General features: G+C 45.4%; 2 protein-coding genes, 1 long non-coding RNA gene, 1 other non-coding gene and 1 pseudogene across 8 annotated transcripts; 4 read left to right on the top strand and 1 right to left on the bottom strand.

Moving 5' to 3' along the window:
* The first annotated feature begins 25066 nt into the window (after positions 1–25066).
* Positions 25067–77290, top strand: LOC100615666 (CD99 molecule (Xg blood group)). Of its 4 annotated transcripts, none has more exons than XR_010154992.1 (11): positions 25101–25403; positions 49807–49839; positions 52987–53034; positions 55037–55081; positions 55732–55800; positions 57998–58045; positions 58685–58735; positions 62229–62342; positions 69304–69945; positions 74179–74232; positions 76754–77290. XR_010154992.1 is itself a non-coding variant. In XM_521374.9 (10 exons), the coding sequence occupies exons 1-10, from the start codon at positions 25337–25339 to the stop codon at positions 76777–76779; spliced, it is 558 nt and encodes a 185-aa protein (XP_521374.5). In that variant the 5' UTR covers positions 25067–25336; the 3' UTR covers positions 76780–77290. The 4 variants fall into 4 exon arrangements, 2 of the variants coding, with proteins under 2 accessions (XP_521374.5, XP_063661116.1); XR_010154991.1 differs by having other exon boundaries at positions 74176–74232; XM_521374.9 differs by lacking the exon at positions 69304–69945 and having other exon boundaries at positions 25067–25403; positions 74176–74232.
* Positions 77291–81152: 3862 nt separating this feature from the next.
* On the top strand, positions 81153–115159 carry LOC129138908 (uncharacterized). Of its 2 annotated transcripts, XR_010155024.1 has the most exons (4): positions 81153–83754; positions 87204–88220; positions 105988–106029; positions 109491–115159. It is a non-coding gene; the product is annotated as an uncharacterized LOC129138908 (long non-coding RNA). The 2 variants fall into 2 exon arrangements; XR_008542141.2 differs by lacking the exon at positions 81153–83754 and having other exon boundaries at positions 85436–88220.
* Positions 115160–119521: 4362 nt separating this feature from the next.
* LOC112209739 (U6 spliceosomal RNA) lies at positions 119522–119626 on the top strand. The gene has a single exon (XR_002944550.1). It is a non-coding gene; the product is annotated as a U6 spliceosomal RNA (small nuclear RNA).
* Positions 119627–121653: 2027 nt separating this feature from the next.
* SRY (sex determining region Y) lies at positions 121654–122563 on the bottom strand. The gene has a single exon (NM_001008988.1). The coding sequence runs from the start codon at positions 122387–122389 to the stop codon at positions 121775–121777; it is 615 nt and encodes a 204-aa protein (NP_001008988.1). The 5' UTR covers positions 122390–122563; the 3' UTR covers positions 121654–121774.
* A 2063-nt stretch (positions 122564–124626) lies between these two features.
* LOC112209205 (ribonuclease H2 subunit C-like) lies at positions 124627–125199 on the top strand (annotated as a pseudogene).
* The last annotated feature ends 15314 nt before the right edge of the window (positions 125200–140513 follow it).

Raw genomic sequence — 140513 nt, 5'->3', positions numbered from 1 at the left:
GTTGCTTTTGGTCATCACAATAAATAAATAAAATCTGAAATTTCCCCCTGACTTTGCAAATGTTTTCTTCCAAGGAGAGCAACAGACATGTGTCAGCCTTATTGGATTTCTTTGGTTCCCGAACAGCCTGCCATGAGGTATGAAGGACACATGACCTTTTATGTAATTGGTGAGACCCAATGTCTTCCAGATGTTGGGTGTCTCATCCCAGTGTGAGGATTTTTTTTAATTATTTTTTTGAGATGGAGTCTTGCTCTGTTGCCCTGGCTAGAGTGCAATGGTGCAATGTTGGCTCACTGCAACCTCCACCTCTCAGGTTCAAGTGATTTTCCTGTCTCAGCCTCCCGAGTAGCTGGGATTACAGGTGCGTGCCACTACACCCAGCTAATTTTTTGTATTTTAGTAGAGATGGGATTTCACTTTGTTGCCCAGGCTGGTCTTGAACTCCTGAGCTCAGGAAATCCACGCCCCTCGGCCTCCCAAAGTGCTGGGATTACAGGCATGAGCCACCACGACTGGCCGAGGATTAAGTTTTTAAAACTTAATTTCCCTTTAGAAAAGAGAATTTAACCTAGATGTTGGTTCTTAATTTATCTTGAGTAAAAGTTGTCTTTGCTAATATGAATTTTTAAAGTCATCAATTGGTTCAAACAGTTTTGTGTGATTCACCTCCAAATGTTTTCAGCAGAGGGAGTAACAAGAAAGAAAAGGTAATTTTTTTTTTTTTTTTTTTTGAGATGGAGTCTCGCTCTGTCGCCCAGGCTGGAGTGCAGTGGTGCAACCTCGTCTCACTGCAACCTCTGCCTCCCAGGTTCAGGCTATTCCCCTGCCTCAGCCTCTCGAGTAGCTGGGACTATAGGCGCCCGCCACCACACCTGGCTAATTTTTTGTATTGTTAGTATAGATGGGATTTCACCGTGTTAGCCAGGATGGTCTCGATCTCCTGACCTCGTGATTCGCCCACCTTGGCCTCACAAAGTGCTGGGATTACAGGCGTGAGCCACCACGCCTGGCCCAGAAAAGGTAATTTTAAAGGCAAAGAAGCGAGATGACTTGAGTAACGGTGTTCCCCATGCATGGTTATTAACAAATGTTTCCTGACTGCTTACCTGTCAAAAACATTGAACAGGTAGAATGTGTGGTCCCAGGAGGTGAAAAACTTCCTATTTTAAATGAAATACTTAAAAACAGATCAGACGTCCAAGTCAAAGGGGGTGATAAGGAGTTTCATGGGAGTTCAGTGATCTTTTTTTAAAAAAATGATGATTGTAAGCCTATTAGGAATTAGCATATAAAGTTTGCTATGGTCCGAATGTTCATATCTCCCCAAAATTTCTATTTTGATGTCCTCACCTCCAAGCTGATGGTGTTCGGACATGGGGCCTTTGGGAGGTGATGAGGTCGTGAAGGTGGGGCCTCATGGATGGGATGAGTGCCCTTATAAAAGGGGCCCCAGAGAGCTCCCTTGCCCCTTCCAGCATGTGAGGACACAGCCAGAAGGCGCCATCTAGGAACCAGGAAGTGGGTCCCCACCAGACACTGAATCTGCCACATCTTTGCCTTGGACCTCCAGCCTCCAGGACTGTGAGCGATAAATTCTCCAGCGTTGTTAGAGGGCTTGCTCCTTGATCACAATAAACTGCATGCTTGTTTTTCCCCTAAATTTCTGTGCCGCAAAGTGATGGTGCTAGGAGGTGGGGTCTTTAGAAGGTGGTATGATCATGAGGGTGGAACCTCATGAAGGGGATCAGTGCCCTTACAAAAGGGACCCCAGGGGCTGGGCACGGTGGCTCACACCTGTAATCCCCAGCACTTTGGGAGGCCCAGGCCGGTGGTCACCTGAGATCAGGAGTTGGAGACCAGCCTGACCAACATGGCAAAACCCAGTCTCTACTAAAAATAGAAAAATTAGCCAGGCATGGTGGCGGGCACTTGTAATCCCAGCTACTCGGGAGGCTGAAGCAGGAGAATCGCTTGAACCCGGGAGGCAGAGGTTGCAGTGAGCTGAGATCGCACCATTGCACTCCAGCCTGGGCGACAAGAGTGAGACTCCGTCTCAAAAAAAAATAAAAAAGAACATCGACTCAGACTTGCTTTGCTGGAAAGTATATTAGAATGTGTCTCATCCCCCTTGTATCCATTTCCCAGGGCTGCTGTAGCAAGCCGTCACACACCAAGTGGCTTACAACTGGGATTCATTCTGTCGCAGTTTTGGAAGCAGAAGTCTGAAATCAAGGTGTGGGCAGGGTGGGTTCCTTCTGGAGGCTCTAGTGGTGGATCCGTTCCTTACTGCAGCCCCGAGCCTATTCCCATGGCCTCAGGGGCTTCCCATACAGTGCATAGGATGGCCTCACCTCAGAAAGTGATCCAGACCCGAATGTCCACAGTGCTGAGGCTGAGAAACCCTGTCTTAGCTTCAAACGCACACATACACTCTCTCTCTGTTTTGCTCGCTCGCTCTCTTTCTCTCTGTCTCATATATTGATCTAGCTGTCTATCTATTTCTCCGTAGGTATCTACCTATATCCATCTGTCTATCTGTCATCTGCTTCTTTTTCTTTTTCGTTAGAGACAAGGTCTTGCCCTTTCGCCCCAGCCAGACTGCCGTGGCGTGATCATAGCTCACTGCAGCATCAAATTCCTGGGCTCAAGCAATCCTCCTACCTCAGCCTCCCAAGTAGTTGTGACTATAGGGGTGCACCACCATTTCCTGCTAGTTTTAAAATTTTTTGTAGAGATGGGGTCTTGCTATGTTGTCCAGGCTAGTTTCAAATTCCTGGGCTCAAGCAATTCATTCGCCTTGGCCTCCCAATATGCTGGTCTGAGCCATAGCACTTGGCCTCTCATGTATTTGTATCTCTATGTGTCTCTCTCTCTCTTTCTCTCTCTCTGTCTCTGTCTCTCTATTATCTATGTATCCATTCATCCATCTATCCATATCTATCTATATATCTATCCATATCTATCTATATGTCTATCTGCCTATGCATTTATCTATCTATATCTATATATCCATTTATCCATCTATATTATCTATCCATATCTATCATCTATATATCTACCTATTCTATCTATATATCTATCCATTCATCCATTTATCCATATCTATCATCTATATATCTATCCATAACTATGTATCTACGTATCTATCCATTCATCTATCTCTATCCATCTATCTATCTATCTACCTACCTGTCTGCCTATTCATCCATGTATCTACCTCTATCCATCATTTATCCATGAATCTACTTCTTTCTATCAATATATCCATACATGTATCTATATCTATTTAGCAATCATCTGTCCATGTATCTATTTGGATCTCTATCAATCCATGTATTGATATTTACCTATCTATGCATTAATGTATCTATATCCATTTATCCATGTATCTCTATGTATCTCTACATATACATTTGCACTTCTTATATATGCTATGTCTCAAACACGTGCCCACTCACATTTGCATGTGTGTCTGAATGTATACACACATACACACACATTTAGTGAAGGGGCACCCTGACTTGATTTGTACATATCTCAGTGGTGACAGTCATCAGCAAGAAGCAGCCCCAGGACCTGGGCTGATTGCACCCTTCTCAGGCCCCAGCCTGAGTCCCAAGCATCGCTGCGGAGGCTCACAGAAGAGTCCACCCAGCCAAGGCCACCCCTGGGACCTCTCCTCACTGGAGGAGCCTCATGCCTTTGGCTTCCATTTCTCTTCAAACGGCATAATGAACACCCACACTCCTGGTGTGCCCTTGGGATATAAAATTAGAGCCAGATTAAGCATGCTTGCTGGCCCTGTGGTGACCACTACAAATGAGGTGTTTTCCACTTCCCATCATTTCCATGCAGTGGTATTTAAAAAGGAAATGGTTTCCATTGCAAAACATTTTCTGTGACTTTTGGCTGCAATATTTTGCTGCTTATGCTTTTTTTCTCATATTTTCCTTCCCCTGCATATATTTTCTTTACATTAACATTTTTCTTTAAAAATATTCCTTTCTTTCTTTCTTTTTTTTTTTGAGACAGTCTCGCTTTGCCACCCAGGCTGGAATACAGTGGCGCAATCTCAGCTCACTGCAACCTCCGCCTCTGGGTTCAAGTGATTCTTCTGCCTCAGTCTCCTGAGTAGCTGGAATTACAGGCATGCACCACCATGCCCAGATAATTTTTGTATTTTTAGTAGAGACAGGGTTTCATCATGTTGGCCAGGCTGGTCTTGAACTCCTGACCTGAAGTGATCTGCCCGCCTCGGCCTCCCAAATTGCTGGGATGACAGGCGTGAGCCACCGTGCCCGTCCTTGCCGTGGCATCTAAAAAGGAAATGGTTTCCATCGCAAAACATTTTCTGTGACTTTTGGCTGCAATATTTTGCTTCTTATGCTCTTTTTTTTCCTCATACTTTTCCTCCCCTGACTACATTTTCTTTAAATTTTTTCTGTACATTAAAAATATTCTTTATATGTTAAGTATAAAGAATATTTCAACCACTCTTCTGTAAATTAAACAAAAAAGAAGCTGAATTTTCCAACTGTGACATGCAGTACAACAGCATCTCCGCAGACAGACGAGAAAAAAAGTGATCTCTCCCAACAAAAAATGCTGACGGTAAGAAATTAAGCCCCATGTTTTTATGTGAAAACTCCCAGTTCAAAACCGTACAAACATTGAAACCTCATGTGAAGAAAATTGTCCGCCAAATTCATCTCTATATTTTATTTGCTCTTCTTGAGGATAATTTGGAATACCATCAGTCCTCTGCTAGAATAATGTTTATTACTCCATTTATTCCAAAAAGCATGTTAGGAGGCTTTCAGACAAAATGGCTTTAATTTGACTTTTAAAACAGAACGGCAACATTCTAGGAATCAGAGCCAGAAGTCAATGCCTTTTATAGTTATCTATTTTCAAGAGTTGAATTTTCCTGGCACGACAGTACTAGAAGATAGAACCCCAGTTGAATGGGCTTTTCATTCTTAGTCCTATGACTTTCTTTTTTTTTTTTGAGATGGAGTCTTGCTCTGTCACCCAGGCTGGAGTGTAGTGGCATGATCTCGGCTTACTGCAACCTCCACCTCCCAGGTTCAAGCAGTTCTCATGCCTCAGCCTCCTGAGTAGCTGGGATTACAGGCTCATGCCACCATGCCTGGCTAATTTTTGTATTTTTAGTAGAGACAGGGTTTCACCATATTGGCCAGGCTGGTCTCGAACTCCTGACCTTGTGATCCACCCGCCTCGGCCTCCCAAAGTGCTGGGATTACAGGTGTAAGCCACTGCGCCCGGCCCTGTCCTGTGACTTTCAAGGGGGGACAGCCCTTGACATGTAATTTTTGTGCTTAATCTATATCCCTGGACTATAGTCCTCTTTTCACCGTTCTACGTCCACTTTCTGCCCTGGGAGTTGATTTTTAGAGACTGTATCGAAGGACTCAGCCCTGTGAGTTTCTAAATAGTGTTGGCCGATCTAGGGGACTGAAATTTGACAGTAAAACCTGTATTGGGGTGAACAGTGGCCCTTCCAAAGTCCTGTCTCGCAGGGACTTCAGAATGAGACCTTATGTGGAAATAGGGTCTTTGCAGATGCATTTGTTAAGATGAATGAGAGTGAGCCCTAAATCCAATGACAGGCATCCTTCTAAGAGACGGAAGAAGAGACACAGACAGAGACACAGAGGAGAAGGTCACGTGGAGATGCAGGCAGAGACAGATAAGATGGCCACAAGGCCAGGGACTCCTGGAGCCACAAGGGGCTGGGAGAGGCAAAAAGGAGCCTCCGCTAGAGCCTCTGGAAGCAACTGGATAGAACTGTAGTGGACTGTACAGTGGTCCTCCTAAAAGATATGTCCACGTTCTCATCCCCAGAATCTGCGAATGGGAACTTATTTGGAAAAGGGGTCTTTGCAGATGTAATTGAGTTAAGAATCTCAAGATGAAGGCCGGGCCCGGTGGCTCACGCCTGTAATCCCAGCACTTTGGGAGGCTGAGGCGGGCAGAACACCTGAGGTCAGGAGTTCGAGACCAGCCTAGCCAACATGGCGAAACCCTGTCTCTACTAAAAATACAAAAATTAGCTGGGTGTGGTGGCAGGCGCCTCTAGTCCCAGCTGCTTGGGAGGCTGAGGAAGGAGACTCGCTTGAACCCGGGAGACAGAGGTTGCTTTGAGCTGAGATTACCTCGGTGCACTCCAGCCTCGGTGACAGAGCGAGACTACATCTCAATAACAACTGCAGCAACAAATCAAGATGAGATCATCATGGCATAGGGTGGACCCTCCACTCAATGACAGGTATCTTTGTAAGAGACAGAAGAGGAGACACAGATGCAGAGGAGAAGTCCACGTGGAGATGGAGGCAGAGACTGGAGTGATCTGGCCACACGCCCAGGGACGCCTAGAGCCCCCAGGAGCTAGGAGGGGCAGGAGGGATTTTCCTGGAGGGAGCTCATGTCAGTGTCCCAATATCTTCTTCTTATAAGGCCACTAATCATATCAGATTAGGACCCACCGTAATGACCTCATTTTATATTAATCACCTTTTTAAAGACCATATCTCCAAACACAGTGACACCCTGCAGTCCTGGGAGTTAGGACGTCAACTGATAAATTTAGAGGACAGAATTCAGCTCACAACAGTCTTTGCAGTTGAGGTCACTAGGGTGGGCCCTGATTTAGTGACTGCTGTATTTATAACAAGAGGAGATGAAGACAGACACAGAGGAGAAGGCCAGGTGGAGACGGAGGCAGAGACTGGAGTGATGCGGCCACAAGCCCAGGGATGCCTGCAGCCCCCAGGAGCTGGGAGGGGCAGGGGGGATCCTCCCCTGGGGCCTCCAGAGGAAGCACAGCCCTGCCCACCCCTTGATCTCAGACTGCTGCTCTCCAGAACTGGGAGAGAATAAATTCCTGTTGTTGTTTTGTTTTGTGTTTGAGACAGAATCTTGCTCTGTCGTTCAGGCTGCAGTACAGTGATGCTATCTCGGCTCACGGCAACCTCTGCCTCCTGGGTTCAAGTGATTCTCCTGCCTCAGCCTCCCAAGTAGCTGGGATTGCAGGTGCGCACTACCACACCCGGCTAATTTTTGTATTTTTAATAGAGACGGGTTTTGTCGTGTTGGCCAGGCTGCTCTCAAACTCCTGACCTCAGGCGATCCGCCCACCTCGGTCTCCCAAAGGGCTGGGATAACAGGCGTGAGCCACCACGCCCGATCAGTTCCTGTTGTTCTATGCCACTGTTTGTGGTCATTTGTTATGCCACTCCCAGGAATCTCATTCATACCCTCTAGTCTCCTCCGAGTCCCTCAGGCGGCAGCACACCCCTCCCAATGGCTGCACCACCTGATTCTGAGCCCAGGCTCCGCACGTCACCCCAGCTCAGCTCTCTGTGGCCCCAAGGCCCAGCACAGAAGCTCCTGACCATGGCCTCCCCACCCCTGAATGGCCCTTCCCACCATTGCCTGCCTGGACACTGACTGATAGGATCCTGCCCTCCCTGTCATCTCGGTGATCCCTTCTCCTTCCCAGGGCTCTGTTCCTTCCTGCCTTTGCTCACACATCCCCTGTTGTGTGACAGATTTTTTTTTTTTTAATTTCAATTGTTTTGGGGGTAGAAGTGGTTTTTGGTTCCATGGATAAATTCTTTAGTGGTGATTTTTGAGATTTTAGTGCACCTGTCACCTGAACAATGTACACTGTATCCCATATGTAGTTGTTGTTTGTCTGTTTTTGAAATGGAATCTCGCTGTGTCACCCAGGCTGCAGTGCTGTGACGTGATCTCGGCTTACTGCAACCTCCACCTCCCAGGTTCTAGCAATTCTCCTGGTTCAGCCTCCCAAGTAGCTGGGACTATAGGCACATGCCACCACACCCAGCTAATTTTTGTATTTTTAGTAGAGATGAGGTTTCACCATGTTGGCCAGGATGGTCTCAAAAACTCCTGACCTCAGGTGATCTGCCTGTTTCGGCCTCCCAAAGTGCTGGGATTACAGGCATGAGCCACCACGCCCAGCCCGAATATGTAGTCTTTTATCTTCACCCACCTTCCACCCTTACCCCTGAGTCCCCAAGTTCCATAATATTATCGTGCATTTGCATTCTCATAGCTTAGCTCCTACTTACAGATGAGAACATACGATATTTGGTTTTCCATTCCTGAGTTACTTCACTTAGAATAATGGCCTCCAGGGCCAAGTGTGATGGCTCACACCTGTAATCCTTGCACTTTGGGAGGCTGAGGCGGGCGGATCACCTGGGGTCGGGAGTTTGAGACCAGCCTGACCAACATGGAGAAACCCCATCTCTACTAGAAACACAAAAAAATTAGCTGGGCGTCGTGGTGCATGCCTGTAATCCCAGCTACTCGGGAGGCTGAGGCAGGAGAATCGCTTGAGCCTGGGAGGCAGAGGTTGCAGTGAGCCAAGACTGCACCATTGCACTCTAGCCTGGGCAACAAGAGCAAAACTCCATCTCAAAAAAAAAAAAAAAAAAAAAGAAAGGATAATGGCCTGCAGCTTCATCCAAGTTGCTGCAAAAGGCATTATTTCATTCCTTTTTATGTCTGAGTAGTATTCCATGGTGTATATATACCACATTTTGTTTATGCACGCATTGGTTGATGGGCACTTAGATTTGCTTCCCTAGCTTTGCGGTTGTGGATTGTGCTGCTATAAATGTGTGTGCAAGTGCCTTTTTCCTATAATGACTTTTTCCCCCACTGGGTAAATACTCAGCAGTGAGACGGCTTCCCCAAATGGTAGTTCTACTGTTAGTTCTTCAAGGAATCTCCACACTGTTTTTCATAGTGGTTGTGCTAGTTTACATTCCCGCCAGCAGTGGAAAAGTGTTCCGTAGGATGGTTTTGATGGGGCCACTTTACATCTACCCTGGTTTGTTTGGCCCGATAAACAAACCAGAACTAATTCCTGAAAGTAACCCAAGGGAATCTAAATTCTTCTTCCTTCTCATGAATTCCTGGAACTATCACACAGATTTTTTTTTTTTTTTTTTGAGATGGAGTCTTGCACTGTCGCCCAGGCTGGGGTGCAATGGCGCGATCTCGGCTCCCTGCAACCTCCGCCTCCTGGGTTCAAGCGATTCTCCTGCCTCAGCCTCCCAAGTAGGTGGGATTACAGGCACCCACCACCACGTCTGGCAAATTTTTGTATTTTTAGTAGAGATGGGGTTTCACCATGTTGACCAGTCTGGTCTTGAACTCATGACCTCAGGTGATCCACCCACCTTGGCCACCCAAAGTGCTGGGATTACAGGAATGAGCCGCCGTGCCCGGCCCTAGCACAGCTTTTTATTACTGTGTGTGCATGGAGCAACAAGACCCTTCAGCATTGACCTGCAAGCACTCCTTCAGCCCTCAAGTTGGAAGACGTTGCAACATGACCCGATGAAACAATTGCTAGGTATTTCTCCCAGAATCCAGCACAGAGCTGACCATTCCATAAATAGTTCTGGATTGGCTGATAAATATTCCTCTGTAATGCTTTGTGTATATTGGAGTTAATGAAGATGTGTTGACATAAAGCTATTAAACTTGTGGCAACCGATCGATGTCTGTAGTCTTGTTATCAGAAGTGCACCAGTGTTGGTGACCTGGCTGTGATATTGCACCCCAATCCTAATAGAAAATGAAGCTGGGTTAAGGGCAAATGAAACTCTAGGTGGGGTTCTTGTGTACTTGCATCTTCCTTAGACTCTTTAATTATCTCAAAAGGAAATTTAAAGAAAAAATATAAAATTACAATTTATAAACATTATGCGGAAAACTAATTTGGAAAAGCGGTACATTTTACCATGTCTTGTTATATTTCAAAATCTAAATTTGCTTGGGCGTCATGAAATAATCCTGTCTGGAACCAAAAACTTTCCCATCTTTATTTTTTATTTATTTATTTTTGAGATGGAGTCTCTGTCAGCTGGGCTGGAGCGCAGTGGCGCGATCTCGGCTCACTGCAACCTCCGCCTCCCAGGTTCAAGCGATTCTTCTGCCTCAGCTTCCCAAGTAGCTGGGATTACAGGCATCTGCCAGCACGCCCAGCTAATTTTTGTATTTTTAGTAGAGATGGGGTTTCACCATATTGGCCAGGCTGGTCTCGAACTCCTGACCTCAAATGACCCACCTGTCTTGGCTTCCCAAAGTGCTGGGATTATAGGCTTGAGCCACAGCCCCCGGCCCCACGTTTATCTTTGAAGTTGACTTAACATCATTCCCTGTTAAGGAGAGGTAGTTTTATTACATTGAGTAACAAATCTGTCTGCTTCTTTGAAATCAGGGTTAAGCATTAACTAGAACCAATGATGGGGTTAAAGTGATGGATGCCTAAACACACACACATACACAGACATGCATGCACACCTGCACACACATCAATTAAAATTCGGTTCATTGATTTGCCGGTGACGAGAACCTGCAAACAGAATGTGCAGGTGTCCTGATCTGACCCTGGAAGAGAGAGAAAGGTTCAAAGATGAGCTCTTTTGGTTTCAAGATATGAGTCAACTGCCTTGGATTCATTTCCTTGTGTTCTTTTTTTTTTTAATATTAGGGATGTGAATGACTCCTCATAAGATCATGAGGAGAGATAGATGGTATAAAGTGTATTATAAATGTGATGGTTCTTACTGCCTGCTTAAGGTTCTAGTGCAGTAGAATATTAGGGATGTCAGTGATTTCCTCATAAGATGATGCGGAGAGAAAGATGGCATAAAGTGTATTATAAATGGTGGTTCTTACTGCCTGCTTAAGGTTCTAGTGCAATAAAATACGAGAAATACATGGCTTGTAATTCAAGCGGCTATAAATGTGATCCTGTTGGATTTTTGTCTGCCCATATATGGCCAACCAAGACCGAACAAAGGATATTGCTTAAATGTTGGAAGAATCTGCAAACCACAGACTAGCCAGTTTGGTGTTAATCGTGAGAAGATGACTAAGCATGGAAATCAAAGCCAGATAAACAGTTTCTGATCATAAACTGAACATGTGTGTGGACCTCCCCTTTCTCCAGCCCCAAAAAGGATTGCAAAGCCCTTGAGGATGCTTTATCTTGTGTCGCTCACAGTGCCTAGAAGAGCGTTGAAAACTGGCAAATTCTCCATAATGTGTGTGTTGGCATGGGGAAGTGGCGACGGTGGGAAGCTCATTAGGTACACAGCCATTAGCTTTTGCAGCAAAACAAACCACCCCAAAACGTGGTGCTTTAAAACACTACCCATTTAGTTCATTCCCGATTCTGTGGCTCAGCTATTCAGGTTTGGCTCAGTGAGGCAGCTCTGGGGTCAGCTGGATTCACTCATGAGTCAGTGCTCAGCTGCCGGGTGGCCAGGAGCAGGCTGGTTTGGATGACTCAGCTGGGGCAGCTTGGTTTAGCTCCAACTGGTCTCTCAGCCTTCGCTGAGGCAGCTCAGGCTTATGCATATGGCAGCCGGGAAGGTTTCCAAGCCAGGGAGCTAAGGCGTGAACAGCCTCTAAAAGCCCAAGTGCAGAAATTTTTTAAAAATGCTTATTTATTTGTTTTCAGAGACAAGATCTCACTCTGTCACCCGGGCTGGAGTGCAGAGGCACAATCATAGCTCACTGTAACTTTGAACTCCTGGGCTCAAGTGATCATCCCACCTCAGCCTCCCAAGTAGCTGAGACTCTAGGTGTGCACCACTATGTCCTGCTTTTTTTTTTTTTTTTTTTTTTATAGAGATGGGGTGTCATTGTGTTGCCCAGGTTGGTCTCAAACTTCTGGCCACAAGAGATCATCCCCACCTGATCCCAGACTACCTACCCACCCTCACCTCCCAATTCTCTTCCTACTCATTAAGGTCATAATTTTTTCCCTCAGCGTCTGTGTTTTTGCTCATGTGTGTATGCTCTCTGAAATGGAGCATTTTCTATCCGGAAGACTCCTACACGTTCTGCACAACCCAGCTTAAATGCAGTCTCCTTCGTGAAACATTTCTCCACCAGCATGGCCTCCATTTTTCTCCTTTTTCCTCGCACAGCACTCTGCGCAGCACTCTGTGTCCATCATCTGTAGACTATATCACGTTGTGTGAGATACATTGTTATTTTTGGTGGTGGTGATGGTGTGCTGTTTTGTTTTGTTTTCTGCTCTTCCTCAATGGAACAATTGGGCTATTTGATGAAAGAAAAAGGACTTACTCACCTTGGCATGCTTTGCATGTAGGAGACAATCTGTAACACTCTATTTGCTAAGTCAATGTTTATTGGATAAATAAACATAATTTTCATGTTATTACATTACAGTGCTTAAATGTGCTTGCGTCAGCTCTGTAGCTACAATGATGCACATATTGTTGTTGGAAGAGATTATATTTTTCATAAATGGCCACAGCAATATTTCTGTCCCACACTCTCTTCCAGAACCTTGGTGCTTCCCATCAAGAGTGGGAATCTGATTCCCTTTTCCTTGAAATTGGGTGGATATTTGTGGCTGCTTTTGTGCAGAGGGATTGCCACATGACTTCAGAAACCAGGTTGTAAATGTGCTGTGACTGCACATTATTTTTATTTATTTATTTTTTGTGATGGAGTCTCGCTCTGTTGCCCAGGCTGGAGTACAGTGGTGGAATCTCGGCTCACCACATCCTCCGCCTCCCAGGTTCAAGCAATTCTCCTGCCTCAGCCTCCCGAGTAGCTGGGACTACAGTCAACGCACCACCATGTCCGGCTAATTTTTGTATTTTTAGTAGAGATGGGTTTCACTATGTTGGCCAGGCTGGTCTCGAACTCCTGACCTCGTGATCTGCCTGCCTCAGCCTCCCAAAGTGCTGTGATTACAGGCGTGAGCCACTGTGCCCAGCCACAGTGGCTTTTTTAAACCAGTAAATTTTGGGATAGCTACTTATACATAATAACTGAAACAATCAGGCATTTTAGAATTCATATGTAAGCTAACTTTTACCGTGTAGCATTCTCACACATATATAATGTGTGTGTGCATTTATGTGTGTGTGTTTGTGTGTGTGTGCACAGGCAAAAGAGATAGGGAGCTTTATTGCCTAGTGTTTTGTGGTCAGCTCACTTTTGCCTTGCCTGCATTCAGTTGACCAGTTAAGCATCTAAAGTACCCAGTCTGTACATTGGGCTGTCTGCCAGGTACCGTGTTAAAAACAAAGTTGAGCCTGCTCCTAGCTTGTTGGAAAACTCAGATAAACACAAATTAACAGCTCTCCTGTCACATTCTATGTTTTGGAACACCCTAGGATGGCTTTCTCAGATTCAGCACTGTGACCATCATAGTCAGCACTTGTCATGATCAAGACTCAACCTTAGGTCTTGGATACAGTCCTAACGGGCCACTGGTTCTAACCCACAAGGTTGTTTACCTATCTAAGCAGACTTAGGGGTAAACAGGATTCCTGCTTCAAATACAGTATTCTGGGAAGTTGATTCTTTCTTGACTCTGAGCCAAACTAAATGCAAGCATAAGCTTCATCAACAAAGTAGTTGTTCGTATATTATGCAACTTCCCAAATGCCTTTTAATTTCTTCTGAAGACTCAACCAATGCTACAGGTAAGAAAATTAAAAAGACACACAGACATAGGATCACACATCAAGTTTTTGCCAAATTAAATTATTGTTTTAAAAATAATTTGCAGCACTGATGGGCACAAACCATAAAATTTCCAATGTATGAACTCTGGGCTACAAGACACTCTTTATCTTTGACTGCTGTGAACACTCTGAGGAAAATTCCTGTGGTTTTGAGGCAGTCACAAGGCAACGTGCTGCAAATGGCCTGGACTCAGAAGCAAAGGGCTCTTGATTTTAATCCCAGCCCACCACTGACAAGCTCAATGGCCCCAGGATGTTTCCTCATCAGCAGAGGTGGGCTAATGAATCCAGATCCCCTGTTTCACAGTTGTTCCTCAATGAATGAACACCTAGAAAGTTATACAACAATACAAAAATATCAGGTAGAAATTTACTTGTTTGTAAGTCTGTCAATCCATCCATCCACTCACCCTTCCATCTATTCATCCATCTATTTTTCTAGCCACCCATCCATCCATCTATCCATGCACCTATTTATCCATCCATCCAGTTATCCATCCATCTATCCACATATCCATCCACACACCCACCCATCCATCCATTCATGGATACAACCATTCATCTACACATCCACCCACCCACCCATTCACCAAACTATTCATCTATCCATCCATTCATGGATACAACCATTCATCTACACATCCACCCACCCACCCATTCACCAAACCATCTATCCATCCATTCATGGATACAACCATTCATCGACACATCCACCCACACACCCATTCACCAAACTATTCATCTATCCATGCATTCATGGATACAACCGTTCATCTACACATCCACCCACCCACCCATTCACCAAACTATTCATCTATCCATCCATTCATGGATACAACCATTCATCTACACATCCACCCACCCACCCATTCACCAAACCATCTATCCATCCATTCATGGATACAACCATTCATCGACACATCCACCCACCCACCCATTCACCAAACTATTCATCTATCCATCCATTCATGGATACAACCATTCATCTACACATCCACCCACCCACCCATTCACCAAACTATTCATCTATCCATCCATTCATGGATACAACCATTCATCTACACATCCACCCACCCACCCATTCACCAAACTATTCATCTATCCATCCATCCATCCCTGCATACACCCACTCGTCGATCCATCCACTCATCCATTCACCCACCCATCTACCCATCCATCTGTCCATCCATCCATCTACCCACCCACCCATCTACCCATTCATCCATCCATCCATTTATTCATCCATCCATACATTCAGCCACCCATTTACCAAAACCTTATCTATCATCCATCCATCCAGCCAGCCAGCCAGCCATTTATATACCCACCCATTCATGCATCCATTCACCCACCCACCCATGTGTTTATCCATCCATTCATTCATCCACCCACATATCCACCTACCCATTCATCCAACCCTCCATCTATTCACCCATTCATCCATCCACCCACCCATGTGTTTATCCATCCATTCATTCATCCACCCACATATCCACCTACCCATTCATCCAACCCCCCATCTATTCACCCATTCATCCATCCACCCACCCATCCATCCACTCACACGCCCATTTGTCCATGCATTCATTCATCCACCCATTTATTTATTCATCTACCCATTTATCTCTCAATCAATCCATGCATCCAGATGTCTGTCCATTTACCCACACATCCACAACCCCCACCCATCCACCCATGTGTACATCCATCCTCCCAGTGACTCAGGAAACTTCATTTGAGCATCTGTACAGCAGACATTGCGTGTGGCTCAGACACCTCTTAACTGCCTTGGCTGCCAACAGGTACCTCACAGGAGGTCTCTGCTATAAATTGGGCTCAGCCCCTGGCAGTGGAGACCAGAAATAAAAAGTGATTTAAATAACACTGAAACAAACCTGACTTTTTAAATGGTAAGATTAAAAACGTACTCTTCTGTCCGGTAATGAGGTCAGGAGAGTTGGTCTGGGCCTGGCACAGCTGTCTTGCAGTGTCACCAGCCACCCTGGCACCTGTGCTCCATGTATTCTGCCATTCTTGGAATACGACCTCTACCCTCTGGAGGACTTCGTGCTCTAAGCTAGCTGCTGGAACTCCAGACATCATGTCATTATTCCAGGCAGGCCCAGCATGATGCAGAGAAAGCGAAAACTGGGCTTGTTGGCCACCAGTCCCCCTCTTAAGGGACTCCTCAGAAGTTTCACCCAATAACTTTGGTTTACATTGATTTTATGAACCAGAACATAGATTTTTGGTTACACCTAACTGCAAAGAAGAATGAGGATATCGTCTTTCAGCCGTCACGTTGCCAAAATCAGTAAATTCAAGGTCTCTTAATATAAGGGAAGAAAGAAAGGATATAGGATAGGCAACTGTAGTCTCACACGTGCATGAGAAATGGATGGATGGATGGTGGACAGGAGCGCGTATGTAAATACTTTTTAGTCTTCTCAGGCTGCCATAATAAAATAGCATAGACTGGGTACTTAAACAAAATGAATTTATTTTCTCACAGCTCTGGAGACTGGGAAGTCCAAGATCAAGGGGCTGGTTGGTTCAATTCCTGGTGAGGGCTCTCTTCTTGGTTTGCTGTGTTCTCACATGGAGGAGAGACAGAGCAAGCATGCCCTCTGGTATTTCTTCTTACAAAGGCACTAACTTTCCTGCATAGGGTCCTAACTTTACGATTTCATTTAACCTTAATTATTTCCTTGCTGCAAATACACACACATGGGGAACAGAACTTCAACACACGAATTTGGGGAGTAGATACAACTCTGCTCATGGCACATATAAGCATGCATACTAAATGTGTGTGTGCATGTGGGTCAATGGAAAGATTGGAAGTCTCATTAATAGCACATATATGCATGCATACTATGTGTGTGTGCATGTGTGTCTGTATGGAAAGATAGGAAGCCTCATTATCTAAATGCCTAGCCTTTCGGGTGAGCTAATTTTTGTTGTGTATGCATTCAATTGAGTAATTAAGCTTCTCAAAGGCTGCCTCTCTTTGTTGGGCTCTCTGCCTGGTGCTGAGGTACAAACAAAGATGTGACTGCTCCACAGCTTATTGGGAGGCTCAGATAAACACGAATAAATCTAAATAAACACACATAAATTAAGGCCTATTTAAATAAACACTTGCTGCTCTCAGAAGCAGAGCCACGGCTGTTTGATTTTACTGCTGTATCCCACAGAGCAGATACTCAAAAAGCTTTGTTGAGGCTGGGCATGGTGGCTCCTCCCTGTAATCCTAGGACTTGGGGAGGGCTAAGACTGGGGGATCGCTTGAGGCCAGGAGTTTGAGACCAGCCTGGGCAATATAGTGAGATCCTGTCTCTAAAATAAAATAACCTGGGCATGGTGGTGCAGTCCTGTGGTCCCAGCTACTCAAGAGGCTGAGGTCAGAGGATCACTTGAGCCCAGGAGTTTGAGACCAGCCTGGGTAACATAGACCCCATCTCTAAAATTATAAAATTAGCCGGACATGGTGGCACATTCCTGTGGTCCCAGAGGCTCGGGAAGCTGAGATGGTAGGATCTCTTGAGTCCAGGAGTTTGAGACCAGCCTGGGCAACATAGAGAGACCTCATCTCTACAAAAAATAAAAATAAGCGAAAATAAACACAATATTTTTAAAAACATGAAAAAGCTTTGTTGAATAACCGGGCATGTTGAGAAATCACCAAGAAGAGAGCACTGTAGGAACCTGGGGAGAAAAAAGCTGAGTTGTTGATGCAGGAGCCAAGCAGTTGGGGTACATGAAAGAAAATCGCTAGTGGGCTGCACCCTGGCAAATGCAGCTGGACGAAAGATCTGATGCTACTCATTCCCGAAGGTCACATTCTTAAGCTTGAATGGGTGGCAGAGTTGACCTGACTCAGGGTAATGGTACAGGAATATACATGTGCATATATATCATACTGCAAATGTATCCGTTTTGAATCTGACTCTCTAAGAATAATCTACAGGCCAGGTGCGGTGGCTCCCATCTGTAATCCCAGCACTCTGGGAGGCCGAGGAGGGTGGATCACCTGAGGTCGGGGGTTCGAGACCAGCCTGACCAACATGGAGAAACCCTGTCTCTACTAAAAATACACAATTAGCTGGGCATGGTAGTGCCTGCCTATAATCCCAGCTACTCAGGAGGCTGAGGCGGGACAATCACCTGAACCCGGGAGGTGGAGGTTGTGGTGAGCCAAGATCACGCCATTGCACTCCAGCCTGGGCAACAAGAGGAAAACTCTGTCTCAAAAAAAAAAAAAAAAAAAAAAAAAAGCCGGGCACGGTTGCTCACACCTGTAACCCCAGCACTTTGGGAGGCTGAGGCAGGTGGATCAGGACGTCAGGAGATCGAGACCATCTTGGCTAACACACGGTGAAAACCCGTCTCTATTAAAAATACAAAAAAATTAGCCGGGTGTGGTGGCGGGCGCCTGTAGTCCCAGCTACCTGGGAGGCTGAGGTAGGAGAATGGCATAAACCCGGGGGACGGAGGTTGCAGTGAGCTGAGATCGCACCACTGCACTCCAGCCTGGGCGACAGAGTGAGACTCCGTCTCGGAAAAAAAAAAAAGAATAATCTAGACATCAGGAGAGCATCTGCTGGTCACGATTTGGGAGAACAGGGAGATAAGAACATCCAGCAGCCACCCATCTATCTATTCATCCGTCTGTCTATCCATGCACCCACCCACCCATGTATTTATCCATCCATCCATCCATCCATACATACATACATCCACCCACCCATTCATCCAACCCTCCATCTATCCACTCATTCATCCATCCATCCATTCATCCACCCACAATCCACCCCATCCACCCACCCGCCCTCAATTCATCCACCCACACATCTACCCATCCATCCATCTATCCATCCATCCACCTATCCATCCATCCACTCATCCTATCTGAATTGTGTCTGTGAGACTCCTCCATAGTGAAATTATTCTTTTCCTAATTTTTTATGTCATACACTTTGGAAGAAGTGGGGATCTGTGTCCACCTCCTTGATGGTGAGAGCAGCAGTCCCCAACCTTTTTGGCACCAGGGACTGGTTTCATGGAAGACAGTTTTTCCACAGAACCAAGGGTGGGAGGGATGGTTTTAGGATGATTCAAGCACATTACATTGTGCACTTTATTTCCATTATTATTATTATTATTATCATATTGTAATGTATAATGAAATAATTCTACAACTCACCATAATGTAGAATCAATAGGAGCCTGTATTAGCCCATTCTCGCACTGCTATGAAGAACTACCTAATTTATGAAGGAAAGAGGTTTAATTGAGGGGGGTGGTGCAAAACCATTCATGAAGGATCTGACCCCATGATCCAGTCACCTTCCACCAGGCCCCCACCTCCAACACTGGGGATTTCAGTTTGACATGAGATTTGGGCGGGGACACAGAGCCAAACCATATCACCACCAGCACAGCACCAAGCATCTTGCCACTCAGAAAGAATGCCAAAATTTCTCTCTACACATATTTTATTTTTATTTTATTTATTTATTTATCTTTTGAGACAGAGTCTCGCTCTGTCACCCAGGCCAGAGTGAAGACGCACGATCTCGGCTCACTGCAACCTCCGCCTCCCAAGTTCAAGGGATTCTTGTGCCTAGCTGAGATTACAGGCACTTGCCACCACGTCGGGCCAATTTTTTTTGTAATTTTAGTAGAGACCGTGTTTCACCATGTTGGCCAGGCTGGTCTTGAACTTCTGACCTCAGGTGATCCACCCACCTTGGCTTCCCAAAGTGCTGTGATTACAGGTGTGAACCACCGTGCCCAGTCTAGACATACTGACATATTTCCTTTTTCTTTTTCTCTTTTTTTTTTTTTTTTTGAGACAGAGTCTTTTTCTGTCACCCAGGCTGGAATGCAATGGCGTGATCTCGGCTCACTGCAACCTCCGCCTCCTGGGTTCAAGCGACTCTCCTGACTCAACCTCCCAAGTAGCTGAGATTACAGGCGTGCACCACCACACCAGGTTAATTTTTGTATTTTTAATAAAGACGGGGTTTCACCATGTTGGCCAGGCTGGTCTCGAACTTCTGACCTCAGGTGATCTGCCTGCCTCAGCCTCCCAAAGTGCTGGGATTACAGGCGTGAGCCACCATGCCCAGTCTAGATGTATTTTCTTCAAAGATGCACTTATCATTGGAAGTGGTTCTTTCTGACAGCTCCCCTGCCCCGATGCTTTCCTTCCTGTTCCATGGAGTTCCATGTTCTGTGCTGTGTAGTTTGATTTTCAGTCCTCCTTTGAATTCTGCAGCTGTGTATTTAGACCCATTTCCCAGGCCAGTAAACAAAGCCCCGTGGGCAAGAAACCACAGATCCCCCCATAGAAAGTGGGAGAAAATGCCAGTCTGCAATAGTGTGTGCATGTGTGTGTGTGTGTGTGTACGTGCATGTATGTGTGTGTATGCATGTGTGTGTGTGCATGCATGTGTATGTGTGTGCATGCAGATGGAATATAATTATAACCTGCGTGTGTGTGCAGTATAAAATATATAAAACTGGTTTAGAGAGCAGGGTATGAAAAGTCCAAAGTCAGAAGAACTAATCCTTGGCTGTGGGTGGTGGCTCATACCTGTAATACCAGCACTTCGGGAAGCCGAGGCCGGCAGATCAGTTGAGGTCAGGAGTTCGAGACCAGCCTGGCCAACATGGTGAAATTCCATCTCTACTAACAATACAAAAATTAGCCAGGCGTGGTGATGGGTGCCTATAGCCGTAGCTACTCAGGAGACTGAGGCACAAGGATCGCTTGAACCTGGGAGGTGGTGAGCTGAGATCGCGCCACTGCACTCCAGCCTGGACAACAGAGTGACACTCTGTCTCAATAAATAAATAAATAGAAGAAGAACTAATTCTTAAAAATTAAAGACACATGGAAGGTTTCCGCAGGAGGCTGGGAGCTACCAAGGGTTAGGTTGAAATGTGCAACGTGGCCACGTGGGTCCCTCGGAAATGGTCAGAACATGGTTATTTCTTGAGGTTCCACTGGTGAAATAAATGGGAAACTTGGAGGCTGCCCCAGAGGTGAGTTCCCCATCCCTTCTTCAGCCTAGTTTGTGGCCTTCAAAAGATGCTTCCTGTGGCACCTGGATACAATTCAGAAGGCTTTTTCAATTAATTTAATTTTCATTCTGGAGGTTACAGCCTCTTGGTGCCAGTTCCAGAGGGTCTGCAGAATATTATGGAAATTCATATTTGGAGCCAAAGAATGGTAGCGTTAAAAAAAAAATAAAGAAAAAAGGCAAAAGGCATCTAACTAAATGAATTAGAAACAGAAGTCTTCCAAATGCTTACCTGTGAGAACATAAATAAAAAGCCTCAAAGCCTGGCTTTCAGAAGCTGATGTTGCATCTTTATTATGGCTGGCGAGAATGACCTGCACCCTCCCTGAAAGGCAGCCAGAGTCTAGACTCTACTGGAACATAATGGACAGTCAGAGGAGGGAAGCTTCACCTGCAGTGCCGTCCAAATGTCAGAGGCTGGAGATTGTCCAGGGGAGGGCCTTTCTTTTGGAGGTAATGGGGGTGAAGCAGGAAGCTCACAGGGAGAGGGGTCTTTGGAGTCTGAGACAGCAGGAAGACCCTGCTTTCTTTTCATCTCTGCTTCATCCCAAGTCGGACTTGCCTCAGGATGCCAAAATGCCCGGGCAGCTCCAGCACCCTCTTGCTCCTCAAAATGAGCCCCCAGGGTCCTCCTACTTGCCCTGACCTAGGGTCCACACCCTCCCTTGACCCCAGCCCAGGACTGTGGCCGGGGGAAAAAGAAAGTGCTAATTGATAGAGAGTCAATGCCACATGGGGAGGTCGGGGGAGACGTGCAGGAGAAAATACCAGGGAAGGAGCTCTGGTTGGGTAGTTCATCCGGGTTCACTCCAAGAGGTAACACTTTAAAGGTGGTGTTCCCATGAAGAATGATTACATTTTCCTCATACTTCTAAAGTGCAGTTATGTTGCTGGGGTTTTGCTGGCCGAAAAGAAAATGAAAAAGAAAAGAAAAAACCTTCCGGTGTGCAAGCTCACACTGTTACTTTTTAAGATATGCATCACTCACACCACCGAGCTCACATTGCTGAGCAGGTCTCTGGGGCACAGGCCCAGCCCCTCTAGCCTTGCAGGTTTCTGACCTAGGGGTGCAGGTGACATAGGGAGGGGTGGGTATGGCCGCAGGCAGGGAATAGCTCAAGACCATTTGACCCAGCAATCCCATTACTAGGTATATACCCAAACGATTATAAATCATTCTACTATAAAGACACATGCACACGTATGTTTTTGCAGCACTAGTCACAATAGCAAAGACTTGGAACCAACCCAAATGTCCATCAATAATAGACTGGATAAAGAAAATGTGGCACATATACACCATGGAATATACGCAGCCATAAAAAAGGATGAGTTCATGTCCTTTGCAGGGACACGGATGAAGCTGGAAACCATCATTCTCAGCAAACTATCACAGGAACAGAAAACCAAACACCACATGTTCTCACTTATAAGTGGGAGTTGAACAATGAGAACACATGGACACAGGGAGGGGAACATCACACACCAGGGCCTGTTGGGGGGTGGGGGGCAATGGGAGAGAGAGCATTAGGAGAAATACCTAATGTAGATGATGGGTTGATGAGTGCAGCAAACCACCATGGCATGTGTATACCTATGTAACAAAACTGCACGTTCCGCACATGTACCCCAGAACTTTTTTTTTTTTTTTTTTTTGAGACGGAGTCTTGCTCAGTCGCCCAGGCTGGAGTGCAGTGCCACGATCTCGGCTCACTGCAAGCTCTGCCTCCCGGGTTCACGCCATTCTTCTGCCTCAGTCTCCTGAGTAGCTGGGACTACAGGCGCCCGCCACCACACCCGGCTAATTTTTTTTTTGTATTTTTAGTAGAGATGGGGTTTCACCATGTTAGCCAGAATGGTCTCGATCTCCTGACCTCGTGATCCACCTGCCTCGGCCTTCCAAAGTGCTGGGATTACAGGCGTGAGCCACCGCGCCCAGCCTGTACCCCAGAACTTAAAGTATAATAATAACAATAATAAAAAGACAGGTGTTATCTCAGAGCCCCTGACTCAGTCGGCTGGGCAGCAAGTATGCCAGCCCAGGAATGGGCCAATAGATGAGCCAGGGCTTTGTAAACCAAAAATAAAATTCTTTAAAAGGCTGGAGTGGGTGGATCACTTGAGGTCAGGAGTTCCAGACTAGCCTGGCCAACATGGCGAAACCCCATCTCTACTAAAAATATAAAAATTAGCCAGGCGTGGTAGCAGGTGCCTGTAATCCCAGCTACTCAGGAGGCTGAGGCAGGAGAATCGCTTGAACTTGGGAGGTGGAGGTTGCAGTTAGTTGAGATGGTGCCACAGCACTCTAGCCTGGCCGAGAGAGTAAGACTCCGTCTCAAAAACTAAATAAATTAATAAAATAAAATAAAATAAAATTCTAAGCCCCCACCGCCCCCCACCTTCAAAACATCTGAATGGACTTCTTCCTCAGCCAGAGCTCTTTAAAAATTTAACCTGAGAGACTGTTTCAGGCCGTGACGGGAAGCAGGGGTCGAACATGCCTCTCCGGCGTTAACATCCACGCAGCCTTTAAGTTTGAGAAGAAACATTTTACAACCTCTTCTCTCTGACCCTAGCACCGGAAGGGTTCCTGTTCAAATAAGAACTTGAGTCTTCACAATTCTTTATCTTAACCCAGACATTCTTTTCTATTGATCCCAGGACTTTAAAGAAACTCAAGCAACTGCCAATCAGAAAATTCTAAAATCTACCTATAAGCTGGAAGCCTCCTGCTTTGGGTTGTCCCGCCTTTCTGGACAAAACCAATGTGTCTCTTAAATTTCATTGATGCCTCATGCCTCCCTAAAACGTGTAACACCAAGCTGCATGCACCCCGACCACCTTGAGGACACGTTCTCAGGACCTCCTGAGGGCTGTGTCACGGGCCATGGTCACTCATATTTGGCTCGGAATAAATCTCTTCAAATCTTTTACAGTTGGACTCCTTTCTCTTTTTTTCTTTTTTCTTTCTTTCTTTTTTTTTTTTTTTTTTTTTTGAGACAGAGTCTCGCTCTGTCACCCAGGCTGGAGTGCAGTGGCCTGATCTTGGCTCACGGCAACCTCCATCTCCCCGGTTCAAGCGATTCTCTTGCCTCGGCCTCCTGAGTAGCTGGGACTACAGGTGCACACCACCACACGCGTCTAATTTTGTATTTTAGAAGAGACCGGGTTTCACCTTGTTGGTCAGGCTGGTCTCCAATTCCTGACCTCAGGTGATCCACCCGCCTCGGTCTCCCAAAGCGCTGGGATTCCAGGCGTGAGCCACCGCGCCCGGCCTAGTTTGACTCTTTTCGTGGACAGTTTGAAGTGTGGAATGCAAGAATATTCAGGGTTATTTGTCAGGCTGCAAAGTTGTTCCACTACCCTGCAGGAAAATGGATACAATTTGAGGCTTAGGTGTTAACAGATAACATATTGTTAAGTGTGGGAAGGGCGACAACTGCACTGCAGCTGTGGCCAGTGGCGCGGGAGGGTCTCTAAACTCAAAGCCCACTGGAAGGCGAGTCGCCCATGACCAGGACTAGGGCCCAGGCGCCCCAGATAGAAGGGACCTCGTTCCCTATTGCCCCCCACTAACTCCCATGACCAGGAGTCCCCACTCCCAACCTTGTCCTGGGGATTCTGGGGAGAAACTGCCCCAGCGAGAGGCTACTGCAAGGGTTGTCCTTGGTCCGGCGCAAAGGGTTCGTCCACCACCCTCCCGGCGGCGCACCCCCCGCTCGGACGCTCTAGAAAGGACTTGGGACGGGGGTTGCCTGTGGAGCGGGGGCCCACGCTTCCTGAGCAGGGAGAGGATTGCACTTTGCTCCCCTTGGGGAACTCCCTGAGGTGAGCAGCGGGGAGGGGCCCCCATACTTTTCCCAGCAGGGGAGCCGGGAGTTTCCTCTGCTCCCACTGCAGAGCAGGGGAGGGTCCCTGCTAGGGGCGGAGAAGGGCTGCAGGGGCGAGTGGTGAGGGCGGCTACACGTTTCCAAGAAGGGCGGCAGCTTCGTGTCGCTACAGTTACAGGCGTGCATTTAGGAGGCTGTAGACAGGGAGGGACCCGCACTTTCCCGAGCAGGGGAGCTGCTGGGAAAGTTTGTTTTTTTGCTCCCACTGGAGACCAGGGGGTGAGGGGGGTCCTTGTTAAAGGGGCGGAGAAGCGGCTGCAGGGGCGAGTGGGGAGAGGGGGCTCTATGTTTCCAAGAAGGGCGGCAGTTTTGTGCCACTACCGTTAAGGGCCGCCCTGGGGCGTGCATTCAGAGGGCTGTAAACCGGGAGGGACCCGCACTTTCCCGAGAATGTTGTAGTTCACTTTGCTTCGGGTCGGCGCCGCCCTGGCTACGGCCTTGTGGGTGGGTGAGGGGGCGTGGGCAGTTTCCTGAGAAGGGGCGGGGCGTGTACCGTACTCCCCTCGGCGCTGCCTGGGCCACCCCCGCCCGCCTACCCCCTCTGTCCCCTCCCTGGGCCCGGCGTTCCCGCCCCTTCTGTGCGCGCGTGGAGGCCGGGGCGGGGCGGGGCGGGGCGGGCGCAGCCGGCGCTGAGCTTGCAGGGCCGCTCCCCTCACCCGCCCCCTTCGAGTCCTCGGGCTTCGCCCCACCCGGCCCGTGGGGGAGTATCTGTCCTGCCGCCTTCGCCCACGCCCTGCACTCCGGGACCGTCCCTGCGCGCTCTGGGCGCACCATGGCCCGCGGGGCTGCGCTGGCGCTGCTGCTCTTCGGCCTGCTGGGTGCTCTGGGCGCCGCCCCGGGTGAGCGAGCGGAGGGATCCGGGCTGGGGGACGCGCAGGGCGCGGGCCGGGACTGGGGATCCGCTTGAGATGCGGCGTTGGGGGCGCCCCGCGGGGACACCCGGACCCTCCTCCCTGCCCGGCAGGACGCGCTGTGCCCACGGGGGCCCAGGCCCGGAGGAGGCGCCCACTTTCTCCCCAACGCTTTTCCTGGAGCCGTTCCAGAGAGAAAAGTCAGCGTTTGTTGTCGGAGTTGCAAACTCTTAAATCTGGGGCGGCCTTGGGAGAGGTGCGTCCGATTCTTCCCAATCTAGGGGACTTTCTTACAGATCTCTCTCCCTTTGCAGCAGCCCCTCACCCCACCCCGTTATCTACCCCCAGGGTTTGGGGACCTGCGTCTTTAGGCCGCGCGCGGAGGCCGCCCTGGAGTTGCCTGTCACAGCCACGCCCTGCGTCCCGGGCCTAAATTTGGAATCGCTAGGAGCCTGAGACCCGGGTGGTGGGGGGAAGGGAAGGAAAAGTTAGAAAAAAACTTTGAGCCCTGAAAATGTTCAAAAATACTCTGTGGATGCAGGCTCCGGGAATTTCAGCGCGTGCTGTGCGCCAAGCAACACGGGGCGCAGAAAGAAACGTGTGCTTACCAAATTGTCCATCTGCAGCGGTGGAGAATTCGGAAAACAGAAAAAGTGGGCGGGGAAGAAAGAGCCACGGTCACCCTCCCACGCCCTAAACCGGGCCTATTTCTAATTATTACTCTAATCATGTTTTTCTGTTTCCCTCCCTTTGAAACGGAAACGGGGACCCTGCTGGATGTGGTATGTTATAAATTCTTTTTTCCAGTGGCCAGTGCATTTTTTGCTCTTCGTATGGGCAGGCTTTTAAGTAGACCGGCTTGCGGGCAGTGTAGACTTCAGGACGGGCCTTATCAGGGCTGGACATATTTAGGAAGGAGAGGCGGGAACGCCCAGCCCTGGGGAGGACGGAGGAGGCCCGATTTGTGTTGATAGGATCTAGCTCAGCCTAGAGCTGCGGTGACTAGGCCGGGTCTCTATTTTTAGGGAGGAGTTGCTAATGGATTTACACCCTCTTTAAAGGGGTCCCGGGTATCCTAGAAATTGTGCTTTCACTTGGTAGAGATTGGAGATAATGAAGCCTGCTCCGTAGAGGAAAACTTGGAGGACTTTCCAGCCTGCAGGGGAGGTTCCAAGCAGAGCTTCCTGTTTCTCCCTTTTCTTCCTAAATGTCCTTCCTTCTTGCGGGCAAGCTGTCACCACGGACGGGATGGCTCTGTAGGGTTTTATCAGCTGCATTTGTTCCCCAGGCACCTGCAGATGAACGGGTTTTTCACTTGTCTCTCTGCGAATGCATTCCTTCATCCTTCATGCCTTCCTTCTTTCTTTTGCACCTACTGTGGGCTTGGGGTCAGGGAAATATATCCAAGGGAGTGCTGGTGGCCTAAGAATTCAGTTTCCTGGAGAACAGAGGCATCTGAACAGGCAGACGGGAGACAGGGCCACAGGGACCTTTATAGTTCCATCACGAAATAACTCAGGGGTTCCCACTGGTAAATCTTGGTGAGGGGCTTGGCTGGATTTTGAAGTCCTGGGGACAGATTTGCCGGCTGGTCTGGCGTTCCAGGTCATTGGAGCAGAGTGAGTGGAAAGCCTTATATTCTCTGAGCCCCAAACAAGTCGTTGCACAGTTTTTTTGTTTTTGTTGGTGGTGGTGTTTTTTTTTTTTTTTTTTTTGGACGGAGTTTCACTCTGTCACCAGTCTGGAGTGTAGTGGCGCGATGTCGGCTCATTGGCGTTGCACAGTTTTTAAACGCACAGCAGTGTTCATCTGGAACTCCTGATTTTGGAAGCAGACTGGGCTTAGGAACTCCAGCTGCTGATGCTTTGAGTGAAGGGAAGAGTACCTGTCTATGGGGTGGGTGGGTAGGGAAGAGCAGTCGGATAGGGGCGTAACAGGGGCCAACCTATCCTTCCAATTGCAGAGGAGGGCCTGACCATCAGCACTGATGGATCTCCTTGAGGGACGCTTCTCACCCCCTCTTTGCAGTCTGACCCTGCTAGAGATGGAGACAGAAACAGCCTGTCCCAATAATATTAATACACGTTTCATCGGGAAAGTTGACTTTTGAGTTGGTGATGCTCAGAACACACTTTCTTATAGCAACATGCATCAGGCTGCAAAACCCCGTTGAGCCTGAAGTAGGTTCTCAGACGGGTGCTGATAGCTCTGGCCTGATCTCAGAGTGTTGGGGACCCTGCGTTCCTTGGTTCCTTCATAAATTCTCAGGGGTACAGGTGGGATGTGGTGAGGGATGGATGGACAGAGGGAGGTGTATAGAGGAAAAGAGGAGGCTTCAGCTTTGTAGAGAGCAGGATGTCCCCACAGGGCGACGTTGGCCCCGAGGAGACACTTTGTGATGGTTGCAGACATTTTTGGTTGCCACCCTGGGGTGGGACATCCCACCATCCTGCAATGGGTGGGGCAGCTTAGGGAAGCTGCTCAGAATCTTTCAAGGGCCAGGACGGCCTCCAGCACAAAGAATTCATCTGGTCCCAAATGCCAATGGTGTTGAGGGTGGAAAACCCTGAGGAGGGCTTGGGAGTTGCATGTATGCGCTGATTCAGGGCTGCCCCTGCAGTTAGGAGCCTGCCGTCCCGACAGTAGAGTCGCACACATCCGATGCATCCCTGCTCTCTGGCAAAGGCTGATTTGCCCCACCCCCCGGGGCAACGGCACAGCGGCCTGTGCAGTTTGAAAAACTCCAAACATCTACGGAACCGACATCTCTTGAACAATACCAGGCCTCTTCAGGATTCCCTCGCCCCAGTAGAGCAAGTGTGGGCTTCGTTTTTTTTGTTTTTTTTTTTTTAAACTCTCTCCAGAGCTCTTGTCTCCTGCCCCTGTGGGTGTGTGTGGAAGTTATTAGGAGAATGTTTCTGGGCAGAGGAAGTGGGTTTTATCATCCAGCGAGTTTGCCTTGATTTTCCATCAGCGCGTTTGGCTCTGGTAAAAGTTGATTGCTTTGCATTTAACTCCCTACTTTAGGCCGAGCACGGTGACTCAGGCCTGTAAATCCCAGCACTTTGGGAGGCCGAGGCCGGTGGGTCACATGAGGCCAAGAGTTCGAGACCAGCCTGGCCAACATGGCAAAACCCCGACTCTACTAAAAATACAAAAATTAGCCGGGCGTGGTGGTGAGCACCTATAATCCCAGCTACTCAGGAGGCTGAGGCAGGAAAATCACTTCAGCCCGGGAAGCAGAGGTTGCAGTGAGCTGAGATCGTGTCACCGCACTATGGCCTGGGTAACAGAGAGAGACTCAGTCTCAAAGAAAAAAAAAAAACTTCCTGCTTTAGCTCTTTCTCCTTTCTCTGTGTATGAGACAGAGTTTTCATGTAAAGACAAATACATGTCTTTACACTTTGGAGATACTCAAGTAAATGATTGTTTGTCTGGAAATCATTTTTCTTCCTGAAGGTCCTATGGTGGGTACATGCTGTCATTTAGAAAGAAATGCAGCTCATACAGTACTTTTCCCAATTCAGCATTTAGGAATCATGGCGGGATTTCATGGATACTGTCTGGAATGTTTTCAGACTCAGATATCTTCCCCTGGGGAAATAGACTTCTCAGTAGCCACGTGGACCTTGGGCTGGTTTTCAGTCCTGCTGAAAATGTTCTGAGCACTCTTGTTACTTTAGGGGAAAAGAATTACATGTCCTTTGTGATTTATAGACACAGTAAGAAATAAGACCTGTGTGTCTCTCGGGGTGCGAAGGAGGAAAAGTCTTTTTTTTTTGAGATGGAATTTTCCTCTGTTGGCCAGGCTGGAGTGCAGTGGCACGATCTCAGCTCACGGCAATCTCTCCATCTCAGGTTCAAGCAGTTCTCCTGCCTCAGCCTCCCAGTTAGCTGGGACTACAGGCATGCAACGCATATCTGGCTAATTTTTGTATATTTAGTAGAGATGGGGTTTCACTATGTTGACCAGGCTGAAAAATATTTTTTTGAGGTGGGGTCTCGCTCTGTTGCCCAGACTGGAGTGCAGGGGTGCAATCAGGGCTCACTACAGCCTCCACCTCCTGGGCTCAAGCAATCCTCCCACCTCAGCCTCTGCAGTAGCTGGGACTACAGGCACACACCACTGTGCCTGGCCACTTTTAAATTTTTTTGTAGAGACAGGGTCTTGCTATGTTGCCCAGACTGAAAAAAAAAGTCTTTTTTTTTTTTTTTTTTGAGACAGAGTCTCACGGTGTCACCCAAGCTGGAGTGCAATGGCAGGATCTTGGCTCACTGCAACCTGTGTCTCCCGGGCTCAGGCAATTCTCCTGCCTCAGACACCTGAATAGCTGGGAATACAGGCACATGTCACCACACCCGGCTATTTTTTGTATTTTTAGTAGAGACGGTGTTTCACCCTGTTGGACAGGCTGGCCTCAAACTCCTGGCCTCAAGTGATCTGCCCACCTTGGCCTCCCGAAGCGCTGGGATTACAGGTGTGAGCCACCTGAAAAATCATTTTAAAAATCAACTGTCCTACGTTCTTATTTGGAAGCGACTCCTCTAACCAAAGACAGGGAAAAACAAACCAAACTTTATTAACATGCATTTTTCATTGATACATGGGAGATACCTAGAAATGGGTAGTTTTCAAGGAAGTGGCTTGGATTCTAGCTGCTCTAGTACCCTCAACAAAGAACAGTCCATTTTTCGAGAATTGGCAGAGAAAGACAAAGGACTTTGAGTCTTCAGGGGCAGCAACGAAATGGCAGAGAAAGGCTGGTTATTGAAGCTTGTTCGTTCTGAGTCCTGTGGTTCCATGTCCCAGGCTCATGTGGATTTTCTGCTGTCTTCCGTGCTTCACCTCTGTTCTCCCAGTTGGGGAGGTGGGGTTCGGATTGCTTGTGAATGTGGTCTCATCGTTGCTGGTGTAGCTGCAGGCTGTCCAGAGCTTGGGGATTTGCTGATATTCTTTCTTTTCTTTTCTTTTCTTTTTATTTTGAGATGAAGTCTCGCTCTTTTCCCCCAGGCTGGAGTGCGATGGTGCGATCTCGGCTCACTGCAACCTCTGCCTCCCAGGTTCAAGCGATTCTCCTGTCTCAGCCTCCTGAGTAGCTGGGATTACAGGTGCCCGCCACCACGCCTGGCTAATTTTTGTGTTTTTTTGTAGTAGAGATGGAGTTTCACCATCTTGGCCAGGCCGGTTTCGAACTCCTGACCTCAGGTGATCTGCCCGCCTCGGCCTCCTAAAGTGTATTCTTTTTTGATTTACTCCCAGTCTCTTGGCTGAAACATGGTAGCTCACCAGCATTTCTACTCCCATTTGTCCAACTGACGGTATCTTTTCACATCTCTAGAGACCAGAAGGACTTCCTTTTCTTGAATTTCCTGTTCAGTATTCTTTCTTGGCGAGTTTTGAGGAGATGGTGCATGGGTGTGTTTTTCGGCTTTGTTTCAGTATGACTCAGGGTTGCCACCATGCCTTGTACGGTCTCCTAGTCATAGTATTAAAGTTTCCGCTTAGCAGGAAACCAGAAACTTCCTTTCTTGTCCCCGAGAGTCAGATTCAAACCAGTGTTTCTCAAGTGGGCTGTGAAAGTAGCCTGCAGCCACCCACCTGGCAAAGAAGAAAATTCAACAGAGGAGAGGAGAAAATGCCCACAGGGTACATGGAAAGCCTTGCTAAAGAAGCCGCATGGGCAAAGCTTTTGTTCCGCTCCCTCTGTCCCGGTGGGCTGGGCTGAGATATAATATACGTTTGTCATTGTGGACGGCAGCTGGATGAGTCTGAAAGCGGTTGCAAACCCCTTTAATTCACTTTGCTTTCTCAACTTTGAATGGTGTCGTGGGCTGGGGTGGGTCCCCTGTTTTTGAGAATCACCTGAAAGAGTCTGATTTTCTGCATCTTTTCGGGGAGTAAAGCTGTTGCTCCAAAGCGCTGTTTAAAAGCTGATCATAATGTATCTGGTTGAGCTAACAGCCCTTCTTGAGGAGGCAGCAGACTGGCCAGAGGGTTCTGCAGGCATTACTCATCAGCGACACCTGAGCTTGCCCAGGTAGCCTGACTCTTGTTTGTTTCTGCTTTGCCTGACCCTGCAAAATTATTGTCCAAATGCTCCCTGGTGAGCATTGATCCACGAGGGGATGCTGACCAGAAGGAGCTTTCGTTTCTGCACGATGGACTGGAACACGATGGACTGGAATGATGACAAGAATAAACACACTGCATTGTCTTTTAGGGCCAATGGACTTGGAGGCATAGAGATTTTATAACTACTGCCAGAACCCAAATATTGCCAGTCGGCCTCTTCTGCTGCTGTTGCTAGCTGTCTTCTTCTGGGGGAAATGGGTTGGGTTCTAAATATGAATTAACACAGGGCTGTCTTCGATGAATTCAGCACAAAATGTTCTCAGCAATTGAACACTCGGAGAGAAGTGTTAGGCATTTGGTGCAGACTCATAGAATAGCAGGACAGGGAGGGATTTGGATCTGGGCAAGCAGGAGATGGATATGAACACCTGTCTTTTGAGACCGCGCCGAGGTGGCAATGAAGGTAGAGGCCCCCTGTGTCGAGGTCTTTACTCAAGAGGCTGTGGTCCTTTGGGACTAGCATAGCATCCGATAGACAGACAAGATGGACAGCTACAGCCACCTATGGGAAGCGGTTTCTACTCTTAAACCACAAGCCCCTAGACACTCATCATGTCATAAACATATCACCGGGCAGTGGCTTGCAATCTTTTTTTTTCTTTGTTTCTTTTTTTTTTTTTAGACTTGCCCAGGCCGGAGTGCAGTGGCACGATTGTAGCTCACTGCAGTCTTGACCTCCTGGGTGCAGGTGAATCTCTCACCTCAGCCTTCCAAGGAGCTGGGACCACAGGCATGTGCCACCCTCAGCTAATTTTTAAAATCTTTTTGTAGAATCGGAGTCTGACTACATTGCCCAGGCTGGTCTTGAACTCCTTGGCTCAAGCAAACCTCTCGCCTCAGCTTCCCAAAGTGCTGGGGTTACAGGCGTGAGCCACCATGCTCAGCCTGCAATCATTTTTTTTGAGACAGATCTCACTCTGTCGCCCAGGCTGAAGTGCAGTGGTGTGATCTCAGCTCACTGCAGCCTCGAACCCCGAGGCTCAGGTGACCTGCCCACCTTAGCCTTCTGTGTAGTTGGGACTATGGGCACATGCCACCACACTCAATTAATTTTTACCTTTTTTGTAGATACAGAGTTTAGTTCTGTCACCCAGGTTGGTGGACATATTTTAATCCTACAGAGTCCAGGCTAAAAACACACCGGTAACTGTGATGCCCATCCCTCCTGCATTCCTGATTTCTGAGTGATGGTTTCAGACACAAACCTGCCTGACCACCCTGCAGTAGCTCTTGCTGACCTAGATCCGAGGTTCTCAGCTTTGGCCCCGTTGCGGGAAGCTTGGAAACGTCACTCTTGCCCAGGGTTACCTGGGTAGTCTGGTTTATAGACGTGTTAGGTGTTTTAATTTTTTTTTTTTTTTTTTTTGAGACAAGATTTTGCTCTGTCACCCAGGCTGGAGTGCAGTGGTACAATCATAGCTCACTGCAGCCTCGACCCCCTGGGTTCAAGCAGCCCACCCACCTCAGACTCAAAAGAAGCTGGGACCACAGGTGCACCTCACCATACCCAGCTAATCTTTTCTTTTCTTTTCTTTCTTTTTGTTTTTTTCTTTTCTTTCCTCTTCTTTTCTTTTGTTTTCTCTTCTCTTCTCTCTTTTCTTTCTTCTTCTTTTTTTTAGACAGAGTCTTGCTCTGTTGCCCAGGCTGGAGTGCCTTGGTGCAATCTTGGCTCACTGCAACTTCCGCCTCCCTGGTTCAAGCGCCTCTCTTGCCTCAGCCTCCTGAGTAGCTGGAACTACAGGCACGCACCACCACGCCTGGCTAATTTTTGTATTTTTAGTAGAGACGGGGTTTCACTATGTTGGCCAGGATGGTCTCGAACTCCTGACGTCGTGATCTGCCCACCTCGGCTTCCCAAAGTGCTGGGATTACAGGTGTGAGCCACCGCGCCCAGCCTTTTTTTTTTTTTTTTTTAAATTACAGAGTCTCGCTCTGTCACCAGGCTGGAGTGCAGTGATGCAATCTTGGCTCACTGCAACCTCTGCCACCCGGGTTCAAGTGATTCTTCTGCCTCAGCCTCCCTCAGGCGTGAGCTGGCACGCCCAGCCAAATTTTTCATTTTTTGTAGAGACAGGGTCTCCCTCTGTTGCCCAGTTTAGTCCTGAACTCCTGAGTTCAAGCCATCCACCTGCCTTGACCTGGCCAAGTGTTGGGTTTATAGGCGGGAGCCACTGCATCCTGCTATTAGGAATTTTTAAAAAGCCCCTCGGAGGGTCTTCATGTGTGGCTGAGTTGTCAAGAATCATTGTTATTTTACTAGATATTCTGTTTCTTCCCTCCTACATGAGATTTCCCATGACTGCTTCTCGGATGTGAACGTCTATGCCATGGATTACATTTTTCAAAGAGCCTTCAGTTTGTTATTTCATCTTCAGCGAGCCCTTAAGATATTTCTCATGGGCCTTTTGTAGATAAAGACACTGGGGTCAGAGAGTTCAGGAGCTTGCTGGTGATCACATGGTCAGCATGGGGAAAAATGCATGTGGACATGAGTTCTGTTGGTGGTGAGACGTGGGCACAGGGGTTGCTGGGCTTGGGAGTTGGTGGCTGCGTGTGTGGGCTGAACAGAGCTCCCCAGGCACGGCCTTGTGGACCTTGAGGGATGCCTGCCTTCACCACTAGTGTGACTTGAAGGGGAGGAGAATGTCGTGAATCAGTGGTGGGCATTTTGATATGGAAGAGAACTCCCTTGAATCCTGGTGGTGAACTTAGACCAGTCACTGAGGCCTCTCCAGCTCCTCAGGGTCTCCGTGTTCTAGGTATCCATGTGTCCTTCCAGCCATTTATCCATCCATTTGTGCATCCATGCATCCATCCAGCCATGCATCTTCCATTTATTCATCCAGCCATCAACCCATCCTCCCATTCATTTACCCATCCATCCATCCATTCATCCATCCATCCATCCATCCATGCGTGCATCCATCCATCCATTTATCCATCCATCCATCCATCCATCCGTCGTCCCATTCCTTTATCCATCCATTGATGCATCTGTCCATCCATCCATCCATTCTCCATTCATCTTTCCATCCATGCATCATCCATGCATCCATCCTTTTAGTTCATCCAGCCACTCATCAATTGATACATCCATCTGTCCACCATCCACTCATCTATCCATCCATTCACCCATCCTTTCGTCAATTTACCCATCTACCATCCATCCATTTATCTGTTCACCCATTCATCTATCCATCTGTCCATCCATCCACCTATCTGTTCATCCATCCATCCATTCATCTATCCATCCATCCACCTACCTACCCACCCACCCACCCAACCATCCATCCACCCAACCATCCATCCACCTATCCATCCATACCTCCATCCATCTATCCACCCACTCATCCACTTAACTACCCATCCATCCACTTATCCATGCATTCATCCATCCATCCACCCATCCACCTACCTACTCACCCACCTAAACTCATCCATCCACTCAACCATCCATCCACCTATCCACCTGTACCTCCATCCATCCCCTTACTGCCCATCTTTCCACTCATCCCATCCAACTACCCATCCATCCACCCAGCTATCCACCCAACCATCCACCCACTCATTAATTTATCCACTCACCCACGCATGCATGCATGCATCCATCCATCCATCCATCCACCCACCCATTTACCCACCCACCCATCCATCCACTTACCTGCCTGTCCATCCACCCTCCCAGTCCATGGCTCTTTCATGTATTCCTTCAGCCAACATAGGTTGAAGTTAAATGTACTATTGGTGCTATTTGCTGTGGTCCCTGTTTTTTGTTCTCTGCTTTGGAGGTAACAACCAGGGCATCAATTTGGGCATAAAAGCACCATTGTGGATGGAAGGCCTGGATGTCTGGAGGCACAGAGCAGGGACTACACTCGTTCAGGGGGTCAGAGAGAGTTCTCCCAGGAGGGGCCCTCCCTGGACACTGAGCTTCCAAGAATGAGCAGAGGAAACCAGGTGTAAGGAAGAGGAAGGGTGTCTCAGCCTGGCAGACAAGCAGTAAGAGTGATGATGGGGCAGCTGCAGTTCATCTCAGGCTAGAGGAGCTGCAGGGGCCGGATGGTGGGCAGCCTCTGTTGCCACTGCTGAGGAGTGCAGATTTAAGCTCCCCTGAAGGGTTTGACGCAGACAGCTGTGCGGGGACGCTTAACCTGCCTAAGGCCCGTCTTTGGGTAACAGCATGCAAAACAGGTGGGAGGGGCTGGAGCTATTTTTGGCAGAGCGTGGCTAAGTCAGTGGAGATAGAAGAGAAGACACAAGCTATTTTAAGAGATATTGAGGAAGTTAAAATCTGTAACAGGTCCCTGCCTGCAGAGTTGACCACACGTTTGCATCACATGGGTAGGCTTTAAAATATAGATGCCTGCATCTCACCTTGGAAAGTTTCTGATTTAATTAGCCTGGACATCAGGACGTAGGAAAACCCCACAGATGTGTGTAATTTGCTGCTGGAGTTGAGAACTGGGGTCCGGAGCTGTGCTCCTTAAACTGTAATGTGCTTACAGATCGCCTCTGGTAATACTTGTGAGAAAGTGCTTCAGGTGGGCTAGGGAGAGGATCACGGAGGGCTTCCTGGAGAAGGTGACATTCTCCCAGGGCCTTGAGGGGTGAATAGAAATTTTCCAGGTTCAGAAAGAAGGAATGGGCTTTCATGGCCAGGTAGAGGATCCAATGAGGCAGACGAGGGGCCCAAATTCTGTGACCCCCTACCCCTCCCCCAGGATGCCCCTGTATCGGTCCCATGGTGTAACAACCAAATTCACAAGATGCTGCAGAGGGGAAGAGATTTTAAATCTTCTGAGAAAGACAATGATATATTTTGGACACCATGAGAAATACTGTTATTAACTTGTTTTAACCTAGGTACACAGAATCTTCATCATTCAGTGATTCTGTATTTGTGACTTGCCTGCTTACTAAAATGTATTTGTCATCCCCACATCAATATTCCTGGCATTTAATTTTTTTATTTTAAACTTTCATTTTAGGTTCGGGGATACATGTGAAAGTTTGTGACTTAGGTAAACATGTGTCATGAGGTTTTGTTGTACAGATTATTTCATCACTGTGGTATTAAACCCAGGACCCAATAGTTACCCTTTATGTTCTTCTCCTTACCCTCGGCTATTTTGTTCATGCACAGAACAGCAAAAAAATTGAACTTTTTATTTTTTATTTTTTTTGGATGGAGTCTCCCTCTGTCACCAAGGCTGGAGTGCAGTGGCGTGATCTTGGCTCACTGTAACCTCCGCCTCCTGTGTTCAAGTGATTCTCCTGCCTCAGCCTCCCGAGTAGCTGGGATTACAGGCATGGGATTACAGCCACCACGCCTGGCTAATTTTTGTATTTTTAGTAGAGACGGGGTTTCACCGTGTTGGCCAGGCTGCTCTCAAACTCCTGGCCTCAAGTGATTCACCCGCCTCGGCTTCCCAAAATGCTGGGATTACAGGCGTGAGCCACCGCACCTGGCCAGAGTTGAGCTTCTCAATAGCACGTGTTCTCAGCTGAGGTTCAACAAAGCCAGACCCTGCCTTCTCGGGCCAGCGCATACTGTCAACAGGGTTCTTTGCAAGGTCTATTTGGTGTCCTGTGTTTTGTGTTTTCGTGCTTTTTGTCAGTGATTTTGCGCTTTCAAATATCCCCAAGTCGGTGCTGACATGCTACCTAGCGTCCCTAAGTACAGGAAAGCTGGCATGGTCTCACGGGGAAAATACACATTTGATGAGCGTCATTTAGGCACGAGTTATAGTGCTGTTGGCTTTGAGATCAATGTGAGTGACTCCACAATGTCTATTCACTACGGTGTCTTTAAACAGAAACCCACATAAAACGTGCCTAGGTAGTGGTTGGTTCATGACCTCTGGGAACGTAGCCCTGTATTTACGTGGGAGCAATAGTTCACTATTCGCTAATTCAGTGTTCGCTGAGACTTTATAAAACGTAACTACTTTGAATAACAAAGCTGTAATTAACAAACCGAGCTGTTAAGTGTGTGTGTGTGTGTGTGTGTATGTGTGTGTGTTGGCCTCACATCATTTTACAGAGACACACAGGGCTCTGTGAGCTGCTAATAGTTGGGACCGGCAGAGGGGTTATTTCAAGCTAGTCCAAAACTGCAGGGCAGAGACCACTTTGAAAGGAGATCAGCAGTCGGGGAGTGGCTGGGATGAAGTTGGAAAAAGTGCTGAGGCCCCTAAATCAGTTTCCGGTGTTTCCACGTCAGCCTTGGGGGGTGATGACTCAGTTTCCTGTAGGGATGGGATCTGGGCTAGCATCTGCCTGTGGAAGGGGTGACAGGGACGGAGAGCAGGGAACCCCGAGCAGCCCTGCCTTGCTGTTGTCTGAGCCTCAGAACTCCTGAAGGCGGGGTCCTTCAGCATCACCGTGGAGTTTGTTAAAAATGCAGGCTCATGAGCCTCACCCCAGACCACAGAATGAAAATGTCTGGGGGTGAGACCCAGGATTGCACGTCTCCCCAGGTCCCTCGCAGGGCGATTCTGAGAACTGCCGGTGTGAGGCGTGCTCAGCCCAGCCCACACATTCACACCATTCTTTGGCCTCTTGTAAAACTTGGCCTAGCTCAGGGGACATTCCCAGAGTTATGGCACACGAACAAAAGAAAGTTTCCCACTTCTTACCAAACATATTGTAAAATTACAGGAAAGAGCTTGTTCTATCACGTCTATACCCTTGTGCCGTCATCCTAGTTAGGATGAAGCCGAGATGTTACCTTGTACCTTAGGCCACCGCAGACAAGGAAGTATATGCAGTTTAACCACCTGCATATAATTTTTCTCTTTTTTCTTTTCTTTCTTTTTTTTTGAGACAAAGTCTCATTCTATTACCCAGGCTAGTGTGCAGTGGTGCAATCTCGGCTCACTGCAACCTCCATCTGCCAAGTTCAAGAGATTCTTGTGCCTCAGCCTCCCAAGTAGCTGGAACTACAAGTACACGCCACCATGCCCAGCTAATTTAGTAGAGATGGGGTTTTGCCATGTTGGCCGGGCTGGTCTCGAACCCCTGACCTCAGTGATCTGCCTGCCTCAACCTCCCAAAGTGTTGGGATTACAGGAGTGAGCCACCATGCCCTGCCTATTTTTTGGAGGCAGGGTCTGCTCTCTGTTGCCCAGGCTGGAGTGCCGTGGTGCAGTCTCAGCTCCCTGCAATCTCAACCTCCACAAGTGCAGGCCATCCTCCTGCCTCAGCCTCCCAAGTAGCTGGGACCATGGGTGTGCACCACAACACCTGTCTAATTTTTGCATTTTTTGTAGAGACGGGGTTTCATCATGTCACCCAGGCTGCTGTTGAACTCCTGGGCTCAAGCAATCCTCCCACCTTGGCCTCCCAAAGTGTTGGGATTATAGGCGTGAGCCACTGTACCCAGCCACCTATGTATAATTTTCAAGCTAAGAAGACAGAGAGACGAGTTTAACTATTGCTACAGACATGAAGCCCTTTCCTTTCCATAGTTCACCAGCAGAGAATGTTTCCAGGGCCCGGCAGCCACTATCACCCACTGCGTTCATAGCTTTCCATGGGGTGAACGGATTGCGCTGGACTCAGCAGTTAAATCTAAAGTGTAGGATGTTTGGTGAACTCGGAGTTCCTCGCACTTGTCTGTAATGTGGCACATTGTGTTTTCTGTACTCAGATATGCAGTCACTGGCACACATCCTGTTACTGACGGGAAGCTGGACCCAGCACTGGAGTATTTCTGAGGCTATGACACTCTGGTGTATTCCTGAAACTATTTATGACACTATTAAACTCTTTTCTGTAATTTTACAGTATGTTTGGTAAGATCTCAGAGCCAGATTTTTTTTAATGATGTGTTTATTTCTTTTAATTGACAAATACACATTGTATGTGTTTATGCGGTTGCACATGGTGTCTTGATGTATGTATCCATGGTGAAATGGATTTAAATATGCATGACCTCACAGACTTTGCAGCACTTTTTTGTGTGTGGTGAGAACACTTATTCAGAATGGGCTCCTTTAGTCGTTTTCAAATATTCAAGCCATTGTTACTAATTGCAGTCGCCATGGTGTCTCTGAGCTTTCCTGAAGTTATTTCTCCTGTCTCATGGACACTTTGTACCCTGTGACCGATATCTGCCCGGTGTTAAATGACACATCTTGAAAAAGAGGACAATACTTCCAGAGCGATTCGGTTTTTAGCAACAGAAAAATAAGGGTGTTTTGACCATTTGAATAAAATAGTAAAATGAAATGTATCAGCTGCCTCCTGCTATTCCCACACAGGAGGACTTCCGGTGCTTGCTCCAATGTGGAGGCATTTTCTCTTGCACCATTCTGAGCTACAATTACCTCTAGGTTGGGGACCCTTCCCGAGGCCCCCCAAACCTGGAATGAAAGTTTTTAGGGGCAGACCATGTGACTGGTTCCACCCGACCTCCAAAAAATTAAAAAAAAAAAAAAAAAAAAAAGCCGGGCACAATGGCTCTTGCCTGTAATCCCAGCACTTTGGGAGGCTGAGACAGGCAGATCACGAGGTCAGGAGATCGAGACCATCCTGGCTAACACGGTGAAACCCAATCTCTACTAAAAATGCAAAAAAATTAGCCGGGCGTGGTGGTGGGCACCTGTAGTCCCAGCTACTCAGGAGGCTGAGGCAGCAGAATGGTGTGAACCCGGGAGGCGGAGCTTGCAGTGAGCCAAAATCGGGCCACTGCACTCCAGCCTGGGTGACAGAGAGACACTCCGTCTCAAAAAAAGAAAAAACAAAAACAAAAAAAAAAAACGCTTTGCCTTTGCTTGGCATCAAAGGACTCAGCAGCGAGTAAAGAGCACACACGTGCCCTCTGCACCTCCTCCTCCTCCTCGTTTTCTACAATGTCCTGAAAGTTTCGTGTTTAGTGGGCTTTGGAAAAGGGTGTGGAAAACCAGCAGGAGCAGATGAGTACTGGAGTGGCCAGCAGCAGGTGTGAGCAGCCCGGGGTGATGCTGGGGCTGAGTGAATTGGACATTTTTCAGCAGGGACACCCAGGTCAGTGGCGGGTCTTCAGCCTCCCACCCTTAATGGAGATGAACGGCATTATTGAGAAAGCTGCAGGCGCACACAGACCACTGCTTAAATGATGTCCCTGGCTGCTGCTGTTACTATGTAATGATTGTGTTATTCTTATGAAAATCTGAAAGTTATAGGAATCTTGGAACTGCCTAATTTTTTAAATTTAATTAATTTATTTATTTCGAGACAGAGGCTCACTCTGTCGCCCAGGCTGGAGTGCAGTGGTGCGATCTCGGCTCACTGCAACCTCCACCTCCCGGGTTCAAGCGATTCTCCTGCCTCAGCCTCCCAAGTAACTGGGACTATGGGCGTGCACCACCACACCTGGCTAATTTTTAATTTTATGTGAAACACCTGAATGGTGTGATGATGGGGTTTAAGATAACCCAAGTGTTCGGGCGCAGTGGCTCACGTCTGTAATCCCTGCACTTTGGGAGGCCAAGGCGGGCAGATCACTTGATGCCCGGAGTTTGAGACCAGCCTGGCCAACATGGCGAAACCCCATCTCTACTAAAAACACAAGAATTAGCTGGATGTCATGGCACATGCCCATAGTCCCAGCTACTGGGGAAGCTGAGGAAGGAGAATCACTTGAACCCAGGAGGTGGAGGTTGCAGTGAGTTGAGATCGTGCTACTGTACTCTAGCCTGGGCAACAGAGCAAAACTCTGCCTCAAAAGAAAAGAAAAGAAAAGAAAAAGTCAGAAAAAAAAGAACCCAGGTACTGGCTCTCCTCCTGCGTTTGCCACGGTTGAGTGCATTCCTGCATTGTGCAAGCCTTAGTCACGTTGCAGAGGAACTCACACACCCCATATGGCCTCGGGGACTTCACTCTGGGTTCGTCCTGTTTTTTGAGTTGCCTGGCTGATGAGAAAAAGTAAACATGGTTTGAATCAGTAGAAAGTGTCTTGTCAGACTGACTCATGCCATCTGTCGTCCGTTCTGCCTTGCCCTGATGAGCCATTACCCTGTCCCCGAAACATCTGGAGCTTTGAGAGGGCCGGGTGGAAACAGCAGTGGCAGTTGGGGGTTCTGCTGAGGGTCTGGTCTCTTTGCAAATTTGCAGAGAAGCTGAACGCCGTAAACGCGCAACACAGGCACCTGAGTTCTCCACCAGGCTCCTTCTCTGAGGGCATGGTTGCAGCTCTTGCTGGGTGGGTTTTGTTGGTGTTTTCTTCACATTTGTAGCCCCGGAGGTCGTTTTCAGGAGCAAAAAGGCAAGTGGGGGTGTCTGCTGTGAGCCCGCAATTTCCTGCCTACCACCTGAAAGCTCAGGGAATGTGATGAATTGGGAGATGAATCCTAGGCAATAAAGAGAGCAGTGGACTGAGTTAGGAGACGATAGCTTCATTTACAGAGATTCCTTTACTGACTGATGATCATTGATTGGGTTTGCTTCCCCATGAGGCTTCAAGCCAATAGCACGTGCATTTGCATCCATTTATATACACCTGGGGGACTGCCTCCCTCACACACACCTGGGGGACTGCCTCCTTCACACACACCTGGGGAACTGCATCCCTTCACATACATAGGGAACTGTGTCCCTCACACACCTGGAAGATTAGCCTCAGAGGTGTCTGCAGTACCAGATTCCACCAGGGAGTGAACGTCTGATTATGGGTGATTCAGGGTGCCCACGTCTATATGAAATCGAGAGCTGGTCACCTCCCTTTCCTCTCTACTCTCTGTGGGGTGGTGTTTGGGGAGCTGTCTTAAGTGTTAGTCACCCGAGGAGAAAATGGTGAGGGTGGGACTCTGTATCTGGGAGAAAGGAGACCTTGGAGGCAGGGGACAGACTGACAGAGCCTTGAGCGATGGAAGCTGAGGTCGAGGGCCCAAGGTCGATGATAGAATGCTTGGGGTTGTCTCTCCTCTGGTGTCCTTGTCCTTCAGACATCCTGGAGTGACATTGAAATTGTTTTAATTAAAAACTGTAGAAACAGCACAGAGATAAGAATAGAAGACAAGCTCCAAGTGCAGGGCTGAGGCGAGTTCTCCAAGGGCTAGGGCTAGGGGCAGAGGGAGGGAGAAGGGGAGAAGGGCGTGAGGGGCACACTGTGTCCTTTGCCACCCACTCTCAGACTTGTTGTCTTGGACCCCCGTCGGCTGAGCTTGGGGTCCGGGGAGCAGTGGGTTTGGACACTCAGTGGTGACGTCAGCCTTAGTCCTGAAGCAGAGGGGAAGTTGGCAATCCAGGCTTGCCTGGGGGTGACACTGGTGGCGGGAGGGCCTGTGCCCTCCCCTGTTACTGGGTTTGTGTGGGGTCCATGGGGGCATTGGGGTCAGTGGAAGGAACATGAAGTGAGCCAGAGCATTGTCACTGTGGCCTCTGAGGGCAGGTGGAGCAAGAAAAGGAGGAAGCTTCTAAGTGACACCTGGTCCCAGCTCAGTGGCTATGACCAGGGAAGTCATATGGAGGAAAAGCCTGGTGGACTCTGAGGGTGATGGAGGAGGATGGGAGGGGCAAGCTGGGCTGGGGAGGTGACAGGCCATGGACACACACCAGACAGACACACATGTGCATGCACACATACACAGGCACATACATGGATGCACACACATGTCATGCATATATACATGCATGCACACATGTGCACCCACACAGCAAGTCACATGCACACGTGAGCACACATGAAAACACACAAGCACATGCACATACTCCTGCAGTGCACATGCACACACATATATGCATGCACACAGGTGTGTGCTCAGATAGCACCCTCACACATATGCACACAAGCACACACAGACACATGAACAAATGCACATATATATTCATGCAGTGCACTTGTGCACATATACACATGCAAACAGGTGTGCATTCAGCACACTCACAATGCACATGAAAACACGTGCACACATGCAATGCAATACATATATGCATGCACATGTGTGCCCACACCATACACCCACACATATGTACATGAGCACACACGTGCACACACACAAACCACATGAATGCATGAGCATGCGTATATGAAATACACATGCACACATGAGCACATCCACACACGCACATGCATGTACATAGACGTGCACGTGCATGTACATAGACGTGCATGTGCATGTACATAGACGTGCACGTACATAGACGTGCACGTGCATAGACGTGCACGTGCATGTACATAGATGTGCACGTACATAGACGTGCACGTACATAGACGTGCACGTGCACATACATAGACGTGCACGTGCACCTACATAGACGTGTATGTACATAGACGTGCACGTGCATGTACATAGACGTGCACGTGCATGTACATAGACGTGCACGTACATAGACGTGCACGTGCATGTACATAGACGTGCATGTACATAGACGTGCACGTGCAGGTACATAGACGTGCACGTGCACGTACATAGACGTGCATGTACATAGACGTGCACGTGCATAGACGTGCACGTGCATGTACATAGAGGTGCATTACATAGACGTGCACGTGCAGGTACATAGACGTGCACGTGCAGGTACATAGACGTGCAGGTACATAGACGTGCACGTACATAGACGTGCACGTACATAGACGTGCACGTACATAGACGTGCACGTACATAGACGTGCACGTGCACGTACATAGACGTGCATGTAGATAGACGTGCACGTGCAGGTACATAGACGTGCACGTGCAGGTACATAGACGTGCACGTACGTAGACGTGGACGTACATAGACGTGCACGTGCACGAACATAGACGTGCACGTGCATGTACATAGACGTGCATGTACATAGACGTGCACGTGCACGTACATAGACGTGCATGTAGATAGACGTGCACGTGCAGGTACATAGACGTGCACGTACATAGACGTGCACATGCAGGTACATAGACGTGCACGTGCAGGTACATAGACGTGCACGTACATAGACGTGCACGTGCACGTACATAGACGTGCACGTACATAGACGTGCACGTGCACGTACATAGACGTGCACGTACATAGACGTGCACGTACATAGACGTGCACGTGCACGTACATAGACGTGCATGTACATAGACGTGCACGTGCACGTACATAGACGTGCACGTGCAGACGTGCACGTGCATAGACGTGCACGTGCATAGACGTGCACGTGCACGTACATAGACGTGCATGTAGATAGACGTGCACGTGGAGGTACATAGACGTGCACGTGCATGTACATAGACGTGCACGTACGTAGACGTGGACGTACATAGACGTGCGCGTGCACGTGCATAGACGTGCGCGTGCACGTGCATAGACGTGCGCGTGCATAGACGTGCGCGTACATAGACGTGCACGTGCACGTATAGACGTGCGCGTACATAGACGTGCGCGTGCACGTACATAGACGTGCACGTACATAGACGTGCACTGCATAGACGTGCACGTGCATAGACGTGCATGTGCACGTACATAGACGTGCATGTAGATGGACGTGCACGTGTAGGTACATAGACGTGTACGTGCATGTACATAGACGTGCACGTGCATAGACGTGCACGTGCATAGACGTGCACGTGCATAGACGTGCACGTACATAGACGTGCACGTACATAGACATGCACACGTATACCCAGGCCCTGCATTGGAAAAAATCCAAAATGTGGCTTGATTGCAAAGAGCACATGAAGAGCTGTTGAATGTAGAGGTGCCCAGCAAGAAGCATGGACCTAAACCCGAAGGTGGTTGGGGGAAGCCTGGGGACACCTGGGTGGGCAAATAGCCCTCCTGAGGCCCAGGGAGAGATGCAAAAACCGAGCAAGCCAGGAGGGTTTTTGGAAAAAAAAAGTGTACCACATGTGACATTTCCCATGTGAGGGAAGCATTGAGATCATACTGTGTTTTCCCTGTGCCCTGCGATTTTGCAGCTGACATGCCCTTTCCGTGGAAATATATAGCAGTCCTCATGCTAGGATTGCGTGTTCTGTGTCAGGCAGCTGGGCATGGGAGTGCAGGGTGTGGGGTGGAGCCTGGGAGGAGAGTTCCTAGTTTTACCACTGTGTTCCGGCCGTGGGGTGTCCTGGGGAATGGAGGCCACCTCCTGACACTGGAGTTTCCTGGGTTCTGCTGTGAGCGAGGAGTGGGCGAAGACAAGACTCTGGTCTTAGAAACCTTCCGAGTCTCGTACGCCCTTGACTGCCGTTTCTGAGTATTTCCTGAAGCTTGGGAAGGATGAGTCACTTTAAGGGGATTGTCCTATGTTGCTTTGTTTTGTTTCTTTAGTGACGGTGTCTATGATCATCTTCTGTTTATGAGGGTGAAATTACAGAAATAAGAAGGGTTACACTTGAAATAATATCTGTACTTTACTTTCACATGTGTGGGGTTTTTTGTTTTGTCATTGCTGCTGCTTTTTTTTTTTCTTTAACATTCTGACAGTTCTGTCTGCCTATTACTAAGTCCTCCTACCTTTCTAAAGAGAATGTCTTTCTTGCTAAAGAATACATTATGGACTCTTGGAATCTCTTTGTTGGGGTGGAGGGGGTGGGGACTTGCCCTGACTTGCTGGGAATGCCCATAGGGTTTAGAAGTCACGTCTACTGCTGAGGCACTAACAAAGGTAAGCCTTCAAGGAAGCACTGTCATTTCCGGGGAAGAGAGTTTTGAGGAAATTGAAACAGTTACGAATTGATCTAGCAGTCCCTCTACTAATGTATCTACATATAAAGATATGTAGAGATGACTTTTTTTTTTTTTTTTTTTTGAGATGGAGTCTCCCTCTGTCACCCAGGCTGGAGTGCAGTGGCATGATCTCTGCTCACTGCAACCTCTACCTCCCGGATTCAAGCGATTTTCCTGCCTCAGCCTCCTGAGTAGCTGGGATTACACACGTGTGTCACCACGCCTGGCCAATTTTTTTGTATTTATAGTAGAGACGGGGTTTCACCATGTTGGTTGGGCTGGTCTCGAACTCCTGACCTCGTGATCCTCCCGCCTTGGCCTCCCAAAGTGCTGAGATTACAGGTGTGAGCCACCGCACCCGGCCCCAGAGATGACTTCTAAACCTTCAGGGTATTCCCAGCAAGTCAGGGCAAGTCTATATATATATATATATATATATATATATAAAATTTGTATGTTTATATAATTTGTATAAATATATAATTTGTATATATATAGTATGTATATGTATATATAGTATGTGTATATATAGTATGTATATATAGTATATATAGTATGTATGTATATAGTGTGTATATATGTAGTGTGTGTATATAGTATGTATGTATATAGTATGTGTATATATAGTGTGTGTGTATATATAGTATGTGTATGTGTGTGTATATATATGTTTATTTGGGATAAGGAAAGGAAATCAGTATGTCAAAGAGACACTCCCCTCCCATGTTTATTGCAGCACCATTCGGAGTAGCCAAGACATGCAGTCAACGGAAGAGCCCATCAAGGGATGAATGCAGAAAGAAAATGTGCTATATCAACTCTGTACATTCACTAAAAGTCATTCATTTGCACAGTGAGAATAAGTGCCTTTCATGCTATGTAAACTATGCCTCAATAAAGCTGTTAAATGAACAAAGAAAATCGGGTATATTCACAATGGAATGGTATTCAGCTTTAAAAAAGAAGGAGGTTGGCTGGGTGCGGTGGCTCATGCCTGTCATCCTAGCACTTTGGGAGGCTGAGGCAGGCGGATCACCTGAGGTCAGGAGTTCAAGACCAGCCTGGCCAACATGGTGAAACCCCGTCTCTACTAAAAATACAAAAAATTAGCTGGGCATGATGGGCGGGCGCCTATAGTCCCAGCTACTCAGGAGGCTGAGGCAGGAGAATTGCTTGAACCCAGGAGGCGGAGGTTGCAGTGAGCCAAGATCATTGCACTCCAGCTTGGGCAACAGAGTGAGACTCTGTCTCAAAAAGAAAAAAGAAGGAAGTCCTGCCATTTGCAACAACATGGATGGAACTGGAGGACATGATGTTAAGTGCAGTAAGCCGAGCACAGAAAGACAAATACCGTCTGACCCAAACACGCTTACGTGGAATCTAAAACCATTGAACTCACAGAAGCAGAGTGGAATGGCGGTGACCAAGGGGTTGGGAGTGAGGGGTGGGGGAAATGGGGAAATCATGGGTAAAGGGTACAACATTTCCATCAGATAGGAAGGGATAAGTTCAGGGGTCTACCGTACTCAGGGTGACTGTGGTTAGTAAGAATGCGTTGCACACTTGAAAATGCCTAAGACAGTAGCTTTGAACTGTTTGCACCACAAATAAATAGGCGAGGTAAGATGTAAATAAAGAAAAAATAATACTTCAAAAAATACAATTACAGATTTCTGTGGAAACATATGAACATGAATGCATATATATATGCGTGTGTCTGTACCTGCCTTATGGTTTATTCCGGATCAGTAGGATCCTCCCTTGCTACTGTCTAAAGATCTGCCGCGTGCTGCAGAAGGAGCTGTAATTGCATTTATGATGTCTGGCAAGTGTCCTGTTGTGGAAACAGCCATTTCAGGGCTCCGAGGTTATGGAAATGACTCCACTCCGGTTGCCGGCATGGGGCCCACAGAGCTGTTCCGAGGGTTTTGTCTACTTTCTACTTATTGTTGACACACATAGAAACACACACGCAGCCATGAGTACACACACACACAGACATACAAGCAGACGTGGACACACCTACCTGTATGTACATACTCAAAACACACCTTCACACTATACTCACCTACCCATACACACACGTGCACACAACGTGTGCACACAAACACATGCATACATGCACCTATGCATATGCACACATGGAAACACACCTGCACACTACACACACCTACACATACACAAACCCACAAATGCACACACCCACACAGGCACAAACACACAAATGCACACACCCACACATGCACAAACACACCTACACATATAAACACGTTGACACATGCACACATGCAGCTGCACACATGCACATGAAAAACATATACACACTACACCCGCCTACACATACACACACAAACCCACATATACATGCACCTGCACACATGCACACATAACACCTACACACATGCATACAGAACCCACACATACATGCATCCATAGGCACACAGAAACACACCTACACACTGTGCACACCTACATATGCACACACAAACCCACATGAACATGCACTGACACATATGCACACAAAAAACACACTACACACACAGAAACCCACAAAATACACCTCCACACTTACACAAAACACGCCTACACATATGCACATACACAAACCCACACATACATGCACCTGCCTATATGCACCCACAACACATACACATATGCACACACAGAACCCACCTACACACCCCATACATGCACACAAAACCCACAAATACATACGTGTGCACTGCAAATGCCCAAATATACATGCACACGCACACACACATACCCCTGTGACATATGCACGCACACTTCATTTATACCCGCAGGAGCATAGCCTGGTCGTTTGCACCTGTTGTGGAACTGGACACACTTCCGGTGTTCACAGGGCTCCTGCGGGTTGTTTTTGGATCCCCCGCCACCCACCGGCAGGTGCTTCCTGACGGTTGAGAGATGTTGTATGCCTTTGGTGCTGAGGAGTGGGGACGCTGGATGTGGACGATTATCCTGACTCTTCCTCCAGTTGACCAAACAGTCCAAGTCGACTTTTCCAAATTTTCCTGAATCTGGCTTTTCTTCAGTGCGCCAGAGATGGCCGGCCACGTTGAAGTAGCATTGAAATTGTTGTAATTAAAGACTGTAGAAACAGGGTAGCCTATCAATAATTCAGCATGCCAGTTTCCTCATTCCGTGGGATTCCATGAGATTTTTTTTTAAATGCATAATGCATGTGTCTTTCTGGGTTGTCTAGTGTTTCTACTATATTTTGGTTTGTAATTACAGGAAAGTTGCCAATAAAAAAGGGAGAATTTTGTTCCCCATGTTGTTTTCAGTACATATTCAAAATTGTATTCATCTGTTTGAAAGGAACGGCCTGTTAAGAATAATACACAAAATGATCGTGTTTTTCCACTATTTTAATTTCTACTAAGCTTGAAGGTCATCATTTATTTAAAACCTAGGCTAACATATTCTTACTTTTAGGCATGGAAGTGAATATTTAGAATGAGAAGAGAAACCACAGCACCTTGTAAATTTTTTTAAGTTGCTGTTTTAAATATCACAAAAAGTCAGAAAAATCGCATATCTTTTTTATCTCTATAATATTCAAATTTATTTTTATTTTTCTTGTTTCTAAGTTGACTCTTTTTTTCTCTCTTAGATGGTGGTTTCGATTTATCCGATGCCCTTCCTGGTGAGTATCAACATCATTTTTTAAAATCCCGTCAATATTTTATGTTAACATAGTATATACAGGCATATCCCAGCCATTTCCAGCTAGGTTCTAGAGCACCGCAATAACGGGAGTCATAGCAATTTTTGGCTTCCCAGTACATATAAATGTTATGTTTACTCTCAACTGTAGCCTTTTAAGTATGCAATAGCATTACTTCTAAAAGCAGTATACTGTAATTGAAAATACCTTATTGCTAAAAAATGCAGATACAGAGACAGGAAGTGGGGCACGTGCTGTTGGAAAAAACGATGCCGAGAGTCTGGCTTGCCACAGGGTTGCTGCAGACCTTCCGTTTGTAAAACACACAGTATCTGCAAAGCACCTTAAGACAAAGTGCAGTGAAGGGGTCCGCCTGTATGTGTCCACCTGCCTTATTATAAAAACCAGACTCATAGATGACGAGGAAAAGCAAGATGCCCTCGTCAAGATAAATGAACCACCCTGGTGGAATAATTCACAGTCCTGTGATGGTCAGAGGCCGAGCAGAAACTTGCCAGGTCCTTGGGGAGGGGGCTAGAGGAGGTGAGCACATGGAGGTCCCCAGGAGAGAGGGGCATCCAGTGCTGGCATCCTCCCTCTGGAAATCGGCACCCGCTCTCTCCATGGGGCCACTCCTTCCTTTTTCTGCAGCTCTTCCTGTCTCCCGCTCCTCACCCAGAGCCCTCGGTGAAGGGCGTGGGAAAAGGAATTGAAGGAATTCCGTCTTATCACTCTATCAGCTTCTGGGTCTTGTCATCCCTTTGTATTTGTTTTCTGGGGCTGCCATAAAAAGGTGCCACCAACTGGGGGCTTAAACCACGGGGATTTATCATCTTCCAGACCTGGACGACAGAAGTCTGAGATCAAGGTGTAGACAGACCCATGCTCCCTCTAGGGGCTCTAGGGGAGGATCCTTCCTGCCTCTTGCGGCTTCCGGGAGCTCCAGGTGTCCCTGGGCTTCTGGCCTCATCACTCCAGTCTCTGCCTCCTTCTCCGTGGGGCCTCGTCCTCTGTGTCTGTGTCTCCTTTTCTTTGTCTTACAAGGATACTTGTCATTGGGTTTAGGGCCACTCTACTCCAGGATTATCTGATCTCAAGATCCTTCTGTTAAGCACATCTGCAAAGACCCTATTTCCAAATAAAGTCTCATTACCAGGTTTTAGGCTTTACGATGTAGATATATCTTTTGCGGGGACCACTGCTCAATCCACTGCAGTTATATCCAGTTCTTTTTGGTGGCTCTAGGGGAGGATCTTTCCTGCTTCTCCCAGCTTTTGAGGGCTCCAGGCGTCCCTGTGCTTGTGGCCGCATCACTCTAGGCTCTGCCTTTGTGAACGCTGGTCTCTTCCCTGTGTCTCCATATACCCAAATTTCCTTCCTATAAGGGCACCAGTCATTAGGACCTGTCCTAATCTATTATAACCTCATCTTAACTGATTACAACTGCAAAGACCCTGTTTCCAAATAAGATCACCTATTGAGGTTTGGGGTGGGTGTGGATTTCGGAGGAATGCTTTTCAACCCAGGACAGCCCTCTTCATTTTTTTTTTTTTTTTCCGAGATGGAGTCTCTCTCTGTCACCCAGGCTGGAGTGCAGTGGCACAATCTCGGCTCACTGCAACCTCTGCCTCCTGGGTTCAAGTGATTGTCCTGCCTCTGCCTCGCGAGTAACTGGGATTACAGGCATGCACCACCATGCCTAGCTAGTTTTTGTATTTTCAGTACAGACGGGGTTTCATAATGTTGGTCAGGCTGGTTTCGAACTCCTGACCTTGTGATCTGCCCGCCTTGGCCTCCCAAAGTGCTGGGATGACAGGCATGAGCCACTGAGCCCAGCCACCCTCTTCACTTTTTTATGTTTTACTTTTTTTTTATTTTTATTTCTGAGACACTGTCTCGCTGTGTTGCTCAGGTTGGAGTGCAGTGTTGGGATCTTGCCTCACTGCAGCCTTGACCATCTGGGCTCAAGCAGTACTCCCACCTCAGCCTGCTGAGTAGCTGGGACTACAGGCATGTGCCACCTCACCTGGTACAGTGAGCAACACGGGGTCTCACTGTGTTGCTCAGGTTGGAGTGCCACGGTGGGATCTTGTCTCTCACTACAGCCTTGACCATCTGGGTTCGAGCAATCCTCCCACCTCAGCCTCCCAAAGTGCTGAGGCGTGAGAGGATTGCAGACACGAGCCACTGCACCTGGCCAGCTTTTAATTTTATGTCCTGTGGTGCAGTGCAGATGGTTTGAGCGGAAACAGTGCTGATGGGGATCATCTCTTTCCTGACCACCTACCCCTTCTTGGCCCTTGGGAACAACCATTCCCTGCAGTGGGAGGTGCCCTTAGTCTTACAACCTCCACCTGATTTGCCTGATTGGCTTCCATTCTCAGAGGGGGCAGCCTAGGCAGAGGCCTGACGGAGCCAAAAGTGTGTTTCATATGAGAAATGTGAACAGCCTTTCAGCCATCAGTCCGGTGTCTCTCCTTCTCATGCATAGATCTCGGGCTCTGAAAAGGGCAGTTTTTCTCCTAACTTTGCCATTCTCCTGCCTTCCTGGCTTATGTCTCAGTCATAGTCCCATTCAACGTCAAGAAGTGGAGAAGGGCTGGGCACGGTGGCTCACGCCTGTCATCCCAGCACTTTGGGAGGACGAGGTGGGTGGATCACCTGAGGTCAGGAGTTCGAGACCAACCTGGCCAACGTGGTGAAACCCCATCTCTGCTAAAAATACAAAAAATTAGCCGGGAGTGATGGCATGCGCCTGTAAGCCCAGCTACTTGGGAGGCTGAGGCAGGAGAATCGCTTGAACCCAGGAGGCAGAGGTTGTGGTGAACGGAGACCACACCATTGCACTCCAGCCTGGGTAACAGAGCAAGACTTGGTCTCAAAAAAAAAAAAGAAGTGGAGAAGGGGTCTCTGTGGAAACCATGGCCGGTAGCAGCCTCTGTGCCTGTCTTCTGGGCTCAAGAGTCGTCCTATAAACCTCAGCTCGGTGTGGGCAGGTGAGAAAAAACAATGCTAAAAACATTCTCCGACTGTTTCCAAGAAAAGGAAACATCCTTAACCACAAAAGAGTTGACACTTGTTTTCCCAGCTGCAACTTTTACTAACTGAAATATCTTATCTCTTTAGACAATGAAAACAAGAAACCCACTGCAATCCCCAAGAAACCCAGTGCTGGTGAGAAGAGCTTCTTCCTAGTATGCAAAGAAAAAGATCAAATCATTTTCTCAGACAGCAGGACGGGACTTAGGCAACTAGAAAGAAGAGAGAAGTGATTGGAGTGCTCCAGCTGGAGTCTGGTTAATAGTTAATACTGGAATTGTGTTGTGATGTTACATTTCATGTAGTGATTCCAGTAAGAGAATGGTTGCTGATGTGAAATGTTTCGGGGCCATTTGGACAACATCTCTGTGTGCTTTTATTCTAAGGGTCTGACTTACTCTGTCTTTAGATTTTCTTCCCTTTTTTTTTTTTTTTTTTGAGATGGCGTCTCATTCTTGTCTCCCAGGCTGGAGTGCAGTGGTGTGATCTTGGCTCACTGCAACCTCCGCCTCCCGGGTTCGGTGATTCTCCTGCCTCAGATGCCTCAGTAGCTGGGACTGCAGGCACCAGCCACCACACCTGGTTAATTGTTGTATTTTTAGTCGAGACGAGGTTTCACTATGTCGGCCAGGCTGGTCTTGAGCTCCTGACTTCAGGCAATCTGCCTCCCAAAGTGCTGGGATTACAGCCGTGAGCCACCATGCACGGCCTGTGTCTTTAGATTTCAACTTCCTGGGAGAGAGAGCATTTGGTGCTGAGATCTCCCCCATGATGACCAACAAGTGAACTCATCTCTCAACCTGTGGGCACACACCTCATTTGTTCTCAGTGCTGTTCTTTCTTTTTTTTCTTTTTTTTTTTTGGAGATGGAGTCTCGCTCTGTCGCCCAGGCTGGAGTGCAGTGGCGCAATCTCGGCTCACTGCAAGCTCCGCCTCCTGGGTTCACACCATTCTTCTGCCTCAGCCTCCCGAGTAGCTGGGACTGCAGGCACCCGCCACCACGCCCAGCTAATTTTTTTGTATTGTTAGTAGAGACGGGGTTTCACCATGTTAGCCAGGATGGTCTCGATCTCCTGACCTCGTGATCCACCCGCCTTGGCCTCCCAAAGTGCTGGGATTACAGGCATGAGCCACCACACCCGGCCCTCAATGCTGTTCTTTCAAACAAAAGTCAGAAACGAGGTCCACGTGATGGAATTCCCCAAGGGGCAACCCCACTGGCGGATAAACAGAGTAAAAATGATGCCGAAACTTATGGCATCGGTGTCTTACAGCTAAGACACTGTCTTGTCTTAGCACTTCTGAGTTTTCTAATATAAAACATTAATAGCTCCACTTCATTACTGGGCTTCCTGTCTAGAGTGTCAGCTCATGAGCAAAGGGACCCTGTGTCCCCAGATCCTTGAACTAAGCAATCATGCAGATAGCACCAGTGAGTAGGTGTTGAGCGTCTGAATTCATACTGTCATAGTCTCCTTGAGGAAGGGACTGGAAATTCCCATACGTCACTCAGGATGGCTCAGTACATGCTGTTGGGTGGATGCCAGCAACCATTCCTCCATCTTAGTTGGGTTTTCAAAATCATTCTTCATACTAGAAGACAAGATCTGAGGCCATGGTGAACTGTCACATCAGTTGCAGAGCACATATGGGTTGCTAGAGCCACGTTTTAGACACCCTCTAGCCTAAATCTGATCACAGTCATCTGTCCCCTTCTCTTAGGGTCTACCTTTCCAAAGTTGTTAGGGACCTGGGAGGAGAGGACAATGGGATGAGGAGTCAACAGGAGAAAATCATGTGCAGGCAGAATTGGAATTTCAACTTGGTCCAGGCAACACAATTCATTTATAAATTACTTTATTTCTCTCTCTGTCTCCCCACTGCCTCTCCTCTGAGAGCTTCTCTCCTAGCTTTTTCTCTGTCTCTGTCTCTCTGTTTTTTACTCTGTTTATCTGAGAGAATAGTGATGTAAAAATGGTCAGGAATTCACTTTTTCTAATGAGATCCTGGTCAAGCTGATATTCAGAAAAGTATTTAGGAATGTGGGGCCGTGGTGTGTTTTTGATCTGTTCACAAGGTCATTCCTTCCTCGTTTCTCTCTGGAATTTGGTATTAACTGCTCTTTCCCCTCTTTTAGGGGATGACTTTGACTTAGGAGATGCTGTTGTTGATGGAGAAAATGGTGAGTATTATCCTTTAATCTCTTCTGCTGCTGATCTGCTTATTATCACCCAATTATGATCATTTCAGAGAGAATTCTCCCATTTAAATTATAAAGGGAACCAGTTTTCACAGTGGAAACCTAGGGAACAGGTGTGTCGGTTTGTTCTTGCTGTTGTCGTTGGGTTTTTCTTTACAACCACTACGTGTGCTTTTATTTTAAAACTCTTACAGTCTTTGGAAGGACATGAGACAAATGTGCCTACCCTGGCCAGGGCTGGCTTCACCAGCATGTGACGTGTGCGGTGGCACAGGACCCCATGGCATGTTGGTTTTGCATGGGAACCATACTGGTTTACTGCTCTGTTGCCGCCATCTTGGAATACTTAAGAAAATTTGAAAAATGGGTCCCACCTTTTTATTTTGGCCCTAGAAATTCTGTAGCTGGTGTGGACACCCGCTTTAATTTTTATTAAACATAGTTGACATTAAGAACTGTGGCTGAAAGTTGATGGGAGGAAACTGGCAGGAGACTGTGTGTGTACAGGTATCCCCACCAGGACAAAGGCCAAGGTCCAATTTCTGTTCAGGGAACCATCTGTGTGTAAACTGATGTTTCATTTTCTTTACTGCAAGGCACTTAAAATTGCAACTCTCATCTTTCACAAACAGATGACCCACGACCACCGAACCCACCCAAACCGATGCCAAATCCAAACCCCAACCACCCTAGTTCCTCCGGTAAGAGTCTCTGACCCTGTGGGATGTCTTCATGTTGTTCAGAATTCAGCGATATTTATGTCAGCTGAGAGGAGGTGATTTCAGATGAGCGTGTGCTTACTGTTGACTGCCTGTGCAGTGTAATGCCCATGTTCATGTAGTGGAAAATGTACATTTCAAAAATATATATTTAGCTTGGATTTTATTTTTAGTTTGCTTTTTTTTTTTTTTGAGACAGAGTCTTGTTCTGTCACCCAGGCTGGAGTGCAGTGGTGCCATCTTGGCTCACTGCAACCTCCACCTACTGGGTTCAAGTGATTCTCCTGCATCAACCTCCTGAGTAGCTGGAATTACAGGCACACACTGCCATGCCTGGCTAATTTTTGTATTTTTAGTAGAGACAGGGTTTTGCCATGTTGGCCAGGCTGGTCTCGAACTCCTGACCTCAAGTGATCCACCCACCTTGGCCTCCCAAAAGTGCTGGGATGACAGGTGTGAGCCACTGTGCCTGGACTAGTTTGCTACTTTTATTTCCAAGTTCTATCTTATGGAAGTTCTAAAAAATTGCATACAAGAATTTAAACGTAGACTTGATAAAGAGAAAAGTATTGGCATACGCATTCCTTGTGGAGAAGCTAGTGTGTTTTAAATCTTTCTGCCCTTAAATATTTAAGTCAGTTTTTCTGACATATCACAGCATTTTCAGCGTAATTCGAATAGCACCAGTTTTTTTTTTTTTAGCTGAATGGTTGTCGAAAGTTTATATGTTTAGGTTTTTTTGTTTACATATTTAATTTTTAACACAGAAGAATATTAATGATGTCCATATCTTGTTGACATTTTGATGGCTATTTGTGCTAGTATTTTATATATCTTTTTTTTTTTTCTTTTTTGAGACAGGGTCTCACTCTGTTGTCCAGGCTAGAGTACAGTGGTGTGATCATATTAAATATAAGAGCATACCACAGCCTCCAACTCCTGGGCTAGAGAGATCCCCCTGCCTCAGCCTTTCAAGTAGCTGGGGCTACAGGCACACAGTGTCGTGACCAGTTAGTTTTTTCATTTTTTGTAGAGATGGGGTCTCAGTATGTTGCCCAGGCTGGTCTGAAACTCCTGGCCTCAAGCAGTCCTCTTGCCTCAGCATCCCAAATCTCTGAGATGACAGGCACGAGTCACCTCACCCAGCCTATATATTAATCTAAATGAAATAAATTTTAAATAAAGTTCCAAGTCTTTTGTTTGTACTGCATTGTAACATTACTTTTTGCTTACTGATAGTCCATGAATATTTTTTCATGTCGTGTAATCATTTCTATCATATGAGTTTTACTGATAATCATGTACTATTACATACTACATATATAATTATATACTTCCTTTAACTAATCCCTAATTCTGAAAATGTTATGTTTCTTCTGGCATTTTAGAATTATGAATTAACAAAGCAAATCTGAGTCAACTCCATGCACTATTTTTATTCCTTTGAAGACATTTCTAGCATTCAAATAGTTTAGATCAACGTATATGAGTACTTTCATAGCTTTTGACCTGGTTGTTAATTTGCTGCAGAATTTTACCAATTTATTTTGATGCCAGGGGTGTGTGCAAATGTCCCTGTCTTCACACCATCTCCAATATTAGTTATCACCTAGGAAACCTTTGCAAATAGTGTGAAATTTTCTATCAACTTTCTCCTGCTTTCATGACTTTACTTTTAAAATTAAAAAAAAAACAAAAACCTGCATCAATTGGCCGTGGATACTTCTTATTTTGTGTATTGTATGCTTTGCCTTTTATTCTTATATTCTGATATGACATTATTGATTTATAAGCCTCCTTCATTTATTTACAGACATAAATATTGCCAGCATGCAATATTATGCTCACGTTTTTCCACTTTATTTATGGTTTTTTGTTTTGTTGTGTTTTGAGACTGAGTTTAGCTCTTCTTGCCCAGGCTGGAGTGCAGTGGTGCCATCTTGGCTCACTGCAACCTCCACCTCCAGGGTTCAAGTGATTCTCCTGCCTCAGCCTCCCGAGTAGCTGGGATTACATGTGCCTGTCACCACACCCGGCTAATTTTTATATTCTTAGTGGAGATGGGGTTTCACCATGTTGATGAACAGGCCGGTTTTCATGAGTTTTTCCTTTATTCTAAGACATGAAGACCCTTGGAGGAGTTCCAGGTTGACAGGTGATGCTGTATTTTCTTTCCTAGGTAGCTTTTCAGATGCTGACCTTGCGGATGGCATTTCAGGTGGAGAAGGTACAGTTATCTTGTTTTCTGTCTCTTTTCTCTCTCCATCCCATGATGCCCACCTGCTCTGTAGAATCACTACAGGGTCTAAACTGTCAGCTCTCTGTGAACTCACAGTGAAATGTTCAGCCATCTCTGTGGGAACTCTGCCTGTTTGCTGAGGCTTCAAGGATGTGGGAAGTAAAGGCTGCCCCGTAGAGGTTCGGTCCTCGGAGAAGAGTTCAGGGCCCGGGCAGCTGCCCCACTTTTCTGAGGGACAGGGCCTGATGAATGGGCCCTTGTCACCACCTCCTCACCCATCCATTCACCTGTGTGTTCTTGCAAATAACTAGTGTTGTTTCAGCTTCGTTTTATTAGGCTGTTTTCTGTAATTTAAGGAATGTGAATATTAAAGCCCTGAGAATAGTGATAATGCCTGGGAGTATGGGTTCTCAGAGTACCCCTAGAGTGTAACAGGCAGCACCCCAGCTCTGTAGCTGTGTAACATGCACCCTTAGAGTGTAATAGGCAGGACCCCAGCTCTGTAGCTGGGTAACGTGTACCCCCGTAGAGTGTAAGAAGCCGGACCCCAGCCTCTTCACGGTCCTGGCTGTGAATTTTTCCTTGACCCCAAATCTTCCCATTGCAGACGTTGTTTTTGTCTTGCAGGAAAAGGAGGCAGTGATGGTGGAGGCAGCCACAGGAAAGAAGGGGAAGAGGGTAGGTGCACCTGGCTTCTGTCTTCTTGTTTCTCCCCCACGTGGTGTTGAGAAGGGGAAGCAGAATGTCTGAGAGCTGGCGGACTGCACTGGCATTGGCCTCCTAAAGCTACTGGCAGGAGGCACGGGTGTTCTGTGCCAAGTGCTCCCAAGTGATGTAGCTGCAGAGGTGCCCCCAGCAAACCAGCCCTGCTCCAGGTGCCCACGTGACGCGGATTTTATGTTTGGTCACCTGCCCACGATGCCCTGGCTGGCGACCTGACCCCTACATCACGCTTCGCCTTGTCCTTGTGTTTACAAAAGCTCCTACACTCACCCTAACGATCAGAGGCTTGTGACGCAGTATCCTCGGTTGCGCTTGGCCCTGGAGAACGTCAGTAACCAGGTGGGAGGTGGGAATGTGGGTCGCTTCCACCCTGGCTGTAACAGGCATTGTGTTCTCCATGGAAGTGCCGGTGATGTATCTCCTGTCTCCTTTTTCATAACCTTTTCCCTTAGATGGGACAAGAAAATAATGACAGACAGAATTCCTTTTAAAACTGTAAAGAAAACAAAATGAGGTAAGAAAGAGAAAGAAGTAGGGAGGAAGAGAAAAGGGAAGGAGGGAAGGAAAGAAGGAAGGAGGGAGGGAAGAAGGGAAGGAAGGAAGGGAGGGAAGAAGGGAAGGAAGGAAGGGAGGGAAGAAGGGAAGGAAGGAAGGGAAGGAAGGAAGGGAGGGAAGGAGGGAGGGAAGAAAGGAAGAGAGAGGGAGGGAAAAGAGGGAGAGAAGGAAGGAAAAGAAGGAGGGAGGGAGGGAAAAAAGGAAGGGAGGAGGAAGGGAGGAAAGAAGGACAAGAAAGACGGAGGGAGGGAAAAGAAGGAAGGGAGGAGGGAGGAAAGGAAGGGAAGGAAGGAAGGGAGTGAAGGGAAAGAGGGAGGGAGGGAAGGAAGGAAGGCAGAAGGAAGGAAGGAAGGGGAAGGGAGGAAAGGAAGGGGAAGGGAGGGAAGGAAGGAAAGGAGAAAGGGAAACAGAAGAAAAGGAGGAAAGGAAGGAAAGAGGGAAGGAGAGAGGAGAGACAGGAGAGAGGGAGGGGCGAGGACAATAGCTTCGTATTTTAGTGTCTCTCAATTCTCAGGGACTTTGCTTCTAGCAAAATGCCTGGTTTTAAGCAACTTCTTTGGCAGAAGAGATACTAATTTGGCCAAAGATTTTAACACCCGTTTGCCATTTTAATCACTGATAAAATGTGAATTCTTAAAATATGCAACGAATGTTTGTGGAAAAAGAAAAGTGGGTAGTCTACCCTTGTTTTAGGTATTTATTATTTTTATGGGTACAGTTCTTGAATTCTAGGCTTTCTTTGAAGAGGTAGTAATCTGTAGCCCTCACCTAGGACTACAAGGTCATTTTTTAAAAAATAGCTAAGAAAACACATGTCTGGCATGTTTATCTCAGGCCATCGTTCTTGGCCTTCTAGAGAGTTAATGTCTACTATGTCACTTCATCAGGGAGGGGTAGTTAAGCTTGAAAAATCTTTCTATGACATGACTGTGTCCTGCACGTATTAAAAACTGGCCGAGTGAACACACCACCCATAGGCCATGTTTGGAGCCAGCGTTTTTGCTGAAAGTCAGACGATTCTCCTTCCCCGTCGTGGAGGGCGGAGAAGATTCTATCTGGAGAAGGGTCCTCTGAAGCTCACATCTGGCATTTGGAATGAATAATCTCTTCAATGGCCAGGCGCGCTGGCTCATGCCTGTCATCCCAGAACTTTGGGAGGCTGAGGCGGGAGGATTGCTTGAGGCCAAGAGTTCGAAACCACCCTGGCCAACATGGTGAAACCCCTTTTCTACAAAAAACACAAAAATTAGGCCAGGTGTGGTGGCTCACACCTGTAATCCTAGCACTTCGGGAGGCCAAGGTGGGTGGATCACTTGAGGTCAGGAGTTCGAGACCAGCCTGGCCAAGATGGTGAAACCCCATCTCTACAAAAAATACAAAAATTAGCTGGGCATGTGGCATGCCCCTGTAGTCCTAGCTACTCGGGAGGCACAAGAATTGCTTGAACCCGGGAAGCAGAGGCTGCAGTGAGCTGAAATCGTGCCACTGCACTCCAGCCTGGGTGACAAAGTAAGACTGCATTTCAAAAAAAAAAAAAAAAAAAACTAGCCAGGAGTGGTGGCACACACCTGTAATCCCAGCTACTTGGGAGGCTGAGGCAGGAGAATAGCTTGAACCCGGGACGCAGAGGTTGCAGTGAGCTGAGATCGCACCACTGCACTCCAGCCTGGGCAACAGAGCAAGACTCTGTCTCCCCGCCAAAAAAAAAAAGAATTATTGCTGGAATAACATAAAAAAAAAAAAAAAAGGCTGAGTGTGGTGGCTCATGAGTGTAATCCCAGCATTTTGGGAGGCCTAGGCAGCAGGCAGGTTGCTTTAGGCTGGGAGCTTGAGATCAGACTGGGCAACATAGCAAGACCCCAATTCTATAAAACCACAGTAATTAACCAGGCATGGTGGTGCACACCTGTAGTCCCAGCTACTCAGAAGGCTGAAGTGGGAGGATCTCATGAGCCCAGGAATTCGAGATTGCAGTGAGCTGTGATTACATCATTGCACTCCAGCCTGTTTGACAGAGCAAGAACCCATCTCAAAATAATACACAATAATAATAATTAATTAAATAGAGATAGATTTAAAATGTTTGCATTGAAACCCAAAGCTATCTTCAAGGGGTGAAAAAGGAGCATTCTAACGATACAAAACGCATTGGCAAATGCCCCAAGCATTGCAGGTCTTTGCTTCTTTATCTTCTGCCCCTGCCTGGGCTCCTTCCTCCAGGTTTGATGTCCAGCTCTCTCTTTCTTTTTTGTTTTGTTTTGTTTTGAGATGGTGAATTGCTCTGTCGCCCAGGCTGGAATGCAGCGGCACAATCTCGGCTCACTGCAACCTCTGCCTCCCTGGTTCAGGCGATTCTCTGGACTCAGCCTCCTGAGTAGCTGGGATTAAAGGCACCCACCCTTACTCCCGGCTAATTTTTGTATTTTTCGTAGAGACGGGTTTTACCATGTTGACCAGGCTGGTCTCAAACTCCTGACCTCAGGCGATCCACCTGCCTCGGACTCCCAAAGTGCTGGGATTACACGCATGAGCCACCACGCCCAGCCCCAGCTCTCTTTCCATCTGTCTTTGTCTTTTTTTGTCTCTGCCTGGGTTCTGCTGAGCTTCTGCCCGTACCTCGCTGGCCTCTCTTCATGTCTCTTTTCTCCTGCTCCACTCCCTCCATGGTCCGACCAGGTCTGCCCAGCACGTGCGACGGAAGATTGTGCCTTGCTTTGCCTTCGTGTGTATCATTCTCGGCATGCTTCCTTTGCAAATCGGTCGGCTCAGGTGTCTGAGATGTTCTGAGGATCTTGGTGCTCTCAGACTGACTGTCTCTGCCAGCCACTGCCCCCTGGCATCTTCTCTGCACCGTGCGTGTCTCAATCACGATGCTGTGTGCTTCCTCCTGCAGCCGACGCCCCAGGCGTGATCCCCGGGATTGTGGGGGCTGTCGTGGTCGCCGTGGCTGGAGCCATCTCTAGCTTCATTGCTTACCAGAAAAAGAAGCTATGCTTCAAAGAAAATGGTAAGTCTCGCTCCGCCGGCGCCTCTCCTTCATGCCTTGCTGATTGGAAAACTGTGCTTTCTTTAAAAGGCAGAAACCAAACTCGGGCTGGCACGAAACAGGTGCACGATGGCTGATGGTTCGTGAAACTGCTAAAACTCTGGAATCGAACCTTCTGGCTTTGATTTCAGGGCTGTTCTGCCTTGTGTTTTGTTGTGTGAAAGTTTACAAGTTCCCCACTGCTGCAGTGCTTGGGTTGTTTACGTCTACCAAGTGGGAAATGGTTGGTACATATGCCGCGGAATTGTTGCTGGGGTTAGAGACAGTCCTGCAGGAAAGCCGCTACAAGTTACCCTGCAGAGAGCAAAGGTGGAAGACACTTAGCTCTGATCATTCCTGCCCTGTTATTTACAACCGATGTCATCATCAGGAGGAGAGCCGTGACCAGGGGGCCGCCACGGTCCTTTCTCCACCCAGGAGAGTTAAGTTAAAAGCCGGCACAAGGCCGGACATGGTGGCTCACACCTGTCATCCCAGCACTTTGGGAGGCCGAGACGGGCGGATCACAAGGTCAGGAGGAGATCGAGACCATCCTGGGTAACAGGGTGAAACCCCGTCTCTACTAAAAATACAAAAAATTAGCCGGGCGTGGTGGCGGGCGTCTGTAGTCCCAGCTACTCGGAAGGCTGAGGCAGGAGAATGGTGTGAACCTGGGAGGCAGAGCTTGCAGTGAGCTGAGATCATGTGACTGCACTCCAGCCTGGGCGACAGAGTGAGACTCCGTCACAAAAAACAAAACAAAACAAAAACCAGCACAGCGGATTCCCTTTCTGTTAGTACCGAAAACCCACAGGCACCCAGGACCTGGGAAGTTTCTTGCATCGGGACTGAAATGTACAGGGGAATTAGGAGGAGGACGTAGTCACCATTGCAATCCTCCTAGGTCAGCCGGCAGGCTCTTTGGGACCTTGTATTCAAAAGTCCCTAAATCATTTAGGATCCGCCGTGAAGCTGGGAAGTAAGCCCTGCTATTTGGAACACAGCTAACGTGCATGCATCACTGGGCACTTACATTTAGCTCTTGCCTTCCCTCTTGCATGACCAAGCATTGTGGTTTGCAGGAATCCCATGGACCGGGAACAGCTACTCTTATTTTTTATTTCTTGAGACAGAGTTTCGCTCTGTTGCCCAGGCTGGAGTGCAGTGGCGCAATCTCAGCTCACTGCAGTCTCCACCCCACAGGTTCAAGTGATTCTCCTGCCTCAGCCTCCTGAGTAGCTGGGATGATAGGCACCGGCCACCACGCCCGTCTAATTTCTGTATTTTTAGCAGAGATGGGGTCTCACCATGTTGGCCAGGCTGGTCTCCAACTCCTCACCTCAAGTGATCCACCCGCCTCGGCCTCCCAAAGTCTTGGGATTACAGGCGTGAGGCACCACACCCGGCCAACAGCTACTGTTTTATGGAGGAGCCCCTGGGGTCCCTCACGCCTCTGGGTGTCTGAACTTCTCACCCTACTTAGATCTTAAGTCCTTATTCATTCTTGGTCACTGATGTCATTCACCCAAAGCACTGCCTCCTGAAGATTTTAGAGGGATTCCTAGAACATTTGAATAGATGCTGGTGTGGACAAAGTTAGACTGTAGGGGTGGAGTTTCCCCGTAATCTCCCATCATTCCAGCATTTGACATCCACAAACATTATTTAGAGCGTGAAATGGAGAGTCCTAAACAGCTTTCGGATCTCAAGACTTTAAATGAGCTGCTCGTGTTTATTTCCCCGTTCTTGCTGTGGGGTTTTGGGCAGTGCGTGGAAGACAATTGCCTCCTACCTGGTGGGCAGACTAGTGGGAAATGGTGTTTGGTTGTTTCTTTTTTTTTTTTTTTTTGAGATGGAGTCTCACTCTGTCACCGAGGCTGGAATGCAATGGCTCCATCTTGGCTCACTGCAACCTCCACCTCCCAGGTTCTCCTGCCTCAGCCTCCCGAGTAGCTGGGATTACAGATGTGCACCATCACGCACAGCTAATTTTTGTTTTTTTAGTAGAGATGGAGTTTCGTCATGTTGGTCAGGCTGGTCTCGAACTCCTGACCTTGGATGATCCGCCCGCCTTGACCTCCCAAAGTGTTGGGATTGCAGGCGTGAGCCACCGTGCCCAGCTGGTGTTTGGTTGATTGAATGGCAGTTTTGAGCGGGACCCAAATGGACAGATGACCACATTCAAGGAGATGCCTATAAGAGACGTACGATTAGAATCACGTTGGAAAAAAGCAAACAGCAAAACATTCTTCTCCCCTCTTGCTTCTTCTAGAAGTAGCGGAGGGGTTAAAACAGTAGGGACTCAATGGAAGGGAATTTTTGTTTGCTTTTCAATGACATTTCTTTTTCTTTTCTGAAACTGTTCAACTCACAGCATAATATTCAAGTTTGCCAGGACAGGATGCGTAATATTCTAGATGTTGTATTTCAAACTCTCTGGCTTTTTTTTTTTTTTTTTTTTTTTGAGACGGAGTCTCGCTCTATCACCCAGAATGGAGTGCAGTGGTGCAATCTTGGCTCACTGCAACCTCCGCCTTGCGGGTTCAAGCAATTCTCCTGCCTCAGCCTCCGAAGTAACTGGAATTACAGGTGTGCATCACCACACCCGGCTAATTTTTGTATTTTTAGTAGAGATGGGGGTTCACCGTGTTGGACACACTGGTCTCCAACTCGTGACCTCAGGTGGTTCCCCCCCCATCTTGGCCTCCCAAAGTGTTGGGATTATAGGCGTGAGTCAAAGCACCCAGCCTCTTTTTTAGAATCCCAGACAATTGTTGAACACTTTTGCATTAAACTACAAAGTCTCTGATTGATGATTCTCTGAAAATCTTTAGGTCAACCCAAATTGGATTCATGAGTTGCAAAGGATGTTTATTACCTTGTGCGTGCAGACATAGGAACTTTTGGGATCTTGTAAGCCTATTTCATATTCACATCCTGTATTAGTCCGTTTTCACACTGCTATGAAGAACTGCCTAAGACTGGATAATTCATGAAGGAAAGAGGATTAATTGATTCACAGTTCAGCATGGCTGGGGAGGCCTCAGGAAACTTACAATCATGGCAGGAGGGGACGCAAGGCACCATCCCATTATCACGAGAACAGCATGGGGGAACCTTCGCTATGGTTCAGTGACCCCCACCTGGTCTCTCCCTGGACACATGGGGATTATGGGAATTACAATTCAAGATGAGATTTGGGTGGGGACACAGAGGCTCACCATATCACATCTGAAGACACACAAACTTGGGAAAGCACCCAGGAGGCTTAATAGACTTGATTTTGTCAAAAATTTGGAAATAGAATTGGGAAAAGGAAAAACAACTTTTCCTCTACCTTATCCGCCCCGCCACCCCTGGGTCTTGGTCTTGGGTGGAAGCATTGTCTTTTTTATTGCAGGAGGTGGGGCAGGCATGAACAATGAAAGCTCTCACTGGGTAGAAACAATTTTCCTAGATTCTTCAAGAACAAAAGCAAATATGTCCTGGCGAGGTGGCCGACACCTGTAATCCCGGTGCTTTGGGAGTCCAAGGAAAGAGGATTGCTTGAGCCCAGGAGTTCAAGATCAGCCTGGGCAACATAGTGAAACCTCATCTCTACAAAAAATGTAAAAAATTAGCTGGGCGTGCTTGCGCCTGCCTGTGGTCCCAACTACTCTGGAGGCTGAGGTGTGAGGATTGCTTGAGCCCAGGAATTGGAGGCTGCAGTAAGCCATGATTGCACCACTGCACTCCAGCCTGGATGACAGACAGAGACCCTGTCTCTAGATATAAAAATAAAAATACCTTTTTTTTTTTTTTTTGAGACAGAGTCTCACTCTGTCACCCAGGCTGGAGTGCAATGGCGTGATCTCGGCTCACTGCAGCCTCTGCCTCCCGGGTTCAAGCGACTCTCCTGCCTCAGCCTCCCGAGCAGCTGGGACTACAGGCGCGTGCCACCACGTCCAGCTAATTTTTCATATTTTTAGTAGAGACGGAGTTTTGCCGTGTTAGCCAGGATGGTCTTGATCTCCTGACCTCGTGATCCACCTGCCTTGGCCTCCCAAAGTGCTAGAATTACAAGCATGAGCCACCGTGCCCGGCCCCCAAAATAATTTTTTTAAAAAAAGCATCCTTTCTGAAGAATTGGCTCAGGGGAGTCCAAGATTCACTTTATACTAATGAGATGCTAGGCTAATTTTCTTCTAATATTTTCTATAAGTCTCTTATTCTGATGCCAAATTAACAGAAGGTCCAACTTTCAATTCCTGGTTTGCTTTCTAGTTATCCGGGGATTGATTTTCTTGGCCTTTTGTAAATGCACAAAGCAAAGGGCCAAAAAGAAAATAAAGCATAACAAAGAGAAGCAAGAGATGGTGAAACCCCGTCTCTACTAAAAATACAAGAATTAGCTGTGCGTGATGGTGGGCACCTGTAATATCCCAGCTACTTGGGAGGCTGAGGCAGGGAATTGCTTGAACCCGGGAGGCAGAGGTTGCAGTGAGCCAAGATTGTGCCACCGCACTCCAGCCTGGACAACAGAGTGAGACTCTGTCTCAAAAAAAAAAAAAAAAAAGAGAAAGAAAACAAAAACAAGGCACTCTTCTATAAATACCAAGACCCTACCTCAAAAGAGGACCTTTCCAACTGCATCCACTCACAGCTTGGTTTTTATACGTGAATTATAAAATGAGTTTAATATTTATCTCAGTGACATGGTTTTGTTAGTAGACATGGAATTGCGATGTTGGATCAAGTTATCCGGAAGACGAAAGATGTCAGAGCCCTCAGCCTCTGGGGCAGGATTTTGCTTTATGGGTTCGATTTCCGCGATGGTGATTTTGAGATCTGGCAACCCCATAGGTTCATGGGGAGCTTGGAGATTTCATAAGAAGGATGTGAGTATAGCATGCCCTGGTCCTTCAAGAAACCATGGGCCAGGCGCGGTGGCTTACGCCTGTAATCCCAGCACTTTGGGAGGCCAAGGCGGGTGGATCACCTGAGGTCAGGAGTTTGAGACCAGCCTGGCCAACATGGTGAAACCCTGGCTCTACTAAAAATACAAAAATTAGCCAGGCATGGTGGTGCGCACATGTAATTCCAGGTACTCGGGAGGCTGAGGCAGGAGAATCGCTTGAACCCAGGAGGCAGAGTTGCAGTGAGCCGAGATCGAGCCACTGCACTCCAGCCTGGGGACAAGAGCGAGACTTTGTCTCAAAAAAGAAAAGAAAAGAAAAACCATGCCCAGTTTTGGGGATACTGTTATTCTACCAGACAGGCTCATTTTCCGGGACTGTGTCATTGCATTGAAATCTGTGGTGTTTGTTAAATGTATATTAAAATGAGTCCCAGGCGAGTGAGTAGATATAGGTGAGTCTTCGGCATCTTTCCAACAAGGAGATGCCTTTATCAAATCTTGTGACTTGATATGGATTGACTGAGAAGCTTTGCAGTGTTATATTTGGGGGTTCACGGATTAGAAACTCCTTGTGGAATCGGATGGCTCTGTCTGTTATAGGTTGGTGCAAAAGTAACTGCGGTTTATGCCATTAAAAGTAATAGCAACATAGCAAGACCTCGTGTCTACAAAAAACGTAAAAAAAAAAAAAAAAAATTAGCTGAGTGTGGTGGCTCCCAGCTAATTTTTTACCTTTTTTTGTAGAGACAGAGTCTTGCTGTGTTGCCATTACTTTTAATGGCAAAAACCACAATTACTTTTGCACCAGCCTCCCTTCCTCCCTTCCTACAGATTTGAGTTGGTGGTGCTTGGGCTTCTCCTGGTTTTTGTCCATGTGATACGAAGGGGCCTGTTTAAGCCGCTTCTCTCATGCACTCGGGGTCTGTGACTTCGCATCTGGGTGTGTTGGCTTCCCGGAGGACCTGGCTCAGACCACTAACCGCACGGAGCCTGACCGCTTCCCACAGAGCCCAGCTTCCGTGGCTGGCAAGGGGTGTTCAGGATGCTGTCCTTTGGCTGTGCTGGCTGGTCCTACTGCTCTGTTTACCAGGGTCCTGGGCTCACAGTGGGTTTCTTGAGGCTTTGGCAAGATGGGCGATTGGCTCTCCCTGTCTCCTTCTTTCTGTTTCTTCTTCTCTGCCTTTCTTCCTTCCCTCCTCCTTTCTTTCCCCCTCCCTCCTTCTTTTCTCTCTTCCTTCCCTGCTTTTCTCTTTCTTCCTTTGCCCTCAGTTCTCCCTCTCTCTTTTCATTCTTTCTTGAACTCTCCCTCTTTGTTCCTGCCTCCCTCCCTTCTTCTTTTCCTCCTTTTCCTTTTTCTCTCTTGCTTTTCTCTATCTCTTCCTTTCTTCCTTCTCTTTTCTTCTTATGTACCTTTCTTTTTTCTCTCTTCTTTCCTTCCTTCCTTTCTTTCCATCCCTCCCTCCTTCTTTCCTTTTTCCTGCCTCCATCCCTTCCTCCTTTCCTTCCTTCCTTTCTTTTTTTCTCTCTATTCTTCTCTCTTCATCCATCTCTCCTTTTCTTACCTGCCTCTTTTCTTCCTTCCTTGTTTCTTCTCTCCCTCCTTCCCTTCTTTCCTTCCTTCCTTCCCTTCCTCCCTCCCTCCCTCATTTCCTTCCTCCCTGCTTCACTTCTTCCGCCCTCCCTTCCTCCATACCTTCCTGCTTCCTTTTTTCCAACCTCCTTCCCTCCTCGTTCCTTCCCTCTCTTTCTGCCTTCCTTCCTTCCTCCCTCCCTTTCTCCCATCCCTTCTTCCTTCTTCCCTCCTGCTCTCCCTGTTCCCTGCCTCCCTCCCTGCCTTCCTCTGTCTCTCCCTTCCTCCACTCCTTAATTTTGGTTTCCACTTCCCACTCTCACACTTTGAGCCTCTATCCCATTACTTCCTTGCTCAGAGCAGCTCTTTCTAACACCTCCCTGCTTCTGGGAGCCCCAGCGCACAGCAAAAGCAGACCTAGCACCAGTTTACTTTTTTTATTATTATTTTTTATCTTTTTCAACCTTCCATTTCAGATGGCTGAAGACCTGGGGGTGAGCAGAGAACCCAGCGCAGGCCTGCGGAGCGTCCTGACCGTAATCGTTTTATCTGCTAAGACATAGCCTTAAAGCAAACCCTTCCATCTGCCGCTCCCCTCGCCCTGCTGGCAAATTCCCACCACGATGGGATTCTCAATCACATGGCGGATTCTCTGCCTTCAGTTCCATATGCTTTTGCCTTTCTTGATGCACAGAAGCTCATTATAGCAAATCATGTTTCTGCATAACAGCTTCAGAAAATGAAGAGAAATGCAGACATTTTCTTTTAAACATGAATCTAACAGAAACAGGGCAGTGACTTCCATGTTTTCATGAGTTTTGTCCCTAAGTCCATCCCTGCCAAGGGAACAAACTGGGGCCCAGGGTGGCCACCCTCTTCCCTGCAGTGTCCTAGGTTAAGCTCACTCACGTCCTAAGGATTTGACCTTCCAGGTCATGCATGGATTTTTAAATCTTCAACGTTTTCGGCCCTTGACTTGCATTTCTCACTGCACTTCCTATGAAGCGGTTCTTAACTCTTTCTGTGATCAGTGTTCCAAACAGGTGCACACCTTGGTTCCTAGAAAAACAAAATTCATACGTTGAGGAATCACCTAAACATCTCCTGATCTTCACACTGTAAGGCGTGTTGGGAATTGGTGGGTGGTCAGGTCCCTATTCACACATTTGAGCACGGAGCCTCTGCGGCCGTCTTCCTTGGATTCTCTCATATCCCTGAAAAACACAAATTGTACCTGGATTTTCCTTCTGTTTCCAAAGTCCACCAACTTGTTCTTCAATGTAATTGATTTTAACTTGTTTTCTTTCTTTTACTTTTCTTATTTTTTTCTTTCTTTTCATTTTTTTCTTATTTCTTTTCCTTCTATTTATTTTACTTTTCTTATTTGTTATATGTTATTTCTTTTTCTTTTCTTACTTTTCTTCTTTTTTCATTTTTCTTTTTTTTTCTTTTTTGAATTGGAGTCTCACTCTGTTGCCCAGGCTGGAGTGCAGTGGTGCAATCTTGGCTCACTGCAGCCTCCACCTCCTGGGTTCAAGCGATTCTCCTGCCTCAGCCTCCCGAGTAGCTGGGACTACAGGCACACACCACCACACCCAGCTAATTTTTGTATTTTTAGTAGAGACGGGGTTTCTCCATGTTGGCCAGGCTGATCTCGAACTTCTGACCTCAGGTGATCTGCCTGCCTCAACCTTCCAAAGTGCTGGGATTACAGGTGTGAGCCACTGTGCCTGGCCCTTTTTCTTTTTTCTTTTTTTTTTTTTCTCTTATTTCTTTTTTCTTATTTGTTTTCCTTTTGGCTTTTTCTTTTTATCTTATTTCTTTTACTTATTTTTCTTTTTTTACTTTTATTTATTCTCCATTTTTCCTCATTCTTTTCCTCTTATTTCTTTGACTTTTCTGATTTCTTTTTTTTTCTTATTTTCCTTTTTTTTCATATTCCTTTTAATTTTTTCTTACTTCTTTTACTTTTCTTATTTGCCCTCTTGTGGAAATGAGGCACAGCCTCCCTTATGGTTGAGCCGTAGTTCTAGCTGAGCACGGATGGTTTGATCCTCCTGTGTTGGGGCACTGTATGGTGTGAGGGCACAAAACCTTGACCCACATGGGTCTGGTCACCTTCTCACAGAGGTCACCTTTACAGCCCCCCAACTCTTTGAAGGATGTGTCCCAAGGTGTCTCAAGTCTGATGCAATGAAAGCTGCCCCCCATTGACCACAGGACTGAGTCCAGAATGTCCTGCATGTTTCCCAGAGTGTCTGTCCTAACACCGCTTAAAGATTAGCCACTGCTAGACAGTGATCCTCAGGTATAGGGTCTCAGGATTGGCCCCAAGTACATGGTGTGTGTGTGTGTATAAATATATCTTCAGAAAGCATAGGGACCCATTAAAGCCATATTGCTTTGCTGAATGGTTCTAATAGCTACAGATGATTTCTAGCCTGAAAGAAAAGCACCACGAATTGTTTGAAGTTGACTTGTCACATGTGGCATGCTTGGTCTAAGTTTTGACAGGAAGGGTATGTGGGTAGGGGTGTACGGAGCATCTCATGAGACCAGTTCTCCTCCTGAGAGGTCCGTGATGTTGGAACTGTTGCCCCAGATGGACTTTGCCCTTGTGAGACTTTATACTTTTCAGTGGACTTTTTCCCTCTTTAAAACTCGCCAGCTTTTATGTAGTGTTTTATAAAATTACAGGAATAAAAAGAATATCTTTTATGCTTTTTAACCAATGAGGGCAGAGGGAGAAATTATTTGTCCTCTGAAATGAATGCAGGTTTTCAATTTCTAGCCAGGACAGTTTGCTGCAAAATGCACCCGTGTTGACAACTTGTGACTGGCAGAACAAATGACATTTGTGGTGAACATTTTCGGATCATTTCGCATGTTCTTCTCTTCGGGGGGTTTTCCTCTCTTTTTCTTAAATCAAAGAATTTGGCCCTTTATGTGGGAGTCATTTAGTGGTTAGGGAGAACAGTTGAAACTGTGGAGTTCACGTAGCATAAACTGGCGAGGCTGTCTCTGCTGCTGTCATTAAAAGTTACGCTGCTGGCTTGGCACGGTGGTTCACACCTGTAATCCCAGCATTTTGGGAGGCCGAGGTGGGCAGATCACGAAGTCAGGAGATCGAGACCATCCTGGCTAACACGGTGAAACCCCATCTCTACTAAAAATACAAAAAATTAGCTGGGCATGGTGGCGGGCGCCTGTAGTCCCAGCTACTCGGGAGGCTGAGGCAAGAGAATGGCGTGAACCCTGGAGGCGGAGGTTGCAGTGAGCCGAGATCGCGCCACTGCGTTCCAGCCTGGGCGACAGAGCAAGACTCTGTCTCAAAAAAAAAAAAAAAAAAGAAGAAGAAGAAGAAAAGTTATGCTGCTGCACCATACAAACGTGTTCCTTTATGAAGGCATTTGAACCACAGATGGGGCCGTTTTACAAATAGCACGGTCTTTGTGAGGGGGAAACGCATGGCCACAGATTTGATGAGCTTCTGCTGCTTCCCTTTGTGTTGAAAACGTGGGTGTTCCTTCACACCAACACTGGAAATAAATAAATACCTATTGATCTGTGCATCTCTTACGCGTTTCCAATTCTGTTGGCTTATGCTGTGGGTCAGAAAAGAAGCGACACCAACAACATTTGGGGACTTGACCCTGTTTGCATTGCGGCATGTTTGAAACATTTTTTAATGGAAATTTGGGAATAGAGGGCCGGGCGTGGTGGCTCAGGCCTGTAATCCCAGTACTTTGAGAGGCCGAAGTGGGCGGATCACAAGGTCAGGAGATCAAGACCATCCTGGCTAACACGGTGGAACCCCATCTCTACTAAAAATACAAAAAATTAGCCAGGCGTGGTGGTGCATGCCTGAAATCCCAGCTACTCAGGAGGCTGAGGCAGGAGAATGGCTTGAACCCGGGAAGGCGGAGGTTGCAGTGAGCTGAGATCGTGCCACTGCACGCCAGCCTGGGCGACAGAGTGAGACTCTGTCTCAAAGAAATAATAATAATAGTAAATAAATAAATAAATAAATAAATAAATAAATAAATTTGGGAATGGAAACAAGACTGGGAAAAAATGCTGGAGGAGGAAGAAAACCGGGTACACAAGACGCCTTGGCTGTCTTGTCCTTTGATGGCTGGGGAAGCTCTTAGTGCTCGGAGTCCTCACTCACCTCTCTGCATTCTGAGGGAGGTAGAAGAGGGGACAGGAGAGCCAATTCAACCTGAGAAGGATGATCGGTGGAGGTGGGTAAAGGAAGAAAGTCCCCTTTCCCTAGGTACTGAAAAGATGCTAATCTGCTGAGATTCTCTGCATTTATTTTTATTTATTTTAATTTTTATTTTGAGACAGTCTCGCTCTGTCACCCGCGCTGGAGTGCAGTGCCACGATCTCAGCTCACTCAACCTCCACCTCTTGGGTTCAAATGATTCTCCTGCCTCAGCCTCCCAAGTAGCTGGGACTACAGGTGCACGCCACCATGCCCAGCTAATTTTTGTATTTTTAATAGAGACGGGGTTTCACCATGTTGGCCAGGATGGGCTCGATCTCTTGACCTCGTGATCCGCCCGCCTGGGCCTCCCAAAGTGCTGGGATTACAGGTGTGAGCCACCATGCCCAGCCTCTGCATTTATTTTTATTTATTTATTTTTATTTTTATTTTGAGACAGTCTTGCCCTGTCACCCAGGCTGGAGTGCAGTAGTGTGATCTCAGCTCACTGCAACCTCCACCTCCTGGGTTCAAACGATCCTCCTGCCTCAGCCTCCTGAGTAGCTGGGAGTATAGGTGCACGCCACCACGCCCAGCTAAGTTTTGTATTTTTTAGTAGAGACGGGGTTTCACCATGTTGGCCAGGCTGGTCTCGAACTCCTGACCTCAAGTGATCCACCTGCCTCAGCCTCCCAAAGTGCTGGGATTACAGGCGTGAGTCACCACGCCCAGCCGTCTGCATTTGTTTGATGAGTTTGGGGGCAGTTATAAATAAGAATCTTATTTTCATAGATGCACGTACTTTTTTTTTTTTTATAGAAAGAGCTTCCATGTGCGTGTTCCTCAGTGTTTAGGGAGAAGAAAGCAACCCTTAAAATAGAGGAAAATGAAGCTGCTTGGATTACCCTGTTGAAGTTCATCTCTGCCTGTGCCATGCGTGAAAAAATACTGGCAAAGTCTTCTTCACTTACATGAGTGTTAGACTCCATGTTCCCAGTGGGTCTCGGGGTTCAGAACTGAGTGCTCTCATCCAAGCAATAGGAGCGTCGACCTCAGGAAAGCCCAGGTGTTTTGTGTATATTTTGAGGAGTGGGTTATCTGTCGCACTGAGCCTCTCTGTGTGTTTTCTTCTTCTTTTCAGCAGAACAAGGGGAGGTGGACATGGAGAGCCACCGGAATGCCAACGCAGAGCCAGCTGGTAAGAAGGACGGGGAACGGTGGCTTGCACATGTGGCCAGTGTTCCCATTTTATCTTCTCCATCCTCTCCCATCTTGCTGTCCTGCTCACATTCTCAAATTTGGTTGCATGGCTTTGAATGTCTTCCTTTATGTCTTGTTGCTTTGGAGGGATACTTTCAAAAGACAATGGATGTGTAAACTTCCTAGGGCCTGGGCCTTCAGAGAAGACCTATATGTGCCTAAGTCTCTGTTTAACAAAATATTAAGGAAGTTTTCCCAGGAGTTTGAGACCAGCCTGGCCAACATGGTGAAACCCTGTCTCTACTAAAAATACAAAATTAGCTGAGTGTGGTGGTGGGCGCCTGTAATCCCAGCTACCTGGGAAGCTGAGGCAAGAGAACTGCTTGAACCTGGGAGGTAGAGGTTGCAGTGAGCCGAGATCGTGCCATTGCACTCCAGCCTGGGCGACACAGTGAGACATGTTTCAAAAAAAAAAAAAGTTCCAAGTGGCACACGATTGGTGCATAGTTGGGAAGTCCACAGCTGGCTGGTGTGCACTGGGAATTAAAAGTCCATCTCCTGAAATATAACTCGTTAAGTTTTGCTGTCAACTTTTTTTTTGTTGTTACAGATAGGGTCTCACTCTGTCGCCCAGGCTGGAGTGCAGTGGCACGATCATAACTTACTGCAGCCTCGATCTCCTGGGCTCAAGGGATCCTCCCACCTCAGCCTCCTGATTAGCTGGAACCACAGGCGTGCACCACCATGTCCGGCTGATTTGTTTTTTTTTTTTTTTTTTTTTTTTGTAGAGACAAGGTCTCACTAGGTTGCCCAGACAGGGTCTCACTATGTTGCCCATCCTGAGCTCAAGCAACCCTCCGACCTCAGCTTCCCAGAGTGCTGGGGTTCTAGGCGTGAACTACCGCACCCAGCCTGCTATCACCTTCTAAAAATCCTCTCAACCAGGTGGAAAATGTGGTTAAGAAGAGACTTTAATTCGTGAGAAACTTCTCGGGGTAAAAGGCAGGCATTTTGCCATCAGAACCACTTTTGAAAATGGCAAGAAAAAAATGTGTGTGTGTATATGTGCGTGTATTTTTTTCTTTTGTTTGTGCATACATTGGAACCTTCTCATTTGCCTGAGAGAGGCAGTGCTTATTTTTAATAGCAGCTGTCAAATTGAGAGGGATTTTTAATGAAATGATTTAAAGTATTTTAATTTTTTTTCTTTTTGAGATGGAGTGTCTCTCTGTCACCCAGGCTGGAATGCAGTGGTGCAACCTCTGCTCACTGCAACCCCTGCCTCCCAGTGTCAAGTGATTCTCCTTCCTCAGCCTTCTGAGTAGCTGAGACCACAGGCACCCGCCATCATGCCCCACTAATTTTCTTTCTATTTTTACTGGAGACGGGGCTTTCGCCATGTTGGCCAGAGTGGTCTCGAACTCCTGACCTCAAGTGATCTGCCCACCTTGGCCTCCCAAAGTGCTAGGATTACAGGCATGAGCCACCGTGCCTGGCATTCCATTTTAAAGATAGAGACTTCTAGAAAGTTAGTGTCTCGCCAGACGCGGTGGCTAATGCCTGTAGTCCCAGCACTTTGGGAGGCTGAGGTGGGCGGATCACCTGAGGTTGGGAGTTCGAGACCAGCCTGACCAACATGGAGAAACCACGTCTCTACTAAAAATTAAAAAATAAAAAATAAAAAATTAGCCAGGCATCATGGTGCATGCCTGTAATTCCAGCTACTCGGAAGGCTGAGGCAGGAGAATCGCTTGAACCCGGGAGGCGGAGGTTGTGGTGAGCCAAGATCGTGCCATTGCACTCCAGCCTGGGCAACAAGAGCAAAACTCTGTCTCAAAAATAATAATAATAATAAAAGAAAGTTAGTGTCTTGTTGACTGCTCTTTCAAGTCAGGGAAAGATGTTTAGAACAAGCTATATCTTAAAGAGAAAAGGAAGATTCCTTCTGCCCACTGCAATGAAGTTGTCTGGCTTCATTAGCCAGTACATTGGTATATATGTGTGGAGCCCTCGTTACTTGAAGGGCGTGGCATTCCAGTGTTTTCTGCCACCATTGTTCTTAATTCCTTCTTCCAAATCCCAGCTTCTCCCTCCAAAATAGTTTTAAGACTGACATGCAGAATAAAGTTTCCAAAACTTAAATGAATGGACCAGAAAATCTCAGCCCAGCATCATTGCAAATCAATAAAAACTGCACACTCTCATTTAGAAGATTTATTCTTCCATTTGGTAAGTTATAGGCATTTGTTAATGTCTCTGTGACGTCGTTAGTGGAAATTGCCTTCTGCTGTTTTCCTTCTGCTTTTTCTGCAGCATCCATTTTTTTTTAATGAATGGCATCATTCAATGAAATTGATGGAATTGATTGAGATTTAGGGTTTTGCTTTTTCGTGATGAGTTTTGGGCCCATTTTTCTTATGCAGAAATAAAACCACTGGCTCCTGAAAGTTGTAGGAACTGTGTCCACGTGAGTGCTCAGGGAACTGGGAATGACTTTCTTTTGTCTCTGTCTCCCACAGTTCAGCGTACTCTTTTAGAGAAATAGAAGATTGTCGGCAGAAACAGCCCAGGCGTTGGCAGCAGGGTTAGAACAGCTGCCTGAGGCTCCTCCCTGAAGGACACCTGCCTGAGAGCAGAGATGCAGGCCTTCTGTTCACGGCGGATTCTTCGTTTTAATCTTGCGATGTGCTTTGCTTGTTGCTGGGCGGATGATGTTTACTAACGATGAATTTTACATCCAAAGGGGGATAGGCACTTGGACCCCCATTCTCCAAGGCCCGGGGGGGGGGGCGGTTTCCCATGGGATGTGAAAGGCTGGCCATTATTAAGTCCCTGTAACTCAAATGTCAACCCCACCGAGGCACCCCCCCCCGTCCCCCAGAATCTTGGCTGTTTACAAATCACGTGTCCATTGAGCACGTCTGAAACCCCTGGTAGCCCTGACTTTTTTTTAATTAAAATAAGGTAAGCCCTTCAATTTGTTTCTTCAATATTTCTTTCATTTGTAGGGATATTTCTTTTTCATATCAGACTAATAAAAAGAAATTAGAAACCAAGTACTTTTTTTTTTACTTAAATATTTTGCCGTGGGTGGATGTTAAAGAAGGCCGTGGTAATTTACAGGATGCGTTCCAAGTTCTCTTCTTCTGGGGCTTTAAGGCAGATTTCCAGCCTAAATGGTAGCTCTTTATTTCCAAAATGTCCTTGTTGGGCTCTTTTCCTTTCCCGTGTCCTGCCACATCGGGATGGGTACTCTTCTGCACCCAGATACTCCCAGCCAGATACTCTCCTCCATCCAGATACTCTGTTTCCAGATACTCTCCCTGTAGCTAGGTATCCCCTTGAGTCCAGATGCTGCCTGCTTCCAGATACTCCTCTGTATCCAGATACTCCTCTAAATCCAGGTACTCCCTACATCCAGATACTGTACTTCCTAAGATGTACAAGATGTACCGCATTTTCCCAACACTGAAGACTTGACCACAGCTTAAGTGGGTTGGTTAAATACATTATGGCCCAGATTGCAATGGATCTTCTGCCTTGTTAAAAAGAATGAATGAGTCAAGGGTCTTTTTGTTTACTGACACTGCCTAGCATGTATTGAAGCTCAGTAAACACTTGCAGAATAAATCACAGAAAAGCCTCTCTCCTTGAGAAGTTAAGAGATTGGCTCTGATACCAACAACTACCGTACTATTCCAAATACTATTATTTCAAAAATTTATAAAGTATTTTATTCTATGTTCTATTAGCCATTAAGTAACTTTTTTTTTTTTTTTTTTTTTTGAGACAGAGTCTTGCTCTGTCACCCAGGCTGGAGTGCAGTGGGGCGATCTTGGCTCACTGCAACCTCCGCCTCCTGGGTTCAAGTGATTCTCCTGCCTCAGCCTCCCAAGTAGCTGGGACTACAGGCGTGCGCCACCACACCCGGCTAATTTTTCTATTTTTAGTAGAGCCTGGGTTTCACCATGTTGGCCAGGCTGGTCTCAAACTCCTGACCTCAAGTGATCTGCCTGCCAAGGCCTCCAAAAGTGCTGGGATTACAGGTGTGAGCCACTGTGCCTGGCCCAGCCCTTAAGTAACTTTTTAATCATCATTCCCAAAATCATAGGACTTTCTTTACATAGAAGTTCCAAAATAATGAAACAAAAGAGTTGTTTTACCCAGGTATTTAATGATCCAACAAGCCGTATAATTTAAACTCTATTTTTCAAGTAACCCACTTGCAATAAAATCATGTTTATTTTTATGTCCATGAGAAATTAAAATGAGTCATCTACAAAGACGGACATCCACCCTCCACAAAAAAATAAGTCTTGTTGACACATTTCTTGGAAGTATAGATTTATTTATAAATAAGCCCTAATTTGACATATCTAAAAAAATACCCTTTTTTTTTTTTTTTTTACTATTCTTCTTTTTACTCTTCTGCTTCTTGTTTAATGAGCCATTTCTGTGGATAGTATGATTACAATGAGCCATTTGTGTGGATGGTATGATTATAATACTTACAAAAATGTCAGTGTTATTCATAGAATGACAACAGATTTAATGCATTTTTTCTTTTTTTTATTCTAAAGTTAGTCAGTGTGAAGAATCTGACCTCAAAGACAATTCTTGATGATTCATTGGGGAGGACTAGAAACACCACCCTCTAACTTTATAACGTGTCGTTGGTCACTCAGCAAAGCGGCCAGGCATGCTGGTTTATCCAGCTTTCAGCCCTTGAAGATTCACCAGACTAAGGATTAAGTGAAAAAGAATATCTGCCACCTACTTCACTGAGGCGTAAATAGTCCCTAGAGATCAATGAGAAAACCCAACACCCGTATAAAAACAAAGGGCAATTCACATGTTTTCCAGAAATGGAACGCAGATGATTTTATGAAGATAGCCCATTTGATACCGTTTTTCAACTAAGAGATTGGCAGTAATCAGAAAGTTTGTCGGGCTCTTAGGAAACAGATCTGAGACATCATGTAAGTCCTGGGCATTTGCGAAACTTCTATGGGGAATGGACTGACAGTGTCCTTAAACAATTAAACGTGCACATCCGTGGTCGGCCCCCTCAAGGGTGGAGAGGATGAGGCATTTGTGATGTCTCAATACATCCTGGAGAATCTAGAAGGTCACCTCCACACACCTGCACCACAGGTGGCATCCTATAGGTATTTTGCTCAAGGAAGCAATGAAAGGGTAAGATAAATAACCAAGAGGTGCCCGCCACTGTGTTCACCCAATTTTACATACTCCAAGTTATCACTAGTGTCAAAATCAGAAGAAATAACTCCAATGCCAGAAAAAGCCAGCTGGCTGTGCCCTTCAATATCCTGAGAATGACGGGATGTGAAAAGGTGTCGAATCCTCAACGGCAGGGAGACTGCTTGGGTGACTCCCACCCAGAACTGAAATTGAAGGCGGAGTTTCTGAGCTTAGAAAGGGGAAAGACCCAGCATTTATGACTGACTCCTTCATCCAACCTCTTTCCCCACATCAGACGATTTTTGACATGGGTATGGTAACACCATACGTTTGCATAGAGACATTCATGGGAAGCCTAGCTGCTGTGACGTGCAGCAGTCAGTTTTTAACACCATCATCAGTGGCGAAATGAAACATTCCCTTGAAATCGCCTTTCTCTGGATGACTATTTAAACAGCTTCACGTTAGCCTGCCTGTGCGACTGAGGACGTACTGATGATATCCTCATTTTCCGGTGGAGGAAAGTTTATGACGTCAATCCCATTCCGAATATCAGGACTTTAAATCTCTATGATGTTAGCACAAAATGCAAGTGGAGCCCTCTCCAAGCTTTCATAGCGACATGTATTTTGGAAGCCTTAATGGGGAGACAGTTCTCAATGTGGAAAAGTTGTCATGTATTGCAGAGAAGAGAACAGACCACCATGCCCAGCTAATGTTTGTATTTTTAGTAGAGTTTCAACATGTTGGCCAGGATGGTCTCAATCTCTTGACCTCGTGATCTGCTCACCTCGACCTACCAAAATGCTGGGATTTCAGGCGTGAGCCACCGCGCCAGGCCCAATGCATCTCTTTTCTTAGTTGACTTCTTTTGTATCTCTTCATAGCCTTTTCATATTTTTATATTGATTTGTATCTTTCATTTTTTATATATTTAAACTGCCTACTTATGTTAATTCTGTGCCATGGTAACTTCCTTAATTCATGATTCATATGGGCATACATACAGTCATGGATACAACAGGCTTTCGTATATAAAATTATGAAAAAGTTTATTCTTTTAACATTATGTGGGGATACAACAGGTTTTCATATATAAAATTATGAAAAAAAATTCTTCTAACACCTTTGTGGGGATACAAAAGGTTTTCATATATAAAATCATGAAAAAGGCCGAGTGCGGTGGCTCACGCCTGTAATCCCAGCACTTTGGGAGGCCGAGGTGGCTGGATCAAGAGGTCAGGAGATCGAGACCATCCTGGCCAACATGGTGAAACCCTGTCTCTACTAAAAATACAAAAAATTAGCTGGGCATGGTGGCACGCACTTGTAATCCCAGCTACTCGGGAGGCTGAGGCAGGAGAATTGCTTGAACCCGGGAGGTGGAGGTTGCAGTGAGCCAAGATCGCGCCACTGCACTCCAGCCTGGCCACAGAGCAAGAGTCCATCTAAAAAAAAAAAAAAATCGTGAAAAAAAGTATCTATTCTTCTAACACTTTTGTGAGGGTTACACAGGTTTTCATCTATAAAATAATGAAAAAATGTATTCCTTTCTTAAGAACATTTGTCAGGAATGGGTATTCAATCAAGTGTTTTCTTGGGCTGCATCATGCTGAGTATGGTTTTCTACTTTGACCTGTTAATATGGTGAATTAAATATAATGATATATCATATATCATCCTTCAATCCAATCTTATTTGGTGTTCCACTTTAGTTTTGTTATTTTCTTTAGGATTATTGTGTCAATATTCAAAAGTCAAATTCATGTGTGTTATACGTTTGCATGTAATATATTTCAATATTGTGCTTTCTTCATACATACATTTTGGTAGATTTTCTTCTTTCTCGTGGAAAATCTGATGGCTAAAGTTTTCTGGGCATGGGCTGTGTGTGTGTGTGTGTGTGTGTGTGTGTGTTTTAGAGGGGGCAAAGGGTTTTTGTTTCTTTCTGATGGAGAGATATTTATTTATTTAGAGATGGAGTCTCACTCTGTTGCCCAGGCTGGAGTCCAGTGGTGCAATCTTGGCTCACTGCAACCTCCACCTCCCAAGTTCAAGCAATTCTCCTGCCTCAGCCTCCCGAGTAGCTGGGATTACAGGCATATACAAGCACGCCCAGCTAATTTTTGTATTTTTAGTAGAGATGGGGTTTCACCATGTTGGCCAGGCTGGCTCAAACTCCTGACTTCAAGTGATCTGCCTTCCTCGGCCTCCCAAAGTGCTGGGATGACAGGCATGAGTCACTGTACCCGGCTGGGAAATGAATTTTTTTAAAAAAAACTTTCTGTATTTCTACTTCTTCATTGGAAAGTCATTCGTATTTACTTAAGTTTTCAAATATCACAGTGCAGATTAGAACAAAGTAGTTGTTTATAATTCTTCCGCATCCTCCAAGTGTATGGAGAAGCTCGCATTCTTCTTGTTTCGTGCTGTCATTATTTTAGTGTGTTATCTTCGTCTACTTTAGTTTTCTCAGATAATGTTTAAATTACTTGGCAAATCATTTCTCAATTTTCAATGCATTAATTTCCTCCACCTGCTTTTCTGGAGTTTCATGTGATACCCACTCTCCCCACACAGGATGACTTCTTGAGTTGAATGTTCATTCCATTTATTTTCATTCTTTCTTGCTTAATGTTGTAAACAGGCGAGGTTCTAACTTTTCATCTGTGTACTACAAGCTCTCAAGTTCTTTCATGGGGAGTTTGTATCATGGTCATTTTCTAGTATTTAGCATTTTCAGCTTTTGTTTCCTGTCAACTCAACATGAAAAGTTTTTTAAAACGTCCGGGTGATATTGTTGCTTTGTTTGCTTTCCTGGTTTCATTATCCATTTTCAATTTTGCTGCTGTGAATTTGCACCGTCTCCTTGGGGGGTGATTTGGCTGTATATTAGTCAGCGTTCTCTAGAGGGACATAACTAATGGAATATATATATACACACAAAGGGGAGTTTATTAAGTATTAACTCACACGATCACAAGGTCCCCCAATAGGCCATCTGCAGGCTGAGGAGCAAGGAGAGCCAGTCCCAGTCCCAAAACTGAAGAACTTGGAGTCCAATGTTTGAGGGCAGGAAGCATCCAGCCCGGGACAGAGATGTAGGCTGGGAGGCTAGGCCAGGGTCTCTTCTTGCATTTTTTTGCCTGCTTTATATTCTAGCCTTGATGGCAGCTGATTAGATTATGCCCACCCAGATTAAGGGCGGGGGGCCTGCCTTTCCCAGCCCACTGACTCAAATGGTAATCTCCTTTGGCAACACCCTCACAGACACACCCAGGATCAATACTTTGTGTCAATCAATCCAATCAGGTTAACAGTCAGTATGAACCATCACAGGCAGTGTCTACAAGCAGTGAAACGTGCACACACCTTTCTACCTAATTCCTGCCCATTCCTGACCAACGCTCCTAAGAAAGGAATAGATTGATTTTTTTCTTGATTTTATATCTTAAAAACCTGTTGTATCCATGTCTGTATGTGTGCCAGGGTGAATCACAAAGTCAGGAAGTTCGTGTGACACAGAATAAGAATATCTTTATTCTTTTATTTTTTATTACTTTTTATTTTGTTTTTGAGACAGAGTCTTACTCTGTCCCCCAGGCTGGAGTGCAGTGGCCTGATCTATGCTCACTACAACCTCCACCTTTCCGGTTCAAGTGATTCTCCTGCCTCAGCCTCCCAAGTAGCTGGGATTACAGGCACATGCCACCACACCCGGCTAATTTTTGTATTTGTAGTAGAAATGTGGTTTCACCATGTTGGCCAGGCTGGTCTCAAACTCCTGACCTCAGGTGATCCATCCGCCTCGGCCTCCTAAAGTGCTGGGATCGCAGGTGTCAGCCATCATGTGTGGCCTAGAATATTCTTATTTCCAATTTTACAGCAACAGAATGTCTTCTGTCTTGTTTCTACTTTAAAAAAAAAACAGTTTGCTAAAGCTTTCTTTGTAGTGCAATTGTGAATTTTCAGGAGCATCCCATGAACATTGAAAAGGAGATGCATTCACGCTTTTTAAGGTTATCGAGGATGTGAAAATTAAAGTCGGCTTTGTAAATTCTGCTGTGTCTCTGAGCTCCCAGCATTTGATCAGCTGAGGCTTCGAGCGGTGAAGTAGAGTGCTTTTCCCCTAACGTGCTCTGATCTGGAGCCTGCGTGTATTACCGCTGGGCACACGGCCTGCCCTGACCATACTTTAGTGAAGCAGAGGTGATAAAACTGTGTTTCACAGGACTCCTGCAACACACAGCTTTGATGTCGGCTAACTAGAACCCGGGAGCCAAATCTGCCCACAGTGTGTTTTTGTACAGCTTTCGAGGTAAGAATTTTTTTGTACTATTGTCGTTATTGTTGTTTTGAGATGGAGTCTTACTCCGTCACCCAGGCTGGAGTCCAGTGGCATGATCTCGGCTCACTGCAACCTCCGCCCCTGGGTTCAAGCGATTCTCCTGCCTCAGCCACCTGAGCAGCTGGGACTACAGGCATGCACCACTACGCCCGGCTACTTTTTGTATTTTCAGTAGAGACAGGGTTTCACCATGTTGGCCAGGTTGGTCTCGAACTCCTGGCCTCAAGTGATCCACCTGCCTCTGGCTCTCAAACTCCTGGGATTACAGACATGAGCCACGGTGCCCAGCCAAGAATGGTTTTTACATGTCTGAATAATTTTTAAAACTCCAAAGAACAATAATATTTTGTGATGCATGAAAATTATGTGACACTCAAGTTTTTATGTTCATAAAGTCCACTTGGCGCACAGACATTGGTTACATATTGCAGCAGAATCCATATGGTTTGCAAAGATAAATGCCTTTACTATCTGACCTTCTGCAGAAAAGCTTGTCTACTCTTGCCTTAAGAAGCATGTAAAATACTTACAACACTGGCACATGTTAGGCATGGTGGAAATCATAGCAATTATTTTGCACCTTCATTACATCTGAGAGGATTTCCTGAATTTAACCATTTAACCTAATTCCTCACTACCTTTTGGGAAACATTTTTTTTATTAAGGTGAAATTCACAAATCATAGAATTAACCTTTTTTTTTTTTTTTGACGCGGAGTCTCTGTCACCCAGGCTGGCGTGATCTCATCTCACTGCAACCTCTGCTTACCGGGTTCAGGCAATTCTTGTGCCTCAGCCTGCCAAGTAGTTGGGATTACAGGCAGTCACCACCACATCTGGCTAATTTTTGTATTTTTAGTAGAGATGGGTTTCATCATGTTGGCCAGGCTGGTCTTGAACTCCTGACCTTAGGTGATCCACCCGCCTCAGCCTCCCAAAGTGCTGGGATGACAGGAGAATTCACCATTTTAAAGTGAACAATTCAGGTTGCTTGCTGCTTTCACAGTGTTTTGTGGCCACCACTTCTACCTAGTTCCAAGATATTTTCACTGCCCCCAAAAGAAATCCCATTAGCAGCTGTTTTTTATATTGGCTTCCTGGGGCTGTCATAAAAACATGCTTCAAACTAGGGAGGGGGCTTAAAAAACAGACAGTTAAGCTGTCACAGTTCTGGAGCATAGAGGTCTGAAATCAAGGAGCAAACAGGGTGGATTCCTCCCTCCGTCCCTTCTTCCCTCCCTTCCTCCCTCAATCCCTCCTTCCCTCCCTCCCTCCCTCCCTCCCTTCCTGCCTTCCCTCCTTCCTTCCTTTCTCTTTCTTCCTTTCCTTACCTTTCCCCTTTCCCTCCCTCCCTCCCTCCCTTCCTTCCTTTCCTCCTCCTCCTTCTTCTTTGTTTCTCTTTCTTTCTTCCTTTCTTTCTTCTTTCTCTTTCTTCTCTCTCTCTCGCTCTCTCTCTCTTTCTGAGTCTCACTCTGTTTCTGTTGCCCAGTCTGTAGTGCGGTGGCACAATCTTGGCTCACTGCAACCTCTGCCTCCTGGGTTCAAGCAATTCTCCTGCCTCAGCTTCCCAAGTAGCTGGGATTACAGGCGCGCACCACCATGCCTAGTTAATTTTTGTATTTTTAGTAGAAACGGGATTTCACCATGTTGGCCAGGCTGGTCTCGAACTACTAATCTCCAGTGATCCGCTCACCTCAGCCACCCAAAGTGCTGGGATTACAGACGTGAGCCACCGGGCCCAGCCAGCAGGGCTGATTTCTTCTGACGCTGTGAGGTAGAATGGATTCCATGCCCCTCCCATTGCGTCCAGTGGTTTGCTGCCAATATCCCTTGGCTTGTAGGTGCATCACCCCAATCTCCCACTTCATGTTCCCAAGGCCTTCTCCCCGTGTGCATGTCAGTGTCCAGATTTCTCTCTTCTTTTAAAATACCAATCATATTGCAGTATGACCTCATCTTAACTAATGATTAGGTTGGTGCAAAAGTAATTGCAGTTTTCACCTTTAAAAGTAATAGCGAGGGGCTGGGCACGCTACCTCACGCCTGTAATCTCAGCACTTTGAGAGGCCGAGGTGGGCGGATCACAAGGTCAGGAGTTCGAGACCAGCCTGGCCAACATGGTGAAACCCCGTCTCTACTAAAAATGCAAAAATTAACCAGGTGTGGTGGTGCACGCCTGTAATTCTAGCTACTCAGGAGGCTGAGGCAGAAGAATCACTTGAACTCAGGAGGCAGAAGTTGCAGTGAGCTGACATCACGCCACTGCATTCCAGCCTGGGTGACAGAGCAAGCCTGTGTCTCAAAAAAAAAAAAAAAAAAAAAGTAATGGTGAAAATTGCAATTACTTTTGCACCAAAGTAATACATCTGCAAAGATCTTATTTCCAAAGAAAGTCACATTCTGAAGTACTGAAGGGTTGGGCTTCAATATATGAAGTTTGCGGGAGAAAAAATGCAACTCACAATATATCCATTCCCACGTCTTTGCAGCCCCTGGCAACCGGCAATGTGCTTTCTGTCTCTGCAGATTTGCCTGTTCTGGACATTTCAGAGAAATGGAATCCTACACAATGCGTTCTTCTGTGTCTGTTTTCTCTAACTCAGCATCCAGTTTTTGACGTCCATCCGCTTTGTAGCAGATGTCACGGTGTCAGTCCTCTTTAGGGTCAGGGGACTTTGAAGGAAATATCTTTCTAAATGCATCAACTGCTTCCTGGACTCTGCCACTCAGAGCTTAGGACTGCACAAGCTAACTGCCTTAGAGCATTTCCCACATATGCGCACACACACACACACACATGCACACACATGCACACACGCACACACACACAGACACGTGCACACACACACACACACACACACACACATCTGTGTGCACAGGAACTTAATCCATCCAAGTAACTTACCTTTATAAAGATGTTGCAGTCCAGGTGCGATGGCTCACACCTGTAATCCCAGCACTTTGGGAAGCCGAGGCAGGTGGATCACTTGAGGTCAAGAGTTCAAGACCAGCCTGGCCAATGCAGTGAAACCCTGTATCTACTAAAAATACAGAAATTAGCCGGGCGTGGTGTCAGGTGCCTGTAATCCTAGCTACTCGGGTGGCTGAGGCAGGAGAATCGCTTGAACCTGAGAGGCGGAGGTTGTAGTGAGTTGAGATCACACCACTGCACTCCAGCCTGGGCAACAGAGTGAGACTCTGTCTCAAAAAAAAAAAAAAAGGAAGATATTTCATAGAAGACAACTCCCAAACACCAGGTCAACAACATGAACAGACTTAACACTCCAGATGCTCAAATTTGCAGAGAGAAAAGTCCAAGGTTTATTTCTCCTTTGGGGTCTGTTTGCCATGAATCCTGCTTCTCTGGGAATTTAGAAGCTGCCCTCATAACTAAGACTGATTTTCCCCTTTCTCCTGCAGTTAATCTATTTACCAGAGGACTTCAAAGCTGTTTGCCAATGGTAACTTTTTAAGTGCTTGCCTACTGCTTCATGGTAGGTAGAGTGTAAGGGTTAACCCACGAGTTGTATATGGATAAATTAGACACAGTCACAGATCTGCAGGGAAGAATATAATTAAAACCATTGTGAAAGCAGGAGTCATCATCGAACTCAGCTATCCAGTCATGTTTCTTCTCCAAGGAGATTTCAAACAGAAGATGTAAATTTTGGTAGTTACATAAAATGTCTCAGATTTAAATGAAAGACACAAAAAGCCACATGTCATCTCGTTTTCCTGAAGAACCGTCTCTGCTGAAATATTAGTTCTGCCACCTACAGAGACAACTGAAGGCTGAGGATAAAAAATGCCGCTTGGAAGTCACCGAGTTTGTTAGGTATAAAAGCCAAGACTTCAACTGAGGTCTTTGCACTGATGTGTACATTAACCCCACACCGGGTATCACTGTACAATCACGTCCTGCAGGAGGAAGATTACAGGCGGCCAGTGTCTTCTCTGGTTTCTGGGTTGGTGACTTTGAACTTGCTACAGCTCCCACACCCACAGCGAGCAGAGTTGCCAAGCAAGTGTGCCGGCTTCCAGAAGCCTGAGATGCCCATTGGTGCTTGGGAACCACCCCAGTTTCCCCATCCTCTGCGCTGCTGCAGATTGGTTGGGGCAGCCCGGAGAGGCTGGCTCCGACACACGACTGAGTGTGCCTACACTGGTCCCACAGGTTTTCAGCTGTGGAGTTTGGGATCTGAGCTTGGAGCCCATTTGTTTCTGGCAGTTCGGCTCATATTTTCCACTTGAAGACATCGCCTCCCTTCCTTCCAAGCTGGGAGACCAGAAGTCAACAACAGGAGGGTGGAGAGGCCGAGTCTCACAATCCGCTTGGCTGGGGAGTCCACTGAGGTTCTTGCATCCTGAAGCAAACCATGGAGAGCTGGTGGGGACTTCCCTGTCTTGCTTTCCTGTGTTTTCTAATGCACGCCCGAGGTAAGAGTCATTTTGCTTTGAGGGAGATCTGCCTGGGCATGGATTTTTCTATTCTTGCTTTAAGAAACTCTTTCCAAAGGAGTTGCTATGAAGTGAATGGGGATAATTTGCCCAATGGGATTAGAAAGGAGACTAAGAGCAATGGGTGGCTGAGAGGGGAGGGAGAAGATGGGCTGCTCCCATTTGGAATCTGGGAATTAGATCCAGAAGGGCAGGATGTTAGCTGATACCATCTAGATATTCGCCATATTTTCCTGTTTTGATCCATGTGTCCCACGCGTTTAAAAAATGACCTATTTAACTCCGTGATTCAAGCATGACTGGGTGTGTGTGGAATGTCAGTCATTTCTTTCTGATTTTAAAAATTAGTTCTGACCATTTCCATACAGTAAAAGTAGAGTTGAAACTACTTCATCCCGTGGGGCAGATTACCAGAGATTCGTTTGCCGGAAGGGTTGCATTTGTTCAGATTTTTAAACCTTTTCCTAAACACTGTCATTCATTCTTGCAAATTAAAACCACCTGAATTGTTCACATCAAAAACTTCGATATAAACTTGCAGGCTGGCTGTCCCAGACTCCAAGATTAGATTTTTCAGTTCCGTACAAGGACCTCTTTGAGAAACTCCAATGAACTCATAAAATACAGGATTTGAACAACGGTTGAGTAAGTTTCTTTGGTCATTTTAATGTGGCGATTTCAGAGAAGGGAACGCCTGGGCGCATCTTAAGAGAGAGAAGTATTTCTGTTAGGAGTTAAAACACATCATTCAGATGTCCCTGTGGCAGCATTTCCTGTTTATCCTATTTAAAGACATGGACGTCATTAAGATTGGAGTTGGTTGTTTATGGGCGGAGGCGGTGTCGGGATGGATAGATCCTGGTGGACATAGTCTAGGATCTGCAGTGAGAATTTTTTATTATTCTGTGCTGTCTTCAGATCTCACCTAGTAAGTGGACAATGCGGCCATGCATTCATTAGCTTCTGTTTACGGGGAGATGCTCAACAGCAAACCCACCTCCCCAGAAAAGTACTTCCAGGAGTTTGTATCATTCACAGTAAGAGCCAAAGGTTAACCATATCCCCTTGGGCAAATCAACTTCTACAAAGTGCGGATACAGACAGTTCCCAACTTACCATGGTTTGACATGATGCTTCAATTTAAGATTTTTCAACTTTACAACGGTGTAAAATTGGTATGCATTCAGTAGAAACGAAAACTGTACTTTGAGTACCCATACAACTTTTCTTTTTTTTTTTTTTTTTGAGATGTCGTGTCGTTTCATTCTGTTGCCCAGGCTGGAGTGCAGTGGCACAATCTCAGCTCACTGCAACCTCCACCTCCTACTTTCAAGCAATTCTCCTGCCTCAGCATCTCAAGTAGCTGGGATTATAGGCGCCCACCACCACACCCAGCTAATTTTTCTATTTTTAGTACAGACTGGGTTTCACCGTGTTGGCCAGGCTGGTCTTGAATCTTGACCTCTGGTGATCCACCGGCCTCCCAAAGTGCTGGGATTATAAATGTGAGACACCGTGCCCAGCCCCATACAGCCATTCTGTTTTTCATTTTCAGTACAATATTCAATAAATTATGTGACGTATGCAACACCTCATTATAAAGTCGACATTGTGCTAGATGATTTGTCCATCTGTTGGCTGGTGTTCTGAGCACTTTGAAGGCTGGTAAGGCTAAGCTATGGCGTTTGGTAGGGTAGTTGTATTAAATGCACTTGTGACATAAAATGTTTTCTTTTTTTTAATGTGTTTTAATTTTTTTGAGGGAGGGGCCCACTGTGTCACCTAGACTGGAGTGCAGTGGTTCCATCATAGCTCACTGCAGTCTTCACCCCAGGGGTTCGAACAAACCTCCCACCTCAGCCTCCAGAGTAGCTGGGACTACAGGCATTTGCCGCTATGCCTGACTAGTTTTTAAAACTTTTTGTAGAGATGGGATCTCACTATGTTGTCCAGGCTGGACTTGAACATCTCAGCTCAAACGATCCTCCCGCCTTGGCCTCCCCAAATCTTGAGATTACAGGCATCAGCCACCACACCCTGTCCTGCGCTAAATTCTTTGAATGACAGCAGCACTTCCTATGCACTAGGCATGGATTAACTTAGTTGATTGTCCCTCAACCCTATGACGGGAGTGTCGTGCCTGATGTCATTTTACAGATGGTGTATTAGTCAGGGTTCTCTAGAGGGACAGAACTAATGCAATAGAAATATACATAGAGAGAGGAGTTTATTAAGTATTAACTCACATGATCACAAGGTCTCACAACAGGCCGTCTGCAGGCTGAGGAGCAAGGAGAGCCAGTCCAGGTTCCAAAACTGAAGAACTTGGAGTCTGATGTTCCAGCATCCACCTTGGGAGAAAGATGTAGGCCAGAAGACTAGGCCAGTGTCTCTTTTCACATTTTTCTGCCTGCTTATATTCTAGCCACAGCGGCAGCTGATTAGATGGTGCCCATCCAGATTGAGGGTGGGTCCGCCCCTTCCAGTCCACTGACTCAAATGTTAATCTCCTTTGGCAACACCCTCACAGACACACCCAGGATCAATACTTTGTATCCTTCAATCCAATCAAGTTGACATTCAGTATTAACCATCACAGATATGGGTAAACTGAGGCACTGAGGATTTGGACGGGGGCAGCCGGCAGCAGAATCTGAGCTGTCTTGTAGCTCTCTCTCAGAAGACTCCAGTGAGCATCCCGCTCTATCCCAAGCCTTGTCTTCTGAAAATCAGAATCATCCCTCCTCCAAGTGTTACAGGAAAGGGGTCCGGATCCAGACCCCAAGACAGGGTTCTTGGATCTCGCTCGATAAAGAATTCAGGGCTAGTCTATAAACTGAAAACAAGTTTATTAGGAAAGTAAAGGAATAAAAGAATGGCTACTCCGCAGAGCAGCTCTTAGAGCTACTGCTTGCCCATTTGTATAGTTATTTCTTAGTGATATGCTAAGCAAGGCTTGGATTATTCATGCCTCCCCTTTTTAGACCATGCAGAGTTCCTGACATTGCCGTGGCATTTGTAATTGTCATGGTGCTGGTGGGAGTGTAACACCGAGGACAACCAGAGGCCACTCTCATCACCATCTGGGTTTTGGTGGGTTCTGGCCGGCTTCTTTACTACCACCTGTTTTATCAGCTAGGTCTTTATGACCTGTATCTTGTGCAGACCTTCAGTCTCATCCTGTGACTCAGAATGCCTTAATCATCTGGGAATGCAGCCCAGTAGGTTTCAGCCTTCTATTGCCCAGCCCCTATTCAAGATGGAGTCGCTCTTGTTCCAGTGCCTCTGACACAAGTAGCGCCCCTTAGGGAGGTTACAGGAGGGACTGGAAGGAAAGTGAGGTCTGGATCAGGGCCCTTCTGTGTGAATAACATGATGTACATGCAGCAGCTGGGTATGTCCTGGGTAAAAATTAGTTAAATGCACAGGCGACCCTGTTTCATCCCCAGCCATCACCAGCTGGAAATGGAGCACATTCCCAAGATCCCAAAAACATTCTGCAAGGCTGGTGCGATGATTGCTACGAAGTACTTAAGAAAACAGATTATTGTTCAGGATCAATAGCTAATGCATGTGGGGCTTAATGCCTCTGTGACGGGTTGATAGGTGCAGCAAACCACCATGGCACATGTTTACCTATGTTACAAACCTGCACGTCCTGCACACGTATCCTGGAACTTAAAATAAAATAAAGAAGACAGAATATTGTTCACGGTTAATATGCTGTAAATCATTATGATGATTACTAAATTATCAATACAAAACAAGATAATAGCAAGACGGCCATATTCCTAATAGAGGTTGATGTTTTAGCAGCCTCACATTTCCACTGTATTTAATTAGTATTTGCTGTCCAATCCAGAGGGGCATGAAGGAGCACGAGACAAAATCAGGTCTTCTAACAGCTGAGAAGAAGCTGAGAACCAGAAGTGGAAACCCCAAAGGGCAGCGTATGAAATGTCATTTATTGAGGGAAAAAAAAAGAAAATGACAGAGTTCGATAGAAGAAATAAGCACTAGTGTTTAGATAATCAGTAGGGTGACTTTAGTTTACAATAATCTATTGTAGATTTCAAAATAGAAGAGTCGGAATGGTTCTAATATGAAGGAAAGACAAATATTTAAGGTGGATGGATATCCCAAGTAGGCTGATTTGATCTTTACAAATTATATAAATGTATTAAATTATTACATGTACCCTGAAGCTATGTACATCTGTTATGCATCAATTAAAAATAAATTAAAAGAAAAGGATATATGTCCAGGATATACACCAGCTAAGACAGTCTCTTCCAAGTCTATTGTACATTATTCCCTTATCAGATTTGAAACCTGAGAGTTCCCTGACCCCCCCCTCACAGGATGTGCGACAGGGGTGTGTTTGATCTGTTTGACCGCCGCACACTGAAACCTCTTATGGGAGGCAGAACTTGCAGACGGGCAGGTGCAGCAGCTAGTGTGAGTGTTTTTGAGCTCTGGGCCCCACGGTAGCATCTAGGGATGGGTGTCTGCGACCCCCGAAGCCCCAGTGGGCGTTTTACAGTGCTCTTTTAGCTCTGCCATCCGCACATGGCTTAAGCGTTAGCCAGCTCAGTGCCGTCTTGCTACCCGGGTTCTTGTCCAGCATCCAGGAAGAATCAGGTCACACGAACCAGCTGAAGGATGGTAAATGCGGAAGACTTTGTTGCCAGATGGAGATGACTCTTAGCGGGATGGTTGGGGAGTTGGAAAGGGGATGGAGTGGGAAGATGATCTTCCCCTGGAGTTTGGTTGTCCTGCGGCTAATCTCTTCTCCAACCATCCCCAGCTGAACACCTCTCAGTGTTCAGATGTTCCTTCTCTTCTCTCCTTCTCTGCTGTGCTGCTCTTTGGTTCCTCGCCTTTTCTGCTCATCTGTCTGTCTGTACATGGGGTCTGGGGTTTGGGGTTATATGGGTACAGGACAGGCAGGCATGGTGGGTCAAAAGGCAACATTTGGGCACAAAAATAGGAATGCCTGTTTCCATTTAGGACTACAGGTTTCCAGGCTTGAGGGCGGGGCCTTTGCTGGGGAACTGCCCTCTTCTATCTAGTATCTTCCTGCCTCCTGTTCGTATCAACATGACTTAAAATGTGTGTGCATTTGTATAGAGCTGTGTTTCTATGTAAAGACTAAAAAAGACTTATGAAAAAGATCACTCAGAGCTCTGAACAGTAGCAAATCATATTTCTGAGTACTTCCTGTTGAGTAAAGGTAAGTGAGGATTGTGGCAAGTATTTTTCATTACTTGCTGCATTAGGTTGTCACAGGCTGTTTAGTTTACTTCTAAAAATTGGGATATGGGGAAGTTGTGGGCCGGGCACAGTGGCTCATGTTTGTAATCCCAGCAGTTTGGGAGGCCGAGTTGGGCAGATCACTTGAGGTCAGGAGTTTGAGACCAGCCTGGCCAACATGGCAGAACGCTGTTTCTACTAAAAATACAAAAATTAGCCAGGCATGGTGGGGGGTGTCTGTAATCCCAGCTATTCAGGAGGCTGAGACAGGAGAATCGCTTGGACGCAGGAGGTGGAGGTTGCAATCAGCTGAGATCACACCACTGCACTCCAGCCTGGGTGACAGAGTAAGACTCCATCTCAAAAAAAAAAAAAAAAAAAGGAGAAAAACGTTATGATGATCGCCTAAGGTGAGAAGCCATACCATGCCAGCGTACAGAACCCCAAACCACGCCAGCCTCATCCTACGTCTCAGTTATATTTTTCTTGACTTGCTTCCATTCTGGTGCCCCCTCTCTCCCTGCCCCCTCCTTCCCTGCAAAGGATCTAGCAAATTTTTAGGTGTGGAAAGGGAACCACAAATGGGTCATTTCCCTGCCATTGTCACCTTGAGCATGTAGCCATTTAGTGCAGTGATTCTCTGTCTTTGATGTGCAGGTCATCACCTTGAAGGGAGGCGGTATTAAAAGCACCACCCCGTCCCCACCCACTGAGGTCTTTATTCAGCAGGTGTGGGTCAGGCATTTGGGAGCTGGGAGACCTGCATTTTAAGAAGCACCCCAGGTGATGCCCAAGCGGAGCTATGTACTTCTTTTAAGAGATGATGACTCTGTGTGCAACCATGTGGTTACCTTTGCGTGGAGTCTCATGGATCACTGCCACAGTGGGGAGGCAGCTCTGTGCTCTCCAATTCGGTGATGTGTCATTCACTCTATGCAGGCCCAAGGTGACACCCCCAGATACAGATGCTGCCATCCAGCCATTCTCAACCAGGGATCATGTTTATCCACAGGGACACTTGTCGATATCTTGAGGCTTTGAGTTGCCAAACTGATAGCAGGGATGCTGCTGGCATCTAGTGGGTGGAGCCCAGAGATGCTGCTCAACACCCTGCAGTGCACAGGACGCCCCACAGAAAAGAATGATCCAACCTCATATGTCAGTAGGACTGAGGCTGAGGAATCTTGCCTTAGCATGAGAGATCCTGTCTGTCTGTCTGCCTATCTATAGATCTATCTATCGTCTACCATTATCCATCCATCTGTCTCTATTATATACACCCATCATCTACCTAATCTATCTGTCAATGATTTTCTGTCATCTATTATCTATCTATCTATTTATCTATCTTTCTACCTACTTCTCTATCCAATTCTCATCTCTATTACCTATCTATGTATCTATGTATCTATCTATGTATCTATCTATCCATCCCTCTGTCAATCTATCTATTTATCTAGCAGTCCATCATCTATCTATGACATTCTTCTGCTACCCAGGGATAATTGTGTTCCTCCAGTAACACTTGGCAATGTCTGGAAACAATTTTGGTAGTTGCACTGGGATGGGTGTTCTCGCATCCGGTGGGTGGAGACAAGGCATGCTGTTCAACACCTTACAGTGCACAGGACAGCACCCATGACAGAGAGTTATGCAGCCCCAAGTGTCATTAGTGCTGTAGTGGAGAACCTGCTGTTAGTTGTAACTTCTAACCCTGCGAAAGGGGACAGGTTGGAAATGTCATGCTCCTGTATACTGTAGGAGGTATAGTTGTCTGGAGGTATAGTTGTCCTGTACAGTATAGGAGGTATGGTATATTTGTCTGGGGCATTTCTAAATGGATCTTACTGTCAGAATGCACTTGTAGGATCTTTTCCCCATAGGGCATAGAGCCATGGCACATATAGCCCAGAAGCTAAGCATTCCATAGTTTCCTTGTTGGAGTAGGAAGGGGCTGTGCAGAAAAAGTCTATGGCTGTTTGGCACCTGAGTGTGAAGACATCTGGCAAATATTGGAGCCAATTAGCAGACAAGCACGGAGTCCAAGAAATGTCTCCCCTTTCTTGGATAACAACTGACCCTTCCTGTGAGGGCCCCCCTCATTCCAGCCATTTTCCTCTTTCTCATTGGCAGACAGGGGGTAGAAAAGTGGGGTTCTGCCTGCAGGTGGGGCTGTGCCAGACACGGCTAAGCTCCTGGGGATTCCCCCGATGGATCAGGGGCCAGAGGCACCTAAACCTGTGAGTGATGTGTGCAGCCACGGTGCTGAGGCTGGGAAACTCTGCTGTAGTCTGTGAATCCCAACCTCTGGGAATGCTTCAGAATCTGCATGTGGCCAGATTCTGGGCTGATCTGGAATTTGCATGTGGCTAGATTCTGGGCTGATCCAGGCATGGAGGCGTGTGCCTGTAATCCCAGCTACTCGGGAGGCTGAGGTGAGAGAATTGCTTGAACCTGGGAGGCAGAGGTTGCAGTGAGCTGAGATTGTGCCATTGCACTGCAGTGAGCCGAGATTGCACCACTGCACTCCAGCCTGGGCAACAGAGCGAGACTCTGTCTCAGAAAAAAAAAATTAAGGAAGAGTATTATTGAGGGCATAGGCCAGGCGCGTGATGTTGCTGAGATGAAACTGTCTCTCCAGATTCCCAAACCCTGGTTATCTCCACTGAACCAGGCTGTCCAATGGCATCCCCATTGTAATTGACCATGTTCCATGGTTTAAATCTGTTGTGAGCCAAATTGTACCCTCCTCAATTTTACAGATGGAAGTCCTAACCTGCAGGACCTCCAATTGTGACTGTGTTTGGAGATGGGGTCTTTAAAGAGGTGATTCAGGCTGGGTGCGGTGGCTCGTGCCTGTAATCCCAGCACTTTGGGAGGCTGAGGCGGGCAGATCATGAGGTCAGGAGATGGAGATCATCCTGGCTAACACAGTGAAACCCCATCTCTACTAAAAATACAAAAAAAAAAAAAAATTAGCTGGGCGTGCCTGTAGTCCCAGCTACTTGGGAGGCTGAGGCAGGAGAATCGCTTGAACCTGGGAGGTGGAGGTTGCAGTGAACCGAGATCACACTACTGCACTCTAGCCTGGGCGACAGAGCGAGGCTCTGTCTCAAAAAAAAAAAAAAAAAAAAAAGAGGTGATTCAGGCAAAATGAGGTCACTAGGTTGGGCCCTGATCCAACAGGACTGCAGACCTTATAAAAAGATAAGATGAAGACACAGACATGCACACAGGGATGACCCTGTGAGGACTCAGGGAAAAGATGGCATCCGCAAGCCGAGGAGAGAGTTCTCAGGAGGAACCAGCCCTGCCCACACCTTGATCTCAGACTTCCAGCTTCCAGGCCTGTGGGAGAATCAATGTCCACTGTTTAAACAGCCTGGTCTGTGGGACTTTGCTATGGCAGCAGCCACAGTGGACAAACACATTTGTATTCCAATGAATGAGTTACCGCTGTAAGGGTTGAATTGTGCGTCTCCAAAATTTATATATTGAAGGCCTAATCCCTAGGACCTCAGAACATGACTGTGTTTGGTGATGGGGTCTTTAAAGAGGTGAGAAGGGTACAATGAGCTCAGGAGGTTGTGCCCTGATACAATAGGACTGGGGTCCTTATAAAAAGAGTAGATAAGGACACAGACACACACAGAGAGATGACCCTGTAAAGACACAGGGAGAAGAGGGTGTCTACAAGTCAAGAAGAGAGGCCTCAGGAGGAACCAGCTCTGCCCATGCCTTGATCTCAGAATTCCAGCCTCCAGGACTGTGGGAGAATAAAAGTCTGTGGTTTGTAAGCCACCCAGCCTATGGTATTCTGTGATAGCAGCCTGCAATGGACTAAGACATCTCATAAGAAGAGCAGATGAGGACACAGATACGCACGTAGAGGGACGACCACGTGGGGACACAGGGAGAAGACGGCGTCTACAAGCCCAGGACAGAGGCCTCAGGAGGAAACAGCCTTGCCCATATCCTGATCTCAAGACGTCCAGCCTCCAGGACTGTGGGAGAATCAATGTCTGTTGCTTATAAGCCACCCAGTCTATGGTATGCTGTGACAGCAGCCTGAAATGGACTAAGACACCTCATAAGAAGAGGAGATGAGGACACAGACACACACAGAGGGATGACCACGTGGGGACTCAAGGAGAAGACGGCATCTACAAGCCCAGGAGAGAGGACTCAGGAGGAACCGGCCCTGCCCACACCTTGATCTCAGACTTCCAGCTTCCAGGACTATGGGAGAATCAAGATTGTTGTTTAAGCTGCCCAGTCTTTGGGATTTCATTGTAACAACTCTGGGAAGCCATTACCAAGTCTCTGTCCTGCAAAGTGAGATCCATGGATCTGCAGCCTTGACATCCCCTGGGAGCTGATGAGAAACACTGTGTCTTGGGCCCAGACAGACCTGCTGAAGCATAGTCTGTGTGTCACCCATGTCCTGAGGGATCCGTATGCATGCCACTCTGGGAAGATGGGTTTACAACACACCATCAACCAGTGCCTCATTGCATGGTCTGCGGTATTTTCCTCGAGTTTTCCTTGCACCAAAGATGTCTTGCTTTTTGTGATGAATGATCATTCCTTCCTCTTTGACGACAAAATACTTCGATCTCTGCAGACACCGTCTGTTGTGTTACAGACAGACACTGAGGCCTGAATTCTCATTACCAATGTTTGCTCTAATAGAGCTTCAATCTGCAACTGCATAATACGGTCACTGGGAAGTCAAGAACGGGGCCAGTTGGTTGACCTTCTGGGGAGAGGCTGGGCTGCTCAGATGCTGAGACCGTGGAGGGTTCAGGGGTTCCGAGGAGCAGATCATGCACCAGGGCGGCCTGCTCAGCTCTGGCATCTGCAGCCCCAGTGAGCTTGAGCATTAAGGAGTCCCTGGATATTCATGTTGAGGTGTGGAGGAGGAGACTCCAGCTGTGTTTGATTTCCTGTCCTGCTGGAAACATAAACTTCATAACCAAGTAGAGAACAGAATGGATTTCATTTTATCCATGGGGATAAACTGGAACCCAGCCCTCGGCAAACAAGGCCCACCAGGAATAAGATTTCCCCATTGGGGCAGCAGCCTTCCTTGTCACTTTCTGTTGCAACCTACAGTCCTAACCTAGTCATATGATTGAATTTTTTTTACTCTGTGAATCATGCCGTCCTGGGAGAGAGTGAGATGGAGCAAGGACACCCCTCTTAGGGACCTGCCAGGCACTCTCCCTAGCATGGAAATAAAGGAAAACCTTGAGTTCCTTCAAGGGAAATTCCAGGCACCTCGCTGGCCTTGAGAAGTGCATGGAGCAGCTTGATAAGCAAGAAGGTGATTGTAGTGTAGAACAATAGCCAAGGAAGTTAGAGCCTCAATATGTTTAGTTTCCTGTAAAGACTAAAGATAACATCCTTTTTTGAGATGGAGTCTTGCTCTGTCACCCAGGTTGCAGTGTAGTGGTGCAATCTTGGCTCAGTGCAACCTCCAGCACCTCCTGGGTTCAAGTGATTCTCACGCATCAGCCTCCCAAGTAGCTGGGACTACACGTGCACACCACCACGCCCACATTTTTGTATTTTTAGTAGACACAGGGCTTCCCCATATTGGCCAGTCTGGTCTGGAACTCCTGACCTCAGGTAATCTGCCTGCCCTGGCCTCCCAAAGTGCTGGGATTGCGGGTGTGAGCCACCATGCCCAGCCAAGATAACATCTAACTATATGGCCCTGAATTGATTTTCAGGAACCCAGACCCCCACCAAATAAAAAATGCCATCTGCTGGCTCATAGACGTTGGGTAAGAGAAACTGAGGCCTGAATTCTCATTAGAAATGTTTGTTCTAAATTCCTTCCCAGGGGCGTGTGGCGGTGGGAGGGGGGTGGAAGGGGGTGCGGGGAGGTGCTGGAGGAAGTCACACCAATGGCCAGAACTAAGATTGATTTCTGCTGACCCCAAATGCTCAAACTTCGCCTCTTTAACCGATGACAAATCAGAGAAACTTTGAATCCACATTAAGCCCCTGCTTCCAGGTATCCCGCCTTTTTAGATCAAAGCAATGTATAGCCTGCATGTATTATGGCTTTGCCTGTAACCTCTGCCTCCTTGCCATTGAAAACCCTCACCTACTGGCCACCCAGGAGGTTGGGTCTTAAGGCATCAAGGAGGTTGCTTGATGCCCTCTAAATAGCCCGGAATAAATGCCTCACTTCCTCACGCTGCAATCCCAATGGCAGTGTTCGGCTTTACTGCACAGGGCCGGTGGACCTCAGTTGAGTTAGTGGGAGGTGTTCGAACCAGAGCAACTCCAGCTTGAGTAGGGGCTGTGTAAAATGAGGCCGAGAGCCGCTGGGCTGCATTCCCTGATGGTCAAGGCATTCTAAGGCACAGGATGAGATAGGAGGTTGACACGAGACACAAGTCATAAAGACCTTGCTGATGAAACAGCTTGCCGTAAAGAAGTCGGCCAAATCTTACCAAATCCAAGATGGCGACGAGAGTGACCTTGGGTGGTCCTCACTGGTATCTTCCCACCAGCCCCATGACAATTACAAATGCCATGGCAATGTCAGAAGTTACCCTATATGGTCTAAAAAGAGGAGGCATGAATAAGCCACTCCTTGTTTAGCATATCCTCAAGAAAGAACCATACAAATGGGCAACCAGTGGCCCTCGGGGCTGCTCCGTCTATGGAGGAGCCATTCTTCATTCCTCTGCTTTTCTAAGAAACTTGCTTTCATTTTATGGACTCTCCGCAAATTCTTTCTTGTGCAAGGTCCAAGAACCCTCTCCTGGGGTCTGATTCCAGACCTCTTTCTGGTCACAAGTTCAGTCACAAGAACCATTATCATATGCTTTCTATATATACACATAGGTATTTTTTAATTGCTGAACTGGAGTCAAAGAGAAACCTTAGGATTTGCCTGAAGGAAGTCAAGATTTGTCCTTCTCGGGGTCCCTGTGCCAGCTTTGTAAAACCTCGGAACTTTCCCCTCTGTGGGCTTCCTCAAGCTGAGGAGGGCTCTATGGGCTTAGTACCCACTAGGTGGCTTCATCTGCAGCAGCTGACCCAAGAAAGTTGATTTAAATGAACCCACACTTCAGAGGAAACCAGTACAATCCGATGTAAAGAAATAAAAAATAGGCCGGGGGCGGTGGCTCATGCCTGTAATTACAGCACTTTGGGAGGCCGAGGCGGGTGAATCTCTTGATGCCAGGAGTTCAAGACCATCCTGGCCAACATGGTGAAACCCCGTCTCTACTAAAAATACGAAAATTACCTGGGCGTAGTGGCATGCACCTGTAGTCCCAGCTACTCAGGAGACTGAGGCACTAGAAGTGCTCGAACCAGGGAGGCAGGGGTTGTAGTGAGCCGAGAGTGCGCCATTGCACTGCAGCCTGGGCAACATAGTGAGATTCTTTATGAAAAAAAAAAAAAAAAAAGGCTAGGCACGGCGGCTCACGCCTGTAATCTCCGCACTTTGGGAGGCCAAGGTGGCTGAATCACGAGGTCAGGAGTTTGAGACCAGGCTGGCCAACATGGTGAAACCCCATCTCTACTAAAAATTAAAAAAATTAGTTGGGCATAGTAGGGGGCGCCTGTAATCCCAGCTACTCAGGAGGCTGAGGCAGGCAGGAGAATCAATTGAACCTGGGAGGCGGAGGTTGCAGTGAACAGAGATTGCACCATTGCACTGCAGCCTGGGCAACATAGTGAGGTTCTGTATGAGAGAAAGAGAGAAAGAGGGAGGGAGGGAAGGAAGGAAGGAAGGAAGGAAGGAAGGAAGGAAGGAAGAATGGAAGGAAGGAAGAAAAGAATTGCTTGAAAGGGCTTTGTTTCTCCAGGGCACGCAGATCAAAGGACATTGGATTGAATAATGAAACAGAAGAGCCTGTCTGAATTTGCTAATGTGGTTGCACGTCCCGTAATGATTGCAGTTGGCTCTAATTCAGTTCCGTGGTGTATAAATTCTGCTGGCAATAGCTGTAATTGGGGTCAGGGATTTAGATAGTCTCTGTGTGTTCCTTTTCATTTTCTGCTCAGAGCCTGCTGGGAGCTGATTTTCTTCTTTAAAGCGAGGTAAATAATTCAGTGGGGAGCAGAGGTTTTGCTGTGGGTCCATTGCTCTCCTGTGCTGCGTGGCAGCTGTGCTGGTGGCAGCTAATGTTCAGTGGGCAGTGGCCTCGACATTGCATTATTATTATTCGAGCAATGGTACTGTTCTTTGCTTTGCAAAATTGCTGTTTGTTATATTGACTTTCTGGGGTCGTGGCCCCTGAAGCATTACTGAAAATCATGGACATGAAGCAGATTTATTAACTGGAGAAAAGACATACAAATGTATTTAATGTGTATACACGGGAGCATTCAGAATGAAGACCCCAAGTTACAAGGGGAGATTGTCTATATTTATGCTTTGGTTCATCCAAGTCTGGACAGCTGTGTAGAAATAGGGTTGGACAAAAAGGGCCTGATCCAATGCTAATGGCCTGAGTGGGGAAACCCAGCCAGGCCTGTGTGTCTAGATTCTTCTTGGCCTCTCTCTCTCTCTTTTTTTTTTTTTTTTTTTTTTTTGAGACGGAGTCTCACTCTGTTGCCAGGCTGGAGTGCAGTGGCACAGTCTTGGCTCACTGCAATCTCCACCTCCCAGGTTCAAGCAATTCTCCTGCCTCAGCCTCCCGAGTAGCTGGGATTACAGGCACGCACCACCACGCTCAGCTAAGTTTTGTATTTTTAGTAGAGACGGGGTTTCACCATGTTGGCCAGGATGGTCTCGATCTCCTGACCTCGTGATCCGCCTGCCTCGGCCTCCCAAAGTGCTGGGATTACAGGTGTGAGCCACCGCGCCCAGCCTGTGCCACTCTTTATACAGATAGGATAGAGGGAAAGTTAGATTCCTGTTTTTAGGTTTTATGGCTGGCTTCGGGGGGAAAGGCGTTCTTCTTTCTGGGACCCGTCTTGGGGAAGAGGGATTCTAGTTCCTTCGGTGCCTTAGGGGAGAATGGGACTCAGAGACAGGGGGGCTGGAGAAGTTCCGAGAGAAACTTCTGCTTCTGAGGCTGCTGCTGAGGCCTGCACTTGGCGGTATTGTTTCGTAAGCCTGAACCACGTGCAGGTCTGAATCAACATAAAGAATTTGGGTGGGAGGCAGGGGAACTCCAATAAGAAGCATCTTTGAATCCGGCAGGGGTGGAATTTGGGCCCCAGAGGGGTTTGGTGACTGCAGGCTACGGAAGAATGCTTCAAAGTGCTGTATCACATGGCTTTGCTCCGAAGGGTCCCGAGCACAGCTTTACCGGGGGCTCATGTGTAGCGCTCGGCCCACCCGTCCACCAACAGGAGCCACTTAATCGACATCTCCAGGATGCCAGCAAGCGAGGACCGTTGTCATAGTCCCAGCACAAAATGAGGCTGCTTTCTTCTTGGGGGTTTAGGGATCCCAGACCACAGGGATTTGATTAAAAGCTGCTCAGTTCACTAACTATAAGCAAAGCGAATCGGAAACAGATCTCCTGTTCCTGCCCCGTCTTATGTTCCCAGTGGAAAATAAACCCCGTGAAAGCAATAGCGTCACGTGCAACCCGACCTTGGAGACAGAGACCCCACAGTTAGCGCTGTCTACCTGGGACATCTCCCAGCCCAGGGGTCTTACTCCAGGCCCGTGAGGGCCCCAGCCGTGGCTTTGCTGCAACTTCCCTGGAGAGGAGAGCGGACAGGGGGCCCTGCCTGGGAGGTAGATTTCCTGCCTGGCATGCAGGACTGGACACTGTCTCAGTGCCCAGGCCGTGTGATGCTGGCCGGAGTCCGCCTGGTTTATGTAACGAAGTCTGGGTGTGACCAACAACGGCCTCGTGTGTGTGAGTCACGCATGCAGCAACTTCTGGCTGCAGTGCAACCCCTGAAACCAAGCAAAGCCTAAAACCCCCAGGCTCCGCTTCCTCTGTGACCCTCCCCAACCCCAATTCCTGTCATCTCTCAGGGTCATCCGGAGCATCTCAAAGCTGAAGGAGCCTCCGCTGCAACCTGGCCTCCTGTCTGCAGCCCTCCCGTGCCACCTGCCTGTTTTATGCAACAGCATTTCAGAGAGGAGGGGCCGGGAGGGGAGAGATAACACCGAGGCCTTCGGTTATTTAGGGCAACAGCAGGGAGTGGCCGGGTGCACAGATTGGAGGAGATTAAGTGGTTGCTGAGGGGATGCCTGGGATTGCTGGGATGGGCGGAGACATAACACAGTGAAAGATATTGGTCAATGGTGAACACAGATTGGAATGTAAATTCTCAGGGTGTGTGCATAGCCGGGACGCTTCACTTTGGCGTCCTGGACAGGTGTCTCGACTGGAACTGCTGGCAGCCTTGGAGGGGAGATGTTGCACAGATCCAAGAGGCTGACACGGTTCCTGTCCCCCAGCCCAGTCTGAGCAGCTTGGACCATGATGATCAAGAGCGCTGGAGGAGGCCAGGTGCGGTGGCTCACGCCTGTAATCCCAGCATTTTGGGAGGCCGAGGCAGGTGGATCACTTGAGGTCAGGAGTTCGAGACCAGCCTGGCCAACATGGTGAAACCCTGTCTCTACTGAAAATACAAAAGTTAGCTGGGCGTGATGGCATGCACCTGTGATCCCAGTTACTCAGGCGGCTGAGGCACAAGAATTGTTTGAACCCAGGAGGTGGGAGTTGCAGTGGGCTGAGATTGTGCCACTGCACTCCAGCCTAGGCGACAGAGAGAGACGCCATCTAAAAACAAAACAAACAGAAAGAAAACAACAATAAAAAAAAATAAGAAGAGAGCTGGAGGGAGCAAAGATTGGCTGGGTTGTTCTTAAAGGCGAGCCTGTAGTGATCGCCGGTAACAGAGAATGTCATCTGAGAGGGACGTGGGGGCTCCCAGAGTTTAAGAGAAACGGCCGTGTGGGATTTGACCTGTGATGGCACCGCCAGCTCCCAGCCTCCAGTCTGGGCCCAGGGGCAGCTGCTGTGTGCACCCTGGGCTCAGAGTTCCCCTTCCCTCCAAGGTTTGTGACTTTGTCCTGACTTAGGGATTCCTGTCTGGGGATGCGTCTTCTGCTCTGGAGAGGCCCTAATTGCCTCCACAAGGAGCTGCAAAGCCTGCCCGGGTGGCATCTGACTGGAGCCATGCCACAGCCTATACAAATCTATGTTGGAGCCCTTGAACCTTCCCCCAGAGCAAGCGTCACCCAGACAGACCGATTTTTAGGAGGGAGACAGACATCAGAGCGGGGGAGACCCAGCACCTAGGGCTCACCTGGTTCCCCCAGGCTTAGCCTCCTCCAGGGCTTAGTGTTTGAGTGAGAGATTGTCCCCCCTGGACAATTCTGTAGATTCTGACTCTGCTCCTGCCTTGCCCTGAACTTCCCAGAACCTCAGTTTCTTCCTTTGGGAAATATGCATGCTGGTCATACCAACATCCTTGGGTGGGCAGATGAGACTCTTGGGTGCCTGGCATTACTGCAACAGAACTCAATGCATAGTAAGTGCTGATTCAATGTGCTCCTGGCTGCATCCTCTACTTCCTGATAAATTCTCTGGTGGTGTTTTCTCTACAAGGCTAGTACTGGCAGGGGCAAGTGAGGAACAAGATCAAGGTGTGCATATATTTCAGCAGGAGGGACCCTTCACCCTCACAAATTCTGCAGTGTGTTTTTAATGATGTGTCACAAAGATGTGAATGTTCTCTTCTCTCTGCTGCAGACGCATTCATTAGATTAACTGCTTTTGGATCAGGTAGGAACCTCAGCTTGTCCACACAGGTTGCTTCCTGACCCTGTATTTGTCAGTGTAGGCTAGCTGCTGTAACAAACAGCCCCCAAAGAATTAAAAGTTTATCTCTTGTTTGTGTTGCAGCCAGGTGAGGTGGCAAAGGTGTCCTATGCTCCATATAGTCTCTCAGGCATCCAGGACCCTCACATTGTTATGCTTCACCTTCTTCTAGGGCAGCCCCTCTCAACCTAGACTCTGTGTGTGTGTTTGGGGAGTGGGGGGGAAATGCCTGTCCTAAACTGTGAGTGGGACAGTCCAGGAGAGAAGTCTATGTGCTTGGAGAGAGGCTTCCTTCAAAGTTTCCTGGCCATGAGCAGGAATGAAGCTCTGACACAGGTTGCAACGTGAACGCAACTGAAGAGCATCATGCTCAATGAAAGAAGCCAGGCACAAAATACCACATATTGTAGAATTCTATTTATATGAAATTTGCAGAACAGACAATTCATGGAGACAGAAAGTGGATAGTGGTTGTCAGGGGCTGGGGAGGCGGGAGGGGAACTAACTGCTGAATGGGGACAGGGGTCTTCTTTTGGGTGATGAGTATGCTCTGGGACTAGGTGGAGGTGGTGGTTGCATCTCCCACGTAGCTCATGGTCAGGTTAGTTTTAGTGCTCTGGGCGACCCTAGGCTTGCAGGAGGAGGGGAGCAGCATGAGGTGAGGAACAAGGGGGATTCTGGCCTTTCCATCATGGGGTGACTTATGCCCTGTTTGCTCCCAATAGGTCAGAGAGACTTTGATTTGGCAGACGCCCTTGATGACCCTGGTAAGTGCCGATATTTCAAGGGGAGCCTTCCCTTTTCAGCTTGGATCTAACAGCATCAGCTGTATAGTTACTTTGGGGTTGGATTGGGCCAGTGTTGGGAATTTCTTGGTGTTGAGATCTCTGTTCTTTGCAGGAGATTGCAGACACCTTGAGACAAACCTTTACACACTCTCTAAAAGTCTCAGACTCATTTCTTGGTAGGTCTGTGCTTCTAAACCTGTGGTTTAGGAATATGCTAGTATTTTATTATTTTATTTTACTTTATTTTATTGAGATGGGAGTCTCGTTCTGATGCCCAGACTGGAGTGCAGTGGTGCAATCATAGCTTACCACATAGCCTCGACTTCCTGGCTCAAGTGATCCTCCCACCTCAGCCTCCCAAGTAGCTGGAACAACAGGTGTGTGCCCCCATGCCAAGCTAATTTTTTTCTTTTTTCTTTTTTGTAGAAACGGATTCTCACTATGTTGCCCAGGCTGGTCTTGAACCCCTGGGCTCAAGAAATCCTTCTACCTTGGTCTCTCAAAACACTGGGATTACAGACGTGCCTCAACATGCCTGGCCCAGTTTCTGCTTTTCTTACACTTCAGTTCATATCCCTCATTGTCCCACACCCCGATCCCAATCCGTGGCCTCCAATCTCCCCTCCCAGAGCACACTTCATTCCGTTCTCCCCTCAACTTCTCTGGTTACCTTCACTGACGGGGCTGTGAGTTTTTCTTCTCCAGGGCACTGAGGACCTGGAATCTTCCCATTCTGTGTTTTCATCAGTCCAAGTTCAGCTAGAACCTTTCTGGCTGACCAGAATGCTGAAAATATGTGTCCTGGGCCCTGCAGAAAGTCCTGCTTGAGGCAGATAGTCTAATTGAGATTCAGGTGTATTCAGACCGCGGTGGGTGGGAGAAAGGGAAAGATTTGGTTTCTAATGCAGGCACAATGGAACCAAACATTTATTTTGAAAGAAAAATAAACTTTTGTGTACACAGAGGAAGAATCCATTGGGCTTTAGCATTGGGAACAACTGGTTGACCAGTGCAGTTACATAATGGTGTTTGTTGGAGGAAGAGAGAATGATAACCAGATCTGATCCTAAAAAGCCAACAACAAGATGATAGGAACTCATCTCTCTCCCAGTTTTCTGCACACAGTGATGTTTTTGCTAATAATTATCCTACAAAGCAGATACAAAATTGTTGTCAGTGCAACAGGAAAATGTAATGACTCACCCCAACATGGAGATGCCATTTCTCCCATGAAGTTAGAAAAGGTGAAGGTTGAATCCTACCCTGTCAAGGCAGATTGAGGGGTGGGGGTTGGAGGCAGGTGTGTGGTTGCAACCACTTTGGAAGCATTGGGGGATTATCTCCAAAATTCAGACCGAGTGTGTAGCACCAGCGTTTGGTCTGGATAAAGAATGAGGCATATCTGCAAGAGAACCCTGTGCAATAGTGAAGGAGGGGCTGGCTGGTAGGCTCAGATACAGAACAAGACATGTTATTGATCTGAAAGATCACTGACATGTGACCCAGGAGTTCCACTTCTAGACAGATACCCAAGAGAATTGGGAGCAGGGACTCAAACAGTTATTTGTGTACCCATGTTTGCAGCAGCAATATTCACAATAAGCCAAAGGTGGAAACAACCCCACTGTCCATCAGGGGATGAATGAATGAACAGAATGTGGTCCCTCCAGGCAACAGAATATGATTTGGCTGTTAAAAAGGAAGGGGGTTCTGATGCATGCTACATGAGCCTTGAAAATGTGCTCAGTGAAAGAAGCCAGGCACAAAAGGCCACAGGGTGTAGGATCCCATTAATATGAAATGTCCAGAATAGGCAGATTCAGAGAGACAGAAAGTGGATTAGTGATTGTTGGGCTGGAAGAGGGGACAAAAGGGAGGGACTGCTCGTGGCTATGGGGTCTCCTTTTGGGGGGATGAAACTGTTCTGGAACTAGATACAGGTGGTGATTGTATAATATTGTGAATATATGAAACACCATTGAATTGCACACTTTAAAATGTCAAATTTTATATGTGAGTTTCACATTAATTTTTTAAAAATCACATAAATAAACTTCTTTTCCACTCACCTGCTACTACCTTTTCATTGCTCACCTAGAGGACTGCCAGTGTCTGCAAACACATCTTTGAATGCATCGTTTTGCTACCAAGAACCCCCCATGAATGGGCAGGCATGTGCCTGTTCACACACAGCCCTTCCTTATGGGAAGGAAGTCCCAGTGCAGAGGAAGCACAGTCACCTGCATGGCGACTGTGGGGAATTCACTTTTCACTGTCTATACTGCCTGGGCTTTAAGAAACTCTGTGAGTGTGTATCACTATTTTAAAAAATCGTTATAATTTTACATTTTAAAAAGAAGACGGAGAAAGGAAGGATGGGAGAGAGGGAGGGAGGGTAGGAGGAGGGAGAAAGGGAAAAGGAAGAGAAGAAAGAAAAGAAGGAAACAATGAAAGGACGGAGGAAAAGAGGGAGGGAGGGAGGAAAAAGGATGGAAACAAGGAGGGAAGACAAGGAAGAAGAGGGAACGATGGAGGGAAGGAAGGAAGAAAGAGAAGGAAGGAAGGAGAGAAGGAAGGAAGAAGGGAGGGCAGGAAGGGAGAGGGAGGTGGCAGGAAGGAGAAAAGGTGATGAGAAACCTATTAAAATACAGGACATGCGAAACCACATGCCCCGTTTGGAGGTTCAAGCTCTCCTTCTTGCAGTCTCTGCATCCCCAGTGAATGTCCCCACCACACACAAACCCCTGTGTTCCAGCCGCCTCCTACCAAGGCAGTGCTAGGCTGTTATGTAAACCGTGCTTTCAAATACGGTGTTTCCTCCGTTTGGAAGAAGTCTGGCCATGGCACAGCCCTGAAGCTCCAATTTTCCCAGCCATGGCCGACTCCACCTCCTTTGAGCCATCTTCCTCAAACCTCCTCCTGCCCTCGTCTGCCCATCCACACTGCACACCCAGGTTCACTAAGCAGGGCAGTCACAGGCTGCACCCTGAGCACTCCTGACCTGATATCCACATCCATGCAATACATATTTGCTGAATGAATAAATGAATGAATGAAAGAAAGGGAGATAAGCCATCATTCTGGAAGCTGCAAGTCTTTCTCCTTCTTTTCTTTTGCCTCCCCCTGCCTCACCCTCCACCATCCAGCCCTGTGGTGGCTCTACGGGCAGGTGGCTCACTTACTTGTCTTGGATGTTCTCAGCTACTTTGGCCATCCTGTGGGCATCCTCACAGCCTCAAGGGTGGATTGTTTTTGAATGGATTTTAAGGGTGTTTTCTTGCCTTTTTTCTCAATTCAACATGGAATTTGTGTCTATATCATTTACTTTGTATGGCTTTGTCACTCCCTTTTCACCTTTCATCAGGGCGTTCATGGCCTTTCTTCATGCTTCCGATGAATCTTCAATGCATATTGCATTTATTTTCTCTCTTTGTTCACAGAACCCACCAAGAAGCCAAACTCAGGTGAGTGTCTCTTTGGCTGGGAAAAACTGAGGCAACGTCCTTGAACTGATGCTTACGGAGGGGATGGTTGAGGATGTTTTACAGAACTGTGGGGTATATGAAAGAGATGCAACAACTGTACCAGATAGCAGATATTGAAAGCGAAATGTGGTGATTAGGGAAATGCAAATCACAACCACAGTGAAGCACCACTTCGTACCCACTGAGATGGCTAAAATCTAAAATGGAAAATAACAAGTGTTGGCAAGGATGTGATGAAACTGGAATGTTTGTACAGTGCTGGTGGGAGTCTAAAATGGTACAGCCACTGTGAACAAATGCTTTGGTGGATCCTCAAAAAGTTAAATACAGGATTACTCTATGAACCAGCAATTCCACTCCTAGGTATGTACTCAAAATAATTGAAAACACGGGTTCCAAGAAAAATGTGTACACAAATGTTCAGAGCAGCACTATTCATTATAGCTAAAAGGTAGAAATAACTCACATGTTAATCAGTGGAAGGAGTGGATAAACAAAATGTGGTCCATTCACACAATGGAATATTATTTAGCCTTGAAGAGGAATGAAGCACTGAAAATTGCTACAAAGTGGTTGAGCCTCAAAAACATTTTGCAAAGAGAAAGAAGCCAGACACAAATGATCACATAGTGTATATTTTTATGAAGATGAAATTTCAAGAATAGGTGAATCCCTAGAACCAGAAGCAATGTCGTGACTGCCAGGGGCTGGAGGGGAAAGAGAGAGTGACTGCTTGATAAATTCCAGGTTTCTTTTTGGGGGAACGAAAGCATTCTGGAAGTACACAGAGGTGATGGCTGCACAACACTGTGAATATTCTAAATGCCCCTGAATTATTCACTTTTAAATGGTTAATTATATGTAAATTTGACTTCAATTTATTTATTTATTTACAATTAAAAAGGTAACCTTTGGCTGGGGGCGGTGGCTCACACCTGTAATCCCAGCGCTTTGAAAGGCCGAGGTGGGCAGATCATCTGAGGTCAGGGGTTCGAGACCAACCTGGCCAACATGGTGAAACCCGGTCTCTACTAAATATAAAAAAATTAGCTGGGCATGATGGCACATGTCTGTAATCCCAGCTACTTGGGAGGCTGAGGCAGGAGAATCACTTGAACCCGGGAGGTGGAGGTTGCAGTGAGCCGAGATCATGCCACTGCACTCCAACCTGGGTGACAGAGTGAGATTCCGTCTCAAAAAAAAAAAAAAAAAAAGAAAAGAAAAGAAAAAGAAAGAATTCCCGGGGCCGGGTGCAGTGGCTCACGCCTGTAATCCCAGCACTTTGGGAGGCCAAGGCGGGTGGATCACAAGGTCAGGAGATCGAGACCATCCTGGCTAACACGGTATGTTGTACCTGAGCGAGTTAGAAAAACGCCACACTTTGAGACGAATTAAGAGTCCTTTATTAGCCAGCGACCGAGAGACGGCTAATGCTTAATATTCTCTCGGCCCCGAGGAAGGGGCTTGATTAACTTTTATATCTTGGTTTAGGAATGGGGGGGGGGTCTAGTGAAAACAATTTTACAAAAGTAAAGTAGGCAAAAAGTTAAAAGGATAAATGGTTGCAGGAAAGTAAACAGTTCCAGGTGCAGGGGCTTTAAGACTATTACAAGGTGATAGACTCGGGGCTTTGGGCGTCACTAATCAGACGAATTCCCGGGAACTGTGGATATAGCTCGCCACAGTATCTTATCAGTTAATTGCATTCTTGCATGTGCTGGGAGTCAGCTTGCACGAGTTCAGTCCTTGAGGAAGGGGCTGCCAGTGAAAGAGCCAAGATGCAGTCTGTCTGCTTCTCTTAGCTAAGGGAGAGTCCATTCAGGTGGAAACCAGGCTAGGTGAGTAAAGGAAAAGGGAGAGTCTAAAAACAGGTTAGTAAAAACGAGGTTGGGCATTACAGGTGAAACCCCGTCTCTACTAAAAAATAGAAAAAAAATTAGCCGGGCATGGTGGTGGGCGCCTGTAGTCTCAGCTACTTGGGAGGCTGAGGCAGGAGAATGGCATGAACCCGGGAGGCAGAGCTTGCAGTGAGCCGAGATCTCCCACTGCACTCCAGCCTGGGCGACAGAGCGAGACTCTGTCTCAACAACAACAACAACAACAACAACAACAAAAAGAGAAATAACTCCCAGACTTCCAGCAGACTCCTTGACTGCCATGAGAGATGTCAGGAAGTCAATGGACGGGTGTTTATAGGTTGTTCAAGAAATGTTCACTATCAAGCAAGAATTGAAAATGCAACTAAATTGCTGTTGGAGAGTGATGATAGCAGAAAGATTTCCAACAAGGAGCTCTGCAATTTTTGCTGAAAAATCTTCCAAATGATGCTCTGCCATAAGAAGAAATTCACACCCTGAATAGCACAGCAGGATGCGAATAGCAATGCCAGCCAAAGACATTGAAAACAAGCCGGTAAAACTAAGTGATTGTTAGCTGTTTAAAAAAATAATAATAACTGGTGTTAACAACAAAGTGAAACTTAACTTCTGAAGATTAGGCTACCTTCACAGAGAGGATAAGGAAGGAAGAACTGAGTAAAAGTAGTTAGATATTGCTGGATTTTGACATTTGAAGGTTAAGTGTTCCTGCTAAAAATAGAAATTGAACATATAACTCCTGAACTAGTGGATGAAAATGAAGAATGAAGAATAAAATTAAATACAAAAAAATGAAGAGTAAAATTAAATACCAAAATTAGCCAAGTGTTGTGGTGAATGCCTGTAGTCCCAGCTACTCAGGAGGCTGAGGTGGGAGGATCACTTGAGCCCCAGAGGTGGAGGTTGCAGTGAGCTGAGATTGCGCCACTGCACTTCCGCCTGGGTGGCAGAGCCAGGCTTTGTCTCAAAAATAAAAAATAATAATAAATTAAAAACCTGAATACTAAATGGAAGTTAAGAAGGAAGGAATTAAAAAAGAAGAAAAGTAAAATAAAAGAGTAGGAATAGTGAATCCTTAGTTATGTTAGATGTTCAGTGATTTAATAAATCTGTAAAAAGCCGGAGACTAGATGATGCGATTTAAAATGTTTGGGCTGGGCGCGGTGGCTCACGCCTGTAATCCCAGCACTGTGGGAGGCCGAGGCGGGTGGATCACGAGGTCAGGAGATCGAGACCATCCTGGCTAACACGGTGAAACCCCATCTCTACTAAAAATACAAATAAAATGTTTCATGCTATTTATGAGAGAAGCATTTGCAACAAAATGCCAAAGAGAAGGTGAAAATAGCTGGAAAAAAATGCGCAAAGCAAATCACCAATAGAAGAAAGCCAAGTTGGGCTAGCAAAATCAGACAAAATAACCTTCGAGGTGCAAACAACTTTGAGGCCCAAATAGAGATTCTTCCCACTAAAAGAATGATTCGCTGAATGATAATGGAATCTTGACCCAGCCTGCACCTCAGGTTAAGTTAAAAGTGGAAATTTAAAGATCTAAGTGTGAGATTTTAAAAAGCATTTCCCCCGAAATACCAGGATCTGTAGATGGAAATGTTATTAAGAATAAAGATGTGGAGCTGAGCGTGGTGGCTCACGCCTGTAATCCCAGAACTTTGGGAGGCCGAGACTGGCTGATTTCTTGAGCCCAGGAGTTTGAGACTAGCCTGGGCAACATAGTGAGACCCCATCTTTACAAAAAATTTTTTAAAAATTAGCTGGACATGGTGGCATGCACCTCTGGTCCCAGTTACTCAGGAGGCTGAGGTGGGAGGATCACCTGTGCCCTAGAGGTTGAGGCTGCAGTGAGGCATGATCACGCCACTGCACGCCAGCCTGCGTGACAGAGCAAGACCCTGTCTCAAAAGAAAAGAAAAGAAAAGAAAAAAGAAGAAAGAAATGAAAACCGTAGCTCAGAGACAGAGAAACTGAGCAATGCGTAGGTTCAGAAGGGTTTGAAACAGACTGAATTGTGTCTTGGCATATGAGAGAGGTCGCAGCTATAAAACAATGAGAGAAGAAACCAAATTCCACATAGGCAGGAGTGAGACAATTGGCTGTTCTTGTGGATGATACGTGATCAAATCTCAACCTCATGCAATACTTTTTTTTTTTTTTGAGACGGAGTCTCGCTCTGTCACCCAGGCTGCAGTGCAGTGGTGTGATCTCACCTCCCCGCAAACTTCTCCTCCCGGGTTCAAGTAATTCTCGTGCCTCAGCTGGGACTACAGGCATGTGCCACCACGCCTGGCTAATTTTTGCATTTTTTTAGTAGAGACGGGGTTTCACCAAGTTGGCCAGGCTGGTCTCGAACTCCTGACCTCAGGTGATCTGTCCACCTCGGTGTCCCAAAGTGCTGGGATTACAGGTGTGTACCACCACACCCGGCCTCATGTAATACTTAAAAATGAACTACAGGTGGATTACAAACCTGAATATAAAAGAAAACTTTTTTTTTTTTTGAAAAATAGAGGGAAATGTCTTATAACCTCAGAGTTAGGAGGTTTTTCTTAGATACAATACAAAAAGCATAACCACGCCCATAGTCCCAGCTACTCAGGAGGCTGAGGCATAAGAATCACTTGAGCTCAAGAGGTGGAGGTTGCGGTGAGCCGAGATCCTGCCATTGCACTCCAGCTGAGGCTACAGAGTGAGAGTATTAAAAAAAAAAAGAAGCATAACCTTTAAAAATGGGTTAGACTATGTCTACATTTTAAAAAAAATAATAATAATCATGTTCCAACTTCAGGCTCTGAAAAAAGTCAAAAGATGAGCTGTCAACTAGAAGAGGCTCCTTACTGCTCATACCACCAGGGAGAGTTTAATATGCACAATGCAGTCATCCTTCAGAATTCATGGGGGATTACTTTTAAGATGCCCTCTTCCCCGCAGATGCCAAAATCCACAGCTGCTGAAGTCTCTCATATAAAACGTGCAGTACTTGCATATAATGCAAGTATATGTTCCTGTATATTTTTATTTATTTATTGGGAGACAGAATCTCACTCTGTTGCCCAGGCTGGAGTGCAGTGGCATGATCTTGCCTCACTGTAACCTCCACCTCCCGGGTTCAAGAGATTCTCCTGACTCAACCTCCCAAGTAGCTGGGATTACAGGTATGCGCCACCACTCCCAGCTAATTTTTGTATTTTTAGTAGAGACGGGTTTTAACCATGTTGTCCAGGCTGGTTTCGAACTCCTGACCTCACATAATCTGCCCACCTTGGCCTCCCAAAGTGCTGGGATTACAGGGATGAGCCACGGTGTCCAGCCTCTGGTATACTTTAAATTATCTCTAGGTTACTCATAACTCCTGATACGGTGTAAATGCTATGCAAATAGTTGTTATACTATATTATTTTTTATTTGTATTACTTTTTATTGGATTGCTATATTTTATTTTTTGAAATATTTTCAATACAAGACTGGTTGGATCTATAGATGCAGAAATTCTGGTTATAGAGCACAAACTGTGTATAGATAGCTCCTACCAAAACAGACGGATGGTGAAAAAAAGAAAAGGAAAGAAAAGAAAAAGAAAATGGAGGAGAGAGACTATGAGGCGACTAAAAGAAGAGGGATATGATGATTCCATTTGCTGACAAGAAAAATTCAAAGAGGAGGGAATTATGCAATTGACCAGCTGATGTGTGTTAGAAATGCTCAGGGTCACACATATTCATTGAAAGCCAATTTAAGCCACTATTTAAATTTAAACCAATTTTCTAAAAAAAAAAAAAAGTCAATTAGGCCAGGCGAGGTGGCTTACACCTGTAATCCCGGCACTTTGGGAGGCCGAGGTGGGTGGATCACAAGGTCAGGAGTTTGAGACCAGCCTGGCCAATATGGTGAAACCCTGTTTCTACTAAAAATACAAAAGTTAGCTGGGCATGGTGGTGTGTGCCTGAGGCTGTGAGACTGAGGCAGGAGAATCACTTGAACCCAGGAGGCGGAGGTTGCAGGGAGCAGAGATCATGCCACTGCACTCCAGCTTGGGCGACAGAGCAAGACTCCGTCTCAAAAAAAAAAAAAAGAAGTATATTGGTTCCGTCTGGAAAGGTGGACGGACCACTTGAAGCAAAGGCAGGAAGACTGGAAGCAGGGAGAGGGTTTTCAGGTCACAAACAGGTGAGAGACAAAACAGTTGCCTTCTTTTGAGTTTCTGATTAGCCTTTCCAAAGGAGGCGATCAGATACGAATCTGCCTCAGGGAGCAGAGGGGGGACTTTGAATAGAATGGGAGGCAGGTTGGCCCTAAGCAGTTCCCAGCTGGACTTTTCCCTTTAGCTTAGTGACTTGGGGGCCCCAAGATTTAGTTCCTTTCACAGTGTATGAGTGAGAGCACTTGGAAACTGAGAGTGGAAGTGTCGCAGGCCAGGTCTCACTAACACAGGCCCCCACAACACCTGTTTCAGTATTGACTGAGTGGTTAAATATTAAAAGCCAGTGCTGTTATACAAAGGCTGGAATGTAACAAAAGCCCACCGAGAGTTTTTCCGAGGACTTTCCCGGGCCTTAAAGCGTGACAAAATAATGAAGGAATTCTTAACAGGACCCATTTAGGATTAAACAAGTTTTACTGGGGGTCTGCAGAAACTCCCCAGGCCTCCACAAACAAGTTTATTGGGGCTTTGAAGGAACTCTGCAAACCTCCTGGATTTAGCAGGAGACAACATGAGGGTAATCACCCCGGCACCTGGACCCATTAGATTAAGTCAATTTACTGAGGCTCCTGAGGATGATGCTCAGGACTCAGACCTTAGTTATAGATTAAAAGAAGTTAAGGCCGGGCGCGGTGGCTCAGGCCTATAATCCCAGCACTTTGGGAGGCCAAGATGGGCGGATCACGAGGTCAGGAGATCGAGACCATCCTGGCTAACACCGCGAAACCCCGTCTCTACTAAAAATACAAAAAAATCAGCCGGGTGTAGTGGCGGGCGCCTATAGTGCCAGCTACGCCGGAGGCTGAGGCAGGAGAGTTGCGTGAACCCGGGAGGCGGTGCTTGCAGTGAGCTGAGATTGCGCCACTGCACTCCAGCCTGGGCGACTGAGCGAGACTCCGCCTCAAAAAAAAAAAAAAAAAAAGTTAATCATTTATGTCGTTACATAAATGCGCACTTACACATAGACGTATAGCTCAGAAGGTATATAAGCTCTATAAAATTTTATCATTTTGAGTGGGTCTGGTAATATTATCTACATGCCTTCTCCCTGTAACCACTTGTAGAAATAAAAACTCTCTTCCTCCTCAGTTCATCTGCATCTCATTATTGGGCCATAAAAAAATAGCAGCCTGACCCTCAATTTGCTCAGGAAAGACAAGGGGACTTGGGAACACTCCTTACACTTCAAAGAGAAGGCTCAAGGCCATTAAGAAAGACCTGTTGGGGTGCCATCCTTCCATCTGGCTTAGTTAGTTCTTAAAAAGATTTACATATACCTCAAAAAACAGAGGGGAAAATACTAGTTTTCTAAAGGTAGTACTCTAATGAAAAGTAGGAGGAAGGATTACTTTCTTACCTGACAACAAGGAAAACTCAAATTACATATATTTTAGACTTACAAAAATTTTCTGGACAAATATGAAGAACATTATTAAACTAACAAACAGCAATCCAGAACTTTTGTTGTTGTTGTTTTTGCTAAACGTATTTGTAGTTCTGTTAATTTCCCTACTGTAATCTACCAACTTTATGTGATCTCAGTCTAAAAAGCAGAACTTTCTGGTCATTTGTAAAGAGCATAGAGATTTTAAGGAACATCAGCAATATTCAAATTTAAGAAAACTGATTATAACTTAGAAATTCTGAGGAAGAAGAGTAATGAGGGGTAACTTGTTCTAGCAGAAAATCAAGTATATTTTTATAACCACTTTAATTATTTTAACTACATACCTTCATTCTGTGGTTAAAATTTAAGACACTAACAGTTCCAAATTTTGGTGAGCATGTATAGCAACGGAAAGCTCAGACATTGCTGTGGCAGTGTGAAATAGCACAAAAACCCTGGAAAATTCTTGGAAAGGTACACACAAAATTAACTGAGCTGAAAATTTCACTCCTAGATGTTGGCCCAGGTACATTAAAAACAGATGTCCACTTAGAGACTTGAGCTCAACTGTTGATAGCAGCTTTATTAATAAAAGCCTCAAGCTCAAAATAGCCCAGTGTTCACCACCAACAGTGTACACAAACTGTTGTAAACTCATGCAAATTTCAACCTGAATGAAAGAAGCCAGATGCCCTTCAGAATACAGCTCCGTTGATATAAAGCCTTGAACTCAGCCGGGCGTGGTGGCTCACGCCTGTCATCCCAGCACTTTGAGAGGTCGAGGTGGGCAGATCACGAGGTCAGGAGATCGAGACCATCCTGGCTAACACGGTGAAACCCTGGCTGTACTAAAAATACAAAAAATTATCCAGGCGTGGTGGCGGGCGCCTGTAGTCCCAGCTACTCGGGAGGCTGAGGCAGGAGAATGGCGTGAACTGGGAGGCGGAGCTTGCGGTGAGCCTAGATTGGGCCACTGTACTCCATCCTGAGTGACAGAGCAAGACTCTGTCTCAAAAAAAAAAAAAAAAAAAAAAAACTCTCAATTGCATGATAGAAATCATGCAATTGACAGAGGAATTGCAAAAGGGCACAGGAAATTTTAAGGGTTGAAGGAATGATGTAAATAGCTTGTAACCTAGTTGGGGTGATAGTTACTCAGGCATATGCATTTGCCAAAGTTCATGCATCTATAAATAAAAGATCTGTGCACAATATCTCATGAAGATTTTTACTCTTGACATTATTACATAGTCCAATATGAAATAAAATATTAATTAAATTTCTTGAAATACTAGAACTCTGATAATTACCCTTTGTTTCTACACTTTGTAGAAACAAATCTTTGTGGAACAGATTTGGAACAAATATGGAAAATTAATGTATTTCACATCAGTAAAATCGTGACATTGCACAATATTGGGAAAAACATTACCCACTTCAATGCCTAATGAAATAATGTCTATAATCAATCATGAATATCTACATTACTCTTCACTAAGATATTTTTTAGATGGAGCAATTACTTTCAGGTTAATAATAGCAAATATTTAGTTAATTCTTCACTAATGCTGATGTCTGTTCTAAGTATTTCTTTTTTTCTTTTCTTTTCTTTCTTTTTTTTTTGTTGAGATGGAGTCTCGCTCTGTCGCCCAGGCTGGAGTGCAGTGGCGCCATCTTGGCTCACTGCAAGCTCCATCTACTGGATTCACGCCCTCTCCTGCCTCAGCCTCCCAAGTAGCTGGGACTACAGGCGCCCGCCACCAAGCCTGGCTAATTTTTTGTATTTTTAGTAGAGACGGGGTTTCACCATGTTAGCTAGGATGATCTCAATCTCCTGACCTCGTGATCCACCCACCTTGGCCTCCCAAAGTGCTGGGATTACAGGCGTGAGCCACCGCTCCCAGCCTGTTCTAAGTATTTCTTATATACACTCACTTATTTAATGCTTGTGTACCTTAATTCATGTAGCCTTAACATCTCTTCATTGGTTGGTTTTATTAGTAAATAGCATTTCAACTAACAAAATTATTACAGAATTGAAAAAACTGAGACTCAGACAGCGAAGTAAATTGTTCAAGCTCAAGCCTGTAAGTGGCACTCAAGTGAGCCAAAGCTGAAGGGTTTACCTTCCAGAGCCTGTGTTCTTTATTCAGTACCAAGCTCCCTCTTAATGTATTTTAAGTGTTGGCATTTTAAAATATAGCAAACATCCATTGGCAGCCAAAGCACACTTGATACTTATAGTTAGAATTTGTTTATTGATGTTTGTTTAAACATCACAAAAATACAAAAATGCTTCATTTCAGTAATTCCTAAGTAAACCATACATAAAGTATCAATTCCTCTCCTGGGAGTGTGCTTCACAGAAATTCTTATAAATGTTCTCCATTGTACATGTATAAGAATGTATAAAAAAGCACTGTTTGTAATAATTGAAACCAGAAAGTGTCCATTCATTTGTCCAACAAAAATAGAATGAAATATGCACAACAATTTTTTCTTAAAAATTCTGGTTTGGGCAGCATATACACTAAAATTAGAATGATATGGAGAAGAATAACACTGCCCCTGGGCCAGGAGGGTATTCAAATATGAAGTCTTTCATATTTTTGGGAGTAGAATTGTGGCTACCCTCTAGTAGGGTCAGGTGAAGAGATGAGTATTGTTATTCAAAAATTATAATATTTCATCTAGATAGAAGCAATTAGTTCAGATCTATTGTAAAGCATGTTGAATATAGGTAATAAGAATGTATTGTATGCTTGAAAATTGCTAAGAGAATACAATTTAAATGTTCCCAGTGCAAAAGGAAAGGGAAGTATATGAGGTAGTAGATACATTAGCTTTAGTCTTTCCAAAATGTATACATGCATGATGTCATAATTTTTAATAATCTGAAAACCACCAAAATTTATTAAGCAAAAGAAGCTCCACATAATATTTTGTATTTATATTTATTCACATTGTTAAGGAAAAATGGTATTCAGTGATACTTGTTCAAACTTGATAAGGAAGACTATTCATGACCAACAGCACAGCAATGGGGTCTTGCACTGGGGGAGAGATTGGCCTTAGCTCCACATACAGCTGGGCAGGTGGGGATTTATAGCCAAGGAGCAGGGAGTAGGGTCAATGGATGGACAATCACTAAGAGAAGACATCACAGATAAGGAGGATTCTTGCTGAAGACAGGCTAGGCTGATCAGACATCACCTAGAGAGTGGTGGAGGATGAGAAACCTGATCAGATATTGAGGGTGATCGATCAAGTGTTGAGTGTGATCAGATATGCGGTGGGGGTACAGTCTTGCTAACCTGGCTTAGGAGAGTTCTTTGCCAAAACTAAGTTTGGCAAGGAAGTGCACAGGCGAGTCTAGGAGAAGGTTCAGAAACATGACTTAAAGTTTGGTCAAACAGAGAATCTGTGTCAGAGGTTCAAGAAAAGGAAAATTAATGTATGGTAATGAAGGTCAGAATGGGTGTTATTTTTGGGAGAGTGAAAAGAGTGGTTTTAAATATTACAAAGTAGTTTTGTGTCAGTGTTTAAAAGGTAACGGGCAATATACAGTTCTCATTTGGCATAAAGCTCAGATTAAGTAATATTGTCTCTGGAATAAAGTGGTTTATGAATTAACAGCTTTTTTTAAACCCTGAACTTTGAGAAACATGACGGCCATCTCTAATATACACTCTTTTAGTATTTGAGTTTTATTATTTAAGGTAATGTCTCTGAAAAGTTTTGAAATATTGGAAAGCTGACTTTGATACATACCATTAATTTTGACTTTTGATTTATTTTTATTGTAGAAAAATTTATTTGTAATTTATACTTTAAACTGTGGTTTACAGTTATTTGTAAACTTCTAGTTTCCTGCTTTAGCTTATGTGCAAATTTTATGAAGTCTTGGCATTACATTTTCATTTAAATCCCATCAAATTAAACCAGTTGGGTCACCAGCCCCCACCCTTCCATCTCCATAATCTGGGTAGTCGGCGTTCTCAACATTCCTGTTGAGAATGAAAATTCTGTATTTTTCATTCCACAGGCTTAAAAGTTAATAGGCCATGGAAACAAGTAGATTGCCATTTTAAAAGATAGTTTTCAGAAGAAAGGCAAAATGATAAGTTTCATAGAGATACAAAAATGACAAGGAATTAAAGATTTTGTTTTACCAGAGGCATCTTATAACTAGTTGAAAGGAAATGTCAACCGTTTGGATTTATATGGAGTAAAGGAACTGAATTGCAAGTGGAGGCAAAACTGGTTTTTTCCACAGCGCGAAGGGGAGAGAAAGAAACAAGTTTGATCCTGCTTACATATCCATTGCTTAGTTACCTGCAATTTATAGACACGTACAAAGTAGCTGAAAGACCAATGAATACACGCTCTAGAAAGGACTGCTTAACACGCTGCATATAGAAGTGTGATTTTTTTTGGTACGATTTTCAAGTGTGTTTCTCATTAGAGCATTTAAAGTAAGCCACAGTGTCCGTTTGTATCAAGTTAGTACTCTGACGGCCACAAACATAGGCAGGGTCACTTCTGGATGTCTTATTTCTTTGCATGTTAATCGTGTTGACACAACTTGTCTTGAAATTAAGTTTAAAATGAAATACCAGTAAAGCTGAAATGAATAAGGCCTTTATTAGCCAGAGAAAAGAAAACAATATTGAAACTAAACATAAGAAAGTGAGGGCTGTAAGTTATCGTAAAAAGGAGCATCTAGGTAGGTCTTTGTAGCCAATGTTACCCGATTGTCCTACAGCTTTGTCCAGTGGCTGTAGCGGTCCCGTTGCTGCGGTGAGCTGGCTGCGTTGATGGGCGGTAAGTGGCCTAGCTGGTGCTCCATTCTTGAGTGTGTGGCTTTCGTACAGTCATCCCTGTACAACCTGTTGTCCAGTTGCACTTCGCTGCAGAGTACCGAAGCGGGATCTGCGGGAAGCAAACTGCAATTCTTCGGCAGCATGTTCGCCTTCCGACGAGGTCGATACTTATAATTCGGGTATTTCTCTCTGTGCATGGCCTGTAATTTCTGTGCCTCCTGGAAGAATGGCCATTTTTCGGCTTCAGTAAGCATTTTCCACTGGTATCCCAGCTGCTTGCTGATCTCTGAGTTTCGCATTCTGGGATTCTCTAGAGCCATCTTGCGCCTCTGATCGCGAGACCACACGAAGAATGCGTTCATGGGTCGCTTCACTCTATCCTGGACGCTATCTTTACTGTTTTCTCCCGTTTCACGCTGATACTTAGAGTTATAGCTTTCAGTGCAAAGGAAGGAAGAGCTTCTCCGGAGAGCGGGAATATTCTGTTGCACAGCTGGACTGTAATCATCGCTGTTGAATACGCTTAACATAGCAGAAGCATATGATTGCATTGTCAAAAACAAGGAGGGTGCGACAAAATTTAAAGGTGCCAGAGTTCGAAACTTATTTTACTATCCAAAACTCACTTCTACCAGGTTCTTTGTTACGTTAACTTTTGTAATGAAACTTTCATTTCTCCGCCCTCAACACCCCCTCAACCCCTCCCAACCAGCCTACCCCCTAGTGCCCTGACAATGTATTCATTCTCAAGCAAAACATGGTAATTCAGTAACATTGACTACTTGCCCTGCTGATCTGCCTCCCTGACTGCTCTACTACTGTCCTGAAAAATGCAAATTTGACTTAATCGCCAATTTTTTCATTGACCTTTTATGTCACAAAACGAGAGGATACAAAAAGCTATATGAATTGTTTATCATTATCAATATATGTGTATGTTATCTTTAAAAAACAAAGCTTAATGAGAACCTAATTGTGTTAACCACACACATACATACATAACTGCATATTGAATTTATAGTAATTATTATCGCTTTTTCTTCACTTCTATTTAAAAATTGAAAATTCTATACACATTTTTCACAGACATTAACTATCAGAATATTAGCATATACTTACAAGTATTTTATGCCCAACTTCTAGGATGGCTAACATTTGACTTTTAAAAAAGTAATTGTTTCGTTTAGAAAAAAATTCGTTTAGAAAAAAAAAAGATGACCTAAGAACTCAAAACAGTTTCAGTGAAGTGTTAAGCTACACTAAAAAGGGGACACAATTCTTTTCTTTGCAGATTGTATAGTGGGATATTTTGAAGTCATTCTCTTCACTGTCACACAATTAGCAATTTAAAAAACAATCTTTTACAAGTCTAAATTAAATTTCCATTCACAACAAATAGAGCCATCAATTTATCATATTTCACCTTTTAGTTCAACCTCCTTCAAAATTTAAAGGTCACAGTTTACCAGACTAAACAAGTGAATAACTCTCCTCAATAAATCTTAAAGTCTGAAGAGAAATGACAAGATTTCTTTGCTGAAATAAAATGGGAGGAAAGTCCCCCCACTCACCAATGTTTTAATGCCATATTTGCAAAACAGGAGTAACAAGTACAAGTTGCATAGTACACAGAACCTATTAATAAAAATAAACTCTCAGCAAAACTGAATGATGCCACAATTCCTAAGACAACAAAATAAAAATCCTGTAAAATATGAAAAGAGTTCATAGAACCAAAGGTGGTTGGGTTGTCCAGTAAATGTTATAATGAATTAATATCAGAAACTTTAAAAAATTATATTCCATGAAAAGAAAAATATGAAAACTGTAATTCGTATCCTAGTTATCTACTAAAGTTTAGTATCTAAGATACAAAATTTAGTATTCATTATACAAAGTGGAAATATAGTTGACTCAAGTTAAAACATGTATCTGGATAGCAAATAAAATGGTTAAATTGCAGTCATACACAGAAACAGATTTTCTACAACTGGAAATCCCTTACAAGATGAGAAAAAAACATACCATTTCAAAACCTGACATGAAAATAGCAAAAAATGACACAAGGCACCACATAGGTGAACCTTGAAAATGTTATACTGTGTGAAAAAGTCAGATACAAGAGGCCAGATACTGAATGATCCCATGTATATGAAATATCCATGAAAGGAAATGAATAGAGACTAAAACCAGATTAATGGTTGCTAAGGACTGGATGAAAGAGGTTGTGGGGAGTTACTGCTGTTGGATGCACGGTTTCTTTTGAGGATTGATAAAATATGCTCTGGAAGTAGAGAGAGGTGATGGCTGCACAATATGGTGAACCAAAGAGTCAGAGAAACTGAAGTCCAAATAAGGAGTTTGTTGGCAGTTTTAGAACTGTAATTAGAGAAACAGATTCCAGAAGCATCTGACATTGTGTCGTGACCGGCTGTTTTGAGAGACAGTTTTTAAAGGAAATAAGAGAAAGTTGGTACTCATTAGGTTACTTACAACCTATTATCTTAATTGGTAATGAAGGGTTATCTTAACAGTTCATGAGTTTCTAGGCAAAAGTCCTTGAATCAGGGATTTGGGTAAAAAGTCAGTTTTGACTATGAAGTCTTTTAATAAGTGGCAGCAATTTTTGTCTGCAGAATCTGCAAGTACATTTTGCAGTCAGGCAGTTGCAAGATGGGTTTCAAAAACAAAATGTTGTTGCTATGGTTAGCTCTTGTTGCCTTCGTTCCCCGGTACTACTGAATCGTCCACTTTAAGAGGGATAAAGTGGCGTCGCACAGGAGCGAGGATGGAGAGCGGCGACTAGGCGGCTATCGGGAGGTACAGCGTCCAGTTGCGCCCAGCCACACTGCAGGACGCCGCCCCCGCCACACTACACCTGATACCCTGCGGCCCACCACGGTGCGGCGCTTCATCACGCCTGCCATCCGCCAGGGCCCCGAGGGACTCTTAAGTGTAGTTTCGGGGCCGCAGTCTACGGGGCGACGAGGTGGCAGTGCCGTCCGGCCTCGTGGGATACGTGATGGTGACTGAACAGGAGGAGGTGTCGATGGGGAAGCCAAACCCCTGGCGGGGTTCCGGGAGTGACAACCAAGAAGAGGAGCTTCTGGAGCGGGACTTTGACCGCTTCCTCGGAACCACTACCAGCTTCAGCCGCTTCACCCTGTAGGGCACCCTGTGGGGCTTCCTTGGCCCGGAAGCCAAACTGCGTGGGGCCTTAACTTGGCCCAGCCTCGCGGCAACGATTCACGCGCAGGTGCCCAAGGACACAGAACCAGAGCTTGAAATTCAAAGCCGCGAACCCTTTACAGCAGTAAACCAGCTCCTTACTTTGGAGCCACTGGTTCCATCACCCCAGTAAAGGAGCTCTTCACAGCACACATTCACAAAAGATAAAGTGGTGAATTTTATATTCTTATATACATATGTCCAACCATCTATATGTTTTTAAAAAGGCAAAAAAGACCTCCCAGATGCATATATTACAGGACGGGGTGTGTGAGGAGACTCACTTGGGGGTGGCAGTCAACAAAATTTAAATAAAGACACGAAATTTTATTATTTTTCTGTCTACAGCTCCTAGGATAGTGTGTGACATGTAGTAGGTTCTCAGTATACTTCTCTGGTACTTAAATTAATGAAATGTGTAAACATGCCTCTGGGTTCAGAAAAAGAAACTCAACCACTTAAAAAAAAAAAAAAGGAAAAACAAAAGTGTTGGTTCTCCTGTAAAGTAACAAACCTACATGCAAAAATAACGGTGCAGGCGGAGGCCGAGAGCATTTAATTTACCTCTATAATATCATATCAACACATTTTAATCTCTCAACCAGCGCTAATAATTCACTCACTGTCTCCAGGGGACTACATTAACAGTTCTTCCAATATTGGGCCTTTGTATCATCAGCTAACCATATGCTTCCCTGAGCGCCTGAGTGATCCCAGTTTCTGGAACACTATTCCTTTCTCTCAAATTCAGTAAATAAAAAGTTAAAGCGCTATATTGTTTTATATGAGTATGACCTTTAAGATTCACTGATGACTATTTCTCAACAGTTGTTAAATATTTTTACATCAGTCAGGCCCACAAGCAATGTTAACTGGTAGGAAGTTAGCTGGTCCTGTCAATGTTAAATCCAAACGGGCTTAACCAACAACAAAAGTTGCCAAACTAAGGGATTTTTTTTGTTTTTTTAATCTTAAGGTATGGTAAGAAAAATGTTCAAAGACATTAGATTCAAATAATTTCACACAGATCCTGGTTCATTTTTATATCAGAATAAAAATGAAATGAATAATGAAATAAAAATGAAAACTGAAGAAAGAATAGTAACTTAGATTGGTCCAATGCAATTAATTGCATTTGAGGTACATTAAGGTATTTTATGCTCATTAGTTAAATATCCTTTGTAGCCCTAATTTAATTTCTATGGTGTATGCAAACACAGTTTACCACTGCATAAAGAGTAAAACCCACAACATTTTATACGAATTTATTTATTTTTTCTCCTCACAAGATGTACTTTGGTATTTCTACAAATTCAGGGATGAATGCAGCAAAAATGTTGTGAATATTACTCCACTCATTCTCTCTAATTTTATCTCAAGATATTCCCATCAAAGTAGAAATATATGTGGTCATAAACCATCCCCCATAAATTGTATACTAGACAGAGTTGACTATTCTAAGTCAACTTATGTGTTCATTTATCCTGCAGCTTGGCTATAGGCTGTTTTTTGAAGTCTAATGGTTAGCAGGTCACCAAAGACACAAACAACAAAAGAAAAGGTAAATAAAATGCACAAGAGCAAAATTTAAAACTTTTGTGAAAGGACACTTACAAATAAAAAGGTGTAATAGAGTAACACTAAACTTAGGATTTTTAGACTTGTGATTATTTTTGGGACTTTAGAGTCAAATGTCCTTTCAAGATGTTGGGTTTGCTTTGTTTGCATGTTTTTTATTTTAAGCATGCTAAATTCATGGGCCATATTTTCAACATCTAATTCTCAAAAAGTTAGAATAGTCTTCTGATTTGGTAGGTAGAAATTAATGCTCACTTTAATTGCTAGGTTCTACTGTTTCAAGACTTAATCAGATAAATCACCTAGCAACTGATGCATTTAAACATGATCAATTTTATTGGCATCTTTTTTTCCCAGGGATAATCTAATTATTTGCCGGTGGGAGGATGAAGTAGGGTGCAGTGGGAAATAGAATGATCTCCTACCTGAGCCGAAGAACCTTACAAATGCATATTTACTACATGTAAATTAAACTATAAGTAAACAAAATAGTTTACAACTTTAAAATAATGCTGCCTGTTTTTTTCTCTAACCTCACCTGAATTATTTTTCTTTTAGTTTATTATTTTGATTTTTTCAAAGTATAGGAAATTGCCTGTAAAAACAAGGTTTCAAACTTGGGAAGAAATTTCTCATAGAGTGAAGCATTTTTTTTTTTTTCAAATCAGTTGTAACTAACGGTCTTAAAATCACATTGTGGCTATCCATGCCTGAAATATGTAAACAGAAAACAGATGACATCCACAATTTTCCTTTCTTCCTTAAAACAAAGAGGTAACTTCACTCTTTTCATTTACCTTCTGATGCACAAGTATGAGCTTCTCTTTTTAGTTCTTCTAATCAGCTTAGATACTACATGTTATAGCTTGTTTCTCTCCATAAAATGAAGGTCACTTTTGATCTTTTCCAGGGTCTTCCTTCAGTTCCTTTTTGTCCAAGGCTAACTACACTCCTCTTTGTCTAGTGAGCCAGCAGCTGTTTGACCAAGAACCATTTTAGGAAACAGTTTTTAAAGATACCTCATGGAAGCATTCTGTTGTACCCTTCCATACATTATTTTTTCTCAGTCTGTTGCATTAAGATTAGAGACTGCTTTCTTTTTATTAATGTTTTGAAATATTTTGTTTAGTGTCCAAAGGCTTGGTCAAATCATGAATAGTTCTATTTTTCTTCTGAAAAATATTGTTCCTTTAGTGATTTATAGTTAAGAGATATTATCCTTTAGCTGTCATACATTTCAAAAATACTTTCCTGATTTTGGACTTAAAATTGCATTTATCCTTTTTATCTTAACCTTCAAAACAATAATATAACAATGATTACTATAATTTGTGCCCGTTTTTGCCTTCTTCGACTGACAATGGCTTTAGTATCTTACTGCTAAAAAATGTTGCTTGTTTGTAAAATAGCCTTTATGCAGAAACCTGCAGCAAGTATCCAATAACCACAACAGGAAAAATCTGAGGAATTCCGGGCTTTTCAAATTTTTGTATTACCTAGCAATTATATGTTATTTGAAATTTGATTAGAAAAAGGCTAAAACAATTGTTTGAGTCTGGTAATTAAAAAGTGGTAAGTCTTTGTCTGATCTATGATGGTTAGTAGTTTGTATTTTGTGGTAAAAACAATACTTACTTTCCATTTTCAAATAATTTTAATTGTTATAAGTTATTATAAGCGTCTTGTAATTAGTTTTTACTGCCTCTCTCATAGCTTTGGTTATATCTAATTTCTCATTTATAATATCACTTACATTTGCTTTATTATATTTGTATTTAATCTATACCAGCAAGAGGGCACTTAATATTGCAAGCTTTTAAAAGAAATAGGGCTTCTTCTTTTGCTAATCCTCTTTGTAATTCCTTTTGGCTTTTTGGGAGAAGTTATTTCTACTCAATTCTTGTTCAGGTCACAAAGAAGCTACAGATGAAGAACACAAAAAATTGTTGTTAAAATAAAACTATAACTAGGCTTATTTATGGTGAGTAATTTCTTTTCATGCTCCATTTAAATGTTTTTACCCTAAAGTAATGATGTAGGAGAAGTCTAAAGCAATGGTATTAATATACAAGTCCCAGTGAAAATGTGATTCATGAAACTCTTTGTTATTTTTGGCTGCATGTACATTGTTACAATTGTGATGTGAGATGAACATTTTGCATCTTTCAAAATCTTACATTAGTAGGGAGTTGCCCCCAACCTAGGAGAGAGAAAAAGTAATATATTTTTCTCACCTGTCAACAAAGCCAATAGGTGACACACTATGATGAAAGACAGATAAGAGAATAACACTCATATTTATTTAGTAAATGTTTTACATGACATGAGAACCTTCAAAAATGAAGACCCAAAGAAACAGAAAGCTATGTGTTTTTGTTTGTTTGTTTGTTTGTATGTTTTTTTGAGGCAGAGTTTCGCTCTTTTTGCCCAGGCTGGAGTGCAATGGCATGATCTTGGCTCACAGCAACCTCCACCTCCTGGATTCAAGCAATTCTCCTGCCTCAGCCTCCCAAGTAGCTGGGATTACAGGTGCCTGCCACCATGCCGGGCTAATTTCCTGTATTTTTAGTAGTGATGGGGTTTCGCCATGTTAGCCAGGATGGTATTGATCTCTTGACCTCGTGATCCACCTGCCTCAGGCTCCCAAAGTGCTGAGATTACAGGCGTGAGCCACTGCGCCTGGCCAGCTGTGTGTTCGTACACTTAAGTTTGATGGAGTGGACAGGTGTGCAGAGGTACGACTGGACAAAAGAAGCCCAGATTCTAATGGTACCAGATCTAATGGGGAACTTAGCAAGTCCTGTGTGTTCAGATTCTGGGCCTCTCTGTGCCATCAGCTCCTTTCCTTTGAGTATAGGGAAGGCCCCTCTGGAATGAGGGTCTTAGGACCTGCTTTTCTTCAGAAAGACCATATACATGCAAAGCAACTCCTAAATGCAGAAGGAACCAAGAAACCAAAGTAGCGGGCAGACAAATCCAATTTGTCAGTATGGGATGACTTACTGGGGAAACTTACAGACAAAATGTGGTCTTGGGTGTCCACTAGACAGGTAGATATTTGCATCGCAATCTCCCATATCCATGGCATATATCTTGGGGAAGAAAGAATACATGCTCAGGAAGGAATGTGTAGTTAGCTGCAGGCATGACAGCCTATAATTTCTACAACAACAGGGGTTATTTGGGAGGAAACTTAACAATTAATAGATATTTCTACATAAAGAGTAATACAAAAACTAGACATTTTGGAGGTTATTTCTAGACTCAATGTTAGCCAGATTCAGATTTTAAACTAAAGTAATTCTTGTCCCCACACTCTACCTCTAATTCAGCTGTTCCAATGTCATGTGCTTACCTCTTCTGAGATGGTCCCTGAGAGTTTAGAAGGAGGCATCCAGTGCCAGACATTGTATTAATAAATTTATGTTCTAGTTTCAAGAAAAGGCCACAATGGCAATGTAAACGATAACAAGAATTATTAACTGCTTTTGCGATTGTAAGCCCCCAGAACTAAACCAAGGAGAAAGCCAGTGGGATAAAGGGAGGGTACGGTCAAACATTGCAGTTATCTGGCTTTTCATGTCTTGCAGGGCTACCATTATGTTGTCAGAATTATCTAGAATATATAAACAGCATTCAGTTATAATAACCTGCTGCACTGGTTCTCTATTGTGCAGCAATTAAGATATCCAGTGCTGTGCAATTTCACCAAACAATGTATACATGAGGGATATTTCAGAGTTCTTTCAAGAAATACTTTGGAAACTTTCATTGAGAGCCTGCTGAATATTCTTAGTGAGAGCTTCTACATGCCATTAATAGGTAATGTCTTTAATGCCCAAAGATGGTGCTAAATGATCATTCCAATGAAAAATAGCTCTTGTCTAGCTATTAATCACATGTAGGAGATTAGCAGGTCTGCCAACTAAATTTATCCATCATCCTTGGACCCATGGAGAACCTAAAGTGCAGCATTCTAGCCAACCTTGTGGTACCCAAGGACAGAGATTAGAGCCACTCATGTAATCATTCACTACCATTTGGAGCACACCAGTTTAAGCTGGATCATCAGGACCGGTCTGTAGCAAGTGAGTGCATGGCCTGCAGGATTATAATGTATTGACACTACTCCCAGAGTAAGGGTGGGTTATGAGTCATGGGTGTGGTTCCCTTGTTATTAACATAGGGGCACCAACTGAGTTAAGTGCCCTGCAGTTGGTGTCACCCGAATTTGAGGAAAACTCTATGGCAAGACTTACAAGATTTCATAACAAAAACCATTACTTTTGAATTTTAGATATAGGGTAGGATAGGCTAGCTATTATGCTTTTTTATTATTTATTTATTTATTTATTTATTTTTGAGACAAAGTCTCGCTCTGTTGCCAGGCTGAGGTGCAGCGGCGCAATCTCAGCTTACTGCACCTCCGCCTCATGAGTTCAAATGATTCTTCTGCCTCAGCCTCCTGAGTAACTGGGATTACAGGCACATGTCACCACGCCCAGCTAATTTTTTGTATTTTTAGTAGAGACCCAGTTTCACCATGTTGGCCAGGATGGTCTCAATCTCTTCACCCTGTGATCCGCTCGCCTTGACCTCTCGAAGTGCTGGGATTACAGGTGTGACCCACAGCACCCAGCCTATTATACATTCTTGTGTGGCATTTACTGAAATGAGTCTTATCAGTAGGTCAATTAATCACATCATCCCCTGTCATACCAGCTAATGTGCTGTTCTAATGTTGAAGAGCTTTCATGAATGCTTTTTAAGTGTTGCCAGTTGTTTTCCTGCATAGACGATGCCCACCAAGGCAGACGAGAAGTGTTGAGAAGGGTAACAAAACGCAAACCCAGCAGGCCTCTTCTGTAAGTTGTTAGCATAATGTTGAGCCCTCTGTAGGAAGAGGTTCATTTTTCCTTTCATAGGTCAGAGAAGTAAGAAGAACAGAAGATTATGGGCAGAAATAGCAGTGTTTTGTAGGTACTTGGCAGAGCAGTTCTTTCCCATCAAACAAAATGACAGTGGAACTTTTATCTCAGTCATTATTAGAATATTGGCAGCCTGAGGATTATGGGCTGCGAGTACATACCAAGCATTTTGCCTGAGGGGTGAAGTTATCTATAAGCAACATCAAACAACCGTATTAAACAGCTGACCAAAGGGGCTGTATTCTGGTGTCCTGGTATGTGGAACGTTTTGGCCCAAACTCCAACAGGATCAGTAGAGGGCACTGTAGCTGCCCAGGGGATTCCTTACTTTCTCACAAGAAATACCCTATCTAATCTGTGGGAAGTTGCCAGTCCAGTCCATATTCAATTGTCCTATCTCTTGGCTGAAGATCTTGGGGAATGCTGAATAACATTTGCCATTGATCTTTTACCAGCTCTGGTAGAAATATGTCTCCTCGGATCTTTTTCACAACTATGGTTGATGAACTTTTTTCTGGGGTGGTCCCAAGTCATGGGTATGGTGCCAGCTCTGTGTTTGTTTTGACTGAATTAAGATTTCTCAGCTGGGCACCGTGGCTCACACATGTAATCCCAGCACTTTGGGAGGCCGAGGCTAGCAGATCACCTGAAGTCAGGAGGTCAAGACCAGCCTGGCCGACAGGGTGAAACCCGGTCTCTAAAAATACACAAATTAGCCGGGTGTGGTGGCATGCGCCTGTAATTCCAGCCACTGAGGGATTACACGGAAGCGGGAGAATTGCTTGAACCTGGGCAGAGGTTGCACTAAGCCAAGATCATGCCATTACACTCTAGCCTGGGAGACAGAGCGAGCAAGACTCCGTCTCAAAAAAAAAAAAAAAAAAAGATTTCTCATGACCTGAGGCAAAACCATCAACTACCCAAGCAAGGTATCGGATTGCATCACTGTTTGCAGTTGTAACTTCAAAATGGCATTATTTTCTTTTTCTCGCTTTTTTTTTTTTTCTGGTGAGACAGTGTCTCACTCTGTCACACAGGCTGGAGTGCAGGCTTACCTCAACCTTGACCTTCTGGGCTCAGGCAATCCTCTCATCTTAGCTTCCCAAGCAGCTGGGTTCACAGGCTCTGCCTACGATGCCTGGCTAGTATTTGCATTTTCTGTAGAGACAGCATTGCAGTATGTTACCCAGACTAATCTTAAATTCCTGAGCTTAAGCAATCCGCCTGGCCTCCCAAAGTGCTGGGAATACAGATATGAGCCACCACGCCTGACCTTCTAAAGTTAAAAGAGTTACAGTGAGCTAAGATTAATTTGTTGTTGATTAACAATTACATTTAATGGCCGGGCCCAGTGGCTAATGCCTGTAATCCCAGCACTTTAGGAGACCAAGGCAGGCAGATCACTTGAAGTCAGGAGTTGAAGACCAGCCTGGCCAACATGGTGAAACCCCATCTCTACTAAAAGCACAAAAATTAGCTGGGCATGTTGGCTCACGCCTGTAATCCCAGCTACTTGGGAGACTGAGGCAGGAGAATCACTTGAACCTGGGAGGCAGAGGTTACAGTTAGACAAGATGGTATCACTGCAATCCAGCCTGGGTGACAAAGCGAGACTCTGTCTCAAAATAAAAAAATAAACATAAATTTAGTGTAGCCTAAGTGTTTGTGAAGCATACAGTATTACACAGTAGGGTCCTGGGCCTTCACCTTCACTCACTACTCACTCACTGGCTCACCCAGAGCAACGTCCAGCCCAGCAAGTGCTAATCATGGCAAGTATCCTACCTGTATAGCTGTATTACTTTTTTTCATGTTTTCTACTATATTTTTTACTGTATATTTTCCATGTTTACACACAAATACTCACCATTGGGTTACAATTGCCAACTGGATTTCTTGCAGTAACTTGCTCTATAGCTTTGTAGCCTAGGAGTGCTAGGCTCTACCATACAGCCTAGGCGTGTAATAGGCTACACCCCCTAGGTTTCTGTAAATACACTTTATCATGTGCTTACAATGAGGAAATCACCTAATGATGCATTTCTCAGTAGGTATCCCCATTATTGAGTGATTGATGCAGGACTATAGCTTAAATGTGAATTCATTTGAAGTAGTTCGCATGATTAGCAGTTTGATATCTGGATTGTCTTTTATTCTTGTTAAAACACACACAAATACACACACACACACACACACACACACACACACATTCCTGTTAGATAAAAACCTTGTCTCTGGCTGAGTGTGGTGGCTCATGCCTGTAATCCCAGCACTTTGGGGGGCCAAGGCAGGGAGATCACAAGGGCAGAAGTTCGAGACCAGCCTGGCCAACATGGTGAAACCCCGTCTCTACTAAAAATACAAAAATTAGCTGGGTGTGTGTGCACACCTGTAATCCCAGCTATTTGGGAGGCTGAGGCAGAATTGCTTCAACCTGGGAGGCAGAGGTTACAGTGAACCAAAATTGCACCACTGCATTCTAGTCTGGGTAACAGAGCAAGACTCCATCTCAAAAACACAAAACAAAACAAAACAAAAAACTGTCTCTGTCTATATTTTGTCTGGGCTCACCTTTTCTTATTTGAGATGCTTATAAATTCATTGTGTGATTTTGTTTTGCTCTGTTGAAAATGTGAAGATGAATCTCTGAATAAAAACGTTTTATTTGGGAAGTAAGGCTTGCAATCTGGTGCCTACACGCAGACAGTGTGGTCATCAGTATGTCTGAGGAACAAACACAAGCTTTAAGATTTTATAAAAGAAAAAGAGAAATGGTGTATTGTTCCTTGAGAAAGTTCATTGGCACTATTCAGGTTTTGGAGAGCTGGCAAGCAAGCTGATGGTGGTGCATAAAACTAGTCTTAGATTTTTAGCAAGTTGTTTCAGTAGCCAGGCTAGCTGAGAGTTACATTCTTGGAACAATCTTTTGTTGCTGTTGTTGTTTTGAGAGAGAGTCTAGCTCTGTCCCCAGGCTGGAGTGCAGTGGTGCAATTTTGGCTCACTGCAACCTCTGCCTCCCAGGTTCAAGCAATTCTGCCTCAGCCTCTCAAGTAGCTGGGATTACACGTGTGTGCATCCATGCCCAGCTAATTTTTGCATTTTTAGTAGAGACAGGGTTTCCCCATGTTGGCCAGGCTGGTCTCAAACTCCTAGCCTCAAGTGATCCGCCAGCCTTGGCTTCCCAAAGTGCTGGGATTACAGGCATGAGCCACCACAGCCAGTCTGGAACAATGTTATGTAACCTGTTTCCTCACCCATTATGGCCCCACAAACCCCAGCCTTTCAACTCTGTTTCAGTTGGCTATCACAAGTGACCCAACTTGTATAATCAACTTTTACATTTTTCCATTTTGATAAAGACCTTTCTCTGAAAGCATTGCTGATCAACCATTTTGAAGTTAGGCTTAATTGTCCATTAATATCTGGATGGACCTGTCCTGGTTGCTTCTCAGTCATGTGGAGGGGAACATTATGGAGGTCACATTTGAGGCCAGAAGGGAACATTTTCTCAAGCAAATCTGTCTGGAGTCCAGCATCAAGTTCTGTCTTATTAGTCCATAAGCATCAGCAACTGTCTCAAAGTGTTGCATTAACTTTATCTTTTTCTTTTTTTGAAATGGAGTTTCACTCTTGTTGCCCACGCTGGAGTGTAATGGCACAATCTTGGCTCACTGAAACCTGCACCTCCCAGGTTCAAGTGATTCTTCTGCTTCACCCTCCCAAGTAGTTGGGATTACAGGCATGATCCACTATGCCCAGCTAATTTTTTGTATTTAGTAAAAACGGTTTCACCATGTTTGTCAAGCTGGTCTCGAACTCCTGACCTCAGGTGATCCACCCTCCTCAGCCTCCCAAAGTGCTGGGATTGCAGGCGTGAGCCACTGCACCCGAGAACTTTATCTTTGTAGGAGAGTTGGCTTTACGAGGATTAGACAGGCAATAAAAATGAAGTTTAAAAAATATATAAAAATAATTAATAGTAATATTATAAATTTAGTTTGTTTAACAGTTTTAAACTAAGATCCTAAGACTAAGAGCAAAAAGCCAGACAAATAAAAAGCCTGTGGGGTAAACTGGATGAGATCTGTGTTAGTTGTTTAGTAGATCTTATGACTAGATTGACTTAAAGCAAAGAACACCAGCTTTATAAAAAGGGACCCACTAGTATGATTTGAACAAAAAGTTGCGATACTGATATTTTCAGTTGGCCACTAGGTGGACTAAAAGGATTCCTTATGCCAGGTTTTGTCGAATTACCGATAGCAGTTACTGACTGGAAAATTTTATCCTGCCAAATGAAGAAGAAGGTAGCATTAGCGGGGTGATAGTCTCATTCTGATTTAAAGTCTTGTTCTGATGTCTTAGGAAATGTTGTGTACAGTGTGGGAAAATGTCAACTTTTTGTCTTGTCTTGAATGTCTCTGGTGATGGCATTGGGTGGTTTGGTAAACTCTTGGTGCAGCTCATGCAAATCTATTCATTTTGTGATTTGCTGCCTCATGTATCATGCAGAAGACTTGTTTTTAAAAACATGTGTCTGGGCCAGGCACAGTGGTTCATGCCTGTAATCCCAGCACTTTGGGAGGCCAAGGCGGGCAGATCACCTGAGGTCCGGAGTTCGAGACCAGCCTGACCAACATGGAGAAAACCCACCTCTACTAAAAATACAAAATTACCTGGGCGCGGTGGCACATCCCTGTAATCCCAGTTACTTGGGAGTCTGAGGCAGGAGAATCTCTTGAACCTGGGAGGCTGAGGTTGTGGTGAGCCAAGATTGCACCATTGCACACCAGATTGGGCAAGAAGAGCAAAACTCCATATCTATCTATCTATCTATCTATCTATCTATCTATCTATCTATCTATCTATCTATATACACACACATATATACATATATATGTATATATGTATATATATGTATATAATCAGCTTATAAGACTTCAGGAACACCGCAATTTCTGTTTCCGTGTTTTATGGAACCAATGTGGATTGGAGGGCTCTAGACAATATAGACAGCTACAATCTAGTAACAGGTGTATCATAGCTTTTTTTCTTCTTTTTACATTTTCATATAGGAATATCAGATTAAAAACTTATTGAGGCTAGAAACCCAAACCAAGGCAGACTTTAGGTTTTGCTTACAGCTTTAGAAATCATGAACCTGACAAGAAGTGACAGTTTTTATTTACATATTGCAAGACCCTCAAAGTCACACATTTTATGTATACTTTTATATGGAATTGTACTCAAATGTATAACCCATGTTTTCAGTCGTATTCTGCTACAAAGAGAGAGCACATTTTTATTAGACTTAGGCAAATAACCATATTTCCATAAGACTATTCATAAATAGTTTTGAAATCTTCAGGAATCAAAATAGAAAAGGGAAAAGAAAATATTTTTATCTTTGTTAATAAAAGTGTACTTTAACAAATTGTAAAAAGTTATGGATAGGTTAAGATAGAAAATTTCTTTAAGTCTGAGAAAAAACATTTGAGTAAAGGATCATTGATGTCTCAAATAACAGTCATAAAAACATTGTCAGTTATTCTTTTTTTAAAAAATTACTTTTTACTTTAAGTTCTGGGATACATGTGCAGAATGTGCAGGTTTGTTACACAGGTATATGTGTGCCATGGTGGTTTGCTGCATCCATCAACCCATCATCTAGGTTTTAAGCCCCACATGCATTAGCTATTTATCCTGATGTTCTCCCTCCCCTTCCCCTCTCCCCACCACAGACCCCAGTGTGTGTGGTTCCCCTCCATGTATCCATGTGTTCTCATTATTCAGCTCCCATTTATGAGTGAGAACTTGCAGTGTTTGTTTTTCTGTTCCTGTGTTAATTTGCTGACGATGATGGCTTCCAGCTTCATCCATGACCCTGTGAAGGACAAAATCTCATTCCTTTTTGTGGCTGCATAGTATTCCATGGTGTATATGTGCCACATTTTCTTTATCAAGTCTATCATTATGGGCATTTGGGTTGGTTCCGTCTCTTTGCCCTTGTGAATACTGCTGTGAAAAACATATGTGTACATCTACATTTATATTAGAATAATTTATATTCCTTTGGGCATATACCTAGTAATGGGATTGCTGCGTCAAATGGTATTTCCGATTCTAGATCCTTGAAGAGTCTCCCCACTGTCTTCCATAATTGTTGAACTAATTTACATTCCCACCAACAATGTAAAAGCATTCCTATTTCTTCACAGCCTCACCAGCATCTGTTGTTTCTTGACTTTTAAAAAATTGCCATTCTGACTAGTGTCAGATGTTATCTCTTTGTGGTTTTGATTTGCATTTCCCTAATGATCAGTAATGTTGAGCTTTTCTTAATGTTTGTTGGCTGCATAAATGCCTTTTTTGAAAAGTGTCTGTTCACATCCTTTGCCCACTTTTTGATGAGGTTGTTTGACTTTTTCTTGTAAATATGTTTAAATTCCATGTAAATTCTGGATATTAGACCTTTGTCAGATGAGTAGATTACAAAAATTTTCTCCCATTCTGTAGGTTGCCTGTTCAATCTGATAATAGTTTCTTTTGCTGTGCAGAAGCTCCTTAGTTTAATTTTATACCATTTGTCAATTTTTGCTTTTGTTGCAATTGCTTTTGGTGATTTCATCTTAAAATCTTTGCCCATGCCTATGTCCTGAATGGTACTGCCTAAGTTTTCTTCTGGAGTTTCTATGGTCTGGGCTTTGACATTTAAGTATTTAATCCCCATCTTGAGTTAATTTTTGTATAAGGTGTAAGGAAGGGTTCCAGTTTTAGTTTCCTGCATTTGGCTGGCCAGTTTTTCCCAGTATCATTTATTAAATAGGGAATTGTTTCCCCATTGCTTGTTTTTATCAGGTTTGTTGAAGATCACATGGTTGTACATGTGTGGTGCTATTTCTGAGGTCTCTGTTCTGTTCCATTGGTCTATATGTCTGTTTTGGTACCAATACCATGCTCTTTTGGTTACTGTAGCCTTGTAGTATTGCTTGAAGTCAGGTAGCATGATGCCTCCAGCTTTGTTCTTTTTGCTTAGGATTATCTTGGCTATATGGGCTCTTTTTTGGTTCCATATGAATTTTAAAATAGTTGTTTCTAATTCTGTGAAGAATGTCAGTGATGGGAATAGCATTGAATCTGTAAATTATTTTGGGCAATATGGCCATTTTCACCATATTGATTCTTCCTATCCATGAGGATGGAAACAAACACGATCCATTTGTTTGTGTCCTCTCTTATCTCCTTGAGCTTTGGTTTGTAGTTCTCCTTGAAGAGGTCCTTCACATCTTTTGTTAGCTGTGTTCCTAGGTATTTTATTTTCTTTGTAGCAATTGTGATTGGGAGTTCATTCTTGATTTGACTCTCTGCTTGTCCATTGTTGGTGTATAGAAATCCTTGTAATTTTTGCACATTGACTTTGTATCGTGAGACTTTGCTGAAGTTGCTTATCAGCTTAAGGAGTTCTTAGGCTGAGATGATGGGGTTTTCTAAATATAGGATCATGTCATCTGCAAACAGGGACAATTTCACTTCCTCTCTTCCTGTTCAAATACCTTTATTTCTTTCACTTGCCCGAGTGCCCTGGCCAGAACCACCAATTCGATATTGAACAGGAATGATGACATATGACATACTTGTCTTGTCCTAGTTTTTAAAGGGAATGCTTCCAGCTTTTGTCCATTCAGTATGATATTGGCTGTGGGTTTGTCATAGCTCTTATTATTTCGATATAATTATATATAATTATATTATATTATGTTCCACCAATATCTAGTTGATTGACAGTTTTTAACATGAGGGTATGTTGAATTTTAACGAAGGCTTTTTCTGCATCTATTGAGATAATCATGTGGTTTTTGTCAATGGTTGTTTATGGGATGGAATATATTTATTGACTTGCATATGTTGAAACAGGCTTGCATCCCAGGGATGACACCGACTTGATCATGGTGGATAAGTGTTTGATGTGCTGGTGGATTCTGTTTGCTAGCATTTTATTGAGGATTTTCACATTGAAGTTCATCAGGGATATTGGCCAGAAGTTTTGTTTTGTGTGTGTGTGTCTGCCAGATTTTGGTATCAGAGTAATGCTGGCCTCATAAAATGAGTTAGGGAGGAGTTCATTCTTCTCAATTGTTTGGAATAGTTTCTGAAGGAATGGTACCATCTCCTGTTTGTACCTCTCGTAGAATTCAGCTGTGAATCCATCTATCTGGTCCTGTGCTTTTTTTGTTTGGTAGGCTATTTCTTGCTGCCTCAATTTCAGAACTTGTTATTGGTCTATCCACAAATTTTACTTCTTCATGGTTTAGACTTGGGAGGGTGCATGTGTCCAAACATTTATCCATTTCTTCTAGATTTTCTAGGTTTTTTTTGCCGAGAGACACTTATTGTATTCTCTGGTGGTAGTTTATATTTCTGTGGGGTCAGTGGTGATATCCCTGATATTATTCTTTATTGTGTCTATTTGATTCTTCTCTCTTTTCTTTTTTATTAATCTACCTAGCAGTCTATCTTATTGGGTGTGTGTGTGTGATTTTTTTTTTTTCCCAAAAAACCAGTTCCTGAATTCATTGATTTTTTGAAGGGTTTTTTGTGTCACCGTCTCCTTCAGTTTCACTCTGATCTTAGTTATTTCTTATCTTCTGCTAGCTTATGGATTTGTTTGCTCTTGTTTCTCTAGTTCTTCTAATTGTGATGTTAGGGTGTTCATTTGAGATCTTTCTAGCTTTCTGATGTGGGCATTTAGTGCTGTAAATTTCCCTTTTAACTCTGCTTTAGCTGCATCTCAGAGATTCTGGTATGTTGTCTTTTTGTTCTCATTGGTTTCAAAGAGCTTCTTAATTTCTGCCTTAATTTTTTCATTATTTACCCTGGAGTTATTTAGAAGCAGGTTGTTCAACTTCCATGTAGTTGTGCAGTTTTGAGTGAGCTTCTTAAT

This window comes from Pan troglodytes, chromosome Y, assembly GCF_028858775.2.
Source record: "Pan troglodytes isolate AG18354 chromosome Y, NHGRI_mPanTro3-v2.0_pri, whole genome shotgun sequence".
Classification (NCBI taxonomy): domain Eukaryota; kingdom Metazoa; phylum Chordata; class Mammalia; order Primates; family Hominidae; genus Pan; species Pan troglodytes.
Note: the sequence above shows the minus strand (reverse complement) of the source record. Positions and strands in the feature narration are given on the sequence as shown.

Excerpts from the sequence above, each read along its gene's own strand:
- SRY (NM_001008988.1), bottom strand. The coding sequence starts at position 122,389 with ATGCAATCATATGCTTCTGCTATGTTAAGCGTATTCAACAGCGATGAT.
- LOC100615666 (XM_521374.9), top strand. The coding sequence starts at position 25,337 with ATGGCCCGCGGGGCTGCGCTGGCGCTGCTGCTCTTCGGCCTGCTGGGT. Across the intron at positions 55,801-57,997 it reads CAACCACCCTAGTTCCTCCG|GTAGCTTTTCAGATGCTGAC; the intron begins GTAAGAGTCTCT and ends TTTCTTTCCTAG. Across the intron at positions 58,046-58,684 it reads TGGCATTTCAGGTGGAGAAG|GAAAAGGAGGCAGTGATGGT; the intron begins GTACAGTTATCT and ends TTTGTCTTGCAG.